A 130,570-nucleotide genomic window follows, 5' to 3' on the forward strand; every position below is an offset into this window, starting at 1 on the left:
CAACATAATCGGTTTATCAAAGCAACCATAATTCTTGTAAGTTTTCAAAAAAAGAAAAAGTAAACATAGTTCTTGCAAAACATGAATAGAAAAAAATTCAAAAATAATACATATATATATATATATATATATATATATATATATATATATATATATATATATATATATATATATATATATCGGAAATACAATCGGATCGGAAATCGGAATTTCCAATAATTTTATATGTAATTCCAATTCCGTTCCAAAAATAATCGGAAAAATCGGATATCGGAATATCGGAAATTGGAAAGAAAAAAAGTGTTCCAAATTCGGATATTTTCGGATCGGAATTGGCGGAATTCGGAAATTCCGTTCCAATTTCCACCCCTAATTTAAATAGTGGCTTATAATCCGATCCGATAAGTACTTATCGATAGCGATTCCGAAAAATGTTTCGCTAAAAATCCTTATAGTGGCTTATATTGCTCTAGCTTCCACTTCCTACTACAATTTACTAGTTCTGCTCTTTCTCGTCACATTCTTGATTTTTTATTTTTTTTACTTCTTTCGTTTCAAGAAACGGACATCTTGAATCCGCAACAACATCGTTGGTAAGGTTAAGGCCGTCAACTTCAATAGTAGTAGCAACACGACTTTAGTTTCACCAAAAATATTCATATCCAAGTTTTTATGGCTTTTGTGTTCGTAACATCGAAATCAAATGCATAGACAGTGAAAATCGAACTGACATAGTGCATATCGGTCCCAGGACATGAAATCTTGACTCGGGTAATTGTTACAGGGGTGAAACTGTAATTACCAATACCTTAGGGACCTTAAATTAATTTTAGCATAACTCAGGGGTGTAGGTGAAATTTACCCTAATAAAATAATAATTATTATAATTAGTATTATATCTTTATTGCCTTTCAGATTTTCTCTTGTTTCTCTCTCTACCCAGTTACACACACAGTGCCTACTGTTTTTTCTGGTTAAAAAGGAAAAATGGAGGCCGGAGCACATCTTTCCCGCGCGTGCTCTCCGCTCTCAATTTCGCATTACAGAAACACAATTTCGCTTTCAACACATTGCCCACTCTCAGCAAGAGCGGCGGTGGAGCACAACAATGAAAGAAACTCAAGAAACAACCCCGCCAAAACTTCAACTACTAGAACTAAAACAGGTATACATACTAACTTTTAGGGTTTGTTTGAAACCTGAGATGAATCACAATTTCATTGAATTATTGAGTTGAAGTTTTTATTTTTTCTTTTTTTTATATATATTGTTTTATTGTATTCTTAAGGGTAAATTACGGCCACCCCGGAGGTAAGGTCAAACTACGAAAAAATCATTTATGTTTGGGTAATTATAACGACTCCTCAACTTTGAATCTACTTATGCGTGGTGTCAAATTTAGTGGAATCTTATAGATTGTATGGAATATTCTTCAATTTGTACTCGTTTTATCCCATTCCAGCTCCACATTTTGAAAAAAGATGATCGTCAAATGTGTCTCTTAGCTTATAAATATCAGATTGTGGTGCATCAGAAACTGCATTTTTGCACAAAACGAGTACAAACTAGTGAACATTCCACGGAATCTAGAAGATTATGTTAAATTTGACACCATAAGGGGGTTTTTCGTAATTTGACCTTACCTAGGGGGTGACCGTAATTTACCCTATTTTTAGTTATATTATATGAAATAATAATGTAAACATATGGGAACTGTTAATTATATTGACCTGTTAGCTTGATTCGAGGTGAAGAATGTTTGACTCTTTATGGGATAAAGATTGTATTTTTATTGGATGATGAATTGTGATATAGCATTTGTATTGCAGGTCATGTACAGACATCCACTACCGTAACTAGAACAGGTATACCGTATACTGTCTTTCGTCTTGTCTGAATTTTTCGGGAATCACAACGAGTTTTCGAATATGCTGAGTCGCAGTTTTATCTAATCTCTTTGTCCCCTCGTGCTGATAATGCCGTGCCACAGGGCATCTTAACGCCGCAAGCAATAGACCGAAGCTGAATTCGGAAATATCGCCTCATAGAGCCGGTACGGTACTTCGTTATTGTTTTTCAAATTAGACGGCTTTTAGGCATTGTAATCCTAGATTAGTTTGTTTAACGCAACAATGTTTTTGATTCGTAATACGAACAGTCTCTGCTGTGAGATTGATGCGAATTGAGCTCGGTGGCGCATTTGCCGACCTGTTGAACGAGCAAGGCAAGGGTTCGGGTGATAATGAGATGGGATATGTCGAGAGAACTATCGGTTTCCGTACGCGTAAATTGGATGATAGGGATCTTCGACTGGTTTTTCCTCTCACACTTATAATCAGAAAGAAAAAAAAACATATTGATATTTTAAAAATGTTTTCTTTATACCCTAAAAAAAATTGTTTTCTTTATTAAAAATTGTCTCGTAGGTAACAGAAATTGTGGGGGGTACCACTCGTTGGAGAAGATATCTTGATCATTTGATCCTCTCACTTTGTCACGACGAGAGCACGTTCAGAAATATGGAGCCTCTTCTATTGCAGGTAGGTAGACAAACTGTTAGTTTGTTTGTTTGGGATTTAATAATAGTATAATTGACCCTCGACAAAGACTATTGTAGTATTTTCGCGGTCGTTTAAGCTTTACTTATTATATTGATGACAGATTCTTCGAATTGGTTTTTACGAGATTGTCAAGCTTGAAATGCCTGCATATGCAGTTGTTGATGAGGTCAGTGGATGCAGTAAAAGTCTTGGACTAAAGTTCGTTTCTTTTTTGTTTATTTACGTTTTCTTTTGTATGGTTATTACGACAGAACGTAAAGCTTGCAAAAGCTGCGCTAAGACTTGGTGCTGGTAATATGGTTAATGCGCTTTTGAGGAAGCTAGTGGTGCTTAAGGTCAATTATTTGCTGTTTCGACTATGCGTTGCGGTTAACTTTTAAGTTTTAGCTATACAAAATTTACTGATTTCCCGTTTTTTTTTTTGGCTGAATTTCTACAGGAAAGCAATTCGCTCCCTGTACCAAAAGTCGGGGGTGATAACAGGCAGCAAGCACGTGCTCTAGCCATTATCCATTCTCATCCTGTTGTAAGTTTATATCCACCTTTTTCGCTTTTTAAAAGTTCGATTTTTTTTTTTAATATTTTTGTTCCCATGTCTTGCAACCTGACTTCTACGTATTTTTGCGATTTATACTTGGGTTTTGTAGTGGATGGTGAGACGGTGGATTAGTTACATTGGTTATGAAGAAGCTATCAAGTTAATGACATGGAATAACACCGATCCTTGTTTCAGCATCAGGTTTTTCTTCTCTTTCTTTTGAACCATATTTCTTTGTTATTTTCAAAAGCAGTTTTCCGTTGTTTCTCACCATCTTGTAATAACATTTTCAGAGCTAACATAGGTAAAGGATTCACACGGGCAGATCTAGTTACAGAACTCGAAACGTTAAAGGTTGTCACCAGACGCTTTTCATATATATATATATATATATATATATATATCTCTCTCTCTCTCTCTCCCCCCCCCCTCTCCCCCTCCCTCTCTCGCTCCACCTCCCCCCTCTCCCCCTCCCCCTCCCCCTCCCCCTCCCCCTCTCCCTCTCCCTCTCCCTCTCCCTCTCCCTCTCCCTCTCCCTCTCCCTCTCCCTCTCCCTCTCTCTCTCTCTCTCTCTCTCTCTCTCTCTCTCTCTCTCTCTCTCTCTCTCTCTCTCTCTCTCTCTCTCTCTCTCTCTCTCTCTCTCTCTCTCTCTCTCTCTCTCTCTCTCTCTCTCTCTCTCTCTCTCTCTCTCTCTCTCTCTCTCTCTCTCTCTCTCTCACACACACACACACACACACACACACACACATATAATTCACTCGTAAATTCCTAAAATTATTACATTGTGTCATTATCATTGGGACAGGTTCCGTACGAACTCTCTGAGCACTTGGATGATTTTGTTCGAATAAGAACGGGGATGCAGGTAAAAAACATTTCTTTGCACTACGAATGAAATATTACAACTTAATATTTTTCTTAATCTTAGTGGTTGAACTATCGCAACCTTTTCTCACATGCTATTGTACGTGGTATTCATAAGCAGAATGCGCCCTGCTCTGTTTTTTGTGCAACTCATTCGTTTCTCCTCCGATTGACCACTAACCCCTAAAGAATTATCGACTGTTTGGCCAGTAATCTGTGATTCAAGTGTTCTTTCTGAGTCCCGATTCTTCCGAATTAATTTCTTTCAGGTTATCAAACAAGCTGGATTACTGGAAAAAGGTTTGTGTTCGGTCCAGGATGAGAGTGCAGGTAATTTCCATTCTCACGTATATATATATATATATATATATATATATATATATATATATATATATATATATATATATATATATATATATATATATATATATATATATATTTTTATAATAAATCTCGATAATTTCTGTGGTTAAACTTGATTAGTATATTATTATGGAAGCTGAAACGAGAACTCGTGGTGCAGGATTGGTGGTTAAGATAGTGGATCCGATGCCTGGGGAGAGCATTATCGACTGTTGTGCTGCACCAGGTGGAAAGACTCTTTTTATGGCTTCATGTCTTAATGGCCAAGGTACTGTCTTTTTTTTTTCTCTTTTTTAATCAGCTTTTACAAAATTCAAAATAAACAAATAATTAAAAAAAATATATTAATGTTATCAGGTAGCATATGTGCAATTGACATAAACAAAGGTCGACTGAGAATCCTCGAAGAGACAGCCAAGAAACACGAAGTCGATCACATTGTCACTACTCTTAACGCTGATCTGTGTGCATTGGTAACGAAATTTTCTTACTTCTTTAGTATGATTTATTTTTCAAGAAAATATAATTAAATTAAATTCCATTGCTGTTGTTTATGTTTTTTTTAAATAATTTCGTCAGGTGAACGATGATGACATGAAGGCTGATAAAGTTTTGCTGGATGCTCCTTGTTCCGGATTGGGTGTTCTGTCTAAGGTATATATATATATATATATATATATATATATATATATATATATATATATATATATATATATATATATATATATATATATATATATAAGTTGAATAAATATATTTAAAATATGTTTCGTATTTCGATTTTCTTGATACAGAGAGCAGATTTACGTTGGAATAGAAGATCGGAAGACATGGAACAACTTACGAATTTGCAAGATGCCCTTCTCGATTCAGCTTCCACGTGAGTCCACCATTTTTTTTTTTCAAAACGAATAAAATTTGTTCTAAGTGTGACTATTTCCGATAATCAATGAAATATCGAAAAATCAAAGAATTAATATTTGTTTTTTTTTTTAATCTACAGATTGGTAAAGCCAGGTGGAGTTCTGGTATATAGCACGTGCTCAATTGATCCTCAAGAAAATGAAGAAAGAATAGCTGCTTTTCTTCTAAGACATCAAGTAACTACCATTTAAAATAAAATACTTCACACTTGCACAAAATATTATAAATATATTTAAAAACCGCGTCTTGTATTTGCAGGAATACCGTGTAGATTCTGTAGAGAAATACGTATCTTCGAGCTTTGTTACTGTAGGTGGATTCTATAGCTCTAATCCCGTAAAACACTCACTTGATGGAGCCTTTGCCGCTCGTCTTTTACGATCTAGTTGACTTTTTACAAGTAAGTAGACTTTGTCCTAAGATGAATAATTATCGTTTTACAAATGCTTTTTACGAATGCAGTTTCGGTTAGCTCTCTTTACTTTTCGTTTTTCATAAAAGTAATGAAATCGATAAAATAAAATAAAAAACATCAAGTAAAAACAATATGAAGAGTCGATAATCAAATCATTCAACAAAAAACATCAAATAAAAACCTAAAAAAAAACCGATCATAGTTGACTAGTTCCTAAACGAACAAGTAGAGAATTAAGAAAAGCCCAACCGGAGTGCCAGCCAGAAAGCAAGAAACTGCAGCGAGTTTTGAGGTGGAGCTAACTGGCGGCGGCCCGAAATCCCTGCCGCCAGCAGCTGCCGGAGATGGTGCAAGTTCCAGCGCCTCCACTTCCGAAGGATGCATGACTCGAACAATAAGCCTCTGCCCCGATTGGCAGTGATCGGATTGCCCACTAATGAAGTAGAAAAAACCAGGCCTGTCGAATGTGAAAACCGTCTTTCCGTCTTCGTATTTGGCGATTGGATTCGAAGTGTTGCAGTTTAAGTAATCTGCAGAGCTCACTACCAGAACCGAATCCTTCTGGTACTTGAAATCTGTATAACAAAAAAAAAAAATATACGAAAAAAGACGAGTACTCGTAGAAGTAAAAATCGAGTCTTGAAATACGAAATAATTTTTTATGTATAAAAAAGTAGAGTTTTTTACAACTTACAAACTGCATCTCCGATATGGAACCTGTTTTTGGAAGCCCATTGATTGTAGGTTTCAGGCTCCTTTCCGGTGGGTTTTTTCCACCCTGTCTTTTCTCCGACTTCATACTGGAAACCCGCCACCAGAACTGCCGCCAAGGAGGCGGCAAAGAGGGCGGCGAACGGCAAATTCTTGATGGCAGAAGGCATTGGAGAAATGAAGCAATATGATTGGTGTATACGGAGATGTGTCGATATTGATCTCTCTGCTTTGTCTTAAAATGGAGATGGACGAGAGTTTTTATCATATATATAAATATAAATGTGGCAGTTATAATTTGAGGAGAAGTGGAGAGGGAGAGTGGTGGGAATTGGAGAAGTGTTGTGAGTTGAGTTCTTTGTATGTTTGAAACGGTCAAAACTTCGGGTTGGCGGTTTAGCAAATGACCCGGAAAATGGGTCCAGTTTTTATTAAGGGTAAATTATAATCGGCCCCCTGAGGTAAGATCTATTTACGAAAAGAACCCCTAGTTTTTTATAATTACATCCACCCTTGCAATTTGTAGATTTCTTACATTAACACCCTTTTGTAGGGTGTGGACGTAAACAATTTATAACTTCAGGTGCTGGATATAGTTTATCAAAGATTAGAGGTTTTCCGTAAATTGATTTTACATCAGGGAGTTGGTTGTAATTTACCCATAATTAATTAAATGTTTAAACAAATAGATAGTTATTATGGCCCAAAACTCGTTATCACGAGGCCCATTTAAATTTCTCCCTTTTTCCTCTGTAAGGCCTCCGCCCACTTTGTCAACTTAATTTTTTTATCTTCTCTTTTTCCTTTTAGGGATTATTTGTCAAGAGCCCCTCATCACACAAGTCTAATTACAATGGATCCAATTTTTTTACAACTTTTTGAGATAAATCCATTTCAGTATTTATTAATAGAAAATAATAAATTATCACAATTATACCCCTATCCTAAAAGTAACGTATATTCTAGGATTGAAAATAAAAAAAAGATTTGTAATATCTTTCCTATTGGGAGGTGCTAAATCCTACACTAGAAATTACCTATTAAAATATTGTATTCAATATTTAAGCATTTTTAATTGTCTTAGCAGATTATTTAACACTCAACATTAATTACAAAAATATTAACACTACATAAAATATTTAATAAACATAATAATCTAAATAAAAATTAATTGAGAAAAGAAAAAACCAAACCCCAACCTGCCCGCCCACCCCCAAGAAAAAACCAAACCCCAACCTGCCCACCTCCCCCATATTGCGTTCTGCATCTGCCATGGACACGAAGCTCCAGGGTAGGGCTTCCACATCTATTGCCAGTTGCTTTTCACAGCCATCCGCGCAGGGCGCCCACCCAGTTTTCTTTTTCGTAAATTTAATAAAAACAACCCTAAATCCGTCGTAATTCGTTCCGATCATAAAATTAGTCGCTAATGATAGAGCATTAAATTAGTCGTAATTAGTCTTCATGTGCTTCTTGCTTCCATGGATGACGATATCTTTTCAAATTTGCGATAGACCGGGGACAATCGAGATCCACATCTTTGTCCGTAATCTGATCTGATGTCTATTCCTCTCCCCTATCAATTGTTGATTTTTATTTTTGTATTTCATCTCATCTATATGAGAGATAAATTCTTCTATCGGGTAAAAATTGGGTTTGAGAATACATAGTTGTCCAACCCTGGTTCATGTTTCGTCAACTATGGGGAGGACTACTTTATATGTACAGGACCCACTTCAACGTAAGAGTGGTTTTTGCACGCATAGTGATTTTTGCACGCAGAGTGGTTTTCGCACATAGAGTGATTTTTGCACGCAGAGTGGTTTTCGCACACAGAGTGGTTTTCGCACACAGAGTGGTTTTCATTAATTCCATAGTCATTTTCGTTATTGATATGTTTTTAGTGAATTTTTGTAATGAAATGTGTTAATTACATAGTGATTTTCGTTAATTACAGAGTGATTTTTATTAATTATAGAGTGCTTTTCGTTAGTTTACATAGTGGTTTCATTAATTAGTGGTTTTTGTTGATTACATAGAGATTTTTGATAAGTTTATAATGGATTTTCATGACGGAATATTATAATCACGTAGTGATTTTTGATAAGTTTATAGTGAATTTTAATTTATTAAAAATATATATATTTTTTTAATTTAAATTTGAAAAACAGAAGTATAAAAAATAAAAAAACCAAAATTAAAAAAATGAAAAGTAAACATTTTTAAAAAACAAAATCAAATTTTCTTATGAAGAAATCGAAAATAAGAAAAGAAATAAAAATGAGATTTTTAGAATTGATTTGGGAGCATTAATTTGGGCACAAATTTGTAGCGTGATTTGGGGGTATGATTTTTGGAGAAGATTTGGGTGGATTATGTGTATAATTTTTTTAATTTGAATAATTATACTAATTAATAATTAGTGGGGGCATATATGGTTTTTCAGGCTCATTGGATTTATGTCAAATATCATTTACAAATAAATAAGTTTTTAAGAATTAAATTTTTAATGGAGGGTGTTTGACATATAGCCCCTTTTTTTTAAGATTAAGATCAACGAATATAAAAAAAAAAATCGGAAATTCGGTTCCAATTTCCACCACAAATCTTATGTTTATTCCCTTTAAATAACAATCCATATCGTTAGTTCTTTAAGTCTCGTGTATTATATTTTTACGATGAAAATAGTAAAAATAAGATCACAAAAATAGTTTCGAATGATCGATTTCGGAATATTGACTATTGAGTAGTGACATCAACCCCCAACCAAATACAAGAGCTCGTTTGAGATACTAAGTATTGATGATGCTAATTACTAGCTCACCTAGGGTGGTGTAGAAAACGAGCTGGGAGAGCAAAGCAGATCAGTAGCTTGACAACTTGATGATCCTGAGGTACCTGCGATCATAGAACACATAAGCTAAGCCGGGGGTTGATCCGGCGGAAACCCCTCCGACGCTCAAGTCAGACGTGCTGATCATAGAAATAGTCCAGAGAATACCATTAGTAGTATTGCTCAGATAATAGGACGTACCTTAATAAAATGAGGAAAACCTCTATTTATATGTCGTTTATTGGGTTGGGTTTGCTTTGTTGGGCCCAAGCCTTACTTGAAGGTGTTTGGGCCTCGGTGATATTAGTCTTCGATATTGGGCTCGTAGCCCAGTAGGTAAAGTAATTGTAGGCCCATTGGGTTGGCCCAATTAGGCATATCATTAAGCCCCCCACTCTCGAGTCGATGTGGGGGCCATGTTGTGATGGGTCTCAAATCGTGTCGAGAGTAAAAATTGTAGAAGTCGATCATTGGCGTATGGCCTAATAGTATGCGAAAACGCGTTGGAGCGTATGTCGGAGGGGCGTGAATGCGCGTTGGCGCATAACGCGACAAGGTTGTCGCGATGTAAGTTAATTGAGTCGTCGGTTTTGTCCCGCGACGATGTAGTAGAGAATTATCTCCTCGTGGGAGTTGTCTTGTCGCAGGGTAATAGTGTTGATCGAGTTATCTCCTCGTGGGAGTTGTCTCGCGATAATGTAGTAGCACGGATCATGTAATCTCCTCGTGGGAGTTGTCTATGGGGTAATCGAGTTGATCGAGTTATGTCCTCGTGGAAGTTGTCTCACGATAATGTAGTAGCACGTAGCTAGTATTCTCCACGTGGGAGTTGTTATTTTTCGACATTGTCGATGTTTTGACGCGTTGCTTATATGTGTTTACATATAGCCTTGTGCGTGATGTACTTGAGGAGGGGATCAGACTCTCAAGATTTTTTATGGGGGTCGTGCCCCTTGTTAGACCTCGTGGGTCTTAAGTATGTTTGGACCGTGGCCACGTTTTAATGAGGGACCCGTCGAAAACAAGTAGATAAATTTGAGTAATCAAGTTGGCCAGGCTATATAGATTCTCATAATATTTCTAAGTGTTTCTAGGGTTGTAATCGTGCTAACTTGAGCTTGCGATTACATAGTGAGTTTCGGGCGAGTTGTCTCCTCATGGGAGTTGTCTCGCAGCGAAGTTGTAGAATCATTGGATGACGCACGACTGACGAGTGTGCGGATTGATGTCGCTCTGAGCGATTTCTCTCCTTGTGGGAGTTGTCTCGCATCGAGTCTTATTATCGAGTGAGGTGGCTGCACGTGGGAGTTGTCTTGCAACGGATATGTAGTGTCGAACGAGTTGGCTCCTCGTGGGAGTTATTTCGCTGAGGGTTCGTAGTACCGAGCGAGTTGGCTCCTCGTGGGAGTTGTCTCGCTGCGGGTTCGTAGTACCGAGCGAGTTGGCTCCTTGTGGGAGTTGTCTCGCTGCGGGATGTGTGACAGAGCGAGTTTGCTCCTCGTGGGAGTTATCTCGTTGTGGTTTCGTAGATTCGAGGGAGTTGGCTCCTCGTGGGAGTTGCCTCTCAACGGGTTATAGTACCGAGCGAGTTGGCTCCTCATGGGAGTTGTCTCGCAGCGGGTTGTAGGACAGGGCGAGTTTGCTCCTCGTGGGAGTTGTCTCGCTGCAATTTGCGGGACGGAGCGAGTGGTCTCCTCGTAGGAGTTATCTCACTGTGGTTATGAGACCCGAGGGAGTTGGCTCCTCGTGGGAGTTACCTCGCAACGGGTTATAGGACGGAGCGAGTGGTCTCCTCGTGGGAGTTATCTCGCTATGGTTTCGTAGAACCGAGGGAGTTGGCTCCTCGTGGGAGTTGTCTCGCAAGCCCCCCACTCTCGAGACGATGTGGGAGCAAACTCGAAAGGGCTATCGGATCGTATTGAGAGTAGATCGGTGCTGTAGTCTTGCGTTAATCGTTGACATGGCGTGGAGAAATAATTTATTTTATTTTCCATTAGATAGCGAACGCAATTTGGTAGGTGCGTTAAAGAGCTCGCGCAATTTGGTGGAGCGCGTTGAAATTCTCGTGCGATTTGGTGAAGCGAGTCAAAATCTACGCGCAATTTGGTGGAGGGCGGTGAAAGTTCCGTGCGATTTAATGGGAGCGCGCAGTCCAAGGGCGCCTTGGGAAAGCGCGCGCGCGTGCTTGCGCGCACCCCCATTTTTTTTTTTTTTTTGTCAGCTGACGCGCGCGCGCGTCAGCGCGTGTACTACACGCGCGCGTGCTATGCACGCGCGCCTCCTCCTCTTTTTTTTTTTTTTTTTGTTTTTGTTTTTTCTCTCTCCTGCTGACGCGCGAGCGCGTCAGCGCGTGTGTGCCACGCGCGAGTGCGGTGCACGCGCGCCTCCTCCTTTTTTTTTTTTTTTTTTTTTTTTTTTTTTCTTTTTGCTGACGCCCGCGCGCTTCCTCCTGCTTTTTTTTTTTTTTTTTTTTTTTTTTTTTTTTTTTTTTCTTCCCTTTTCTCCCTCTTCTTTATTTTTCTTCTTCTTCTTTTTCTTTTTTCTTCAACTTCTTCTTTTTTTCTTCTTCTTCTTTTTCTTGTTTCTTTTTTCTTCAACTTCTTCTTCTTCTTTTTTTCTTCTTCGTTTTTGTATCTTCTTCTTTTTTCATCTTTTTTCTTCTCTCTTTAATTTTTTTTTTTTTTTTTTTGATATTCACCCCCTTGGGGATGTTCTATTTTTTGAGTAGGGAGATTATCCTCGTTCCTTGAGATGGGATGTGCACCCCCTTGGGGATGTTCTATTTTTTGATTAGGGAGATTATCCTCGTTCCTTGAGATGAGATGTGCACCCCCTTGGGGATGTTCTATTTTTTGAGTAGGGAGATTATCCTCGTTCCTTGAGATGAGATGTGCACCCCCTTGGGGATGTTCTATTTTTTGAGTAGGGAGACTCTACTCGTGTCTTGAGATGTGATGTGAACCCACTTAGGGTTGAAAGGTAAGGGTCATGCCCAACCTTAGGATGGAGATAACTGCCCACTGTAGGATGAGGCGCTCGAGACCTATGGTCTGAGGTGGATGCGCACGGTTGTGCCATTGGTTCGCGCGTGCGCGTCTGACCCTTTTTTTCTGTTTTTGATGTAGGGACGTGAAACACTTGATGGGATGTGAAACCCCTTGGGGTTGAAAGGTAAGTGGATGTACCACCCTTGAGATGAGATGCCCCACTTTAGGATGGGATAGCCCCCCATTTAGGATGAGGCGATCACGAACATCTGGGGTGAGATGCCCAACCTTGGCGATGCCCAACCTTAGGATGGGGATAACTGCCCTCGGGAATCGTGCCCGATTTTTTTTTTTTTTTTTTGGCGATATATGGTGCCACTGATTCAGTGGCAGCACGAGTTGAATCTTCCGTGATCATACGCTGAAGGTCTTCTTCGGTTATCTGAACCGTTCGAGAAGTAAGTAGAAATTGATCATGTTGAGGACCCAGTGGGGCCTCACGAGGAGGAGCGTTGGCTCCTGCTATGACGAATGAAATGTTTTGGGGGCGATGTGAACCCCCAGAGGGTCGATAACCCTCGGCGAACGAAATATTTTGGGGGCAGATGTAAGCCCCCAGGGAGTCGATAACCCTTGGCGAACGAAATATTTTGGGGGCGATGTAAGCCCCCAGGGAGTCGATAACCCTTGGCGAACGAAATATTTTGGGGGCGATGTAAGCCCCCAGGGAGTCGATAACCCTTGGCGAGCGAAATATTTTGGGGGCAGATGTAAGCCCCCAGGGAGTCGATAACCCTTGGCGAACGAAATATTTTGGGGGCGATGTAAAACACCAGGAAGTCGATGGCGGTGGTGCCACATGTGGCTCCACATGTGGAGCAGGTGCTGGTATCGCGTTGGGAGCATTTGCTCCCATCGTGGCGATATATTGGATCACGGCCTCTGTGGCAGCGCGAGTTGAAGCTTCTGCTCTCATGCGTTGAAGCGCATCCTCGGTTATTTGAACCATTCGAGGAGCAGGGAGTGATGGATCGGCGAGTGGTGGGTCCCGAGGGGGGATCACCTGAACCTCGCGAGGCGGATCCATGAGATGGGGAGGAGGTGGCAAGCCAGAGCCTCCACGAGGTGGGAGGTTGTTAGCTGTGTCATTTTCTCTCCGAGCAGACGCCTCAGGAGGATCTTGTTGGCTACGTGATCTGGTTTGCATCGTTCCCACAGACGGCGCCAAAATGATGATGCTAATTACTAACTCACCTAGGGTGGTGTAGAAAACGAGCTGGGAGAGCAAAGCAGATCAGTAGCTTGACAACTTGATGATCCTGAGGTACCTGCGATCATAGAACACATAAGCTAAGCCGGGGGTTGATCCGGCGGAAACCCCTCCGATGCTCAAGTCAGACGTGCTGATCATAGAAATAGTCCAGAGAATACCATTAGTAGTATTGCTCAGATAATAGGACGTACCTTAATAAAATGAGGAAAACCTCTATTTATATGTCGTTTATTGGGTTGGGTTTGCTTTGTTGGGCCCAAGCCTTACTTGAAGGTGTTTGGGCCTCGGTGATATTAGTCTTCGATATTGGGCTCGTAGCCCAGTAGGTAAAGTAATTGTAGGCCCATTGGGTTGGCCCAATTAGGCATATCAAGTATAAATACTATACTACTGCTACATATAATTTTCGTCCAACAACATTCAACATTTTCACTATCTACATTTATCATATTTTTTGACCTGCATTTATCATTTATCGTAAAAATAAATATAAATAAAATTGAAGTGGACTAACTTGTCAATGTCTATATATATTATAAAAAAATTGAAAGGTGGCAAAAGAAAAATAAAGAGCATATACTCTAATACAAGAAATTGTTATTGACGTGGGAAGTCAGAAGAATCGGGATATTTGATTTGTTACCCAAAGTTGCATAATAATTGCATTGTTAGCAAAGAATCTTTCTATTCTATTCCCTTTGATATTTTCCTATCCTCATTTTCCATTAATGCTACAATTCACCCAAATAAGTATCCATAATTACAACTTTCGCCAAAAGTAATCTTCCCTTTTTTAAGCACAAGCCCCTCTCACTAAAGATTTCTCAAGATCCTTTTTCTAATTATTTTCACCTTCTTTAATTTCAATACATAAATATTAATTTTATAAACTATATAATATATATATATATATATATATGTATATTTCTCTTTATTCACTTTATGTATATTTATTTTATATTTTCACACAATTAATACCATATATTACGATTTGCACTTGGTTATCAAGTCACAACAAAGAATTAAAGAACCAACAAAAAAATTTGAATTTTTTTTTGTATAATCGAAACGTATTCTTAATTTTTTTTTTCGAAAATTTCACCAGATGTAGATTCTACAAAACTTAATAGCAGCATATATATAAGTGTTGACAGCAATAGCAATTAATTAATGAGTATACATGCATTATTGTTAAGCAAAAGCGTATAATAAATGTGGAAAATAAATGAAAAGAACGACACTCGCAAGAAAAAAAATAGCAAAAAGCGTGTTTTTGGTAATGCCGGAAATGGAAAACCCGTTCACATGCAGAAAAAAAAACAAATCACGAGGCGTTCACTTTGAGAGAGCTAATCGAATACTTTGTAGCATCAAGTCGATATCTGCCTCGTTTTAGCCAAGCAATGCATTTATTTATGCCCACATATGTATAATATATATATTGTGTTATCGAATTTTATTTTATGATTAATTGAGAATTTATATGTAGTATTATTAAAATTTTCAGAATATTTGGTAATTTTATTGTTATTTTTTTTATTACTTATAATATTTAGTATATTTTAGGAAAGTTGGAAAGATGTATCAAATAGTATAAAGTAATATGTTTAGTCCAAAGTATAGTATATAGAGAGTATATTAATTGGCATGTGTTGTTGCCAAATGTAAGTGGGGCCCTCCCTCTATATATATGTGGCTCTTCCTCTACTCCACTGTTCAACTACTACTATGGCATTTTCAATCTCTCTTCATCTCTCTCTCTCTCTCTCTCTCTCTCTCTCTCTCTCCTCTCTATCTAAAAATATATAAGCATGTGTATATATAATACACACACACACATGCACTGCATAGAAGCAAACATATTATTTCTGTGAAACTCATTCTTCATGTATAACGATAGCCTGCGATTTTTCGTTCGTCGTGAATCTGCATGTTGCATTTTTCACATGATGCACATTGACTATTTTTTTTGAAATTCTTTATTTATTTTTCGAAAGCTGCAGAAGAAGCTAAGAACTCGGGGTCTTTTGTTAAGGGAAATTTGTTGACAGAAGAGAGAGAGCACAGGCCGCTATTGTCAAAGGTTCTTTGCCTTTCGTGGGATTGTGCTCTTCGTCTTCTGTCAACGACTTGAGGGCCCTCTTCTTCTCTGTGTTTTCTTGCCGAGCTTCGTATCTATAGGGAACTATATATATTTTATAGGGTGTGGCATGCAATAATATATGTTTCTTTAATTTCATATAAAATTCTGCATCTCTATAATATATAATAGAACATAATTGAACTGAAAAAAATATTTATGCTGTGTTTATCTGATTCTGAAGTTTATATTAAACTCTGCATCTATCACAGAACAAAAGATGTTGCATGTTGTGAAGGTTTAACTTATCATTTATACTGTGTCTTTAGTTTATCAGGAAGTATGAAGCGTAATAGAAAACGACAACGTTGTGAAGATGATTCTGGAATTGGCAAGAGCAGAACGAAGATTCCGAGTTCCAAATGGATTCTCGTTTCCGATGTGTACGATTGAAGGTAGCAGTACAGCCATCGTAAACTAGATAAACGAAGTTTATCACAATCTAGTGAAAATATTAGATATGACATTTGATATAATCTAGTTCTAATGTTTTTATTTCAATTTCTTCAGTAGTGTGTAATAATATTGTTGATTAAAAAGTTTGGAAATCGAATTTCAGAAAAGCAACTATTTTACTAATGATTATGCCATGGAAAACTTGGTCTGAGCAACAATAATCAGACAACTCGGGAAACTTTTTCTTTCGAATAAGAATTACAAATTACGATAGATAAAACATTATGACAGACGTTTTTACAGTACGCTATCAGCTAAATAAAGAACAAATGCATTTCCCAGCTTCCTTCGAGGTTTATACAAAGCCTATATAGAATTCAGACAATCGATAAATCTGAGACAGACACGAGTAGTATCACCCTTCTGCAACAAAAAAAAATTCAACTGTTTAGGGTTAGAAACTTCTGTTATTCTTTCATCCTGCCATCATCAATTCATACAAAAAAATAAGTTGCATTGAGACAGACATGGAAAAAGTTCACATGTACACGAAATCAAATTTTTGAAAATATAGAAACTTTTTGTTAGATTGTGATTCACCAGAACAGCCCATTTACAAAACGAACATCAAACTTTAACTTCATTCAAAGTTTTCAAGTGTCATAAGAGTGATAGGAAGAGAAGAAGAGATACTCAGGTACATGTGCATCTTCAATCTTAACGTGCAGGAAAGTAGGCAGTACGCAACAAACGATAGAAAATATATAGAAATAGGTTCATAAAAAAAACACATTGTGTGATTAATATCGTCCGGCAAAAGTTAAAAAGAGTACCTTTTAAGGAAAAGAATTCCCAGCCACAATCAATTAACAAAAATCCAGAGATTGACATTTGTAAGAAGAACCAGCCTTTCGATTCACGCAGCCATCTGTTTCTGCTGTAGCTTGCGAGGAAGCAACACTAAACAATACAAATTATTTTTCCGTTAAAAACAGCAGTAAGTTCCAATACTATTTGTCTTTTGCAAATAAATTGTTTGTGCACACACTATACCTTCATCCATACTGCAAAAACTTCCCAGTGGAAAAATTACGTCAGGATCCATTTCTTGCTGCAAGGGTAAAAGCATAGCCACAGAGCTTTTACTGCACAAAAAGAATAAATAACATATCACTGTTAAAATATTTTGGCATCTAAAAATATTCTCTTGTGCTAGAAGGATAAACAAGTAACTAAATATGTTGCTCGATAAGCATAATTTGTATCTACACTAATACTTGTCCGCTCACATTTTGTTGATGGATTAAATACATTCAACTTCTCCGATTATTTTAATACTAAGTCTTAACTATCCAAATACTAAACCTAATTTCAACATGTTTTCATCTTATTTAATGAGTTCTAATATGCAACGTCAGGTAATGAAATAATACAGAACTTTTTTCTAAGAAATTTATTTAGCACCTGGCCCATGATGGAATAGATTTCTTGGTGGGTAACTCATCATCTTCTTCATCTTCATCATCTGAGCACTGGTACGGAGAGATCTCATATGAATTTCCATGACTATTTCGAACTATCAAGTCCTCATTTTTGGGTGATTTATCCAGAGTCTGCATGGCCTGGGGGAACACAACGCAATAAATTAAGTATGAAAAAGAAATTCATGTGTTAAAGCTTATTGCTGGTGATGTTCAAACTCGTATCAGTGTAATAATATCAGATTGGTTGATTAATTTTTTTCAAACTTACCTATTTCATTAATTAAAATAAATAAATAAGACAACATCCATTCCAAAATGTCCTACCTCCTCGGCTTCACAAGATTGACCAGAAGTACCACATTCTTCATAATTCGTCACAACCTCAGTTGGAGCCAACTTAGTCTCTGTCTTCTTCAAAGCTATATTATTATCTCCTCTAGTGGTTCCCTTGTTCTGTTGCTTCGTGGATTCATTGTGAAATTCCTTCTTGCTTTTAGCTTGCTCATCCTATAATATTGCAGAAATATAAGTGAGACTGCTATAACAGCCAGAAAAATGAAAATCGAACCTATATCTGTTACAGGGAAGAAAATACAACCTTGGTTCTTTGATTTTCTTTTTCTGCTTTCTCTCCACGCATTTTTTCTGGTTGTTCCCTTTGCCGCTGCCTTGCTTCGACTCGCATTCTTTTCTTCTCCTTCTCCTTTCTCTCTTCTTCCTCTCTCAGCCTCTTCTTCGACATATTATCAGCTTCTTTTTTCTTGCGATCCGCATCTTTCTTTTTCTTCTCTACTTCCATGAGCCTCAGGTGTTCTTCCTCCATCTTTGCTCGTTCAACTTTCAATGCTTCTTTCCTCATCTTACGTTCATTGTCTCTTTTCTCTTCTAAACGCTTTGCTGCCTCAGCAGCCTCTAGGGCTTTCACCTTGACATCTCTTTTCCCTAAAAAAATGAGGAGTTCTACACGTTTAAGTAAAGATAAATCGGCCAAGATTAAAATTAAAGTTCATCTCTTGGCCACCTCTTATTCTCTTAACAACCTTGCAGCACACTGCCCAGTTCTAAAATGTAGAGAACTGAGCTTTACCCACCATGATGACAAAAGAAAGAAGTTCAAGGAGAGCTACAATTTCTGATATAGTTAGTTCCTAATCATCACATACGAAGTAATTCTGTGTTAACCTTTTTTACATAACGCAAAAAATCTCACAGAATACAGTAACATCACAAATGTAACAATAGATTCCTGTCTAGTCGACTGGAAGTTCAAACAAATTCCAATTGAAACAAAAGAGATTTAAAATTAATGGAGATGTTAATCTTTTTACAAAATCTTACAACTAATAAAGTTAAGCACAATAGAAACCCGAAAAACACATAGCGAAGTGTATACTCTGAGAAAATTTCAACAAAAAAAAGCTATTGATTCTGAAAAAGACCAGTTAATTAACCAGATACGCAACTAACATAGAAGTAGCCTCTTCACCAAGCAATATAAACTGAATAAATATAAGAAGATTGCACTAAAGATCCTTGGTCGATCCAAAACATGTGCTACATTTTCATCTTAATATAATGTGGTAAGCAATAGAGTGATGAAAAGCTACCTGCGCATATTGGTGCTTCTTGTTTTTGCTGTATCAGTGGTATGAAGGAACTAACGTTCGAAACAATGTTATTCCTCCTAGAAGGTTTCAAAGAGAGGTTTTGATCCTGCTTTTGTAAACTGGTTTTATTCGACAAAAGTGGTCTGCTGATGCTGTTGTTAATTGATTCTTTGGCCTTCCTGATTCCATTAGTACAAATTGACGAAGTTTGTTTTTTCTTGCCATCAGTGGCACCAATAAATGAAGTCTGTTTTTCCTTGATCTGCCGCACATTCCTGTACTGATTTTTTGGACTCCATAGGACCTTATCCTGTGTCCCAGTGACACTTGATTTTGCGCTCACAAAATCCATACTATATGTTTCAAAAGTTTCATCTGGTGCAGAAACTGACGTCGGAGGATTTAAACCCAAATTTGTCAAATCATTAAGTGGTTGCCTATTGTCACGGTGGTTAGCCAATGATGAATCAATTTCCTCTTGAACCCCATCTGCATTATCTTCAACGGTTCCGTTCTCTTCACTAACACAGGGATCTTCCTCAATTGGGAAGCATGTAAGTTCTGGATTCGAGCTTAAACGCTTCTCTGAACTTCCTGTGTGTGATGATAGTCTCTCCCACAGCTTGCCAACTGGAGATGTATATTGGTTTCTTGGATTCCAACAATATCGTGCAGCAGAATAAGCTATAGAATCAGAATAAGGCATCCCTTCGAATGCGTCTCTGTAATCATCTCCAGAACTGCTACCAGATTGAAGTTGTTTGCCAACATCAGAATTCATTGAAAAAGTACCCCCAAGGTCCAAATGGTCAAGATGACCATTAGGTACCGACTGAAATAAATTTTCAGTTCCCTGAAATTCGTAAGTAGAGGAGAAATGAGACAAGGGTTTATCCATGCTAGCAGATCTGCATATTTCTGCCAGAATGCTCGCTCGTTCTATGGTAGTTCTTGGAAGGTGCAACTTGTCAAAGTCAATTCCATCTGCTGCATAATCCAGTTGGTCATTGTCTGATTGTTCATCTACAACAAACCCCTCAAGTACAGGCATAGATTGATCAACATCAATAAGTTCCATGACTTCAGTTGTTGGAGAAAGAAGAGAATATTCTGTCAGCAGAGCACCGCTACACTGGGGAGATTGTAATCCTTCAAGCATTGTATTGGTGAGAGTCAAATTTTCAGAATTTAGGTTTTCACTATTCTTCTCTACATTAAACTGCGGGCTACACTGTCCATCACCAAGCCCTCTTGTATCAGAACTGCTGCCACTTGGATGTCCTTGTGAATTTCTAGATTCCTTGATCACGCTTGAGATAAGGACTGTCTCTACCTGCTCCTCGCCAATTAAAGATGACGGATTTTCAAAACCATTCTTCTCCTTGTTACAAAATTCAACCTGCATCAAATTTGGTATAACACAGCTCCATGAGAAATTTGAAGAAGGCCACATTAAGTAAAACAATGTATTTGAGGATGATACTAAAGCTGATAAGGATCTTCTCGTTGAACATAGCTGACAAAGGGTTGGTGAGATACCCTACATGAGAATTCAGAGTTGATGATCTTCACGAGATCATGGTTGCTAATACATTTATGTTTTAGTTAAATTTAAACCAACCTCATTAAATTGCAAATAAACCTATAATTTGGACTATGTAAACGAGCAGGATTTGCATCCAGACAATTTAACACCTGGGTAATCACTAGTTATATTCCTTGTACATTCTCATGCACTCTTCTGTAATTGGACAGCCAATTACCCAAGATACCCCACATTCACATGTAATTCAAGATAAATAAGAACAATTGAATTTAGTGCCATCATATTCATCTTAGAAGGCATTTTTTAAGATCAAGTACTATTCTCTATACCAGGTAGTTTCACTTGTTTTCATCTATTTCCGTCTCGAAAACGTCCTTTTTTCATGATTCAGAAGCTACCTAATTTTAGATTCTTTTTACCAAAACCATGAAGGAAACCAGAGTATACCTCTCCGTTTTGAGATAAAATAGCAGATTCAGATCCTTCCCTCAAACTAGAGTTCATCTCTTGATGGATTTCTGTATTGACATTCTTATATACATGAAATGTGTCCATCAAGGCATTCTCTGTGTTGATTTCAATGTTATCCAAGTATGCACTGGCAGGATCTCTTTGGTTGCTGCGAGGTTTTCTCACCCTAAAGCTCGGGGAAGTAGTAAAACTGTGTGTTTGTTGATGTTCAATCTTTCTTCTCTTCGGCTGTGGCCATGATCCCATGTTGGTCTGTCTGACGCTGTTCTCATTAGAGCAACCACAAGATTCTGCTCTTGGCTGTGTGGCTGAATTGTGACAGTTTGATGGCCTCGAGTTTTCACTTTCTGGAGCATTTGACACCAATTGACCCTTATCCTCTCCTTCATAATCCATTTCCTCCTGTCGAACAAGACAGATAATAGAACATGAAAAATGAATCTACAGCTGGAAAGAGTTTCTCGATTAACAAAGAAATATTGAAAGGTACTCTCTATATAAAATCCAACTAAACATTTTCCTTTAACTACTCAGTAAAGTGTGCTCTACACTGCAGTAGACCATTCCCGCTGTCAATTTGTGCACCTAAAACATCAGTTTTCATTATCACTTGTGTAAGTCCAAGGCTCAAGATAAATGCCTAATAAGCAACTTTTGCTAAACCTTACAGTTTTGTTGGATCCTGATGGAGACATGTCAAGTAAGAAACATACGAGGAAAGATTATACCTCAAACATATAAGCCGCATGTCATATTCTGAGCACTAGAAGTTCTTCTAGAAGTTCATAATACACATATATTGATTAACATGGTACCAGCTGCATAGTCAAATTAACATTATGATGAACGCAGAAAAGCATATTGAATAGTTTCTGAGAAACTAAATATTTGCATTCATAATCACAGAACAGTAAAAAGAGGATACAAAAATTAGGTACATGCATTATATAGGACAACATATATGCATAAGAGGGTCAAACCTCTTCCACGTGCTGCTCTGCAAAGGACTCAAGCCCATGTTCCATATGAAGTTTCACTGAAGGAATTTGTATGTCAGGTATGTCAATCACTTTAGATAGTGTACTATCTACCTCTTGGTAAACTTCAGGAATTTCACAATCTAGCCTAGGTTCTTCATTATCCTCAAAAACCTTTAACATTGTATTGCTTATAACAGGTTCAAAATTTTCAGGTTCACTGTGGGGATTCTCTGGAAATTCAGTTTCAGCATATTCCCAGTGGGCTTCCTCTCCTTTACTTGAGCCATCTGACACTCCAGGTGACTGATTGCCCAATAATAGCTTATCAACACCACCAGAAATTCCTTTATCTATCGATACAGCAGAAATAAACAAAGAACAGCTCATTGATTCCTGCAAGTTATCAAACCTTCTCTTTCCAGAAGTAGAAGTGAAAGCTTTCAAGTTGCGCACTTCAGATTTAACTAACCCCTGACCCTCATTTGTATCATTAACCTGTTCTGGTGACGTGCCACTTGATGGGGCAAGAATGCCCCCATTGTCCATGGAAGAGTGAGAAGCTACTTCCAGATCAGAAGTCTCCTCTGCACCGGCATTCTGTTGGCTAGAACTCCGAGATGAAACGGTACCCCTTCCTCTATGATTCTTGCCATCTTCTGAGATTGATTCTCGGGCATCACAACTTTCATTAGGGACACTAGAAGGATTAACCTTAACCAGTGATCCATTAACATTTTCTGGAGGTAAATCGTCCCCAGAAGTTGTCATGGAAAGACCAATTTTCTCGAAATCATCAGAAGGACTTTCAGCTTTTGAAGAATCACGACCAGTTTGATATTTGCCAGAACTGTTAGACCTCGTAGTTCTACCACTAAAAACATTGGGGTCCTTATCTTCGCTGAGACAATCTGCACCATCTACTTTTCTGCCTCCACAGCTTTGGCTACAGACAATAGATGATCCAGTTGACTTTGGAAACTGCTCAAAATCAGAAACAGGCACACATTCCGTTCCCCTTTCTTTAGAAACATGAGATGGGGAATTGTCGTTGCAATCATGTGACGAGCTACCTAATGTCGAAGAACCACTGACATAAAGTGGAATTATTTCACGACTTCTAGACATAGTAATTTTACCAGAGTCTGACATTGAGCAACCTGATGCTGAAGAACCTCCAACATTAATTGGAACCTTGGAAAGACTTCGAGACCTAGTAGTTCTACCAGAGTATGCCATTCCATTTCCTTTGCTAAGGTAGTCTGCTTCATCCAACTCCTTGTCCTCGCAAATTTGACTACCAATTACACAAGGTTCTGCCAATTTTGGCGGCTCGTCTTTCTTGCCCGACTGGTTGGTAGCAGAGAGAGAAAATTTTATCTGGCTAGAGAAAACATTGCTGGTATTCTCATGCCTTAAGCTACTCTTAGTTAGCACTTTTGCACTATTGCGAAGCTCAAGTGCTTTTTGTCTGGACTTGGATCTCTGGATTCCGGCTACTGACTGATCTGGTGCAGTATAAAGATTTAAGATCCTTTCATCTTGTTGATCCTCAGGCGATGTAACACTGATCTCTAGCTCAGGAAAAGAGTTGAGTTCTTTCAGACTATGATCCTCTCTGGTCAATGCTGGTACTGTGGGAAAATTTAAGATCCTTTCATCTGCCTGCTCCTCAGGCGAGGTAAGGCTAGTGTCTACCTCAGGAACTGAGTTAAAGACGTGTGGGCTATGATCCTCTCTGTTCAATGCTGGTACTGTTGGAATATTTAAGATCCTTTCATCTGCCTGATTCTCAGGCGAGGTAAATCTAGTGTCTAGCTCATGAACAGAAGTAAAGAAGCGTGGACTATGATCCTCTCTGTTCAATGTTGGTACTGCTGGATCATCTTTTCTATTGAGAACATTATCGAAAGCCATACTTCCCATGAAAACTCCATCGGAAAATTCTTCATTGTATCTTGTAACGGCTAGGTTGTTGTACACAGGGTAGTGCCCAACAGAGCAATGGACTGGAGGCTGTGGATATGGACGTAGAAGTTTAGAGATCAGCTCTTCTTTGTTTAGCTCTGCAATGACATAATAACAAGTTCTCATGTCAAAAACAAGTCGATCTTCGTACTTGTTTCACCAACTAATTTATGGCTATACCACAATGCAGATTGGTTAACGAAAAATAATTACAAAAAATCAAGTTTCCAAGCAAAGGTAATACAAAAAAAAAAACATGATTAGACAAAAATAAACTGATAAGACAAAAATAAACTGATACAACAATGCAGACCGAAAATTCATCATCCAGATCTTTTGCATTAATAATGTTAATCCAGAAACACACTAGAAATTTAATGAAGTCTCCATAACATCGATCAAATACATGCTGGTTCTTTTCAAAGCATCGGACGACTAGAATGAGCAAAATTCTACTTAATTCCAGATTACAAATTGGGCAAAACCCTTGGATCGATAATGTTGACAAAATTTAGAATATACCGATCATACCTTTTGAGTCCGGGGAGGTGTTAGGGTTCCAAAGCCACGAGGGAGGGGTAATTCCGTCAATAAGGAGTTTAGAAGCGTGGTGCTGGCTGTACAATTCCGTCTGTTGCTTCACCTGCTCGATAAACGAATTCTTCCGGTCGAAGATCTGCACCAACAGCTTCTCCACTGTCGTCATCTTCACCACGACGCCGCACGAGTCACAAGCAATCCATCGACCGAACCCGATAGTACAACCCTGGGTGTAATGGCTGTTTCAGCAAAGCGTTTCAGAAGGGGGGGAATTTTTTTAGAGAGAGAGAGAGAGTGAGAGCGAGTGTGTGATCTGTGTGTGGCCGTTGAATGTACGGTGGAGATCGAATATCGTCGAGCGCGGATGGGGATTTCAAATTTTTTTACCAAGAACTTTGGTGGTAACGTTCAGAATTGATGAACGACTGACTGAACCGGTCACCTGATGCGGGTCGGGTCTGGATCCGGTAATGAAATGAATGGGGCCCGGCTAATATGGTTCGGGCTCTAGTGGCAACTTATTTGGGCCTACTCTTTCGTTAACTTATTTGGGCCCAAGTCTTTAATTTTAATTTGAAGAGTAAAATCCTTTTTTTTTTTTTTTTTAATTACATTGATTTACCAATTGAATATTAACGAAAGAATACCGATTTTTTATTTTAGGGGTTTTACCTCGTAAATTTCGTTTAGCTAGTAGCTTCATATACGGTTCAGTCTCCAATACTACACTTTGGACACTGTACTCTCTCTTTTAGATTTCTCTTACGATTAGCTTTCACCCTAAAATATTTGAAATGCCCTTCACTTTATATTAGAATGACAGTTACACTTCATTTCTACTTTAAAAAGCGCTACTAGTCATAAAAAAGCGCTACGAGCTTAAACCCCCTTTTTTTTTCTAACTGTACCATCAAATTACGTATTAAATTAATTATGTTTGAAGGAGAGAAATTTTAAAATTGAGTTGGGGATTTCTTTTGAAAAAATTAACAAACACGAATTTGTTTTGGGGAAAGAACAAAAACAAAATTGAACATGGTTCCAAACATAGCTATTAGAATAAAAACCTAACATAAACAATTCATATACCAAAAGTCTTAACTACTATACAAAAATGGGTGAAAATAATTCTGCATCTGCCAAAATTACCATCACAACCCCCACACACAAAATTATAATTAATTAAAAAGGGAGCAAAAAAAACCCCTCATCTGTATCAAAATCTACTTCATATTTACACAAAACATAATCACAAACTTTAAAAAAGTCTACCTTCTACGCCTACTGTTGTGTTTCCGCGCCTTTGTTCGTTTCCACGACACCCCGCTATCTAACATACCTTCGTTTCGTCTCTTAAACGAGCCGGTGTTGCTAGGTGGAGATGCTTCAAGTTCGAACGAAGAACTTTCGTATTCAATAATATTCGTCACAATTGCATATGCAATAGTTTCGCTTTTCGGAACTAAAACTGCCCTTCTCTCGACTAATGCTGTCTGCCCACAGCATGGATCCTTGATCGCCCGGTCTTTTAGATTCTGAATTATGGAATCTTTTTCTTCCTCGGAAGATTCCGTGGAAATCTGTGGAGAAATGAAATACTTATTTTTTTTACAAAAATATAACAAATATAGATATATATTCACGAGTACGGGAGATGAAAAAATGTGTATTTCTCACATCAAAATCGACTGGGATTTTGAGATTAGTACACGAACACTTGCAACCGACGCTGAAGTTCAGTTTGAAGAAAATATCAAAAGGTTTTATGCTCCTCGCAGTTCTCCTGACAAAAAATCGAATAAGAAAAATTTATTCGGCCGGAAAAAAAATATTGTGAATTTTCTCAAAAGCCAAACGAGGAATAAGGAAATACCTTTTCAGATGAAAAGGTTGGCTATGTAAAACTGTTGCCTTCATGCTCAAACTTTCAGAGAAGGAGACCTGTCGATCGAATATCAAAGAAAGTAAGACATCGGAAATGCGATCATAGCTGGGAAATTAATCGGGTTTATTGCATTCTGCCCCCCTATGTTTAGTCTAATTGCTAAAAAACTCTCCGTGTAATAAATATTAACAAAACCACCCCTCATAACGCAATTTTTTTTTAGCACTACCCCCTCTAAAAGCTCACCATTTAGGGGGTTGTGTGCTAAACAAAAAATGCAACGTATGGGGGTTTGTGCTATTATTTATAACACGTGGAGTTTTTTTTAGCAATTCGCCTAAATGCAATAAACTCCAAATTTTAATCACATGTTAATTTCATTCAATAACTCACCTCGACAGATTTTACGAAAGGCAACGGTGCTTGCTTTCCGTGCACGCTTGCTAACTTGAGGGTCCAGTTCACGTATTTTTTATCTGACAAAATAAAATTCCATGCATACTCAGTTACATCGTTCATCTCAATAACAACTAGCACCGTACGAAATAAAAATCAGCACTCGAAAAAAAATTGAACCTACAAAAATCTGAAGAGAAAATTACCTAGACTTAAGGCTTGAGTTAGAACGACCTGGAGAAAATCGATCCTAATAAACTGGGGGATACGCGTATTGAGCAAGCTCATCACTCCTGTAATCACCTGTTAAATCTCGTTTTTAGCCTTACCGACTTATCGAATTACTTTAGTAGTACTAAGCTTGCCGAAATGAAATTTAAGGGTTTTTTTTCTTAAATCGAAACTCGATAAATTAAAAAATATATCATCGGAGTGAATTACCTTGTCTACACGTCCGTGCATGACCAAACTTGCTTTCTTGTCCTTGGGAGTTTTCTGTAAAATTGGAAAACATGTCTTTATCCGTGGTAACGACTATATTATCTTATTATTTTGCATGTTACGTAAACGAGTTTAGAAGTATATTTAGGATTTAAAAAAAAATAAAAAATGATTACCTGAAGATTCACAATTACGATCTTTCCGCCACTCTTAAGACATTTCAGGGGCAAATTGCATGCAGGAGTAATCTGCAAACTGCATAGAGTAGCATCGTTCATAAATGTCGAACTACATGAAAAGACGATTCAAAATTAAACAAAAACGGGCTCTTTCTTTTGTCATCCTTTCCTCGTAGAGTTCAACTTCAGACAGACGAAAATAAATTCTTCAGACAGTATCTAGTTGTCAGGACACCAGTTAAACCACTGTTAACAGACACAATTTGAAATCTACCAAAGAAATTACAAAACGGAAAAGAAAATGTTGAATCTTGACCATTGTACTTTCAGAATATATAGACTTCAATTGCCCCGAAAAATCAAGAACCACTATGCCTAGAAACTCGTAAGGATAGTTATTGTTCCATACGTTATCCGACTTCTTTGTATATAGACCAAACGGCATGAAAAATAACATATTCGGCTCATCTTCAAGAACAATAAGGAGAAATTATCGAGACATTTATGCTGAGGTCAGCATAATTACCTCGTTCCTAGACATAGTACAACGTCGGCCATTTTGCAGTGCTTTTCTGCAGGATTCATCTCCTTAGGTGGCAAAGCATCCTTCACGACAAAAATAATGTAAGCATCAAACTGCTTATGTACTTCGAATCATAATCTATGTTGCTTAATGAATACAACTATATCCAACAATTTAGTGTGTAGTCTATCATATATAAACAACCGCACTCGTGCATATTTTGAAAAGTCAAAGGAAAAAATTCAATCTTTTTTTTTTTTTTCCCTTTCACGTGTTTCGATATTTTCCATACATCAGACAAGACGGTCGAGAAACATATGTTTTTATGTTTGATAAGAACTCAAAAACGGAACAAATTTTCCAGGACAAAACTTACTTCCCAGTCGAGAACAGTATCCCGTAATTTTGCGCCGCAACCAGCCTTGGAGCAACGGCGTGCAGTCTCCTTCAGTCCAATAGTCTCGATTTCAAAGTCCCTCATATATCTTCAAACGAAATAGCTATTAACAATCTTGAGTATACTGAATCGAGCAAATGCCTATACATCGAAATAACATTTAAAGTATAATTAACAAGTAGAAAAATTACACTTACTCGGCTCCACAGGATGGGCATTGTTCCATAAAAGAGTTCCCGTGTAACTCGGAGAGTCGTTCCCTCGGCATTCCCGAACGAATGTGTAGGCCATCGACATTCTAGTGCATTCAGACAAGTGAAAGTCAGATGAATAAATACTCATTTGAACATTTTCCTAGAAAGAAGGGGCCAATAGTAATGCGCCACCTGGCTAATCAAGAACTTCAAGATACCAGCTTTCTCAAGTTCAACCAATGCCATATGAGTTATGCTCGGTGTTGCACGATGGAAAGGTAAAGATGCTTCTGGTAAAGCTTGCCCTTTTCGCTGCAAATCGATGAAAGAAAGTGAAAAAAATAAGACGATAAAGAAATAAATTATATACAGTTATACAACACCATTTAACATCATGAATACGCTCGTGTTTAGTTGGTTCGTTAATCAATCTGTGATCCCTTCTCTCCTTCAATGGTGGTATTATAATAAAGGCCCGATACCGTAAAATTCAGAATATAACCATTTCCACTTTCCGATGAAAAAGAAAAAAAAAAGATTTATAATTATTACCTGAAGGGTCCAGATGCCTTTAGGGCCACGAAAGTCGGGTATACCACAAGAAGTGGAGATTCCCGCTCCAGTAAATACCACTAAGTGCTTGCTCTGCATGAAAATAAAAAATTAAAAAATCAGGGTTTGATCGAGAGGAAAAAAAAACGGATTAACATAAATATCTGTCAGGCTGCCAGACCTTTTGTATTAACAGGGCAAGTTCTTCAACCTGTAATGAAGACAAGAAGTTCACTGTCATAACCAGAGAAAATAATAATCGGTCTAGAACCCCGAAAAAACGAAATATATTATTTTCGGTTAACATTTATATACGTATTGCCTAAAAAATAACCAAATAAAAGCAATTTAAGAATACAAATAAACCAGGAAGGTCATGATAACTTGGCTCGAGAATAAATTAAAAAAAAAAAAAAAAATTGCTGGTTTTCGTATAAGCAATAAGCTCCAAAGAAAAAAAAAAGCACTAACCAGGCATATATTATTTTCGGTTATTTTCCAGATTTTCTAACAGTTCACTGTAACGATCCTCATCTAATTGTTCCTTACACTTTGAAAAAACTATTTCTTGATTTAACAAGTACATAACCGACAGATAAAGCAATGTGGACGCATTTTCCGTCAGTTCTCATAGAGCTTCATTAATCGTAAAATTCCAAAAAAATCACGAGAGGAACGACACACTTTATCATTTTACATTCCCAAGATTCTGGTCATAGATTAAAAAAAAATCCAGTCTTTTTGCCCATATTTCGATCAAGTTCATAAAGTACGACTCGACTACCCATCCTTAAACCAGCCTTGTATCCAATTAACAGCCCATGAAGTCAACTGCATTTTATTTCATAATCCAGAAGGAAAAATTAGGGTTTCAGATAATACATTTTTTCAGCCAAATGCCGCTTAAAAATGACAACTTTAACACTAATTATACAAATGCAGTTCAGCAGAACTCAGAACGCAGATCGAATTATTAACAAGAAGGCGCACAACTATCTTAATTAATCAAAACAGGGGAAAAATCATCATCATCAAACCACATAACCAGTAAGAAAAAATATATAATTAGAAATCATTACAGCAAAAAATCAATAAATGTAATCAAGAAACATAGTATAAAACAATTATTTATAAATTAAAAGAAAGAAAAAAAAAAGAAGTTTACTTTCTGCTGCAAAACATGAGGGGGGTCGAAAAACTCCGTCATTCCAACGTTACCCACATCTTCAATCACCGAAAGCTTCTCGGCATAACCAAGGGACATGGCGTCTGGGGGGTGGGGTGGGGTGGGGGTGGGGGTGGGATGGGGGGTGTTTTTATTTTATTTTATATTTTTTTTGTAGCAATTCTTGTTCTGTAAAAGTGTGTGATCATATGAGATGGGAAGGAAGACTGGAAATAGAGGGGACGCTTTGTTGCATTGTTGTACTATGAAAAGTGAAGTGCTTGGTTCTTTTAAGGAGACACCAAATTCAAGAATTATATATATATATATATATATACACACACACACGTTATATTTTATATATATACATATGAAAGTCATTGTTCAGCCCATGTTGTTTTCTGTGTGCATCTCTGTTAAGTGTATATTTATAAACTTAATTGTACCTTTTAATTGGAGCTTTTGATGTGTTTTTACAATAATTGGTGCTTAATATGGTTATTATTTGTATTTTAGGTGCAAATTGAAGAATTGGCAACTTTTGGGGTGAAAACTGCAAATTCAGAGAAAAAGTGGGCCAAAAGTGAAAAAATCAGATTTCTGAAGAATTAAAGACCGCACGGCCGTGCGGATTTTAGGCATAAATCTCACACGGCCGTCCGGATGGTCGTGATGGCGCAGTGAAGGAATTTTAATTACACAAGGAAACCCGCCCTATTATATTTTTGCACCCTATTTAAAGGCCACAAGCACACAATTATGATTATCTTTTTACCTTTTATCTTTATTATTAGTTTTTAGTTTTTTATCTTTTCTACACGCAATCAAGGAGCAAGAGAACGAAGACGAAGACTTGACGACTCTTCATCCTAGTTTTCCTTTTTCCTTTTCTTTTCTGATTTTTATGAATTTTCGTATTTTTATTATGTTTTTCGTAGCGAACATGAGTAGCTAAGTTTTTATTCTAGGATTTTATTGGAACCCTATGGGGTAATTCGAACCTATTTTTCTACTTTTATGCAAGTTTAATTCTTCGATTATTTCTTCTATCTTGATCGTATTTAGTGCATGAGCGTAGCTAACTTATGTTGCTATTTGTTATTGTTAGAATTGATTGACAGATCGTTTTAATAATTAGAATAGGGATAGAAGAGCCTTCGAGTAATTTTTCACCGAATGCGTGTGTTAATTGCATGTATTATCGTAGACATACAGATAATACCTTAGGTAGCCGTTTACGAGACTTGCTATTTAATGCTTTATTTATACTAGGTTTGCATAGACATATAGTGAATCTTTTATGAATAATAAGTTTATAGCGCAGCGACAGCTGGATATGAATAATTTCGTGTCTTGGGTTAATAATTGGGAATCGTAACTTGCATGATAGGAGATTAATCGGGTGAAGAATTATCGCATAGGGGGAAGATAAAATCCTAGATCCGTTTATTATTGATATTTTCTCGTGATTACTTGCTTTCTCAATTAGTTTAATTTATTTAGTTAATTAATTTGACAACCCTGCGTAGGCTGGATAAAAATCACAATTGTTAGGATTTGGTACTTAGGATTAAATAATTTGCGTATTCCCTGTGGGATCGACATCCGACTCTCACGAGTCTACTTTACTACTTGTTTGCGATACGTACACTTGCGTGTTGGTATTTAGCACCCAACAAGTTTTTGGCGCCGTTGTCGGGGAATACGGCTAAATTATTTATTTATCCTAATATTAAATTTGAGCAATTTTTCTTACTTTAGCCAAATTTTTTTATTTTATTTAATTATTTTTTTATTTTTTTTAGGTACTTTTTATGCGAAGAGGACACGATACGAGCTTGTTACCTTTTGATCCCGAAATTGAGCGAACGTTCAGGCAAGCCAGGAGAAATCAACGGTTAGCCCAAACCACTCCGGCAACGATGGAAGACGAGATTAACCGTGGGGAAGGTGACCAACGGCAACCACCTAATGTAGCGAGAGAAATCGTCAACGAGCAAAACCAACGCCAGCTAATTAATCCACCACCGCGTCAACGAGCCTTGCACGAGTACACCGTTCCGACACTCAATGGGTCCAATCAAGCATCCAGCAGCCCCCCATTGAAGCCAACAATTTCGAGATTCGAGCGGGACTCCTCACGATGCTCCAAAACAATGGTCTATTCAGCGGATTGGCTCATGAAGATCCACATCTTCACTTGGTCAACTTTCTCGAAACGTGTGACTCGCACAAGATGAACGGAGTAACACCCGAAGCATTGCAACTCCGCCTGTTCAAACACTCCCTACAAGGAGCAGCCCGGGAATGGTTACAAACTCGCGCAACGCACTCCATCTCGTCGTGGGCCCAGCTAGCGCAACTCTTTATGAACACATAAAACTCCCCAACAAAAACTGAGAGAATCCGGCGAGAAATTCAAAACTTCATACAAGAAGCCGGTGAAGCATTATTCGAGACGTGGGAGCGGTTCAAACAGTTGGTGAGGAGGTGCCCGAATCACGGACTACAAGAGTGGCGCCAACTGCAAATATTTTACGATGGACTGCAAGACAACTCGAGGACCGTGCTCGACTCTGCAGCTGGAGGTATGTTCATGAGTTTGACCTACGACGAAGCATACGAGCTCTTGGAACGAATCGCTAGAAATAAATACATGCGAGCATCGGACCGGTCGAATAGCGGAGCAGTCAAGACGGGAGGAATTTTGGAGTTAGACGGAGTCACTGCAATCACGGCTCAATTGGAGAAGCTATCGAAGCAAGTAGCAGCCTTGCAGACTCAGCAAGCCCACGCAGTCCAAGTTCCCGACCAGCGCGTAGAAGAAACGGAGTCTCTGAATTATGTGCATGACACCAACCGACAACAGAGGAACCCGTACTCCAACACGTATAATCCCGGATGGAAGGATCACCCTAATTTTGGGTGGGGAGGAAATCAGCAGGGACAAAGGCAATCACCCCCTCAAGGCCAACCGCATAATTATTCACGACCAGCGCCCGGATTTCAAAATCCGCCTCAAGCTCAACCTCAAGAAGGAGATCTCGCAAATATATTGGCGCAATTTATGACAACCACCCAAGCCTCCATCCGGAATTTGGAAACACAAATGGGTCAACTTGCAACCCAGCTAACCACGAGGCCATCGGGAGCACTGCCGTCAAATACAGAAGATCCTCGGAAGAACAACGTCGAGCAGTGCAACGCCGTAAGTTTAAGGAACGGGAGACAATTGGAGGAGGCCCCACAAAAGGAGAAGCAAAACACGGTAATCGAGGAGCCGAATGTGATTTGGGAAAAAGAAGCAACTCGCAATGAACCACCATCACCCACAGTGAACTCGCGAGTCCCTCAAGTCCCATACCCCCAAAAGCTTAAAAAGAAGAAGCTAGATGCCGAGCACCAAGGATTCTTGGACAAGCTGAAGAAAATCCACATCAACATTCCGTTTATCGAAGCCATTCAAAAGATGCCAAAGTGGGTGAAATTCCTCAAGGAGCTCGTGACAAAGAGGAATAAATTGCAAGGGAACGAGATCATCCAACTCACGGAGCAATGCAGTGAAATTCTTGTACGGCCCCTTCCACAAAAACTCGGCGATCCAGGTAAGTTCACTATCCCTTGCACTATTGGAGGTAGAAATTTTAGGTCACTCATTGATTTAGGTGCTAGCATTAATCTTATGCCTTATTCCATTTACAAAAATCTTGGGTTAGGTGAGATTGAACCAACGGCTATAACCCTTCAATTAGCCGATAGGTTTTTAGTTTACCCAAAAGGTATTTTAGAGAACGTGCTAGTGAAAGTGAATAAATTTATTTTTCCTGTGGATTTCGTTATACTTGATATAGATGAAGATAGGGAGATACCTCTTATTCTAGGAAGGCCGTTTTTAGCCACGTCGAAAACTCTAATTGATTGTGCTAGTGGTGATCTTTCAATGACGGTGCATGATCAAACGGTAAAATTTAACGTTTTTAGCGCTAATAAAAATCCATGTGATGATAATGATTGTTATGCTATAGATCTTGTGGATTTTACAAATCATGACGATTTTGACGCTTTGATCTTAGACCATGGGAAAGGATCTTTGAGTGTAGGAGATGGTGGCGGAAAAGATAGTCGGACGAAGCAAGTTTATTGTGCGAGCCCAATTTCAACTCCGCCGAGGGACAGTCAAAAGAGTTGGGGTGATAACAATGATGAACGTGCAAGGTGGATGTGGCCACCGAAAGAACCAAACGAGCACTATTGGGGAGAGGAATTCAATCGCAAAGTGACTTCGGTCACGTTAGCTTGAACAAAGAAGCAGACAAAGTCCGGCTGAAGACTGTAAACTTAGCGCTTCTCGGGAGGCAACCCGAGCTTTCGTTTTTCGTTCTTTTATTTTATTTTCTTTTAATTTTTGTTTTTATTTATTTATCTTGTTAGTGTTAGTTTTTTTTTTATTTTAAAAAAAAAATAAAAAAAAAAATTTTGGGGCACTAATTAGAAGTCTTTATTTTGCAGGGACCTTATTGCAAATACAGGCACGGCCGTGCGGAAAAAACCAGGAATCTCGCACGGCCGTCCGAGAAACGGACCCATCTACTGCCCAAAACCGGCTTTTGGCACGGCCGTGCGGATTTAAGGCTTAAACTCCGCACGGCCGTCCGAGAATTTAAGGAGCTTCTGCCCAAATTCGTGAATTGGTGCGGCCGTGCGGATTTTAGGCCAAAATCCCGCACGGCCGTCCGAGAGGAAAATGGGGCAGATTAAATAGGGGTTTTCCAAACCCAAATTTTCACAATTTCCAATTCCCCCCTCTCCTAATTCGAACCCTAACCTCCTATTTTCAAAATTTTCGATTTTCTTGAACAATTTCACCGAAAATTCACCAACTACACACATATTGTTACTTATCTCGGTGATTTGTTGTTTATTTGCACAGGGAGGATTCAAGAGCAAGCAAATTTCTCCAAAAATTCATTCCACCAAGAACGCCCACAAGGTGTTCGACGAATTGCCCAAGTCAAGTTTGGGGGAAATTTTGCACACCAATTCATTCCAAATCTCCTTCACAAGCATTCTCAAAGTATGGGGAAACGAGGACGTGGCGGAGAGGGCACTTCACAAGGCGAGGGCACTTCAAAAGGCAAGGGGAAGGGCATGAAAACCGACCAAATTCCGACCCCCGACGACGACGCTTTTTGTGTCGAAGGCGCTAGTGCTCGTTTCGAGAAGCAAAAGGGGAAGAAACTAGTGACGGAGCGTGCCTATGAGATCACCCTTCCACAATTTGCCCCGTTACATCAAGAATTCCTACGACGAGGGTGGCACGCACTATTGGAACCGGAAGGGTCAATCAACTTATCAATAGTCCGCGAGTTCTACGCCAACAACCGTATCCTCCTCACAACGAATCGGAACTCGACCACGGTTCGAGGCAAGCAGGTCGATTGGAATCCCTACGCAATCAATTCTTTTTATCACCTCCGACACATGACGCCATTCAATTGGGGGCAATTGCAACTTGCGGTCACACGAGATCAAATCGCCGAGGTGTTGTGCGATGGACCCCCCATTTGGTCCGAACTATCAACCGAAGAAAAGTACGAGTTAGAGTGGAAATGCATCAACCAAGTAGGCAAGGCGTGCCTTACGTTCATATGTGCCAACCTCATTCCCACCCGCTCGTGGACTCGCATGGACCCCGAACGGTGCGCTCTTGCATACTACATCCTCAAAGGCACACCGATCAACATTGGCGTAATCATATCCGACCGATTTTGGACCTCCATGGTCAACAACTCCAAGGGGTTTTATTTCCCTTGCCTCATTACCGGCTTATGCAAGAAGGCGAAGGTCCCAACCAAAACGACGGACATTTTCACATCAATTCGGAAGCCGATGAATGACCTTGCGGCCCGGCAATACAAGGCACCCATCCAAGATGGCGAGCAACCCGTCGAGAACCAACCAATAGCTCCACCCGAGGGTCCAAGCACAAGTTCGGACCGGCGATTTCAAAGAAGAATGGAGCGAGAGTTGGTGATCACGAGAAATCGGCTTGCCACGGTGGAGCACAAGGTGAGCACGATCGAATCCCTCCAACGGTGGTCGGGAAAGATGCTCCAAGCCATTGTACGCCATTTGGCATGTGGCAATCCCGAGTGCGCCGAACCGGCTCCGTTGCCCGCACCGATTCTTGAGCCGGTACCCGAGCTTTCGGATGATGAAGAAGATGGTGATGCTCATGCACAAGGTGGAGTTGGTGAGCAACCCGACGATGGTCCCGACGCTTAAAAACAGGTGTTTTCTATCCTTAAACTCCGGGCGAATCACATTGAGGGCAATGTGAATTTTAAGTTTGGGGGTGGTTAACTACTTGTTTTCATTTATGTGCTTTATTTGTGGTTTTTTTTTTTTTTTTTTTTTTGCATGCTTTAGTTTTTGTTTTTGTTGCCGTTTTACTACTTTCGTTTTTATTAAAAAAAAAAAAAAAAAAAAATTCGATGCATCGATGAATTATGATGATGGGAGATGGTCAATGTTTGATGATGAGACTACTTGTTTTATGTTGATAAGGAGTATGTATTTGTTTAGCTTTCGATTCAACGGAACGTAGAAGTGAATTATTGCTAGGAATCACACCTTGTGCATTGCTTTGGTTGAATATTTTGCATTTTAAATTTGGAATTTATTTGTGCTCAATCATGCTTTGTTCGGTTTTAAATCTCACCTTAGGACATTTATGATACGAAGTGTTGATAATAAGTGATTTGGGATATGATTTAGGCCTTCTTTGAACCGTTTGAGCCTTTCAAGCCTACCCTTTTTGTTTAATTTATCCTTAGAACCTTGATTTGAGCCTCGGAGAAAAGGTGTTCTTTCTTTTAGCCAATATGTAGAAGGTAGAAAAAGTGGAGATTTTTGAATAATTATCCCTTGGAGGTCGATCGAAAATTCTTATAAGATCTTTCTTCTTCTTCGAAAAAAAAAGAAAAAAAGCTATGGATATATATATATGTAGGGCTGTGCGTTGGTTGGTTTGGTTAAAAACCAGCCATAAAACCAACCCAACCCATCCAACCAACTTTGGTAAATATTGGAAACCGTTATCGACCCAATTTACTTGGGTTGGGTGATGGTTGAAAACCAATTTAATGGGTTGGTTGGTGGTTTGGTTGATGGGTCATCCATCTAAATATTTTTAAATTTCTTTTTAATATTTTATTACTTGTTACAACGCTGTATCTTTTATAAATTAAATGCGACTAGTTCAATAATATTCAAATGAAAAAAACAAAACATTACGGGCATATATATTGCAATTAAACATAAATAGTACAACAGATAATTATCGTCCAAATATTTAGACTATATGTTTTAAAATTAAAATAGTTCAAATTAGATAATTAGGTTAGATTTATTGTTTTTAGGATTTTGGTCAATATTAAACAATTTAATAAATGTGATATAAAATAGAAATTTGAAATTAAAAATATTAAATATTTTAATTAAAATTAATAAATAATAAATTAATGAATAAAGTTGGTTGACCGATATTAACCGACTAACCAACTTTTTAGCATATTAGAAACCATTATCGACCCAACTATACATGGGTTGGTTGACATTATCGACCCAACTTAAATGGGTCGGTTGATGGTTGATTAACCATCACAAATTGTGGGTCGAAAATGGGTTGGTTGGTGGTTAAAACCGATCCATGCACAGCCCTATATATATGTGCATCTTTATATATATATCTAAATTCTTCGATACAAAAAAAAAAAAAAAAAAAATATATATATATATATATATATATATATATATATATATATATATATATATATATATATATATATATATATATATATATAGAAGAAGAAGAAGAATAGATTATAAGGGAGAAATAAGGACTAGTTGTTGAATTGTGTTGAAAACTCGAGTCATTGCCTCAAGGCAAAAGTGTTGACGTGTGAATTTTGGAGAATCGAGTTTATTAAAGTCCCTAGAGGTGAATTCATTGTTTCAAACGCCTATCTTTCAATTTTTGGCGTAATCACCTCAATTCAAGAAAATTAGCCACACATTCCCATATTACCTACCTCGGACCAAAGAGCCTAACAATTGAAAGCCACAAAGCCCCAATGATCCCAATAGCTTATTGTTCAATATTAGTTGAGTAAAATAATTTGGTGAGTATTTGGAGTCAAATATATGCATGTAAATATAAATTCTTTCTATCTTTAACTTGCAAATATTGGATACTTGAAGCAATTGTATGATTTGTGATTGTTGGTAATGGTGAGTGACTAAGTACCGTTGAATGTTAAGCTTGCGAATACCTAGGAATTATCATCATAATTGCAAGTTCTGAAAACGCGAAGTTGACCAATCGATCTATGTAATGAGATGTATGGTTTTGTTTTGTGCTATTAATTTGATTTTACTTGAGGACAAGCAAAAGTTCAAGTTTGGGGGTGTGTTAAGTGTATATTTATACACTTAATTGTACCTTTTAATTGGAGCTTTTGATGTGTTTTTACAATAATTGGTGCTTAATATGGTTATTATTTGTATTTTAGGTGCAAATTGAAGAATTGGCACCTCAAAAAAGAATTTTATTATTGTAAAATCTTGATAAATTAATATTTCTAAATTAATAATATTGGTTAAATGATTTTTTTTATGGTTCCAGTTTATTAAAAAAATATTAAATTATTAACTCGATAATTTAATCTGTCGAGAATATATTATTTTATAGATGTTTAATCGTATGTGGAAAAAAAATGGATATGAAAAATATGTTGAAAGTGGAAGAATATAATTAAATCCAAAATACGTCCATTTAAGGAAATATAGATGGAGAAAGGAATGTGAGAGGTGAGACTTCAACATTAGGTGATTATTCCATTGACCGTAAAATTTTGTTTCAATTTTAATAATATTGTTTTGATTTCGAATGATTTTGACCATTTTCCAGTATCATTTTGGTTAAATTTAAAACACGGAAATAGTAGTACTTTGAGTTAGGATTCTAATGCAACATGAATTAGTTAGATTGGATGTCGGGACAAAATTATGAACGACTTATGTTTTGAATTTTAAATAACTCAAAACATCAAAGTTGTGGACGTCGGTCGTTGAATCATGCATATTTTTTCAGCCGACATCCAATCTTAGCGATTCAAATTCGATTAAATAACTCATAAATCAATTAAACAAAAAACAATAATATATAGAGAAAAACAAGCATGTAATGAGTTATAGCCCAAACCAGCAAGAATAATGGGCCCAACTATTTAAATTTAAATTGAAATGGGCCTCCAAATTTCAATGGTCTGCAAGAGTATTTGTAAAAAAAATTCTCAAGAAAATATAAAAATATAAAATTATTTTTACCTCATAATCGTAATCCAAATCGATCGTTGCAATTGTTGTTGTTGTTCGTCGAAACTTTTTGCGAACAAATTTTATAGTTTCAAAATTTCACAAATTAAAAGCATAGTGAATTTCAATTTGTTAGGAGATTTTTGAAATAATCACCAAAATTACACTGCACCTGGTAAAAATCCCGCTGCAATTATCATTTCAAATAAGTCAATGAACTCCAATTATTACGATGAAGTGGGACCGCGGGAGGGTACAAAATTCGTGGCGGGAACGAACTCTCACTCGCCGCCTTCATACGGGCAATCCGGGTCGGGCCCCACGGCCCAAACCCTAGACTCGCCTCTGTCAGCCGACACGTAAACGAATTCTTACGTAATCGGGTATGTAAAATGGAGCCCATATTCGCGCCATCAAAACCACCGTTGCGTCTGCGTCACAGCGATGGTGAACACTTTGTCGGTACGCCCCTGGCGCACGATAGTTGCTCCCCGCACCCTATTGGCCAATCGCGTGTATAAATTTCAACTACTTTGCGCTTCAATTGCAACAATCACAGTCACAGAGAGAAGCTCAATTCTCTGAATGGTATAGTTTCGTTGAATTTTCAAGGATTAATTGGTCTGGTTCCGGGTTTAATTAGTTGGTTTTTTTTATGTTTTGCATTTGCATTTGCTAGATTGTTGGTTGATTAAGGAATAATTTGGTGCAAGTACTGAAAAAAAACCCTAATTAAGTTTTTTTTTTGGGGAGAATTTACTGTGAAGAACTGGTTCAGTGTTATCCTGTGATATGCAATCTATATTTTCCAGTGGACTCCTTTTGTCTGTGTATCGTAAAACATATTTCTACATCGTTGTTTATGTGATCAGATTAGGTTGTCTGAGGCTTAAATGGATCGAACACATTTTGAAAATGAAATCGAAGAAGTTCGGATGCTTCCTTCTTTCGATGACGAACATGGAGGTGTCATAGTGGAAATGGAGGTGCCTATGGACCCTAATGATTTTGGCGTGATTCTAAGATGTTCGATCTCGAAATGGAAGCTGCAGGTATTTACGCCTTCACTTCTAAATTAATCCGTTCGTATGATTACATGAAATTGTTTCTGTATATGCAGCTTGACCTTGTATCGGATTTATTGGTTTTGCAGATATGTGATATTATCTGGCATTAACTGTTTCTCTGTTTTTGGGGGATTAAAATCTATGTTGCAGGGAAAGAAGGGAGTGTGGATCAAGCTACCAATTGAACTTGTGAATCTTGTTGAAGCAGCAGTTAAGGTAATTTTTCCTTTCCTTGTGGAATTTTAAGGTATTTTTCTCAAATTCCCAGTTAAGTCGAGAATCCACAATCAATTTCATTTCAGCTATTTCTGTATCCTAATTCTATCATTCTAGGGGCACGTCGAATAGGTTGTGCAATCTTCGGAGTATCATCCAATATTGAGGGAGGGATAAAGAGTCATAAAGTTTTATTTTCATGAAATATTAGGCGTCTCAGTACGATTTTTTTCACCATTTACTGGTTGAATTCTTTCTTTTTTAATTTAAAAAAAAATAGTCATCTCATGTGGAGGAAGGAGCTAAGGCATCGGTCCTACCCATTTATCAATCTAAAGGAAGTATGGGTGATCAGACTTTAGAAAGCATTAAAGGGTAGTGTTAATACGTGAGTTTGTCAAAATTTCATAATTCAGCAAATCGGTAGCTATGGAGAGATCATACGAAAAGATGATGATATTTTTTAAAAACTTTTATTTTAACCCAAGACCAATTCTCTTCGAGTGAGTATATTTATAACCTCTATAGATAGATGCTTTGTCATACGAGTTCAGATGAATTGGTCTTGGCAGCTAGACTTTATTATAGACAAATTAATTTCGCAGGAAGGATTTCTGTATCACCATGCTGAGCCTCACTATTTGATGCTTGTGTACTGGATTCCCGAAACTTTTAGTACCATCCCGGCAAATGCATCGCACCGGCTCCGAATTGGTGCTATTGTTTTGAATGATAACAGAGAGGTACTTTGGTGTCACTCTAATTGCTAACCCCTTCTTTACTCAGCCTGTAACAAACGGACGAGCATCTTCGTCCATACCTTTTTGAAGAGAAGTTGATTGTCTTGAAAATTTCGAACCAAACGGATCCTCAGAAAGGCTTCATTTATCTTCTAAAAAACATTGAACAGCTTGGCATTAAAGGTGGTTATTGATTTTTTTTTTTTTTAACTATTGCAACTTCTTTTGCATAGTTGGTTGTCGTTCAAGAAAAACAAGGCAGTTTTCGAGGAACGGGTATTTGGAAGATCCCTACAGGAATTGTCGAAGAGGTTTGTGTTTTAACTGATATATCTTCGCGCATTTGTCCCCAATGATCTGTTTTATCCAATTCATTGCTATGTAATTTTCCAGGGAGAAGATATCTTTTTAGGTGCAAGAAGAGAAGTAAAAGAGGAAACTGGAGTAAGCAATTGCTGAATGGTGAATATATTGATACGTGTAGCATATATCACTTTTTTTCTGTCTTGGCCACTGTTCCTAAGAGATTGGTATTTGCAATTACAGATTGATACAGAATTCGTGGATGTGCTGGCATTCAGGTAAAGATTAATTTGTTTTTAACATATATGTGTGTGTGTGTGTGTATTCGTTTGATCCAAAGATTGTTTTTCCAACAAATATAAACACAAGTAATATAGGGTTCTTATGTTAAAAACAGACGGTCGTTTATTAACTTGACATGCTGTTTTATACTGATATAGGCAAGTGCACAATACCTTTTTCGGGAAGTCGGATTTATTTTTTCTGTGCATGTTACGGCCTTTATCCTTCAACATCCATAAACAAGATTCGGAGATTGAGGCAGCCAAGGTACATATAGATCATACTATGCTCCTCGTTCTTTTATTTATTTATTTACATTTGCCTGCCAAATAAGCGATGACAAATTATTTGCGTGTAAAATATTGCATCTAGTGGATGCCAATTGCAGAATACGAAGCACAGCCTTTTGCCCAAAAACACTACATTTACAAGTATGCAGCCCATCTCTGCCTAGCAAAGGTCGACGGTGTTTACACTGGATACGTTCCTCTGCCAATAACATCATCTTTCAACGATAAAACTAGCTACCTTTATGTCAACAACAAGGATCTCAGCCTTTGATATATAATCTCCAAGAATTCCTCTCTACTGGTATTTTATTAAAGATTCGTTCAGAAATTTTACTTATCTCGTTCTAATCAAGAATCATTAGGGTTTCGATTTATTTAAAACTTCCTTGAAGAAACTATCGAGATAATATTTTAATTTTCAAATAGTAGTCGTAACATAAAATAATTATCCCGGGTCATCATGCGCTGTAAGATGAATCATGAAGTGATAATCTATAGCAATTAACATGTGGTGAGGGGGACCAATGTTATCTGCTTCCTAGATTTTCCTTACATTCTCGTTTTTGTGTACACAAAACGAGCTTCTTGATTTTCCTATTTTTTTAACACTAATATTGTGTGGTTCTACGTATTCTAGTGATGAGCTAGATGTTGCACGTGATTATTTATATCGGGTGAATCTCAACCGTACATATGATCAAATAATCACCTACTAAGCACACACGCACCTACCAGTTTACACATACCGGGTTTTTGTACTAGGACGCAGTGTACATAATATATATATACTGTATGTGTGTGGATTTCTTTCGTAACAATAAATAAAATGTGACATCACTACATTGAGATAAATAATTAAAAATAAAATACATTTTACATTAAAAAAAAGAAAAAAAAAAAAAACCACCGACAAAACAATCGCCCCACAAACAACGATGCAATAAAAAAACAACATGAAAAAAATTGGAGATGACTAATTATGGAAAAGTGCCCTACCAATCTATTACAATTATTATACAAATAAATTAAATAGCCATTACAGCCCTCAATTATTTTTCACAAAAGGCGAAAAGGAAAAAAAAAAAAAAAGAAAAAGAAAAACCAGAAAAGGAAATAAAGTACCGACGGTAAAAAAGAAAAATGCACAACTTACAGTTGCAGAAACACAAGCCACATGCACAAAATTACAGCACCAAATCCTCCGGCGTTAAATCTAACAGCGCCGTTAGCGGTTTGGTCCGCTACATCTGCGTCGGCGTCCGGAGAATCAGCCGGTGAATCTGACGGAGCAGGCGGCGACTTATGCTTCTTCTTCTTCGACGACTTTGGAGCGTCCGCCTCCGGAGCCGGAGCGGGAGCCGGCGTTGGAGTCAGAGCCGCCTTGAACAGCTCCTTCGGCATCAAAACCTTGTTCACTTGGTAAATAGCCAACGGCGTCTCTTCAACCAAGGTGTTGGTGATCTTCGCCGTCGCGACTCCCGTCACAATCGTCACTTCAGTGCCGTCGTTCTGCACGGTGAAATCGTACCGCCTGGCGCCGTCGGTGGCCAAAGTGTTCGCCAATCCGTTGCTCGATTTCAACCCCTGTAATGTCTGGTAGATCGGCATTCCGTGGAATTCGAGCAGAGACTGTTTGCCGTCGGCGGTTAGGTTTTTGAATTTGGGCATAAACCCCTTCATAGCGTCGTCGCCGGGGCAGAAGATCGTCAGCCCGCTCTCCACGTTGGTCTCGAACGTCTGCTCGGCCGGATTAGCCAGTAGCGTCTCGGCGAACACTTTGCAGCCGTGAGCCGACATCAGAGCCGTGATGTTCGTCTGGCTCGGCCCCGGAGCCGGCGCCTCGGCTTCGGGAGAAGGCAGGATGGATGAGATCTGAATTACGGAGATGTTGTAAGGAATGGCTTCGACGGTTTTGACGAAAGTGGCCGAAACGCCGCCGCCGCCGCTGTCCTGCGGGGAGAAACCGACCTTGCCGCCCTTCAGATCTGTGATGTTAACGAAGCCGGCGGATCCGGTGGCTTCGCCGGTGGCCTGGTACATGGTGGCGGCGAGGGCGGTGCCGTCAGTAATCTGGTGGAGCTTCTTGGCGTCGAAGTAGTCGAGGAGCACGTGGAGGGAGAGCACGTTCCTGATGCCGCCGATGGACAGGTGCTTCGCGAGTAGATCCGACATTCCGGCGTTGTCCACCGCACAAACGGTGATTGTTTCCCGCCGGTTAATCTCCGGAGCTAGCTGGGTCACAGTCAAGTAGTGGCTGAAGGTGGAAAATTCGGGGTTCTTTTCGAGAATGTGGGTGATGTTGTGGGCTTGGGCGGTGGAAGTGAGGAGGAGGAGAAAGGAAAGAGACAGGACCACCGCAGCTGCGGCGGCGGCGGTGTGGCGGAGCTGCATTGTGGTGGTAGCTTAAAGGCAAGTAAAAATATAGGGGTTTTCTAGTATTGGGAGTTGGCTGGCACTATATATAAAGAGAGTATTGATTAGGGTTATATAAGTATGTTTAATGAAGTAATTAGTAGTGAGTTGATTAATTAATTAATTAATTGCAATTGGGGTAATACCATTGTCGTACTCGTGCGTATTAGGTTTTATTTTGACAGAACATAGGGGAAATGATTGATCACTTATTCCATTACTCACAGTCGGTGCAGGCAGCAGCAATTGATATAATTAAATTTTCTGTGTATAAAATACTATATAACGAAAGATAATATTGAATTCAATTTCAGACTGATATTGGTGGGTGAGGTTTTAACTGAAGAAAATTAAAGAAAACTGGATAAATAATGTGGGTTCATAAACTCGTGTCAGTAATTGAAATTCCCACACCCACTTGTTCTTGTGTATGCTGTTTTCATTATTTAAAATCCACCAATATATATTACATATATATACAGTCAGTAATTACTTCATTAGCTCTTATGATAAAAGCCAGGGCTATATTTGGTAAGAAAAGCACGGGAGAGAGAGAGAGAGGATTTGTTCGATGCTACACCCGGTGAAAAACACCGGGTGGGTCTTCTGCTGCCACGTGTCTCTTTTTTATATTTTATAATAGATTCCCCGCTAGGGTTTACCTTTAGGGGTTTTAGAAAAATAAAAAAAAGAACACGTGGCAGCAGAAGACCCACCCGGTGTTGGTGTAGCATCGAAGGAACCGAGAGAGAGAGAGGCGCACATCCGATTGCAGCTGGAAGTTACCAATGGCGTTTAGCCACGTGTCTGCCCCAAGATTAGATGCCTCCAGCTAATCACCGACACAGAATTCAACAAGGTTCTTTACTTCGTCTACGGTTGAAATTTTTAGACTTTCATATCTTTTTTTTATTGATGTTGTTTTGTATTTTGTCTTTAAAACTCCAAAAATAAAGACAGCACAAACCCAACCTAAACCATGTAGACGATATTCTGAATGCCAGATCACTCCAAAAGATTAAAAACAGCACCAAACATTTACAGAATTATATTCTTCACAGTCTTAATAAAGTCAAATCTAGTCAACCCTCAACACACAAAACTTCATACAATTTAATTTTTAAGAAAAAAAAAACACGGAACAACAAGTGGATGCATAATTCAACACAAGAACGATACCCCTGGTTCTGTATACATATGTCGATAATGGGCTCGTAACAATCTAAACAGTTTACCCATAATTAATAACTCGCAAAACTGGCCTCCAAGTACTTGCACAGTATTGGAGAACGGGTCGAGATCTAAACTTACTTTTAGTAATGAAAAAAAAGCTTCTGTTGCTAGCAAAACTGAATAATCGTAATATTTGCAAACTCTAGCCAAAACTCAATTAACACTCGTATCATATCATAGAATCACGTATCACGTAATTGTGATGACTACTAGAATCTATGGCAATCGAGTACTAACCCGATTGAATCATTTCATCAAATTAAGAACCTCACAAAAGTTTCTACTTATATATATATATACACACACACACACACACACACACACACACACATTTGCAGAAACCTATTTGGCAGCTGATTTTATGACTTACACCATCAAATTCCGAAAACCTCATGCACCATGTTCGAAATTTCACACTTGAGCATCCATACGAAGTAATGGCAACAAATTGAAGTCACACACCTCAGAAACTTTCCAAGTACTCAGAAATTACAAGCGAAGTTACATTAATCGAACGTAAATGTTCAATTAATCGACTCATTTTACCTCAATAAATCGTAACCCCTCTTATCCAAAAAATGCAGTAGAACGGCATTCATTAATCACGATATATCTTGTAAACGGCGGGAAAAATTCTTTAACCAATCACTAGTAATTTGTTACAGATTTTCTTAACCCTAAAACACAACAGATTGGATAATTCGCATAAAAAAAAAATCAATATCGAAAAAATAGAGTTTACGGTGGGACTTGCCTATCAGCAGCGTCGGCAACAATGGGCAATCGGGGGAGCTGGCCGAGCAAACAGGAGGAAGAGCCATAGATCAACGAAACCAACAGGAACAAAAACACGGTGCTATCCAAACTCATCATCAAATCCAACCCAACACCATCCCTAGGGTTAAAAGTCCTCTCCAGCAGGTCGGGGAAAATCAACAGCACATCCAGAACAATAGCCTGCATCGTGTTGAACCGCACGTACCTGCTGAAATTAGGGTTCCGCACCACGACGAAGTATAGCGTCAGAAACACCAGGAATCCGTTGAAGGGGAAGCTCTTGAAGACTCTGATTGCCGGAACCAGCGGCTGGATGAAGGCCTGTAGCGGCGAGAACTGTGTGATTACGTACTTTCCGTACTGGACGCCGTCGAAGAACGGGTAGAAGTAGGTGATGGCGGAGATCAGGCGGTCCGGCGCGTCGGCGGAGTCGTCGTTGCCCTTGGATCGGACGGTGGTGGTAATTCTGGATTTTCGTGAGGGTAAAGTGGTAAAATGGCCGAGCTTTGGATTGAGAGGGGAGAATGGGTAATTGGGTTGGTTGTGTAGTATGGTTGAAGGGGAGGATAGAAGATAGTTCATAGCCATTCCTGCTGAAAAAAATGGAGGAACAGAAGAAATATCTGGAATCAGGGGTGGGGGAAAAAGTGCTTTTAGATTTTGGATTGTTTTGTGCTTTTTATATATTTAGATTTAGATTTGGAAATATCAGCCCAGTTTATTATGGACTATTGGACTGTAATATTTTGTGCTGTGCTAAGCCCATTTAATATAACTTATCACTAGTTTGATTGAAGTCCAATGGTTTATTAACTTTTGTGCTAAGTTTATAAGCCGTTAAAAAGAGCTTATAAGCTCTTTCAAAATGTTCGATGGCTATATGAACTTTATATTTAAGATTTTATAATGAGTAAAAATAACTTATGAGTTCATTAGCCAAACACTTTAAATAAAAATTAATTCTAAAAGTGAGACTCAATTACTAATCAGCTCTTAAAATAGTTTATCAAAAGTAATGGTTTATCAAAATTAATTCTAAAAGTAAGAGTTAATTAATAATCAGCTTTAAAACAGTTTATTAGAAGTAAGAGTTTATCACTTGATTGAACAAAATTAAAAACTACATTCAGATGGTGTTTGCAAAAACTTTTACAAACACATTACGAGTTTCTTTTTTTGCTTGTAATCTATTTTTAGGTGTTTGCAAAATGAACTTTGGTTTTTGCTTCTCTTAAAGTAAGCAACTTTAAGCTATAATTTGTAAATCACCCTCGGACTTGCTTTTCCTATTAATTTTCTAGCAATTTTGTAAACACCTCAACTTTTTAAAATAAGCACTTAAAACCAACTTAACTCAAAATTGCTTTTAAATAGCTTTTGCAAACACCACCTTAGTGTGAATCAACTACCTCAATCTACATTTCATTTCTCTCACATGACAAACTGCTCTAAATGGAAAAACTCGACATGCTATGCTATAATTTAGGTACTAAGTTTCAGTGAACCATTTGAGCCTTGTTATGGTTCGAGTTGTTCGATTAGGCTGATTATATTGTACTGTGCCCCAACTAAAGATGGAGAACTTATCGACAAAATTGACTTCTTAGGCCTCGACGCTATCAATCTCGTGGGCAACCAGAACCTCCTTAATTAGTTGATTGACACCATTTCCTTTAGCCTGCAATAGTTGCAATATAAAGTAAATGTCTGCTCAAAAGATGAAGTGTCAAAAAAAAGAAACAAGGAATCCCTGATCTTTTCTATGGCTACTCACTCACCTTTATTCCAATGGCAATTGCTGTTTTCAGTTTGATCAGCTCACCTAATCTCAAGGAACCTTCTTTTCTATCTTTTACAAAGATGAGCGGCACGTTTCTCGAAGCAGCCAATGCTGGCAGATGTTTCGTCAGCCAGCGAGGATTACAGTCGGATGCCAACAATATTGCCTGCGTGTTTACACAAGTAAAGTCTGTCAAAAAGACGAACTGGGATGGATATTCCCAAAACTTGCACATTCTGTTTTTAATCACCTTAAAAAATGCAGAATAAAAAGATAGAACAAGTCGATCAGAAAATGTGTTGAATGAAACATAAAACACAGAGGAACGAGTCTGTATGGTGGAGGACCAACACTAGTGTTCCAAACATTGTTGTCTTGATTGGACAGTTACATAGATGCAGTTGGATTGTGAGCTACTTCGACTATAAAATATCAAGACAAGGTTTTCCCAATTTGTTCCTTACTTCGACTCCCTCGAATGAATAAAAATCAGAACGTGAAATTCATCAAGGCAGATGAAAATTCTTCGTTTGGTTGATCAGCATTTATCGAGTCGAGGCGAATTCAAACTCCTCTTTCAACAATTATAACCTACATCAAATGCTACAAAATTGGAGCCCCACATTACGTATAGTCTCCCCATCCATTATTTCCGATAAGCCAGTGAAAAAGATCTCGAAGTCGTTGGGGACACTTAGGCAGATATTTCAACAACATCCCTAAACAATACTAAGAAACACGCAATTCTAAGTGCATATCGGTTGTTCAGAATGAATAACAAAAGAACACGAACATTCTATCGTAATATATGGGAACTATGCATGTCTTGTAAGGATCTTAACCGAACTACAACAAGAACCACTCAGAATCAGACAATCAGAGTAATCAGACTGCAAGATTAACTAGCAAAAAATAGTAACTTAGTAAGCAAACCTGAAGGTACACGCAGGGGGGTTTACTATCACCACCATTCATCGGAAAATGCTCATCCGAAGAGATCGCATCCCCACGATCGGGTGTCATCCTCTCGAGCATACGTGTGACTTCATTCACCCCGACTGCAAATTGTTGCTGATAAATCCCAATTGTGTTTGTTTCCTCATTATTTTGGGGAAAACGAAAACGAACAAAAAAAATCAAATTAGAAAAAAAAATTAAGGAACAGAAAATAAGAACCTTCATCCAAAATTTAAGCGGCAAGGTTTGGTCTAAATCTCTTTCCGATTTAATCACCCTGCTCAAACAAACAATCATCCAATTTTTTATTTATAAAAAAAAAAAAAAAAAAAAAAAAAACAGATACAAACGACGACCAGGCAAATTACAAGTACAGTGAAAAGTTCAGAGTTTCGTACCTTAGGGTTGATTCGAGGAATCGGCTGAGGCTTTCTCCTTCTAAACAACTGCATAAGCACATTCAATTGGAAAGCGTCAGATTCAGAGATGAGCAAGCATTAAAATATTTATTAGGGCGAGGAAGAAGGGGTACAGCATATGTACTATACAATTGGTGTTGATGAGGAAGAAGCGGCGGAGGGTGAATAGAGTTGGATAAGGCTCCGGCGGCTGCGCCGGTTGTTCTCTTTTTGCTCCGCATGCTAGCTAGCTATAGCGCCGTATCTGTTTTGCCGGCGTTGCTTCTGCCCCCTACGGTCTGGAGAAAAGGAATCTAACAGGTCAATAATTTATAGGGTACACCCTCCTCTCCGCGTAAATTACAACTAGGTCCCTATGATTTTGAAATTTGCTCATAGATATTTGAGGTTTGATTTAATTAATGTTTAACCCCTTTAATTAAGGTTAGAGACCATTCATTTTTTATTTTTTTAAGTCCCTTTACCAAATATGGGTAAACTACATGAATTAAATTTAAATCTGATTACATTTAGCAATTAAAAAATATATATAATTACATCGACAATGTTTGGTTTCGTTTCCATATCATTTTTATTCTTTTTCGGGAATGAATTTATTTGTTTAGTTTCTTCAAAAATAATTTTCATAACAATTTCAAAAGCTTATCTAACCTTCAGACGTAATTGGTTACATTACCATGCGAATTTTATTCTTTTCCATAAACGAATTCGTACTTTTTTAGTTTTCAAACTCCATAACAATTTCAAAAGTTTATCTCACCTTCTGACATAATTTAACTGCTACAGTAACAAAATAACTGACTGCTACAACAAAAAATTTTTTTTTACTAAACACCAAACAACACATTACTTTATTTTTTACTTTGATTTAAATTTAATTTTGAGAAACATCTTTCCATTTCGTATGAAAAATTATAAAATAGTATATTGATATATACACGCGTATGGTACAATACAATGTGAAGTTATATGATATATTATATGTCATTTATAATTTCAATTTAAAATAAATGGTAAATTATGGTCACTCTCATAGGTAGTGTTAAATTATGCAAAAACCTCTCATGTTTGTTAATAATAACACATTTTGACATCATAAGAGTAGACGTGTAAGAAAATTAATGGTTGATGGGGACAATTGTAATTACTCAAACATGAGATGGTATTTTCATAATTTAACCTTATCCAAGGGGGTGAATGTAATTTATCTTAAAATAGAGAAGAAAAAAAAATGTACTTCCAAGTAGTAGTGCACCGTACGCACCATACGGACACGTCAGCAGGCCACATAACATTACGTTAGGAAGAGAGAAAAGGAGATAAAATTAAAACCAATCCCCCAATATTCCCTTCGTCCTTCAATTTTTCATTTTTTATCGAAGATATCAAAATACTACAAGGTTCCAGATTAGGGTTTCTCCACTTCAAATCAGGGACGAAGAAAAGGATCAATTTCTGGTTCGATCTTTCGAAACGCAATCCATTTTCCTCTCTATGATGCTCACTGATTTCCTTTAAGCACTTGGAAACAATAGAATTTTGGAGGCCCTGATTCGAACCCTAGGGTTTGAGTGTTGAGTCAAGTGATGGACGAAAATGAAGCTGGAGGCTACGCCGGAGATCCGAGCGAGCAGTTCCATAGGAACGAAGCGATATCCGCCGTCGCCGATGAGGGTTTCCTCGGCGAGGAGGATGACGACTACGAGGATCTCTATAACGACGTTAATGTTGGTGAGAACTTTCTTCAGTCGTTTCGTCGGAACGAGGATAACTCGGGGCAAATAAATGAGGAAGTGCAGGACAACAAGGCGAAGCTAACCGCGCCTCCACCTCCACCTCCTCCGCTGCAGCCGCCGCTTGTGGAGAGTGGAGGTGTAGCTTTGCCAGATGAGGGGCCGGCTTCTTCTAGGGTTCCTGGCAGAGTAGAGGGATATCAAAATATGGGGTTTAAAGGAAATAGTAATACAATTGATCTTGGTGTTGGTAGAGGAGCGGGTGCACCAGTTGGTGGTGGTACTGGTGGTGGATTTAGGGTTGAGCTGGGGCAGCCATCAAATAAAGTAGCTGATTTGGAAGAACGGGCAGTGAACAACAGTGTCCCGATTCAACAAATGGTACATCATCAACCACCACATGCTGCTAATATAGGAGTTCTTGAGAATGTTAGACATGTGGGGAATATGAATGGGACTACTGGAAATGTGTATGGAGGTGATGGTGGGGTTGTAGGGATTGGTGGTGCAGGTGATGCTGTTGCTGTAGCTGGTGGTGGAGGTGGGGGTGGAGGGACCATTCTTTTCGTTGGTGACCTGCATTGGTGGACAACAGATGCTGAGCTGGAGTCGGAACTGTGCAAGTATGGTCCGGTAAAGGAGGTGAAGTTCTTTGATGAGAGAGCTAGTGGTAAGTCAAAAGGTTACTGTCAAGTTGAGTTTTATGATCCGGGAGCTGCTACTGCCTGCAAGGAAGGGATGAATGGGCATTTATTTAATGGGCGCGCGTGTTTAGTTGCATATGCCTCGCCCTATACTGTTAAAAGAATGGGTGAGGCCCAGGTCAATAGAAACCAACAGCAGGTGGGTCCAGCACCTGTTAATCAACCACGGAGAGGCCCTGGGGATTTGGCCAATAAACCTGTTGGTAACAATATAGCCACCGGTGGGGGTTTCCCGGGAGGTGGTGATAACAATGGTAGAGGCTTTGGGAGAGGAAATTGGGCTAGAGGTAATAATCAAGGAGGGATGGGAAATAGGGGTGCAATGGGCCCCATGAGGAACAGGGGAGGTGGAATGGGTGGTCGTGGCTTAGCAGGTAATGGATTCGGGCAAGGGATTGGTGCTCCTCCTCCAATGATGCATCCTCAAGCAATGATGGGCCAAGGTTTTGACCCTGCTTTTGGAGGCCCAATGGGGAGAATGGGTGGCTATGGGGGATTTCCCGGTGCTCCTGCAGCACCCTTTTCTGGAATGTTATCTTCGTATGGACCTGTTGGGAATGTTGGTATGCCTGGTGTCGCTGCACATGTTAATCCGGCGTTCTTTGGTAGAGGTATGCCCATGGGTGGCATGGGAATGATGCCCAATCCCGGAATTGAGGGGCCTAACATGGGAATGTGGCCGGATCCTAATATGGGAGGATGGGGAGGTGATGAACATGGAGGGAGAGCAGGAGAGTCTAGTTATGGGGAGGAAGCTGCATCAGACCATCAGTATGGAGAAGGGAGCCAAGAGAGAGGGCCATGGCCACCAAATGCCATAAAGGAGAAAGAAAAAGGATCAGAAAGGGATTGGTCTGGCTCTTCCGAGAGAAGGTACAAGGATGACAGAGGAGCTGGTTATGAAAGAGATGTGCCTGTGCCTAGAGAAAAAGATGTGGACCGCGATAATGATTGGTCTGAAAAGAGACAACACCGTGATGAAAAAGATGTCAGTAGAGACAGGCAAAGGGACCGTGACAAGGATCGTGAGCGTTCGGTAGACCATGAGCGTGGCCGTGAACGTGAACGAGACCGGGAACGCCATAGGGACGATAGAGACAGATATGCTGACCACCATAGGCACAAGAACCGTGACGCAGAATATGATGATGAATGGGACAGGGGAAGATCTTCAAGGACTCATGGCAAGTCAAGGGTATCCCATGAAGGTGAGCATAGGTCAAGATCAAGGGATGCCGATTATGGGAAAAGGCGACGCCTAACTTCTGAGTAACTCAAACGTGTCTGCGGAATATTCTAGGATTTAGTTCGGAAAGAAAATTGCTAGATGCTAAATGATCCGTGTTGACCATCAGAACCTATTTCTCCCAACGTATCAGAACCTTTTGCTTTCTGATTTGATGACAACCTTCGAGAGACTGCATTTCTTTGATGCATGATTCAAGTAAGTTGTTCCGCTTTGTTATTATCATTGAGTTTATGCATATGATAATCTTAGAATTTCGTGGCTATGTTATTTTTTTACTCGCTGTCTTCTGTTAGGAAATATAATTCTATGTTCTTGCAATGAGAAGGAAGTCGTAGTTGACACATTGCATTTGCATTTGAGTTTTCAAGCAATAGGGCAGCAGTATATCAACCCTGGCCTTCCTTTTACTGTTATTTATAGATGAATCATTACACGTCGATAACATGTGAAGTTTTGGCCGTGCATGTCTGCGAGATTGATTTAATTAATTACCGGTCTATTGAATTAAATTATGCAACTTGAATTCGACGTGGTTCCATTTTTAGTTTATGCTTTTGCCAACTTTAGATAGTTTTTAGGATGTTAGTGCATTGCTTCAACTTATGCTGATGCATTAGATAGTTCTTCCTAAACCACGAATCATGGGCTAAATAAGGATTAAGCATGGCAATCCATGGTTCATCATTTTTTCCTGATGCTACATTGTTCAGATTTCTGAGTTAGGCATACTCATCAGAGTTGGGATTAAACTACTTACTGCTGTTGCAACATGATTGTCGGTGTATAATTAATTATTTCGGTCTCCAGATGATCATATTAATTAGTTGTTATGCTTATGTTTTGACATGCATGTTATCATTCAGATATGCTTGTATTTGTACCCCTGTAGATATAGGCACGTGTAATTATCTTTTTACTGCTTAGAAGATCTGAATTGAATTTTTATCTTTTATAGTTGCATTTATGTATAGCTTAAAGATTTGTTCTCGTTCATTTATGTCGGACACTCATAGAAGCTTCCATTACATTTATTAGATTCTTAGGCAACTTTGATTAAGCTTAAATGCGTGCAGGTAAGTACTTATTGGACTCTGTAATAAGAACGGGGAAGATGGCGTGAACATAAATACCTGAGTGCCACATATATATCTTTTATCCCTCGTCATTTTTATTCATCACATAAATCAGGGAGTATGTAGTCATTTTTTATACCATACGGGTTTTATCCAGTACTCGTTCCGGCCTTTCCCTTTCATGAGACTGACACCTCACCCTCTGTGAATGGAAAGCAACAAATCTGTTTGTTGAATCTGTAATTGCTAATTATCCCCTGTTGGTGTTAAATACCTGAAGAAATATGGTATGCCAGAAAGGTAGTGCTAATTTTTTTGACCGCGGTTGGTCGAGTCGTACCAATCGATAGAGATATTTTATTTGGTTGTATGATGATTACACAATTTTAGACATCTACATGGTCCTGGACTAGAAATTAACTAACTATTGTGGCAGCTGTGTGGGTTCTGAAATTGAGTTGGTAATATATATGTTAGTTTTTAATTGTATTACTGTTTGCCGACATTCCTGTGGTACTATGAACTTGATATTTGAGGAGGCTTTGATTATCGTGTTGACTATTCTAATGAACATTAATATACTCCGAATCATGTTATATTGCAAAACGTATCTCATTTATTTATTTTGATGATAGCTTGAAGGTTATCATTATTTACTGGAAGCTGGTTCTACCGAAGTTGGGAATTCTTGCAAAAGGCTTCTAACTATTCGAAGATGGGATGAAAGTGTGGCGCGCACCTCTTAGCATCTGCTAGTGGAAACGTTTTATTTCAGTTTGTTAGACATTTCGTTTATGTTTTACGTTTTAACAAACCAATGTTGTGGTTAAAATGCTAAAGTCTGTTGTTGTTGCTGTATGATGTGTGATGTATTAGATTAAAGATTTCGCAGGATTTTCGTCGTTTTGCCCCGATTTTTTGTTTTGAATTTTCTTGTAATTCTTTTAAACCCCCTCTTGTTTTTCTTATTGGGGTATATCATGTTTAACTGCATTTTTTTTTGGTTGGCGAATATCAGGTATAATGTTTACAGTAGCCACTGTACATGTGTAAATCAATTGTATGTAAATAGAAGTAACATGTACCTATATTACACAAGGTTGATCTATTTGTAGTTTTGTACAGTTGCATGTATGAAATCTTTTTTATTTGTGGTAGTCGTGGAGTGAAAAAGTCTGTCTTTTAATCCGAGTTTGAATCTCATCTAGGTCGAGTTCGTCAAATCTTGGTAATAAACGTATCTCGAATTAGATCGTAATCAGTACTTTCAAAAGAAAATATAATTTTTTTTCGGAATGAGTAAATTGTGAATGAAAATTGTTCTTTCGAAATATATGTTTTTTGGATTGAAGTCAAAATTCCATATTTTATTTCACATATAACATAAAATGATAATAAATATTAGGGTAAATTATGGTCAAGTCACAAAAACCCTCCTCATAATTGGGTGATCACAATCACCCTCAACTATAAATCTTCTTACACGTCTACCCTTACGGTTTCAAATTTAGTGAAATCTTCTAGATTATATGGAATCACTTTTGTACCCGTTTTATCACATTTGAACTCCACAGTATGAAACAATATAATCATAATATGTGTTTTTTGGCTTGTATATATCATATTGTGGTGCATCAGAAACTGTATTTTTACACAAAGCGAGTACAAACTAGAGCACATTCCACGAAATCTAGATGATTATGTCGAATTTGACACCATAAGGGTGGAAGTGTAAGAGAAAAGCATAGTTGAAGGGATAAATGTAATTATCCAAACAAGAAGGGTTTTTTTCGTAAATTCCCATACCTCAGGGGGATGGTTGTAATTTACTCTAATTTTTTTTTTTTTTTTTTTTTTTTAAATAAGAATTCTCGAAATTATTTTTAAAAATAAAAAATATCAGATCAAAATCTCATATATATACCTTTTTTTTTGTCTTTTCTTTTACAGTAGTAGCATAACTACGAAAATTGAAAAAAGTTGAAAAAGTTTCCCTCTGAATTCCCGCCGTCGCCCGCTGGAGGAATAGGGCTGCGAACTTGCCTCCGCCGCCCGACCACATACACCCTACACTAGAAAATTTCTATGTCAAGCGCATCTGAGCCCCACGCGTCCGCATTTTCGGCAGCAGAGGTTTAACCCCGTCTCCTCATGAGTTTTCAATTGTTTTGATGCATCGATTTTATTTTTCTCAATTTTGTTTTTGAATTTTCAACGGCGCAGCTGGAGTTTCTCGCGGAGGATGAATTGATTGAGATTGTGCCAAATTTGAGAATGGATCCGCTCAATTTCATCTCTGTATGATATTTCCCCAAACTGTCTTTACTGCACATTTAATTTTATTTATTTATTTAGTTCCGGCGTATAGATTGATGATTTCCGTGGGATTTTCTGGTTGATTTGCACTATGTACAGGGAGATTTTGGTCCTTTCAGACCGCAAATTGCAACTCAAGTGCCACTTTGGTTGGCCGTCGCCTTGAAGAAGAGAGGAAAGTGCACAATTCGAGCTCCGGAATGGATGTCTATCGGTGAGTTAGGCAGTGAATTCGAGTTTGCAAAAATGAAGAAGCACCATTTCTAAAAATTGTATTTGCGCGGTTTTTCTGATTTAAGTTCTACTCCACAATATTTTTTTCCCACGAGTTAAATGCATATCTGCCCGCTGTGCACTTACTATTATATGCTCTTTCGTTTTCCGGCATAGATAAATTATCGCAAGTGTTGGAATCAGAGCGAGATTCTGAGAAGTTTCAGCCCTTGCCGTTTCATTATGTAGAAATATCAAGGCTTCTTTTTGATCAGTAAGTATTTTGATATTCCACAATCACAAAAAAATAAAAATAAAGAAGTTTTGTGATATACTATAGTTATTTCCCGTTGCATTTTGGTAATGATCTGAACATTTGTTTCCGTGGTGTAGTGCTCGAGAAGACATCCCTGATATCTACATGGTTAGCGGCTGATTTTATGTCAATATCTTCCTTTGACCTATAACATTTTGACGAACCTTGATTCGAATTTTCATGCAGGTAAGATCCCTCGTTGAAGACATCAAGGACGTGCGGTTTCATAAAATTGGGACGGGCTTGGAGATTATCTCGAAGGAACGTACTTATGCTCTAAGGGTACGGTATCTCTAAATTGTAAACCTACCGATGCATATTGTATATTATCCGGCCATGCAGATATGTTTAACTTATAACGATACTTTGGCAAGAAAAAAAATTGTTGCATAAGTAAGATGTTCTCTTTTTCAAGATCCCTGAAGTGACCATCAACCGTTGGAATTGTGCAGCTTAAAAATTTATCTGCTATGGAAGCAAATATAGTGCGTCCATTTGTTACAAGAGCTCTCGAGACGCTTTATAAACTTGGCAGTTCGGAGATGATACAAGAATCAGACACCAATAGACAGCCCCCTCAAGCAATGAATCGTGGGCCAAGGGTAAGTAAAAAAATTATGCTTTTTGCTTTATTTCCTGCTAAATCTATCTGCAAGTATGGAGTTTTCTCGTGGGGTCAATGGCATGGATATTTTCCATGTGCTCATTTTTTTTCTTTTTCTAAATCCAACATTTTGATTGATTTGGTTGTTCGTTAGTTAATCTAATACGTAGGAATATAAACAGGGTCACATAATGATTGCTTGTTGTTATTATTGTCGTTAAATGTCTTCTTCTTGACTGTCTGATCCTCTTGATATTTCAGCGGCAACTGAAAGATAGATGAGCCAATACGGACATTTGGTGTAAACGGACAGCAAGTTATTTCTGCTACTCGGAATGGCGTAAGTTTCAGCAAAAGTATTGTGATTTAGTGTTGCACTCTGTCTTTGTTGTCTTAATTATGTAAGCATTATGGGTGTTTTAATACACCATTTATTTATTAGCTTATTAATTTTGGTGTTTTGCTAAATGACCTGATAGACGACGAGTAGAAAAGATGGTGATCTAATCCTCGGCAATATTTTCGATATTAATTCTTCCTCGGAGCTACTACTCATGCTCAGGAAAATTATTGACAAAGATGTTAGAAACTGAGTTCAGAGTTTTAGGTCTGCTATATGTTTCTAATTCAATTTGATCTATAACATATAATTTTTAAGAAAACTCCATTGATTTCTGCAAGTCTTTTTTCACCATCTCTTATAATATTTCTCCTCAGTTTGAAGTGACATTCAATCAATCTTCTCACTCACTGATCTGGTATATTTTTTGATAATATACTATTTTTATATGCAGAAATAATGTTCCATTAAATATATACTCGGTATAAAGTTTGGAGAAATTCTTATACTCAGCCCAAATCCATCAACAAAAGGCTAATCAATATTCTATGGCCTATTAATTGAATTTATTTATGGGTTAGATGAAAATCTAACGGCCCAATTGCATAAGCTGGCGTATTTCTTTTTATCCCACATCGGAGAATAGTGTTTTATTTCTCAGTTTATATACCGCAACCTCACTACCATAGTGTGTCCCTTCGGGGGGATGACACGCATAAATCGAGAAATGGTCCAAATTTTTTGTAAATAAAAAATCCGAATTTCATGTTTTAGCTTATTTTTTTTTGTAAATAAAAAATCCGGATTTCATGTTTTAGCTTTTAAATCGAGAAATGGTCCAATTTTTTTTTGTAAATAAAAAATCCAGATTTCATGTTTTAGCTTATAGGTGTTTTTAAGTTTTCGATTCACGACACGCATAGATCGAGTAATGGTCTAGATTTTTTGCGAAATAAAGATTCCGGGTTTTGTGTTTTAGCTTATGGGTCTATTTTGTTTTTATTCTAAGAGAAGCAAATGCAAAATAAAAAGGAAATCTATCTTGAAAAACATTTGCAAACACCACGGTAGTCAGATTGTAGTTTAACAAACTGGGACTGATTGTCTAATGGATCCCATTGAAATATCAATCTCAATCAAATTATCTTCCCCACAAAACTCATTAAGATCTGAAATGAAATCCTCAGTGCCTTCTTCCAACTTGTGCTTCTTCCTTTCTGGCTGTAGAGCGATTTCAATAAGGTAGTCTTCCTCTAAATCCTCTGATATTGATGATTCCAAGCTATCACAAAAAGTGGCGCCAATCTCAAACATATCCTCAACGATTCTTTCATCGGAAGTTTGAAGATCTTTATGATTGAGAATCTCATTTTTAGACAGCTTCTTTGTCATCTGTAACAATCTCATTTTCTTGTACGTGAAAACAATGTTCGAAAATAGCAAAGAAGAAACAACGACCAACACCGAGAAGTGGACGTAGATAATCGAAAGAAGCGCAACAAACAGTAACGAGACTTTGAATAGATGAAGAATCATCGTTGATGTAAAAGAAGAATTACGCATCATTTTCTCGGGTTTACACATGAGAGAGGAGAAAACGGAGAGTAATATAACATTACAAACCGAGTGGCCATTTTTCAAGAAAATTGGTGGGAGTGAAAGAAAACAGATGAGAAGATAACACTATTTATTCACAAGGAAGGGACTTTATTATAAGAGAGTTGTGTGCCCCTGATTAACATAGAAAAACTTATACCAAAGTTTCACTTTACCTTTATGTTGATTCCATTCCATTCAATAAGATATGTATAGAGAATTAGAGAATAATAATGATGAGCAATGATGGCCCATTGTTGTTTTATTGCCATATCCATGATAATGTTTGTCACTTGCTCCAATTCCTGATAATGGCTGTCTGACTGTCTCCCACTCTTTATCGAAAGCCCGTCGTTTTCAGCTGTAATTGTCCCTTACAAGAAAGGGTCAAGGATGATGCAAAAATTGAAAATAAAGAGGTATATAATAATAAGATGTATAGTTTTATAATGAGTGTAATGATAGTAATAAGTTAAATAACCATTTCCTCAAAACAAGAAAATAATCGAAAGGGTGAGGTTTTTCGGTTAAGATTCCCTACAAGGGCAATCTCGTAACTGAGCTGGAAAATTGGTTTTGCGTAGCCAGGTCTTCTATTTTTATACCAGTATGGAGTAAATCCGAGATTCAAATTGTATTCCAGTTAATGATCTTTTCGAACATACATTCATGATGAGTTGAATCGTTGGTCCTGAAAATTATTATACAAGAAAATGGTAAAAACCATATCTAAATTCCAAAAACATTTAGAAAGAAGAAATAGAGAACTTCAACGACTCACCATACAAGAACCAACCTTGTGACAGTTACGAAATTCATTTATAAGACCATTCAGTCGGACTTCAGTTTATCTCTTCGGTGCATGCTCCCCATTCACACTCTTCACATCTGCATTTTTTTAGAATATGGTGTGTGTGTGGGAGGGGGAAACAAGTTTCATAAATCTCTCGTGAATAAGAAGGCTCCAAGTTTAACAAATTACAGTGTCCAGAATCGAAAAAAAATAAAAAAATAAATATACAATTCATGAAAAATAAATCTTGAATTTCTCACCAGCACCGATACCAAGAAACTCCAATCCCGAAGCTGTAGGTGTCAATCCATACTGTGCCAAATACTTTTCGTTATAAAACTTACTAAGGTGTCTCATCCCACTATCACATAAAATTGTAACAATAGTGTGACCGGGACCCATTTGTTGTGCCACTTTCACAGCTCCAACACAGTTCATCGCTGAAGAACTGCCAACAAACAGGCCATCCTTCTTCAACAAGTACCTGACATTTAACCATTCCATTTAATTCAAATCAAATTTCCCAATAAACATGCCCCCAGATTTTACCAAGGAGCATTAGGATTCATTATAAAGCCGCTTTAGTCAACACGGGGTTAAACAAAATTAAATTCAACTAACCTAGACATTTCAACAGCCTCCAAATCCGAGCCTCGAAAAGCCCCATCAAGTGCAGCCATTTTAAAGTTTTCAGTCAATCTATTGATTCCAATTCCTTCGGTAACTGTATCAAAAGGGTTCTTCAACCTCCTTCCCTCTGCCTCCTGTGTGGTATACATCACTCCTCTCGTCACCTTATTAAACAAACCAGAACCAGGTGGGTCGATTAGAAAGCACTTGATCGATGACTTCTTCTCCTGTTGAATATGTGAAAAAACGAGGTTATATAACTATGCATCAATTATATTGAATCACATACTCCACGTTAGGCAGATGAGATACTAACCTTTAGAAACTGTGAAACTCCAGCTACAGTGCCACCTGTACCAGCAGCTGCAACAAATGCGTCCAATTTCCCACCAACTTGTTCCCAAATCTCAGGTCCTGTGCCCTCATAATGAGCTCTATAATTCGCTAGGTTCTCAAATTGGTCTGCAAAAAAACCACCCTTCGAGTCGGCTGAACACTTCGAATGATGATTTACGTCATTGCTAGTTTCTTGATGCTTTAATGCTACTTCATTAGCCTCTAATGCCCTTCTCCTTGCAATATTGACAAAGTGTTCTTTGTGTGTGATCGAAACGGGTCTAACTCTTTCGACAGTGGCACCAAGAGCTTCCAGAATTTGAGACTGCGAAACATAAACAAAAGTCATAGGGTGTAAATCAACAGAATGAAAAACTCAAACATCACTGCAATAGTTCTAAAACTAGGAACATTATATATTCTGTCTCGACATAACAAAGAATGCGTGAAAAACAATAAACCAAAACCCTTTTTATGTAAATAGAACTAATTATACCTTCTCAATAGCAGCATCGTCAGGGATAACTACATGGCACCTGCATCCGTAAGCTGGAGCCACTGTTGCAAGACTGATAGCAGTGCTTCCAGCACTTCCTTCAGTAACTACTCCCCCACGAGAAAGAGCTCCACATTCAAGAGCCTGCAAAACAATCACGCAAACCAAACAATATCATATTGCTGTAACACTATATGAGAGTAGGAACTGAAAGGAAAGAAACCGATTCCGAGAAAAACAGCATGGAAATAATCAAATGAGACGACTACATTAATTAGCATTAACATCCAGCAGTGACAATTTCTATGTCAAAACTTTTTATCCTTCAATAATCAACTTTTAACCCTAATTTTTAGATAACTGCAAACGGAATATGCTAAAAAATTAAATAAAATAAAATAAAGAATAATTCCTTCATTCACTGCAATCGGTACACAATTGGAGTTGCAAGCTAAAGATGAATTTTACCTCTTCAATGATCTTGACTGCTACTCTGTCTTTCACACTACCTCCAGGATTTAAGAATTCCGATTTACCCAGAATCTGCCCAACCAAACAAAATCCCAATTAAAAAAATTTGAAAAGCCGTTGCGAGGGAAAATAAAATTAAAGGAACTAAAAAAACAATAATTACTTCGCATCCGGTGGCGTCGGAGAGGCTATTGATTCTGATGAGAGGAGTGTTGCCAATGGCGGCGACGAGTCCAGTACTGGGCTTTTTAACGGCAGCCTTTCTGCTTGAAGATTTTGAGCGAGACCTACTGTTGTTTATCATTACGTAAGAGAGGACGGCAAGTATAGAGAGTACAGTTACGGTGGCGCCGGTGGTTCTCGCAGGCGGCGCCATCGCCGGATGTTCCTCTTCAACCCGCCCAAAAAACGGTCGCGATTCGCATGGTATATTTCGGGTCGAAAATGTTGGGTTGGGCTGTAATTTCTTTTCTGTTGTGGGCCCATATACATTATGGGATGGACTTTTTTTTTTTTGATAAATATGTGAGATGGACTTAATTAATTATACATATTTCTCAATAATAATAATAAATAATTACACATAATTAAGTAGTTGTTTTCAAACACTATTTTAATCATTGACGGCAAATTAAGAATTTGAATTAATTGGGCATCCTGGTTTATACGTTGGGACGAAGGATGTACTCGCTTTTGTCGAAATTTCATCTATCATTTTTCACTTATTTAGTTATTTTGGCTTAATTAACTATTTACACCAAATATAATTATTTTATATACTGTGATACTATTTTTTTTTGCATATCAACTTTTGGTTTTACTATTTCAATGATTTATTTGTGATAAAATATTAGTTTTCACGATGAATATCTCGGATGAAGTAATAATATTATTTAATTTTGATTCCGATTTATTTTTCGACAAAATTGGAATACATATTTTATTCTGTTTATTATTTCGAAAAATATTTTATGAAACTTATAATCTATTTTTTTCGTGAATCACACTTATAGATTTTTTTTTTGGTAATGAAGGAACTCGCAGCCAACCATATAGGTCCACTGAATTAATATTATTATATGTGCATTATAGATGAATAAAAAATGGAATTTCTCAATTTCATCGATTCCGGTCATGCTCTTTTCAATTTAGAACAATTTCGTCATTCTAATTTTCGAAATTCCGATTCTTAAATTTTTTGTAATTTCACTTCAAAAAATTGTGATTTTCCCGAAAATGCTAATTTGAATCCGACCTGTTCAATTTATACCCCTGTGGTCTACCTACATATAACTATCTAGATGTTAGGTTTCATTAAAAAAACAATTAAATATTAAATGAATTTGAAAACAACAAAATACTAATATTAATATATTATTATCCAATAAAGTTTGCAGGCCTTACCGCAGTGTTGGGCTATATTCCCATTTACGTTGATATAATATATTAATCCTTTAGCCCAATAATTAATTGCTCAGTTTTTGTGGGCGGCACCCCATAAAACCACGAATTTTGCTTCTTTTTGAGAAAAAAAAGTAATCGGAAAATGGAGGGAAAGCGTTCAATCCCCAATCGCCTCTACTTGCTGATGAAAATCGGAGGTATTATTCAATCTAAGTATCCTATTATCAAATTATTCGATTGAATCCAAATTCAAACTATCAAATATTTTTGTCTGCAGAGCTCACGCGATCACTTGTTGAAGATCTATGTAACGGTCGATCGCCGACCTTAAAAATCGATCAGTTCAGTTCATATTGCTCTGAAGATTCTGGAAAATGGTAATATTTTTTGCTTTATTGAAATTTTTGTTTTATCGATTTTTTTTATTATTTTAGGTTTTTATGAAGGTGTTGATTTTGTCGTACGATTAGTGCTATTTACTGTTTGGTTTCGTGTTAAGTGGTCGATGAGAAATAGCAGCAAATTAGTTATAATTTGGTGAATACAAACGTTTGTTTTTTTATGGAGGAGTAATTTAAGAGAGTAACTCGTGGGATGTTTCCGTTTGCATTTATGCAGCTGTTGCAGCTATGATTTGCCAAAAGGGAAGGAAATTCTCACGTTGCAGAGGGAAAGTCAATCGCGAAGGTTCGGTGAGTAACACATTTTGCGGTCGAAGCGATTGTGGATTAGAGGACAATGTAGATAGTTATGTAGAATTAGTTTTTGGAATGTGTGGTGTTCTATTTATTTTTACTACTGTACTGATATTTGTTCCATTTTTTAGATGCATTGCTAAGAGTATTGCTAATAGTTCAGCAACTCCTCCAAGAAAACAAGCATGGCTCAAAGAGAGATATTTATTACATGCACCCTTCGGTTTTTAAAGGTGATTTTTGTCAATCTACACTGGGAATTACCTGCGCCTTGGTATTTATGTGAAATGAATACACATTGATAACGTGGGAATTAATATCACCCTAACTAAATCAAGTTCGTGCTGCCAACTCTGCAGCTATCAGAGAGCATGAAGTAATTAATATCGGATTTATTTTTCGCCTCATTTATCGGGATTATTTGGTTAGACTTTTTTTTCTTTGCCTGTGATTTCATCTAATTCCCCCTCATCTGCAAACAAAGCAGAACAATCTGTTGTTGACCGGGCGGTAAATGACATTTGCATTCTTCTGCAGTGCAGTCGCCACAATTTGAACGTGGTATGTTCTCGGAGCTATTTCGGTTTCACATTTACCATTCGTGCAATCTATCTATCTATATATGTATGTTACTTATATGTACTTTATGTTGTATCAATGTGATTAAGTAACCAAGAATTTTATATGATCAATTCAAATACATTAGCCCTGAATTACCCTTCCCTCCCTTTCCCTAAATTGATGGATATATGGGAAATCCATGTAGTAATATCTGAGAGTAATTATATGAATGTTCAGATACTTCAGTTAACTTTGTTAAAGGAGACTACAGACTTATGATGTTTCTCTTTATCCTTTGACACTTGCAGGTATCTGTAGGAAACGGGTAGGTACCAAGCGGATTAGTCGAGGTTTCTTGACATAATTGCAATCACTCTATTTGCTAACTGGATAGTAATTGCTTCTCTGTTAATATCATTCTCTTAGCAATCAGTATTATACATGGTAGAATTTCCTTGCAGGCTTTTCTAAAACTTGCTTGTGCTCAATCTGGTGCTTTCCATCCATATTGTATTTGTAATTGTATTTTCATTCCTGAGAAACAGTGTAATGGCATGCTGTTATCCGTTGGATTTTGGATTGTAATCATTACTGTGAAAGATTTATCTGAAAATAACATTTTTCATAATGCTCGTGATTCTCTCTCCTCCGCCCAACCCGTAAAAAAAATCAGCTTGGTAATGGGTTGGGTGAGATTTGCAGAATCTGGGAGAAAATTTGATTGCATCAGCAGTCCTAACACAGTAAGGAAAGGATGTGAAATCGAAAACGACACTTGATGATCCTTTCTACCATATAATTCTAGCTAACTGCGTTTGCTGCAGGCACACCAAATCCCTGTCCATGTAGAAGATGTGGAAGGTACCGAGTTGTCACATGTGCAAAATTTCTTATTAAAATATAATTGAATATATCTTGTATCCAAGTTCAACTGAAAAAATAAGCTCCTCTACGAGTATTGAGTATATTAGTTATATATATATTGTTTCTATGATCTCTTAGAATAATTTGCTTATAGATGCATCATTTTCCTCAATACTTTCACCAGATATAATCAGTGTGGCTGAATACATATTAATTGTGGAAAAAGAATCAGGTACTACCTGTTTCTTTACTGCTTCCCCATATCTTTCATCTGTATGATTTGTATTCTTAAATGAAAAGGATCATTATGCATTTGACAACCGAGCAGTGTTTCAGAGGCTGGCGAATGATCAGTTCTGTAGAAAAAACCGCTGCATAGTTATCACGGTACGAGTAGTTTTGTTTGTTTACTTCGTAACTTCATGTATCGTTAAGTTATTACTAAGACCAGTTCTTGTAAAAATCTATTTACAGGGAAGAGGGTACCCTGATGTTCCCACAAGAAGGTGAAGATTTTCTTTGTTTTTCCATCATTAGTCAAACTGATTTGACTAATATCTTTTGACACACTCATTTAAAAAACTTTCTTGTTTATGACTTAGATTTTTGCACCTCCTTATTGAAAAATTGCGTCTGCCTGTGTATTGCTTGGTGGATTGTGATCCATATGGCATCGATATCTTGGCAACCTTCCGTTTCGGTTCTATGGTAAGATTTTAAATCGTGATCCATATTTATCTCTTATGATTATGTACTTTATAAGAAGCATCTAAATAGGACAAAAAGTGGTTCTGTACATTGTCTTAATGATGATTTGTTTTTTTAATCAATTTTTTTTTCTCAATATCTTCAAGCAAATGGCTTATGATGCGAAATCTCTACGTCTACCTGAGATTCAATGGCTCGGAGCTTTTCCATCAGACTGTGAGAAGTATCAACTCCCACAGCATTGTCTCCTACCTTTGACAACTGAAGGTTTGTTCATCATGCCTGATTAATAGTACATCCTCCTTTTGCACAAAAACTGATCTGTTTAAACTAAAGTTTTTAAACGACTCGACAGATAAGCAGAAAGCCGAAGGCATATTACACAGGTGTTACGTAGAACGAGAAACGCCAAGTTGGAGGTTAAAACTTTATAGTTTATGGTTTTTTCCGTGCTTACTTTTTCTTAAAAATATTTGATGAAAGTTTGGTCTAATTGACAATCTTATTAAAGGTATGAACTCCAGTTGATGCTGGATAGAGGAGTCAAATTCGAGATTGAAGCATTGTCGGTACACTCACTTACATTCTTGTCGGAGAATTATCTCCCGTCCAAGATCCAAATGGGAGCCTTCATTTAATTTAGTTACTTCCTTGTTTATTTCTAATACGCAATATATCCGTCCAATTATCTTATCATGTCTTTTGCTGTTCGAAATTTGTTTTCTTTTTTCTTACATAATACATTGACGTGTCTATACCATATTAGGAACTTACGTAAATTTGAGTTATTGGGATTCGTTTCGATCTTTTCGGGATTCGGTGGCATATGGTATAGCTTACAGAATAAGCGAATTCGAAAGTCAGAAAGTTTCTCGAATTATTGTACTCGTAGAAGAATTACTTTGTAGATAAATTGAAATTCAATATTTATTTGCATGAACTCTTAAAAGCTGAAAAGGAAAGAAAAGAAAGTATTTGCCGCCCAAAGATTCCGCAAAACAAAATTTTCATTCATTTCTTTTCAACTTAGTTATTCGATTTTTTTTCCAACTACGGTGGTGTTTGTAAATGCTTTTAGAAATAGATTATAAGTTTTTTTGTGCGTATAATTTGTTTTTAGGTGTTTGCAAAACAAGCTTTTAATTTTGCTTCTCTTTAAATAAACTACTTTAAGCTATAATTTTAAAAGCGCACATGTACCTGCTTTTCCCCATTTTAGTTGATTTTTCAACTAATTTGCAAACACTCCTAACTTTTAGAAATAATCACTTAATTCCAACTTAACTCACAATCACTAACTTCTGCTTTTAAATAAGTTTTTGCAAACACCACCTAAATTTGATAAACTTCATCTTATTAACATCCAAAATGTATGTGTATATAATTGTGTGTATAAAAATCAAACATGTATTTAAATGAATGTAGCATCTAGAAAACCGGAGTGTGGGCCATTTTCTTCTTTCTTTTTGATGGATGTAAAATAATGATTCTCCAACTACTAAACTGAATGCATATTCTCGCGCCGTCCGACTTCTTTTTAACCCTTTTTTCCCTCCTTTTTAGTACCCTTATCTGAAAGAATAAATAAAAGCTCAAATTGGATATCTTAACTGAACAAACTTGTTTCCATTCGTCCACACTTCAATTCCTGGGCGGATTTAATTTACTTTTTCTTTTTTAATGAAGGAAAACCATATATATAGACTGGATAAACCTACACTCTCGTATAATAACTTACAAATTATACGAGAGACGTAAACCACATTAGGCTAACCATACATGTGTGACAAACTCTACCTAGCGACCGTTGACAGGAGAATTCGAATTTGGGTCAATTGACACGAGCTAACTTAGCTCCATCCACTAGATCGAATTTACGTTGTATTCAATTGCATTTCGAATTGTTCATAACTTCGATGTTTTGGGATGGTATTATTTGTTTCGGGGTTGATATGTGGATACATAATCGCTTACAATTCGTGAGTCGGCATTAGATTATAATCTTAACTTCGTATGATAATCTATAGATTTAGTTTGAAATGTGACTACTACTCTTTTGCAAATTTATTTTTGCATAGCAATTGATGTTACCAAATAGACGATTGTATCATTTAGTTGTATATATATTGATTTATGATGTAACAACTATTACAAGATCATGTTATAATATTGGTGTTATCCATGCATTATGAAGCAATCTACTACCATGCATACTTTCAAATCTTAACTAGTAATATATGTACTCCATGCATCAAAGTCCATCGAAGCAAAACAATTGTTCATGAATATTAGTTGAGTTGGTGGCAAACAAAGTTTTCATGTATGTGATAATGCTTTTTATTTGATACATTAATTAATGACTTAATAACAAGAAAGTATAAAACAGAAAATTAAAGTATATATATTATTCATATTATGTTACATAGACTGATATTTCTATGCATCTATTCAGCTATACTTCAAGAATTTTTTTTACCAAATGAAAAATAAATAGGAAAATTAAATAAAAACTATTGAAGCAATATATATATATATATATATAAATATATATATATATATATATATATATATATGGCTTAATTTACTTATTAATTGATAACTAACTAAGCTGTTGATCATCAGCATGCATGAGAGCTTTGTGTGTAGTAGCCTCCTGATCAGTAATAATCTCGACCTTCATCTTCCTAATAAAATCTTCAAATTTCTTGTTCAACTCTTCTGTACTCAACTCCACTTTTTCATCACCTTCTTCGTCGTCGTCTTCATCATCGTCATCATCAAAAAGCCAGCAAATTCTAGAAGAATCTTCGTCGGCTCCATTTTCATCTTTCTCCACATCCTCCAAATCACACGCACCTCCTTCTTCCGCTTGATCTTCTTCTTCACTCTCTGCAACAAATATCGAGACTTCTTTCGGGCTTTCATCGTTCTTCTCTTGTTCTTGTTCGTGTTCTTGTTCTTGTTCTTGTTCGTGTTCTTGTTCTTGTTCTTCTTGTTTTGGGCCATCGTCGTTAATCACTTCGCCGGAGACGTATTTATCAAGAAGGGTTTTCTTCAGCAGCTCCAAGCCGATCTTCTTGTGCAGCAAGTCGTCAGACTCCGACGGGGCCCGCACAAGGCCCGATGTTTTAGCTAGGAAAACCAGTAGCCCGTTGCATATAAGGAACAAGAAGTTTTTGTTCAGCGTACGGCTCATTAGATATTGGAAATAGTACTTTGCTGAAAACAATTGAAACTTCGGCGAGTAGGCTGAATACGAAAACAAGAATGAAAATAGCGAAACCGAGAGTAATAGCTGAGGAATCATCTTCTTGATCAGTTGTTGAGATGTAGATGATAATAACTCACTCGAATATTTATTATTCTCGGCCATTTTTCTCACTTTTTTTTTCGGGGTTACTTCTGTTAAAATGTCTGTATATTTTCGAAGAAATTCGACGTGAGAGAGAGAGAGAGAATGAATGGTTGTATAGTGAGAGTTGTGCATTGGAATGTTGCCTTTTATAGGCGTAGATAACATTGTAGATGTCTCGGGGGAATCTTATTTACGTGATGATTTTGGAGATATATATTAAAACGCGGATGTATAATGTAACTTTTTAAATTTATTTACGCATCTAAAAAACGATGTTATTATCGAATTACTTTTGAAATTAGACTTCAAATAACTAATTTTGAAAGTAAAAGATATAAATTTAATTTTTGCAAATACTGATTTTTTTATTTTTGTTCTTAATGATTTTTGTAAACACCAACTATATATTAGATTTTTACAAGAGTTATATTCTAATTTATAAGTTCCAATCGTTTGGGCCGAATATATATAGTCCTAGTTTACAAATGGCTTCACTGAGCCGGTTGGGTTGGGTGGCCGTCTGGCCCATTTGATTAATGGTAAATTGGTAATAGACAAATTTTATTATGTATATTATATTTTTATATTACAAGTTAAGGAAAAATAGAATTATCGATTGTTGCCAATTTCGTTTATTTATTCTTTTTAATTTTTTTTTCTTTTCATTTCAAATTCGCATTTTCAGAAAAAGAAATATTTTTTCCTCCAAACTTAGTTTAAATTTAGGTAAATTGCGGTCACCCCCTCGAGGTTAGGTAAAATCACGGAAAACTCCTCTTTTTTTGGATAATTACAACTACCCTCGTCAACTATGAATCGTCTTACATATCCACCTTTATAATGTCAAAATTAATAGACTCTTCTAGGTTATGCAGGATATTATCTAATTTTGTACCCGTTTCACCATTTTCCAACTCACCATTTTAAAACAAAATGATCATAAGGTGTCGAATGTGTCTCTTGTCTTGTAAATATCAGATGGTGGTGCATCTGAAACTGTATTTTTGCATAAAACGAATACAAATTACAAATTAGAGAATATTGCACGAAATCTAGAAAATTATGTTAAATTTGAAACCGCAAGGATATACATATAGGTAATTGTAATTACCAAAAGAATAAGGAGTTTCTTTGTAATTTGACCTTATCTCATGGGGCGGTTGCGTAGTTTACTCTTAAATTTTTAATCATGCAAACAAGTTGCTACCGATTGCTAATCAAAGTTGCTAGTAGTTCAATACCTAAATAAATCATAATTACCACCGCCACCAAAAAGCGCAAAAACCAGAGAAACGGGTCAAGGAAACGGGGCAAATTTCGACCCGCATTTCACCTATTCGCCACGTTACATTTGACATTTCTCTCCCAAAAAAAACCCTGGCCAAAACCCCAAACCCCCTCACTGTGTGTAATCCAAAAACCCTAGCTTCGATCAGCAGGAAAAGAAAAACAAATTGCAATGTCCGCATTGCTTCGAGCTCGCTCGCGGCTTTTCTCAATCATCCCGAGGAATAATCGGAGATTTTCCTCCAACCCCACCGCAGAACCATCGAGAGAGACGATCATCTCTTCCTCGGTCTTCGGCGATCAGCTTCCGCCACCGCCAAACAGTCTGCCGCCTCCCCCGCTTGCATCGGAGGCAGAGAAGAGTTCATGGAGCTTTCTTAAGTACGGCCTAATCGCAGCCGTCACAGGCGGCGTTGCTACTGCAGGATATGCTACATATGGTATTTCCCTTATCAAATTGATGTCACTGTGTGGCAGTAAAAGTATGTAGTTCTCAGTATAAACATGTATGTAAGCTTATTACTATTAGTGACCACTTAAGAGATGTTATAGCAGCCTCATTTACTGAATTTTTTGATGGTGGTGGTGGTGGTGGAGATATATCTATTTACGAGTTTGCTTCGTACTCAGACACACTGTATCCAAATTCCTTAATAGAATCTAGAGCTCCTATTGTTGAGGTCCTAATGTTTCTTGTATTGCACTATGGTGGCATTTTTTTTTCGTTTCTTTTTACTTTGCCTGTTGTGTTTCATAGATGCAGCATATGAATTGGAAGTGTGGTTATATTACTGACAGACTGGTAGCGGTTACTTATGGAAATTCTAAGTCTCAGAAATTAGAAGAATTATATTTTTGCTTTGGGAAGGGTTCATAGCATTCAGTGTATGTTAACGTTAAGTTTTGGTTTTATGGAAGTTGATTTACATGTTTATTTGCAGCATACTCATTGGATGAAATTGATCAGAAGACTAAGTTCCTTCGAACACCTCCAAATTACACCCTCGGGGATGACGCATCTTCGTTTGATGTGCGTACGATGGCGGTCTTGTACTTCTACTTTATGTATCTGTTGGATATTATTTTCATAAAATTGATATTGCATCGTAGTAGTACTGCTTTATAAAAAAATAATAGCATTAATTATGTTTTATGATTTATTTTTGTCTCTTTTCTGTTTTGCTTGTACATATTGGCCTGGGGTGAGGTTCAGGGAGGGTGATGGTAGCATAATAATGAGTGAAGGTAACAAAGAGAGTGAATCTTTTACGTGATAGATAATACTTGGGATGTGACGTATTGGCAACTGCATCTTGAGAAAGGATATCAATACTCTTATTAAGGTTTGGGTGGCGTTGGGGGCTCGTGAAAGCATATGTTTAAAATTTGATAATCTAATGCAGTTTTACTTGTCCAATACTTCAATACTGGCGATCATTCTCCATTACAAGATATGGATTTCCCAACTTAATCCATAAATCCTTTACTGATAACTTCATAGGGTCGTTTGTCATAGCCTGATTCTTCTTGATTGTAACTAATTTTTTAATTGTTAACCTGTACAAGGCATCCAGTCCTGGTAGCATCCCAATGTTCGATTTGATATTCTTATAAATGGCATATACTTTACCTGTATCCAAATTGATTAACTTGAACAGCTGAATGCCCTTGAACTTGGGTATTTGTTGGGACGATATTGTATGCTATCCTTATTCGAGTGTAAGCAACACATGATTTGCTCTATAACATCTTTGTTCAATGTAACATGATATGATGTTACCGGGTCTAGAAAACAAGCCACTTTCTCAAGAAAGATTGATGCATAACCTCCACACCCCCCCCCCCCCCCCCCCCCCTCTCTGAAGTTGAAGAGTTATATCACATGCTTCAAGCTGAAACCGCATTATATTATATGATGTTGATTAGGTTTAGAGAATGTGCCTCTCAGTAGTAATTGCAAAAATGCCATTCAGTACTCTTGGAATGAAAAATAGATGAGCTAATGATGTTGTCCCTTGCTCTCTATGCAGAAATTCAAAGTCCAGTTACAAGGAGCTGCATTGACAGGTGAAGTTCTTTTCTTCATTATGTTGTTATTTTTTACTGGATGGAGAATTACAGTTATTACATTGTTCCTTATTCATATATGTATATATATATATATATATATATATATATATATATATATATATATATATTTCAGTACGTCCTTGTATTTGTACCTCACTTCTTCCTGAATGTTTCCTTGGTATTTACATGTTGCAGTTCCTGCTATGTTAGTTGAGGTTTACCTCGATTTAAGGAGGCTAATTGAAGAACACGTTCGAGTAAGTGATTTTATGCATTTCACAGGTTTTTACAACTATATGGAGGTTCTTAGTTTCATGAATTTGTTTTAATCTCTTATTCATCTATTAATTCTTTAAAATCTTCTTTCTCGATATCAGGGTTTTACTGAACCAATATCAGATAAGCTCCTGCCAGATGTGCATCCGATGGAGCAGAATATATTTACCCTTGTTCTTGATCTAAATGAAACATTGATATATTCTGATTGGAAGGTTGGTTTAATTCAAATTAAATTGCTATATTGTATTAATGTTCTCCATCCTACTGAATTGTGCAATTGTTCAAGGCATGTTGCCCTAGATTAATTTTATCTTTTGTTTTGGTTCTTCCTTTTAAAGCGTGACAGAGGATGGAGGACATTCAAGAGACCTGGTGTAGATGCTTTTCTGGAGCATTTAGCTCAATTTTATGAAATTGTGGTGTATTCTGACCAGCTACAAATAGTGAGTTTACGCCTTCCAAAAGGAAAAAAAAGGGCGACCGGCGCCTTTTGATACTTCCTCTTAATTTTATTCCGTTTCTGATCTATATTGTGTCTATCTTTACAACTGCAGTATGTTGATCCCGTTGCTGAAAGATTGGATCCAAAGCGCTATATTCGACATAGGCTCTCTAGAGGGGCGACAAGATATATAGACGGCAAGCACTATAGGGTACATCCATTCACCTCCTTCCAAGATCGTGTCAGCTACTTTATAATTTTATATTTTCACAAAACCAACACTGCCTTGACAAAAGTGATTTTATGAAGAGATTGTTAGAAAATATCAAGGTTTTACTCTAGTGTTCTCTGATATTTTCATTTTCCGTCTGTTCAGTTCATCAGTTTATATCATTGAGCACTACGAACTAGTTCTTTCTGTGAAGTCTGAAAATGACGACTCACATTCAACTGGATGTTAGATTTGGATATTATCAAGAGTAAATAATGAAATGGATAAATGATGACTGCATATTAAGAATTGTTTGACAGCCCAAACTAGAAAATTCTGTAAGGTTTCTTTTTAGATGGGCAGCTAATCTTGTTAAAGTTGTGGAGAAATTTTTTGTTCAGCTTGTGTCGGAGATTTAGCATGGCAATGACCTGAAAAACCAAATCATCCTTTAAATCTTATCATATCATTCTATTATACTGACAGTTTCATTAGTCCGATCATATTATTCTGTGGCTTGTTCCTGTGATATATGTTCCGTTCTTATCGTGAGAATTTAGTGGGGAAATACTTATTTCTCTCGTTGATATATATGGATTATGTCCCGTGCTTGTTAATAATTTATTTTTGTTTCCATTGAATTTCCAGCATACTAGTATGTATATTGAACAAATTTTTATTATCTGATTCCTGCTTCAGGACCTCTCGATGCTGAATAGGAATCCTGCACAGGTTCTATACATTAGTGGCCATGCACTAGAAAGTAGTCTTCAGCCGGAAAATTCTGTTGAAATAAAAGCATGGCAAGGGGAAGCAGATGATACTGCACTTTTAGATCTTATTCCATTCCTGGAATGTAAGAATTCAACTTGTATCTCAGTGCTGGAGTTCATAGGATCTGCTTGATGATTTTGAAGATTTATTTTACAAACTTTCCCTGTTTAAATATGGGTGTGTTCTTATTTGAGTGCAGATGTTGCCAAAAATCGACCATCCGACATTCGAACTGTGATAGCTTCATATCAAGGTCGTGACATTGCAAAAGAGTTCATTGAGCGATCGAAAGAGCTCGAAAGGTTTAGTCATATTTTTTTTGGTCATCCTGTCTCGTTTATTTTCTTTTCTGGTTTGTTCTTATTGGGTTGGGAGTATATATAGATATAGTGGCAAGGTGGTGGGGTGGAGGGCATGCATTATTGTGTCAATAGATTTCAGCATACGAGTGATGAATGTTGCTTTTATTTCTTGTCAATTTGAGTGGCCTTAAAAAAATTTGACCAAGTCGCATCTCTTATTTCACTTGTGGTATGATGCTAAGATTATTCGTTATAATTTCTGCCTTCGGGTTATGTTTGGACCTAGGGTTTTAGCAAAGTCAAACCAAAGAAAAAAGCGAAATGCGTAAAAACATTGGATATGAAGTTACATCATATTTAAGCAGAGAAATTATTTATTCCCTAGTACTTCTGTCACTTGTATCCACCATCGAAACATAGTACTGTTAGCAAATTCTGGGAAATGGGAATGTCTTCAGTTGAATGATCTTGAACTTGAAGTACAATGTCTTGCACTATTTCATCTCTCTAGGCATTTTTGAATAACTTATATAACTCTAAGAACAATTTCCTAATGGTGCAGGAAGAAGCAAGAGCAAATGCAAAAGCAGCGTGGTCGCCCATGGAGACGTTAAAGGAATATCGGGTGTCCAAGCTCTCTTAAATGATGAAGTCGTCTTTGAAATTGCCCTCTTAACTTTTTATTGGCAAAAAGTCATTTCTCTTAACCCTAGTTGCGTCGATTTGGTTTTATTGTTAATGAAAGTAATTCTTTCCCCTCGATTATCCGCAAACATTTTTCCTCTGGTAAAAGTGGATATACAAATTTTGTAACCTCAAAGTGAGCAAAATAATCGTTGAATTACATAAAGAGATCGATTTCTATCCTTTTGGTTTTTGCTATTGCAGGTTTACGATCCTTCTCTTGATATTTAAGGAGTTCGAAATGGTATGATTGGACTCGAGGGATCTTTCGAATTTCTTAATGTTGTGTTGGAGCGATTATATTCAGTTTGAAACTGTTGAGAATTTGTGACGGGCATAGATATATTTATGTAAAGGATTGATATTTGCTCGAGATGAAGTTTATGTTTCCGTCGACCAACGAGACTTGATTTAGGTTTCGATTTACACAGATAAACAGACGAATCTTACAGTAGCTGTGAATGTTGAAAATGACGGGTACAGAAATGTGAATGGCGATGTAGTAGTAACGGTTTAGCGCGAGCGATGTTGGTTGATATAAGTTGTAATCAGATTTAATGCTGAAAGTGAAAGCTACTTGTACAAGATTGTGATTTCTTGGAGTTCAAAGTAGGATGATCAGAATACTTCAATTTGTTGTTTGATGATAGTTGTATAAATATAAAATTAGGAAACAGCCAAGGGCGTAGGTTGCAAGTCTTTGGAGTCAAGTTTAAGGACCCAATATCAATATTATAGTTTAGAATTTACAAGAAAATATTAAATGCAGGTCCAAAAATATTAAATGCAGATGTGGAAAGTAATACACTTTTGCTAAAATTAAAATTGCATATAGGGACAATATAAGATTTTTGTAGTATAGTATAACGGCATCTCAAATGAGCTCATATATGAATGGGGTTATTAAAAAAAAAATTGTTATTTCCTAAATTCTTGGCCAATGATAATGGAGAAGAATCCAATTCGTGAATAATAATATGGCAGAATGGATGTCACCCCTTTTGTCTGTTTGTCTCTTTCTGTACTACACAATATCATTGTTCAAATTCAGTTGTACTTTTCTTTTAATTTTTATTTTCCATTTGATTAGAAAAATTACCATATTTCTTAGTCTATAATTTTGCAGTACATACACACTCTCCTCTTCTTTCTTCTCTCTCCTCTTCACTAATGTTCCTCTTTCTCTCTCTAGTACGACAATTACAATCCCTAAAACAACAAAACCTCCTTACATATATACATATTATATATATAAACGATCAACAATGACAATGTTAGCGAAATCACCACATCCATGGCTCGTTTCCTTCTGTTCCTCTCTCTCCTCCTTCTCCTCTCCCTCTCCATCTCCGCTCACGGCGGCGACTCCGACGACGACGGAAACTCGCCGCCGGCGGAGAAACCCAACCTCCGGTCCCGATCACTGATACTGGTCAAAATTTGGTGCCTGATACTTGTTTTCGCAGGGACTTTTGCCGGTGGGATGTCGCCGTACTTCATGAAGTGGAACGAGGGTTTTTTGGTGGTCGGAACTCAGTTCGCCGGAGGTGTGTTTCTGGGGACGGCTCTGATGCATTTCCTGAGCGATGCGAACGAGACGTTTGGGGAATTGACGAGTAAAGAGTACCCCTTCGCTTTCATGCTCGCCGGCGCTGGTTATTTGCTGACTATGTTGGCCGATGCCCTTGTTTCTTATGTTTATGGTAAAAATGGCAATGCTACTTCTGCAAACCCTGATCTCGAGCTTCAAGGTATGATTTTAGTAGAAAATACTTAATAGAACTAAATCACCCTGCCAATTAATTAATTATCTTATGAATTAATTACTCTCTCCAGTTGGCTGATTTGAATGTTGATTGTTTTAATTTTCTGGTGAGATTTGATATTAATTTGGATGAAGCTTATGCTTGAAGGAGAAGAATATAAACATAAGCATAAGCAATCTTGTATTTCAATTTTCAACTGCAAAGCATGTTAGGTTTAGCTTCTCTGCCGTCTGTCAATTTTACCTTTTTTCATGGCTTAATTTCCCGACTAGGGAAGTTACTACACCGGGTGAATTTTAACCGTAGATCTGATTAAATAACTAGCCACTAAGCACACATATGGCAACCCGAATAAATCCATTTTTTTGTATATAAAGTAAGATTCTCCAACTTTATGCTGATGGATTCTTGTTGGATAAGAACGACAATACGTTAGTGAGTTTTTCGATTGTTGAATTGTGCTAGTTTAGTGATAACTTGGTATAGTGCTCTCCACTTTTATACTTTTTTTTTCATGGGCCTAATTTCTTGTACGAAACTCAGGGTTGTAATATGAGGAATTACATGATAATGACGTATAAAGAGAAATCGGATATGTATGAACAAGAGAGGTATGTTTTCACGGTTTTGTACCAAGAACCAGATGATAGCGTCCATAGTACGAACAAAAAGGGCATCTTTTTTTAATGATGTATATCTTCTAGATTGTTATCTGCCAGCAATAATCCCGATTTTCTCCTTAGTGTCTCGTCTGAAAACTATTTTTGTGTCCATCTGTTTCTTTGGTTTTAACGGGTTTGTTGATTCTTCCTAGTAGCTTGTAGCAGAATTTGGTCGCAGTCGAATAAATTAATTGATGTGTGCCTCCTAATTAATAGGACATGGTCAACACTCAAAAGTACATAATTTTTTGGTTCTATGCCTTGATTGACTTGTTCAAATTTTTTCGTAACAGAAAATGCTCATAATACAGCAGGCAATGGCAACAGACTCTCTCTAGACTCGAAACCACAGGTGGGGGCCGCGAAAATTCATTTTATTTTAATATTTTCTATAAATACATACACATCTTATATATTTTCCGTTAACTCACTTTATCATGTCAGGAAAACGCTGTACAAGAACAAGGCCAATGCACAAAAGCTTCACTCACGACCGCCACGTCACTCAGCGACAGTATCCTGCTAATTGGTGCACTCTGCTTCCACTCTGTTTTCGAGGGAATCGCAATCGGAGTGGCGGAGACGGAATCAGACGCATGGCGAACACTGTGGACCGTCTCTCTGCACAAGATATTTGCAGCCATAGCTATGGGAATTGCTCTTCTCAGAATAATTCCCGACCGGCCGCTCCTTTCATCCGCAGCCTATGCATTTGCATTTGCTATATCGAGCCCGATTGGTGTGGCAATAGGGATTGTAATCGACGCCACTACGCAGGGTGACGTGGCGGATTGGATTTACGCGATCTCGATGGGGTTAGCTTGTGGTGTTTTTATCTTCGTCTCGATTAATCATTTACTATCCAAAGGGTATAAACCTAGGAAAATTGTTTCGTACGACACTTCTCTGTATAGGTTCTTGGCTGTGTTGTTGGGAGTTGGGGTGATTGCAGTTGTTATGATCTGGGATTAGAGTTTAGATTAGAGCCGTGTTTGGTTGATTTTTTCGACAAAAAACAAAATTAATGAATGTAATGTTTGATTATATATGGGAAGAGAAATAACAAACAAAACATTGTAGTATGTGATCGAGAAATTACATGCTACATCTGATTACTTACACTAGGTGGATTTGAACTGTACATCTATACATAATTACACACACATATATGTATTTGTGGTTTGTAAGTAGTTATTTAATCAAAAATCTACGGTTCAAATCAACGGTGTAACATCTAACTCCTCGTATGTGATCTGCCATATCGAAATTTGCATATATAAGTGATAATGTTTATTTGCGTAACAAAATCATATACATTTAAAATAATTAAATTAACGATAATTGAAAATACGAAAAGTTAAAATAAAATACATTTTTGGTGCAAATTTAATGTACAATAGAGTTGAACTTAACAAGCTATGGTTTCTCGTAGGGTTAAAACCTCCACAAATTAATACAGATGGAACTATTAAAATTTTTATTAGTTTAGTGAAATATTATATTATTGAATAAAAGATTTATTACGTTTTTTCGAGTCGGAACAAAAAAAAAACTATACTCCTGTACTTTGACTTCAATAATCAATACAATCCTATTTTATTTATCCAGCTGGCGTGAAGTAAAATTCTATCAAAGATCAATGTTAATTACTCAATTAATTATAATTTTAAAGAATTTAATAATAATAAATTAGGGAAATGAGTTTAGGAGAGAATAAGGTATAGAGAGGGGATAAGATGACGGCCATAGTAAAAGACTAATTTGCCCTTATTGATAGTTTGTTTAACCCTTTTCTCTTCTCTGCCGTCTACCCCCAACCTACTGCACCCCCTTCCCCCACTTCTCTCCAATTGGCCATTTTTTTGATTTTTTTCAATTTCCACCACCAGCTCCAGCTGCAGGGATGTAACTCTCACAGTTTCTGCAACTTTTTCTCCGCCATTTCTGTACTATTAAGCTCTACTGCCCACAAACCCATCCTCTCAAATCTTTTTTTCTCTCTCTAGGCTAATTTCTCTTCTGGTGAAAAGTGGGCGGCGGAACAAGGCCTTCACTATTGTTTTTCTGCCATCTTTCTTGATTGTTTCGTGCTCGTACAGAGATGCCCATTTAGATTTCAGATGAATTATCTTCTTACAGTGAAGCTCCGAACAAAGTCTTGTGTGTGTTTTTCTTTTCGTAATTTTTTTTGGGCCCATCGGCTTGGTTTTGGTAATCTGTAAGTAGATCTCTGAATCCCCAACTCTAGGCGAGTTTCCTTCTTTCTGTAGTTGGATTTTAAGGGTGTCGGCTCGTCAAATTTAGCCTGGAGTTTTTTAATTTTTTTAATTTTAATTTTTAGGTTTTCTGTTGGATATTTATCCAAGATTGTACCTTTTTAGTTTATATAATTCCTACGGTGAGGCAGTGAGGTACTTCTTTGGGCGATTTCTTGTGGGTTTCTCGTTTTCTTAATTTCTTCCAAATTAGGGTTTTCAGCAAGATTGTCATGGCTGCTGCTGCTAAATCTTAGTTATACGTATAAGGGTTCTTTAGCTGTCAACTATGGCTGCAAGTGAGCACTATTTTGTGGAGTGGAAAGAGCAGTATGTATCGAAAGAGAGGGGAAACCGCGTTGTTCACTATTTCTTGAAGGATAATTCAGGGGAGTCAATTCTTGCTGTTGTCGGTACCGAGAGGAGTGTTCGGCACATGTTCTATGTTGTATCCGATGAGTTCTTTAGCGCACACGGGGCTGATAATTCAGTCCACGCTGGATTCAGGTGGAGATCGAGGAGAGAGGTTGTGAATTGGCTCACTTCAATGCTGTCTAAACAACATAGGCACGGAGATTACGCGAGTATGTTTTTTTCTCGTTTCTTTGATTCTCTTACCACTGTTGTATTGCTTGTGTTATATTGATTCTGTGTGTTTTCTTGCATATGATGTTTGTGAAAAGATTTCGAAGTTTCTGTTTGCGTCTGTGTATCACTTCGATATTACATTTTTCTTTTGCAGAGAATAGTCAAATTGTCGTAGACTATGTTTGACTTGATTGTACTCTATTCTAATGCAAACCATCTGTCACCGGTTAGCTAATTGAAGTAAAAAAAAACCCGATGCTAATAATCTTATTTTGTTGTAACTAAGTCCGAATTCTTACTTCTTAGTGACTTCCCTCAGTGGTGTAGCATTTTTTCGTTTCCCCTCTCGTTTACAGTATGTTGTTTAATCTAGCAACTGTTTTGAACGACTTTCGATATAATAATTGCCAGACTGATATGTTAAGATACTTCAGATTTATCGAAATGCGTAAGCGTCACATATTTATAAGATTTCAAAGCTTGACTCGTTGTTTCCTTTCTTATCTTAGTGTCACTTAAAGATGACCCGACTTCTGAAGTAAACGCTCTGCTATCACAGAAGCCGCCTCATAAGGTACATCTTTTGTCGCTAATTATCAAACGATGTAATTTTTAATGACCTATTCATTCGAGTCTTGTTTATGACGAATCGTACTCCTCTTCATATCAGGACCACTTAACGAGGAATCTGAGAGGCGTTAATTTAGAGATTTCGTGGTCAGGTTCGCCATGGTCTTGTGGTAAACAACTAAAGCATTATCCGTCATTTCGCCGTAACGGAATTTCTATAGCAGTAAGATTCCTTTAACCCTATCGTCAATTGATTTAATCTTGAATATAATGACTTTTGTGGTACACCATCGATTTTTATCAACTCACCTATGGTTTAATCTTCTCCTGCTTTTTTAGGTACAATCATTCGTATTTGTAATGGCTGAAAAGGAGAACCGGTACATTGCATACTTGGAGGACATGTACGAAGACAGAAAGTGCCAGAAAAAAGTCAAAGTTCGATGGTTTCACCATAACCGAGAAGTCAAGGGAGTCGTTTCTCTACGCAATCCTCACCCGAAAGAAGTCTTCATCACTCCGTACATCCAGGTCATCAGTGCAGAATGTGTTGATGGGCCCGCTGTAGTATTAACCCGCGAACACTACGAAAAATGCCTTGCAGTTTTTCCGCACGATTTGTTAGGCGGGGTCCACTTTTGTTCTAGACAATTCAAGAGCAGCAGAATAAAGCCCTTCAAATTAAGCAAACTGCGTGGATATTCCGATCAGCCGATTTTCTCGTGCTTTAATCCCGATTTTTTCGAGGAGGAGGAAGAAGAGTTCAGCTCTGAGGGTGAACAGAAAGTGGGAGCTAAGAGGAAATCGAGCTTCAAAGAGCGTCGTAATTTATCGTACAAAAAATACGGGCTTGTGAGAAGGGAGCCGAATTTTCTCAAGAATGGTTCCGTTTTTACACCGAATGAGAAAGTGGAATTCCTTTGTCAAGACAGTGGTATTCGTGGCTGTTGGTTCAAATGCACTGTTTTAGAGGTTTCGAAGAGACAGATCAAGATTCTGTACGATGATGTAAAGGATGAAGATAGTTGCACTAACCTCGAGGTATATATATATATATATATATATATATATATATATATATATATATATATATATATATATATATATATATATATATATATATATATATATATATATATATATATATATATATATATATATATCAAGAAAATGATTTCTGATTTCTTTTTTTTTTTTGCAATAGTCAGATGTGACATTCTATATTTGTAACTGTAGGAATGGGTTCCTATATATAGAGTGGCCAAGGGCGATAAACTAGGGATGAGAAACGGGGCCCGCCCAACTGTGAGGCCCGCCTATCCTTGCAAAAAGACAATTTTAACCTTTGAGATCGGAGATGCAGCCGATGCATGGTGGAGTGATGGTTGGTGGGAAGGAGTCGTTTCTGGCGATAGCGAATGTAAAAACGGAATTTATCAAATTTATATTCCAGGTTAGTATACTGCTTATACATTTTATGTATATTTTTTATATTTTATATCTCATTTGTTTTTATACTCTTTTTTCAGGTGAAAATTTGTATTTGAATATTGAGGTAAAGAATCTGAGAGTTTCGAGGGATTGGGTTGGAGATAGATGGGTGGATGTCGAGCGGAACCCTAATATTCTTTCAGTCATATCTGCAATCAGTGCAGACACTAAAATCTCCGCAATATCCAAGGCCGGTGATTCTCCGAATTCGTGTCACAAAATTGCCAGCTGTCACAAACTCAGTGCCGTCGTCGAAGAGGAGATTGACGACGACCTGGCTGGCATGACACTGACTAATGTGCCTTTGGAAGACGACTGCACTAATAACGAGCAGCAAAGAGTGTTTGAAGCAGAAGACGACGAATACTATGCTAACTGTGTTAATCAAGAAGAGAACATTAACAGCAACAATGGCAGCAAGAACGACGATGGTAATAAGGTAACGAGTGTGGAAGAGGGGGATCTCGTCGAATGCGAGATAGCTGAGATGAATTGCGAAGTCGACGAAATGGATATGCTGACGGAATATTGATGGAATAAATTTTTAGCTGGCGTTTTTTTTTAAATTTAATTAATGGTAGTTTTGAGTAAAAATATCGACGGGGTAGTAAGGAGTAGTTTTGTACATGGAAGATAGGTGGCGGTGTGTCTATTGTAAGTTTGCTATTCGTTCGGTGAAATTTCTCTGATGTACAGAAACGGGGTTCGAAGATGGTCTTCTCATCCAATCGCGTAATTCGCCCTATTTTTATGTGTCTGTATGATGAAAAACTCATTGGTTTATTTTATTAATAGTATTTTCCCTTTCCTCTTTGAAGAAATTTAAATCAATCTTTCATTAGTTGAGCCTTCTGTACATTGTTTAGTATATTGGAAAAAAAATAAAAATATTAAAATAAAAAAAGAAAAAAGGAAAAGGAAATTTTAGAGTCTAAGCCACTGCTCCCCAGTTATGAAAGCTGTATCAAGAAAAGGTCTTGCTTCAGAGTAATTTAGTGCTTTTGACCATTGTGCCCTTCTGCTTCTATCAGCTCCTCTGCCTCTGCATTCGTATTCTCCGAATGATACAGTACTGCAAAAACACAAACATTGTAAGAAATTGTATATATATATATATATATTTACTAATTTTGAAATTACGTAAAAAAAAAAGAAAACACGACGAGTAATGGTACTTTTGTCGAGACGGAATATTCCAATCCTCCCATCCTTGTGGTCTGACATCGACGTCGAATTCGGTGTACGAGTATATAACTCTCGAGTAATTACCCCATGCTCTGCCCAAGTAAATATATCCAGTTCCACTAACTGTACAGTTGACGAAAGAGAAACCCGTTTCTTCGTCTGCTGAGTTTCGATGATGAGCTGCTATTGCGAATCCTTCGTCCACTAGTGAGATTGCGCATTCCTGTTTTTCGAAAAAAAAGAAATTCAATATATATATATATATATATATATATGTGTGTGTGTGTGTGTGTGTGTAATCAGTAATGTACCTGATAGAGTGATTTGGCATTGCCAAAGACGAAATCAGTTGAGCCCTGAATGAAACATTGGTAGAAATAGTGGGACCCAATTTCATCCAAAAGCGTGTCCTGTGAGCCGAGAAAGCGTGCTTTGTAAAACACGGCTTTTTCGCCGGAGATTCTCATTGCTACTGCTTGGTAGCCGTTGACTCCACCAGTTAGGGCTTTTACTGTGTTCTGCCATAGAAATGAAAATTAAATTAAAAAAAATGATTTTTTTATTTATTTAAAATTAAAATAAAATATACATAGAAATTGAATTTATTTGGTAGATGATGAATTTACTTGAAAAGTGATGGATGAAGCACAAAAAAAGTCGGATTCGACTGTGACGGTGGCGGAATTCCAAGTCCCGATAAACCCGCCGCCGGGAGGATGTCGGCGGCTTTGTCGTGCCAGGTTATTACTGTTGCAGATGCTTGATTCTCGTCTCCGATCAGTGAAATGTATGGCTTGTTTGCAGGTATATGCACTTTTTCTCTGCAATTTTGCACCAATTCATTAATTAATTAAGAAAAAATTAAGAGAGAGAGAGAAATTAAATCATTCATTCATATATCATGTTGGAATAAAAAATAGCGAAGATCAAAGAGGGGAAGTTAGAGAGAGAGAGAAGAGAGAGAGAGGAGAGAGAAAGAGAGCCGAATACCAAATACCAATACACACACATGTAACTACCTGACTGACACACTTGAAAAAAGTATCAGTATAAACTGCATGCATGAAAAACAAACAAAAAAAAAATTGAGAAGATTTAGGAACCTGTAAAGTCCGGGAAGAAGGTGGATCTTCACGCGGTGTCGGTTATTTTCCGGCACCAAATCGACGGCGCCTTGAACGGTCAACGAATCGCCCCTACCGTACTTATCGACCACGATTACTTTTTCCAGATTACTAATATCATCCGTCAATGGCAATCTGTGATTATCAATCTTCAAATCACTCCACGTAATATAATTATTTGTTCCTTTGTCGCCGTTACTACTCTGCGCAAACCCGATTGTAGCTCCACCCCACAAAAGCAAAAGCGCCACCAGAAAGAAAGTCCATCTGAAATTACCCAACCAACTCCTCATCTTCGTCGGGAACTTTTTTTTTATGTCCCGAAATCAGAAATCTAGAGAGAGAAAGTTATGGGCCCAGTTGGGTTTAGAGAGAGAGAGAGTAGTGAGAAACAAGTGAAGGCAATTAATGCAGGGAGCGTGGGTGTGGCTTTATTATGTTATTTTTCTCTACAAACGATGAGTTTTTGTTCGGTATGTGTATATATATACAGATAGATAGATAGATACAGGGTTTTGATCTCGAATTCAGAAAAAATACAAAGATGGGGTGTGATTAAATTAACAAAGAAAAGAGGAATAACGATTCGAAAAAGATGAGTCACAAAGTTCTTGCTCGAGGCAAAAGTTTTAACAACGGAGGGTTAATAATATATATATATATATAATATTTGCAGAGAGAGAGAGAGAGAGAGAGAGAGAGAGAGAGAGAGAGAGAGAGAGAGAGAGAGAGAGAGAGAGAGAGAGAGATCTGTAGGTGGGAAAAGAAAGATGTATTGTTGAGTTTTGAGTGGTGTGGTTGTTATATACTTAGTTACAGGCAGAGAGAGAATCCTTGACATTGGAGAGAGATACAATTGCTGTCATATTATACTTCTACTTACCTGCATAATTACAATCCCCTAATTATAAAATTCCGACTAAGGTTTTTTTTTTTTTTGATAAATTAATATTCGTTACATTAATATCCTCGTTTAATTAGTTTGATAATTTAGTATTTTGTAAAATTATATGGAGATTTAATTGTATGTATATATGTGTGTGTGTGAATTTTCAATTGTTATAGCTATTAATTATGTGAAGAAAAATAAAAGTGGAATAATTGAGATGTATAAATTAGATGGGGCAAGTATATTAGCACATAGTGCAACAAGAAAATTGAACTAGAGTGCGTTGAATTCAACATCGATAACAATTATACATTTCTCCACTATCATCATTTAGTTGGGAAAATTAATCATACTTAATTAAATACTTACACGTACTTTATTTGATGATTGTTGAGTTGAAATTAATTATGAGAAAACTAACAATAAAATCTAAATTGGTTTTCTAAATAGGTGTGTGGCAATTTAAAAGGACAAATATTTTTTGTCACGAAAAGAGCACGAAGAATGAAATTAAATTTATTGATCAAATTACTCTATTTTAATTATCTAATATATATTACATAATAATTAAATTTCTTATTAAACAAATGACTTAAGATTCGGGTCAAAAACTGGATCCCATTTCACTTTCGGTGCGGGTCTCGACCCAATAATATTATAAACAGATACTTACAGAGCCCACAACATATCCGATTCTCAGCAACCGGGCAACCCGTTTAATATGACCCGGGTTCATAATCTTAGCCACTGATCGCCATTAATGAAGTTTTTATCAAGAAAAGGTCTTGCTTCCGAGTAACTCAGTGATTTGGACCAACGCGCCCTTCTTCTCCGATTCGCCCCTCTCCCTCTGCATTTGTATTCTCCAAACATCACCGTCCTGAAAATAAATACGTACAACATTTATATATATATACACAAATCTTTTCCAAATAAAAAAAAAAAAAAAAAAAAAATTCAATTATCATACTTGCGTCTAGAAGGTTTTCTCCAATCGTCCCAACCGCGTGGTTTCACGCGAATGTTGAAATCGCTCTGCGAGTACACGATTCTCGAGTACTCTCCCCACGCTCTGCCCAGGTAGACAACTCCAGTACCTCTGACCGTACAGTTGACGAAGGAGAACCCGGTTTCCTCGGCGGCGGTGTTGCGGTGGTGAGCCGCTACGGCGAACCCGCGGCCGACGACGGAGATATCGCACTCCTGGTACAGCGATTTCGCGTTCCCGAAGACGAAGTCAGTCGACCCCTGGATGAAACACCGGTAGAAATAGTGGGTTCCACCTTCGTCCAGAAGCGTGTCCTGCGACCCCAGAAACCGCGCTTCGTAGAACACCGCCTTCTCGCCGGCGATCCTCAACGCCACCGCCTGCGCCCCTATAATCCCCGGTCGCGCAACTATCGTATTCTGCGCGCTCATCATAACACGATTTTGCGTCACGAAATTTGATTTTTTTTAGGTAAATTACGAAAACCCCCTTGAACTTAGACTAAATAACGAAAAATACCCTCATTTAGTAGTAATTACCAAAAAACCCCATAAGATTTGTTTCCGTCCTACACCAACCCCTTACAGTGTGATTTTTCTCGGATTTTTTTTTTTTAATTTCAGGGAATAGAATTTCAATATTTTTCAGTTAAAAAACTCGATCAACAATTAATCAGATGGAGATATTGGTTATTACGGATAGGTTGGGATGTTTTTCGTTAAGTAGCCTAACTTTAGGAGTATTTTCGTAATTTACCCATTTTTTTAATTAATTCTCTATAAAGTAACTAATGGGCAAATTAATTAATTAAATAATTAAATAAATACCTGAAAAGTGATCCACGATGCTACAAAAAAGTCAGATTCGACGGTGACGGAGGCAGATCTCTGCGTCCCTAAATCTCGGCCGTCGGAATCTCTGTCACCAGCTTTGTCGTGCCAAGTTATAACCGTCTCCGACGCCCGATTTTGTTCTCCGATGAATGAAATATACGGTTTATTTCTAGGAATACGGACCTTTTCTCTGTATTAATAATTTTCATCAAACAAAACGAAAGTGTAGAGAGAGAAAAAAGAAGAGAGAGAAAGAGCCCACTAACACTACAAGTAACTTCTTCTTCATCACTATCCCACTTCCAGAAAATATATATGTATATATAACTGCATGCATGAAAAAAAAAACCTGTAAACTCCGGGAAGAATGTGAATCTTGACTCTGTGCGCGTTGTGTTCACGCACCATATCAACTGCGCCTTGAACAGTGAATGAATCTCCACTCCCATTTTTGTCAACCACGATTAATACTTTATCCAGATTAACTGAATCTCCCACAGGCAATAATCTACCATGATCGTAATAATCAACCTTAAAGTCGTTCCAGGTAATGTAATAATTATTTGTATTACCGCTGCCGTTACTCGGTGTGAACCCGGCTTTAGCTTCACTACCCAACAAGAACACCAAAATAACCAGAAAACACAAACTCATTGCTAAATTTATTTCTAATTATTTTATCTCACATGCTGGGATTTGTTTCAACAAAGAATTTTTAACTCGATTGCAGGATAATATATAAAAAAAAAAAAAAAAAAAAAAAAAAAAGAGTTTTAAAAATTGAAGAAAAATAGAGAAGAGGGAGTAAAATTTATTAAAAATAACTTGTACGAGGATTCGTGGAGTCCTAGGTAATCAAATAACCGTTAAGGTGGTGTAAACAAAACCTTTTTCTTGAAGTAGAAAACCGGTTGTGATATATTGTGAGTAAAATTTTAAAAAATTTAATGAATGATCTCCAAAATTAATTTGATGTATTCGCCAAGTCATAAAACGGGTCTCAATTGATTTATCAATTATTCGTAGATACATAGGTAAGATTTTAAGAATGTTATTTGCACATTGCTTTCAAAGAAAAAAAAAATATAGGGGTACGTGTGTATTCGATTAAAATATTGAAAAATATAGGAAAACTATTTTCTTCGGGCTGGGACTCTAGGCCCAACTGTCATATGGGCCGACTTCTATCTCATACTACGAGCCCATTTAACATATTCGGGCTTCTCCCCAACTATGTTGACCTAAAAAAAAGCCCAATTTACTTTGGAAAGAAAATAAGGAAATAGGGAGTCTTGATACACGGAAATTCAAAAGTTTGGGACGAAATCGGGATTCAGGATTTTTACCCTGAATACCAAAATCCCTCCTGAAGATCCCGAATTCTCGAAATCCCGTCCGATTCTCAACCCTAGTCACAACTTATGATGGTAGAAAAAATATATAGATGACAATTTCAACAAAAAAATAGGGAGTCGATAGTTTCATATGGGAAATTCTATGCTACACATGGTGAATATAACCAGGCACCATAATTAATAAGATTCCCACTACGGGTTCAGTTATGGCTCAATGGGTTTTTAGAAATATAATTATAAAATAAATAAAAAAGGACACATGTCAAGAAAAGAGTCACCCGGTGAAAATCACCAGGTGTAGCATCGTATTCCCCAGTTTCATATTATATTAAATAGGTCGAAGTAACAAAACTTCACTCGTAAACAAAAAAAAGCATAGCAACCTCTAGAGGAAGTAAAAGGTTGCCCGACCCCTCAAAAAGCAGATAATATTATTGAGAATCCAAAAATGTGGACTATATTTTGCCTTACGTCATCGCATTCGTCATCACCCTGCTCCAAGGATCCAAATATGAATCCTAGTCAACCCTTTCTTGCACTATAGTATCACTTGCTCCATTCGTGGGTTCTCACCACGCGCCTCTCATTACTATAGTATGCCAATTAATCGCCTTAATTGTGTGTTGTGATATGGCAATTTTCACCTGCACCAAAAAAATTATGGGCGAGGATGAGAATTCACAAAAAAAGTTGATCGGGTACGGAGATGCGGACGAATTTGTATGTACTTGTCTCGTAGATACATCCTACATATATTATTTATATTTATTTATTAATTATTATATTAAAATGTGATACATATTTTTAACTTATGGGATTTTTTATGAGATTCGAAGTTAAATTTGCACTTTGTTTATTTATTTTTTGAGATAAGTCTTTTAAATTATATGTAGTTTGCATTTATAGCAAATAAATAAATCATTTGGGAATTTTACAGCAGATGACTGTGGAAACTTTACGTAGCGAATTGGGAGGAGATTTTCACGAGATAGGAATGAGAAATTCTATAGCGAGACAAGGATTGGAAAACCCACCCTATTACCATTTTAATTGTTTGATTTTTTTAGGACCTTGAAAAAAGAAAATGGAAGAAAAAAGTGGTCCTAAGAATCTAAAAAAGTTGGCTAATGAAATTCAAAGGTACCTAAACTACACTACAATTAGTGAAGATTAGATGCGTCACGTAAGAGTGTATATAGTGAACCCTATTCCAAATTTTGCAATATTATTGTTAGGTGTCATTATTATGAGTATGATAGTCAAAATTATGATAAAGATTGATTGCAAATGTGGGAATACTTTCTGAATTTGATCAATTATAAATAAAAGGATATTATCGGAATTTTAATCACAATATTGAATTATTTTACCTTATTTTCCCATTTATAAGTTTATTTTTTTTCTAAAATATCAAAAAACAAATAAAAATCCAAATTTGTATTTGAAAATTAATAAATTATTAGAAAATGTTAAGGGCATGGTTGCTATTACGGCTGCGCGTGGTTCCTATAAATCGTGCCACCGCATACCTCCTCCTCTTACACCCTCTATTTTATCCTCTCCGGCGCTCTGTTTGTTTTTTTTTCGAGCAAAGAAAAAATAATTTAAATAAATAATAATAATAAAATAATTAAAATGAAAAGTGTTGCTATTTGTCTACCCAATTCCACATCTCCTACTATCCTTGTCGGAGCCCCGTCTCCACTGACCCGACCCGTTTTCAAGCACTCATCGTCTTCCACAATCTCCACCTGCGTACACTCTTCCAGAACAGAATCCCCTCCTCAAACCAGTTTTCCACCAATTGACGGCTACGCGAATTACCGCCGGACGAATTTGCCCGATCTACTTTCCACCGCCGCCCCAAACAGCCTCCTCCACGGCGGCGCCGACGATTTATGGCGGCGGATGAAGGAGGAGGCAATGTCGGACGCCGATCAGGAACCAATCCTCTCGAATTACTACTTCAATTCAATCTCCTCACACGATTCAATGGCGAGTGCCCTAGCAAATCACCTCTCAATGAAATTGAGCAATTCAAGCCTCCCGAGTGGGACACTCCACGACCTTTTCCTGGGTGTGCTGGCGGAGGATCGGGAAATCATGGCCGCCGCCGCCGACGATCTGAGGGCGGTCAAGGAGCGGGACCCTGCCTGTATAAGCTACGTCCATTGCTTTTTAAATTTCAAGGGTTTCCTAGCTTGCGAGGCTCATCGGATTGCGCACAATTTATGGTGCAGCGGCCGGAAAATTTTAGCCCTAGTTATACAGAACCGGGTGTCGGAAGTTTTCGCGGTAGATATTCACCCGGGGGCGAGAATCGGGCGGGGGATACTGCTTGACCACGCGACGGGGGTGGTGATCGGAGAAACGGCGGTGATCGGCGATAACGTGTCGATCCTCCACAACGTGACCCTGGGTGGGACCGGGAAGGCGAGCGGCGACCGCCACCCGAAGATCGGCGACGGCGTTCTGATTGGGGCGGGGACGTGCGTTTTGGGGAGCGTGGGAATTGGGGATGGGGCTAAAATCGGGGCGGGTTCGGTTGTGCTGAAACGGGTGCCCGCGAGAACCACGGCAGTAGGTAATCCGGCTAGATTGATTGGAGGGAAGGATAATCCTGTGAAGATGGATAGATTGCCACCTGGTTTGACTATGGATCACACTTCTGATATATCCCAGTGCTCGGATTATATTATATGATTAATTAATTAATTAATTAATCCTTCTTTGTTTGGGCTGATTACTTCTGTTCTTTGTATTATTGCAAGGATATAATATGAATTGGACCTAAATTAAACTATATGTTGTTGGGCCTGGGCTTTTCTTGGATCTTTCAGAGAATGGGCTTATTTTTGTGGATTTATTTGAATTTTATTTTATTTGGACGAAAGTGTAAGAGTAATTGTCATATTTGGACTAAATAATCATTATATAGGTCAAAAAAAAAGGGTTTGAATTGCATTGGCACGTGTTATGATTTTTTTTCCATTCAACTCAACAGTAATTTCAAACGGCGGTCAATGTAAAGAAATTGGTCATTTAAGTACTAATTTCCCCGCAGAAGTAATTTAAGGACTAAAAAAAATATATTATAATATAAGGACGAAAAATGTAATTATCGAGTAGAATTTGAGTCCCGAATCCGAATAACAACAAAATCATGTTCTCCAAGGGCTGCCGATGCACATAAAATTTTATAGTTTAATCACCACGCTACAGTATACATGATATTTAATTGATCTCACTTTTTTTCGAACTACTATATATATGATCGATCAAATAAATAAATGCATGCATCTTCAATATAATATATATATATATAATAATTATACGTATAGAATACTGTGATCATGGATCTCGGCTTCCAGTTTCCATCTCCGGCGAATCTTCTTCTTCTCCTCTGCTTGTTCATCATCTTCATCTTCTCCAAACTAGTGCTCATGAAAAGAAAGTCAGCACCTGGAAACCTTCCGCCAGGGCCATGGAAGTTACCCCTGATAGGAAACATGCACAACCTCATCGGCCCTCTGCCGCCGCATCGGAAGCTCCAGGAGCTCTCCGCCAAATTCGGGGCGGTGATGCACCTCCAGATCGGCGAGCTCTCCGCCGTGGTGGTCTCCACTCCATCCGCCGCAAAGCAGGTGATGAAAACCCACGACATAAACTCCGCGTCCAGGCCACACACGGTGGCGACGGAGATCTTCACCTACGGCGGCGCCAGCATCAGCTTCAGCGAGTACGGCGACTACTGGAGGCAGCTCCGGAAAATATCCACGCTGGAGCTCCTGAGCAGCAAGCGCGTTTCTTCCTTTCGTTCCATAAGGGAAGAAGCGTGCCTTGAACTCGCACGTGGGGTGGCCTCGCACGTGGGGGGGCCGGCGGTGAACTTGACCGAGAAGCTCTTCCGTTTCGAGTACGGGCTGGTTTCCAGGGCGACGCTGGGTAAGAAAACGGAGGTTAAGGAGAGGTTGCTGCCAATACTGAGAGAAGGGACTGGATTGGCGGCGGGGTTTGATATTGCTGACGTGTACCCGTCGGTGAAGGTGCTTCAGATGGTGAGTGGGATGAGGCGGCGGCTGGTGAAGCTGCATGGGGAAGCGGATAGTATACTTGATGAAATTATCCGTGACCGTAAAGTTGGCGGCGGCGGTACAACGGCGGTGAAGAAAGAAGGAGAAGAAGAAGATGATTTGTTGGGTGTTCTTCTGAGAATGGATGACGATGGGCGGCTTGAGATTCCGTTGACTACTGACAACGTTAAAGCTGTACTCGTGGTAATTATTTCTTTCTTTTCTCTTTTTTGTTCGGTCGATTTAATTCTAAAACGCTGTCGTTTTGAGTTTTTTAATTCCAAAAGCGCCTATATATATAAATATATATATTATGAGTGCGTTTTTCACTAATAATGGTGTGTGTGTGTCTCATTTATTCTATATAGTAACCAATTATTGGTGGATTTGAGAGGAATATTCGATTTATGCTGATTCGGTCCCATTTTTTCTCTGATTATTTGGGAAAAAAGTTCATTCCAAATTTCGAAATTTCAATTTTTGATTTTTCTTGGATGAGAGTTGAAGTATATATATATATATATATATATATATATATATATATATATATATATATATATATATATTTGATATTGCTATCATTGGGTTGGCACTAGCCATGTTTGATTAGAGTGATTAGTCATGATTAACTAAATAATTGAATTTTGTTCGATATTTGGTACTCCAATAACTTGTCAGATCGATCCATAAATATCATGATAAATATCTTCCGTTATCTTGGCTTTGAGAGAGTTTTTTTAGTTGGACATATCGGCCCGAGGTTAGATAAACTTATTATGACAACCATGATCATTTATATAATCATGAGAGAGTTAATTATTTGTTGAAAAAAATTCAGGATATTTTGACTGCTGGAAGTGAGACATCAGCCATAACAATAGATTGGGCAATGTCAGAAATGCTGAGAAATCCAAGAATCCTGAAAAAGGCACAAGACGAAGTGAGACGAGTTTTCGACGATAAAGGATACGTCGACGAATCGAAAATTAACGAACTCGAGTATTTAAAGTCAATCATAAAGGAGACTCTGCGATTCCATCCACCGTTACCACTACTACTTCCACGAAAATGCCGAGAGAAATGCGAGATCGACGGGTACGAAATACCAGTGGACACAAAAATCATCGTGAACGCGTGGGCTATTAACAGGGACCCGAAATATTGGAAAAATGCAGATTGTTTTGAACCGGAAAGATTTCTCGATAAATTGGTGGATTACAAAGGGAATCATTTCGAGTATATTCCGTTTGGTGCCGGGAGGAGAATATGCCCCGGAATGTCGCTCGGGGTGGCGAATGTGGAGCTGCCGCTGGCTATGTTTCTGTACCATTTTGATTGGGAATTGGGTGATGGAATGAAATTGAATGAAGAATTGGATATGGCTGAAGGATTTGGTTTGTCAGTTGGGAGGAAAAACGGTTTACTTGTTGTTCCGGTTATTAGTAGACCACTGCCGTTGGTTGTCACGTGATGTGCACGTGACAAATTGCTGAATTTGTTTTAATAAAGATCAGATGAAAGATTGCTGGTTTCATTGTGTGTGTCGGTTAATTATGTTATCTTAGCTTAGTTTATCTTGTTTGATAGTCCTTTGTTCACCTCTCTAATAGTCCATATATCAGTTGTTTACTATGTAGCAGTTATGTGTTTCGGACACCTTTCGTGTCAGAAACCGATGACACCTTACGGATAATTTTACAAATTCTGAAAAGTTTGAAAAATATTGTTTCCTGAATTATTTGCATGATCTAATCACCAATTGCAAATTGATATAATAATATTTATTTTGAATATATTAAAAAAAAAAAAAAAAAGACTTATATATGTTTATATAGTATATTTTTATAAATATATCACTATATTTTTAATATTTACGCGTTTCCTCCAGGTTTCTGTATCTCTATTTTTCGAAAATGCTATTTATCCGTTTTCCTGTATCACCGTGTCCGTGTCTGTGTCCATACTAGATAGCTTATTTATGAATGGAATTCTTTTCTCTAAAAAAATGAAAATAAAAAGAAGAAAAATAGTATGAATGGGCCATTTAACAATTGGAATCTAACGATTAAATGCATTTACTAACTTTTTTTTCTTTTTCCTTTTCTTAGGTCAACGAATTAATTAATTAATGTACCCTGAAGAGAAGACTGCCAAACATCCTCTTTCTAGAGGAAGAATACTGCAACCAGTTCAATTAATTTATAACCTAATTTTAGAAATGCATAACAAGTTCTACTATAAAAGCATGCATCACGTTGCACGTAATTAACACGTGTGAGCAATCACAAACAACATCTCTCTCTCTCTCTCTCTCTCTCTCTCTCTCTCTCTCTCTCTCTCTCTCTCTCTCTCTCTCTCTCTCTCTCTCTCTCTCTCTCTCTCTCTCTCAGTTTGTTTTTATATATCAGGACATGTTGGGTGCCGGAAGTGAGACATCAGCAACAACATTGGATTGGGCAATGGCAGAAATGCTGAGAAATCCAAGAATCCTGGAAAAGGCGCAAGATGAAGTCCGACGACTTTTCGACGACAAATTGGGATACGTCGATGAATCCTACATTCACGAACTCGAATATCTAAAAGCGATTAACAAGGAAACTCTGAGGCTGCATGCACCATTACCTCTGTTGCTTCCAAGAAAATGCATGCAGAAATGCGAGATCAACGGATACGATATCCCGGCCGATACAAAGATCATAGTGAACGCGTGGGCTATTAACAGAGACCCGAAATATTGGAAAAATGCGGATTGTTTTCAGCCCGAGAGATTTCTTGGTAGCTTGGTGGCCAATTACAAGGGGAATCATTTTGAGTATATTCCGTTTGGTGCCGGAAGGAGAATATGCCCTGGAATATCGTTCGGTCTTGCGAATGTGGAGCTGCCGCTGGCGGCTATGTTTCTGTACCATTTCGATTGGAGTTTGCCCGATGGAATGAAACACGAAGAAATGGATATGACGGAAATATTTGGGGTGACTGCAAGGAGGAAGAGTGATTTGTTCGTCGTTCCACTTATTAAACGACCTCTGCCGCCTGTCAAATGATCGATCGATCGATCGATGTGAAAATTGGTGAAATAAGATTAATAATAAGAGATGGAAGTTGATGGTTTTATTTAATTTACATAGATTAATTAATTAAAGAATAATGTATTCATAATCAATATTTTGTGGATCTTAAACTTTACCAAGCTCATGAAAAGAGCGCGCCGTTTCACAATTGATCACCCTCTAATTAATTAAGAACAACAACAACAACGTGGGGAAATTAAATGTTAATACACTTGGTTATTTATATCGGGCGACTCTGAACTATAGATATACACATAATTATGTATACATGTATGTCTGCTTAGTGGATAGTTATTTAACTTCATCTACGATTAACAAGCACCCGATGCAGCATCTAATTACAAAGAAAGGTTTGTTGTACCAACGAAACAAATTTAGGCAACGGTCTCCATCGAATTTAAGTGACGATTAACACACTTTATTTACCTTTTTACCTTTTTATATAACTTCAACGGCATTATAGGCATTATATTACACATTTTTCTGCTAAGAAATTTGGTCAACAGTTAATTAGAAGGCGGTTTTGGTAATTATAAATACTTAAGGGGTTCCTGTTTTGGTAAATAGACCTTAACGAGTTAATGATCGTTAATTTGACTGCCAAACTATCCTATTAATTCCTAGAGAGTAGAGTCTAGAAGGAAGAACAAGACGAGTTAAAGTTACCTCGACTCTACGCCATCTAATTTCATTAGTACTATACACTACTCGTACGAGTTAGGCCAAAAATAAATAAATAAATAAATAAAAATATCTTGCATATAAGTTTTAATTAATATTATAAAATCAATTATATCGCAATTGCGTAGAATTAAATTAACGTGGTGGTGCAAATATTGAACAAACACAAATTATGGATCCCCTCGTGTTTATTATAACATCCCTGCCGATTATCGTCTCCTTCTTCATCTTCTTCTTCAAACAGACGAGAGCCAATCAGAAACTGCCACCTGGACCATGGAAATTGCCTCTGATAGGAAACATGCACAACCTCATCGGCTCAGTGCCCCACCGCACACTCCACAAACTCTCCCTGAAATTCGGGCCGGTGATGCACCTTCAGATCGGCCAGCTGTCCACCGTCATAATCTCATCCCCTGAAGCCGCGAAGCAGGTGATGAAAACCCACGACATCAGCTTCGCATCAAGGCCGTCGATTTTAGTACCCGAGATCATCAGCTACAACTGCACGAACATCAGCTTCTCACCGTACGGCGATTACTGGAGACAGCTGAGGAAAATTTGCACGCTGGAGCTTCTGAGCGTGAAGCGTGTTTCGTCTTTCCGAACGATAAGGGAAGAAGCGTGTTCGGATCTCGCCACGTGGCTAATAGCTTCAAGCAAGGAGGGTTCGCCGCCTGTGAACTTGACAGAGAAACTCTACTCTTCTGCGTACGCCCTGGTTTCGACGGCGGCCGTTGGTAAGAAAACCGAGGTTAAAGAGCGATTATTGCCCGTAATCCAGGAAGCTATTCGGTTGGCTGCGGGTTTCAACGTTGCTAACGCTTACCCTTCCATCAAATTTCTTCAGATGATGAGTGGATTGAAGAGTAGGGTTAAGAAGTTGCATCGAGTTTCGGATAAGATACTCGACGAAATCATCCACGAGCATAGAGCATATTCCGTTAACCCTGACGAAAAAGATCTGGTTGATGTTCTTCTCGGTTTCCAGAACGACGGGCTCGAGATTCCGTTGACCGATCAAAACATCAAAGCTGTAGTCCTGGTTAGTGTTTTTTTTTTATTTGTCTAAAAATTATAATTTGTCCGGTTTTAATTAAACTAAGTCATGTTTGAATATAGACAGCCAGCTGAGTTATGGTCAAATTACGAAAAAAACTCCTCTTATTTGGGTAATTACAGCCAAACCTCTCCTTTTAAATATTTTGACATAAAATTTATGTAAATCGATTATTTACCGAACCAAATCGTATATTTAGTTGGTTAAACTGTATGAAATATTGGCGTACCGAAATATCTGTTCGATTTTACCGAATTAACATCCATAAATTTACCTCTTGAGGGGTATTTTCGGAATATAATACATAGTTGATGGCATGGCTGTAATTACTCAAACACGAAGGGGAATTTCCATAATTTGACCATAGCTCAGGGGTGACCGTAATTTGCCATTGAATATTTGATGAGTTTAAATTACTATATGATCAGGATATGTTGGGTGCTGGAAGTGAGACATCAGCAACAATAATAGATTGGGCAATGTCAGAAATGCTGAAAAATCCAAGAATCATGGATAAGGCACAAGACGAAGTGAGACGAGTTTTCGACGATAAGTTATCAGGATACGTTGACGAATCGAAAATTCACGAACTAAAGTATTTGAAATCAATTATCAAGGAGACTCTGAGATTTCATCCACCGGTACCTATACTACTTCCAAGAAAATGCATGCGGAAATGCGAGATCGACGGGTACGAAATACCGGTGGATACAAAAATCATGGTGAACGCGTGGGCTATTAATAGAGACCCGAAATATTGGGAAGACGCGGATTGTTTTCGACCGGAGAGATTTCTTGATAGTTTGGTGGATTATAAAGGGAATCATTTCGAGTATATTCCGTTTGGTGCCGGAAGGAGAATGTGCCCTGGAATATCGTTCGGGATGGCGAATGTGGAGCTGCCGCTGGCTATGTTTCTGTACCATTTCGATTGGAGTTTGCCGGATGGAATGAAACACGAAGAATTGGATATGACAGAAAGATCGGGGGTCACGGCGAGGAGGAACGACGATTTGTTAGTTGTTCCTGTTATTAAACGACCGTTGGCGTTGCCGCATGTCACGTGATGCATGCAAGAGATTGTTGTTCAACAACTCTTTTTTTTTATTTAAAAATAAAATAAATAAAATAAAATTAATGTCTATATTCTAGAGCGGGAAAATAAATTTCGGAGGGGTTACATTTGAATGGGTTGGGCTGGGATGGCAGCTGAGCCAAGCCCAGTTCTAAAAATCCAATTAGCTGGATCGTTACTCTTTAGTTTAATATCCAATTCGATTTAAACTCGTATAATAATAATAATAATAATAATAATAATAAACGATCTAAGCCGACATGTGAGCTAGATGAACCGACTCGAAAAAAACTCGAACTCGAGCTCAAGTTTTCTGACGAATTGACCTCGAGTTTTTTTTAATTGTTCGTGAGCTCACAAGCCGGGTGGCAAGCCTTCCTTTATATATATATATATATATATATATATATATATATATATATATATATATATATATATATATATATATTATTTTTTATTTAGATAACATATATATAATATTACAAAATACATATAATTTCTGTTTATTTTGTAATTTTTTCTTATAATCAGAATAATCTATAAAAAAAAATAGTTTAAAAAATAAAAAGTCAAAATAAGCTTGTACTCAAGCTCGATAAAATGGACCCAAGCTCGAACTTGAACAAAAAAAAAGAAGCTCTACGAGTCGAGCCTGTCAACACAGGCGGGCTCGGCTCAAACTCGAGTCGTTCAATGTGGACCAATAAAATATCCCTGTCAACATTGTGCCCCGCCACTCCACTCGATAAAGGCAAAGAAAAAACAGAAATGGGGCGAGCGTGGAAATCCGTTTTCCAATTCCAATGTTTGTTTGTTTATTTTTTTCTTTAATTTATTCTTTTTGCTTGTTGAGCAAAGTTCTCACCACTTCCATACAAATTACAATGGTGTGTGTCTCTATCTTTCAACTTGCAATTGCTATGTATCTTCCTATTTCTTGTCAAATACCAATTATTTTACTTGCACCCCAATCTAAATAAAATATGAAATTCAAATTGACTTAATGAAGAAAAAAAAGTATACTTGTTGTTTAGTTGGGTGGAAGGGAATTTGTGAAGTTCCACCAAATCACTTGTTGCAAGTTCAGTGGTCAAGTCAGCATACGGTCGGGGCCCATGTCTCCCGATATTTTTTAAATCTCTATCAATTTATATAAAAATACTAAAAAAATATATACAGTTGCATCAACGAACCACCTCTGAAATGTTTTAATGCATTCGTCCCCAAAACTTAAAGATCCTGATTCCGTTAGTGTATCTGTTGATTTTTTGAAACTCGATGCATGAGTTTATTCATATGATATTAGGGTATCTTGATAATTTATTATTTATTAAAAGTAAAAAAAAAAAAAAAAAAAAAAGAATTTTGAAAGCTCATGCCACTTTTGGAAGGGGATAAAAAGCTGGAAAAATCTTGGCCTGATGGATACTTTTGGTTGGACTTGGGTTTCATCGTTAGTGGGTTCTTTATTTATTTATTTATTTATTTATTTATTACATCGAAAAAAGAAAAGTTGGCTTTATGGGTCATTAGCCCCCCGTGACTTGTTTTTCCTTCTTTCAAAAAAGCAGTATTATCAATTATTTTTATGAATTTTATCGAAAATAAATATTATTTTAATCAATAGAAATCTCTTTAATCAAAGTAGTGTTTGAAAATTTTCATGTAAAAGTTGATGATTTTGAAGAAATCTTGAGATTATTTTATTTTTTATTTAAAGAATTTGGGTGCATTTGTCCTGACAACATTTAAATAATTTAAATTTTAAACAACTAAAAATTATTGCACAATTTAAAAAAAAAAATCACTAAAATATTAAATAGCCTTCAAAAGTTTTAAAAATTCATTCCACGTGCATAATGCACAATTTATTGTGTTTCCAGAGCGCAAAGTGCTATTAATCTGTCTTGAGGGTGCAAAGTGGAATTAAACCATTTATAAACACTAGAAGATGGACTTGAATAAAAAAACAATCTATTTTTAAAAACTTGCACAATATGTTTTTTTTTCCCATTTCACCCCTTTTCTCGAGGGACCATTGTGTCATTCTTTTTCCTGATTTTGGGATGTTAATGGATTTTCATCAATTAATAATCTTTTGGTTCAATGAATAATAAATATATAATTGCAAATTCGAATTTTCTCATGGTAGTTTAGTGGAAAATGATATTTTGTTTATCTTTTTATCTTTTTGACCCTACTTTCTGTTGATTATTATTAAAATATAATAAAAAAAGGAAAAAATTATAATTTTCATCCTTAAAGTTTGCACTGATTTCACATTTGGTCTCCCATGTTCACAAAATACACATGTAATTCCTCATGTTTCAATTTGTTAATACTTTTGGTCAGTTCCGTCAATTTATCATTAGTCCGTCAGTTAAGGTAGTGATGACACACGCTTTATTCGGTTAGTACTAACAAAAAATTGACGTTAACGACCAAACATGTTGAATATTTGAAACACGATGGACCAAATGTGAAAATAGTGCAAACTTGAAGGACTAAAACTATATTTTTCCATTCCAACAAAAGAAAGAAAAAGGAGGCGAAATTGGAAACGCCGCTGCTACGATCACGGTTGCGCATCACCACTTGTCTTCTTCACAGAGGTTGTCCTCTCCGTCAAACCAGTCTTGCCCACCACGTTTCTCTACTCCCCCATTCAACATTTAACGGAAACATTTATTTTCTTTTTTTAATTTTTCGTTGAATATTTTGAATTGAATATCCTGTCGATCTCTTCTCCCATCATCAATGCTACTATATATATATATATATAAACCCTTCTGTCTGCCTACAGATTTTATACTCCCACTCACTCACACTACAAACCCTGACCACTGACAGAAAATAAAAAAGTAAAGAAATTCTCGTCCGCCATTAAAATTGGTATAATGTCTGTTCTTTTCACTCAGTCCCGCTTCTTTTCTTTTCAAAACATGGGCGGCGAATTCTTCCTCAACCCGATTTTCCTGCGTTTCTTCACCGCCTCTCTGCACCTCATTCTGCTGTTCATCGTATTTATTTCATGGGTTTTCAAGAAATTCACGAGGGGTGGTGGTGGTGGTGGGGGTGGGGGTGGTTACCAGAAACACAACGTGCGGCGGCGAACTGGTGTTGTCTTGTGCCGGAAAGCATCTGCTTTTTCCTGTCTGGGATTATCTTTGTTCAATCTCGCCCTCTGCCTGTTGAACCTCTTTTACTGGTACAGAAATGGTTGGTCCGATGAAAAAATCCTTACTCTGTCTGATTTGGGGGTGAAGATGCTGTCTTGGTTTACTCTTTATCTCTTTCTGCAAATCCATTTCTTGAACTCAAATGAACACAAGTATCCGCTTGTTTTGAGGCTCTGGTGGGGGGGTTTCTTTTCGGTTTCTTGTTATTGCGTTGTAGTAGACTTTCTTTATTACAAGAAGCACCGGTATTCGTCGACTCTGTTTTGGTTATCGGATATTGTGTCATTGGTAATGGGTTCCATCTTCTGTTGTATCGGTTTTATGGTTGAGAAAGAAGATGCAGACACACTTCTTCAAGAACCCCTTTTGAATGGAAACGGCGCGAACGATTCTCCGGCGAAAGGGGAAGAAACCGTTACCCCTTACGCGAATGCCGGTGTTTTGAGTCTGTTTACATTCTCTTGGATGGGGCCTTTGATTTCTCTTGGTCACAAGAAAACGCTAAACCTCGAGGATGTTCCTCAGCTCGCGTTTTCCGACACCGTTCGTGGTGCGTATCCACTTTTGGACGGTAAACTCGAGTCGTATAAAGGCGGAAGCAACAAAGTCACCACTCTCATGCTGGCAAAGGGGCTGATTTTCACCACGTGGAGGGAGATTGCGCTGTCTGCGTTCTACGTGCTTGTGTACACGTTCGCCTCTTACGTGGGGCCCTACCTCATCGACACGTTCGTCCAGTACTTGAACGGGCATAGAGACTTCAACCACGAGGGGTACGTGTTGGTTTCCGTATTCTTCGTTGCGAAGTTGTTCGAGTGTTTGGCGCAGAGGCATTGGTTTTTTAAGGTGCAACAAGCTGGATATAGAGCAAGGGCGGCGTTAGTTGCCAAAATCTACAACAAGGGTTTGACTCTTTCGGGCCAATCGAGGCAAGGTCAAACAACGGGAGAAATTATAAATTTCATGTCGGTCGATGCCGAGAGAATTGGCGACTTCGGTTGGTACATACACGATCCCTGGATGGTCATTCTGCAAGTCGCGCTCGCATTGGCTATACTGTACAGAGACCTCGGTTTCGCCGCAATAGCTGCATTCGTTGCTACTATTTTGGTGATGCTTGCGAATGTTCCGTTGGGTAAATTGCAGGAGAGATTTCAGGACAAGCTGATGAAATCGAAGGATAAGAGGATGAAGGCGACTTCCGAGGTTTTGAGGAACATGCGAATCCTCAAACTTCAGGCGTGGGAGTTGAAGTTTCTGTCGAGGATTCTTGAATTCAGAAACGTCGAGACGGGTTGGTTGAGGAAGTATCTTTACACTTCGGCAATCACCACGTTCGTGTTTTGGGGCGCGCCGACTTTCGTTTCAGTGGTGACCTTCGGTGCTTGTATGATAATGGGAATACCGCTCGAGTCCGGAAAGATCCTGTCGGCACTTGCCACGTTTAGGATTCTTCAAGAGCCGATCTATAATCTACCCGACACTATATCCATGATCGTTCAGACGAAGGTCTCTCTCGATCGAATCGCATCTTTTCTCTCTCTTGATGACCTGCCGCCAGACGTAGTGGAGAAGCTTCCGGTCAGTGGTTCCGGTGCAGCTGTCGAGGCGGTAGATGGAATCTTTTCGTGGGATCTTTTATCTCCTAGTCCTACACTTAAAAATATTAACTTTAGAGTGACACGTGGCATGCGGGTTGCGATTTGTGGCACAGTTGGTTCTGGGAAATCGAGCTTGCTTTCGTGTATTTTAGGAGAAATGCCGAAAGTATCTGGGGTTATTAGGCTTTCCGGTACAAAGGCTTACGTTGCTCAAACGCCTTGGGTGCAAAGCGGGAAGATTGAAGAGAATATACTGTTTGGTAAGGAAATGGATAGGCAACGGTATAATCGAGTATTGGAAGCGTGTTCGTTGAATAAGGACCTGGAAATTCTCTCGTTCGGCGATCAAACGGTTATTGGAGAGAGGGGAATAAATTTGAGTGGTGGACAAAAACAGAGGATTCAGATTGCACGTGCTTTATACCAAGATGCTGATATTTATTTGTTTGACGATCCGTTTAGTGCTGTAGATGCTCATACAGGAAGCCACCTTTTTAACGTAAGAATCGCATTCCCCTGTTTTCTTGAATTACGTATTCCTTTTTTTGTTAATCGAATTAATACGGTGTTTTTTGTTTCGATTATCAGGAATGCATTCTTGGGCTTTTGGATTCGAAAACTGTTATCTATGTTACACATCAAGTGGAGTTTCTGCCTGCTGCAGACCTGATTTTGGTTAGCTTTTCATTTTTTTTTTAAATTGTTTCGTTTGCCATGCAAAACTGAATCCTTCGACACGGACTGAATTTTTTTCGAATCATTAGGTTATGAAAGACGGGGAAATTAAACAAGCAGGAAAGTACAACGACATCCTCGAAGCGGGAAGCGACTTCATGGAGCTCGTCGGGGCCCACGAGGAGGCTTTATCGACTCTCGACTCCATGAACGCCGCCAGCGGTGAGGAAAGTAGCACCTCGAAATCCGCCAACTCTGCTGTGAAGAAAAACGAATCTGGAGACGATGGAAACGAGAAGGCAGACGGAAATGGAGAGAGAAAGGAGCAGCTCGTTCAAGAAGAGGAGAGAGAGAAAGGAAATGTCGGACTCTCGGTTTACTGGAAATACATAACAACAGCTTACGGAGGGGCTCTTGTGCCGTTTGCTTTGCTGGCACAGGTCCTGTTTCAAGTGCTTCAAATCGGAAGCAATTATTGGATGGCTTGGGCAACCCCCGTGTCGAAGGAGATGCCACCACCTGTCAAGGGGTCCACTCTTATATTCGTTTATGTTGCCTTGTCTGTCGGAAGTGCTTTTTGTATTTTCGGCAGAGCTTTACTTGTTGTGTCGATCGGTTTCAAGACAGCTAACATACTGTTCAACAAAATGCATATGTGCATCTTTCGAGCTCCCATGTCTTTCTTCGATTCTACGCCAAGTGGCCGAATTCTCAGCAGAGTACGCGCTTTTTTTTTTTTTTTTTTCCGTACTTCTCGTTGTAGCATATTTTTTTTTCTTTTCTTGATCGATGTGTTTTCTTTTTTTCGTCGACAGGCGTCTACAGATCAAAGTACAGTGGATCTGAACATGGCATCGATTGTTGGGCTGTTTGCTTTCGCCATAATACAGCTTCTCGGAATTATTGCAGTCATGTCTCAAATTGCGTGGCAGGTCTTTATTATTTTTATTCCGGTGGTCGCCATTTGCATTTGGTTGCAGGTAACTTCCGTTCTCCTTATCAATATATCGACTACGGGTGGTTTATTTACACAAATTAAGATTCCATCTTCAAGAAATGCTCGTTCAGTCCGTAAAATAAGATTTTTTTATTTTATTTGCAGCGATATTACATAGCTGCAGCACGAGAACTTGCTCGATTATGTGGGGTGTGCAAAGCTCCCGTTATACAGCTATTCTCCGAGACACTGTCAGGATCGAGCACCATTAGAAGCTTCGATCAAGAATCAAGATTCCGTGACATCAGCATGACGCTAATCGACGGATATTCTCGACCCAAGTTTCACACTTCCGGCGCGATGGAATGGCTGTGCATCCGTTTGGATGTGCTGTCTCTCGTGACTTTCGCCTTCTCACTTATCTTCCTTATTTCTATTCCAGAAGGAACAATCGATCCAAGTGAGTGTGTGTACATACATATATATTATAATAACTCAAATTCGATGCAAGTCGCTTCCTTCATTCTTGATGTGTATGAATGTATGTATACGTAGGTGTTGCTGGATTAGCTGTGACGTACGGACTCAATTTAAATATGTTACAATCATGGGTTGTTTGGAATCTTTGCACCATGGAAAATAGAATCATTTCGGTTGAGAGATTACTTCAATACACTTCGATTCCAAACGAACCACCTCTTGTAGTAGAGTCAAATAGGCCACGTAGTAACTGGCCCATACTCGGAGAAGTTCGTATACAAGATCTTCAGGTAATTTAATTTAATTTTTTTTTTAATTTTTTTTTTCGTGATACTTGGTTTTGTTATTCCGACTTATGATTATGCTATTTTTCAGGTTCAATATGGTCCACACATGCCGTTTGTGTTACGAGGGCTTACGTGTACTTTCTTTGGAGGGAAGAGGACTGGAATAGTAGGGAGAACCGGAAGTGGAAAGTCGACTCTTATTCAGACACTTTTCCGAATTGTTGAACCGACAATTGGACAAATATTAATCGACGGTGTAAATATTTCGTCTATTGGACTCCATGATTTACGGTCGAGATTAAGCATAATCCCACAAGATCCAACCATGTTTGAAGGGACTGTTAGAACTAATCTCGACCCACTCGAAGAACACACAGACGAGCAAATATGGGAGGTAAGCATTAATACAAGAATTCAAAAAAAATAATTTCTTGATTAATTAATAAATAAATAATTTTCTTGTTTTGGTTCAGGTTCTCGATAAATGCCAGCTTGGCGACGAGGTCCGGAAAAAGCCCGGAAAGCTCGATTCTGCAGGTTTGCATCGTTCGCCAGTTTCGTTCGTTCAAAAAACATACTATTTCTTGAAATGTAAGCCATTTTTTTTTTAATTGCAGTGTCGGAGAATGGAGAGAATTGGAGTGTTGGACAAAGGCAACTCGTTTGTCTGGGTCGTGTGTTACTTAAGAAAAGCAGAGTTCTTGTGCTCGACGAAGCAACAGCTTCGGTCGACACTGCGACTGATAACCTAATCCAACAAACTCTCAATCATCACTTCACTGATTCGACTGTAATAACAATCGCTCACAGGATAACATCTGTCCTCAACAGTGACATGGTCTTAGTATTGGATAACGGTATGTATATATACATATATATATATATATACACATTGCGAACATCTCTGTAATTGGATATTCTTACAAGTGTTTTTTTTTTGTCTCGATTGTTTCAATCAGGGCTTGTGGAGGAATACGATACGCCAGAAAAGTTGTTAGAGGACAAGTCGTCTTCGTTCTCGAAGCTTGTAGCAGAATACAGCATGAGATCGAGTTCCAGTTTCGAAAATCTTTCAAATGCTCGAGTGTGAGAAAATCGGCGTCTTATTTGCGTAACGATGATGATGATAATTATGTAAATCTGCTATCGAAAGATCTAGAATAATCTAGAATCTTGTAGAAGATTGTTAGAGCAACAACTAGTACAATTTACGAATTTAGAGATCTTGTTATGTGTTGTAGTGATATATTCGTAACTTTTCGTCTACACTATTTTTTTTCTCCCTCTCCGATATATTAGACCGTTGCGTAGTGATCCTGGAATATTCCAACGTTCCGGCACACTTATAAAAGTTAGCCCGAAGTAAGGTGAAGTCCGTTAAAACGAAGCACGTAAGAAGAGATAAACAGGCGAGCAATGAGTGGACTGACGAGCAACTAGCAAGTAACAAAACTTTTGGCTGTCTGAGTGCTAACTACAACTTAAGTCCGGACCTTTATTTTCTTATCTTACAAATCTTATTTAAATAAATAATTACAACAACTCCATTAACTATGAATATTTTTACACGTCTATTTTTACGGTGTTAAATTTAGTAGAATTTTCATGATTATGTGGAATATTCTCCAATTTGTACCCGTTTTACCGCATTCGAGCTCCACATTTTGAAACTACATGATCATAAGACGTGTGTCTCTTGGCTTGTAAATATCAGATTATGATGTATAAAAAATTTCATTTTTGTACAAAACAAGTAAAAACTAGAGAACATTCCAGGGAATCTTAAAATTATATTGAATTTGACACCATAAGAATGGACGCGTAACAAGATTCATATTGAGGGACAATAGTTGCAATTAAGATAGATTTTTTTAATAATTGCAATTTGCACCTGAAATTAAAATATTAATTGATTTCAAAAAATAACAATTCGAGAAAAATGCCGTTTCGCATGTCAACTTGGATTCATCAGCCGTCGCCCGCCGCCGTCGAATGACTCTTGCACACCACGTTTCCAGTACCCTGGGGAGAAAACCCTCGCTCTTCAAAAATTTTCAAAATCTCCTCTCATCACACTACACGATCAACTCCACACGCAAAAAAAGTAAATCCTCGGCCGCCATTGAAGATCAATGCAGCTTCTTCGACGAATTCCACCGGTCTCGCTGACGCGTGCGTCTCTTTTTTTCTCCGGCGGCATGGACGGTGGCGATCTTCTCCTCAACCCGATTTTCCTGCGTTTCCTCACCGGCGCCTCGCACCTCGTGTTGTTGGCTATCGTATCAATTTTATGGATTTACGAAAAATTCAGGAACAATGGAGGTGATTATCATCATCGCCGCAGCGTGAGGAGAACTCGTCTGTTGTACTACAAACCGGCTCTGTTTTCCTGTTTGGGGGTTTCGTTGTTCAATTTCATTCTATGTTTATTAAACCTGTTTTATTGGTATACAAACGGTTGGTCTGATGAAAAGATTATAACTTCATTGGATTTGGGGGTGAAGACACTAGCCTGGTTGGCTCTGTATCTTTTCATGCAAACACATTTAATAAATTCAAATGAACGCAATTATCCACTTGTTTTGAGGCTTTGGTGGGGAGTTTTCTTCTCTATATCATGTTATTGCCTTGTCACAGATTTTCTTTATTACAAAAGGTACCGGTATTCGTCGTCTCTGTTTTGGTCTTCCGATACTGTATCATTGGTAATGGGTGTCTTCTTATGTTGTATCGGGTGTCGGAGTAAGGGAAACGACGAGTACGACCTTCTTCATGAACCGCTTATGAATGGAATCGACTCTGACGATTCTCCGAAAGGGGAGGGAACTTTGACTCCTTATGCAGAAGCTAGTGTTTTCAGTCTTTTCACCTTCTCTTGGATGAGCCCTTTGATCTCTCTTGGATACAAGAAAACACTTGACCTCGAAGATGTCCCTCAGCTTGAGATTTCCGATACCGTTAAAACGGCGTTTCCACTTTTGAAAGATAAACTCGATTCGTATTGTGGAGGAAGCAACAAGGTCTCCACTCTCATGCTTGCCAAGGCATTAATTTTTACCATACGGAAAGAGATTGCACTATCTGCTGTCTATGTGCTCGTAAACACATTGGCTTCCTACGTGGGACCATACCTCATCGAAACATTCGTTCAATACTTGAATGGAAATCAAACTTTCAAACACGAGGGCTACATTTTAGTTTCCGCATTTTTCGCTGCTAAACTGTTCGAGTGTTTGGCGCAGAGACATTGGGCTTTTAAAGCTCAGCAAGCCGGATATAGGGCCAGGGCGGCAGTGGTTGCCCAAATCTACAACAAGGGTTTGACTCTTTCTGGTCAATCTAGGCAAGGGCATACGACGGGAGAGATTATAAATTTCATGTCGGTCGATGCTGAGAGGATAGGCGACTTTGGCTGGTACATGCATGATCCATGGATGATCGTTCTACAGGTTGCATTAGCGTTAGCGATATTATATAGAGATCTTGGACTTGCTTCGGTAGCTGCACTCGTTGCTACTCTTTTGGTGATGTTTGCAAATGTTCCGTTGGGCAAATTGCAGGAGAAATTTCAGGACAAGCTGATGAAATCGAAGGATAAAAGAATGAAGGCGACCTCTGAAGTTTTGAGGAACATGCGGATCCTCAAACTTCAGGCTTGGGAGTTGAAGTTTATGTCGAAGATTCTTGATTTCAGAAATGTCGAAACAGGATGGTTGAGGAAATATCTTTACAGTTTATCCGTTAGCACGTTCTTTTTTTGGGGTGCTCCTATATTCGTTTCTGTGGTGACTTTCGGTACTTGTTTGCTACTAGGAATTCCGCTCGAGTCCGGAAAGATACTCTCTGCACTTGCAACCTTCCGAATTCTTAAAGAGCCTATTTATGTTCTTCCGGACTTAATATCCACGATTGTGCAGACGAAGGTCTCTCTCAATCGAATCGCATCGTTTCTTTCTCTTGATGACCTACAGCCAGACGTAGTGGAGAAGCTCCCGGATAGTGGTTCCGGTACAGCTGTCGAGGTAGTGCATGGAATCTTTTCGTGGGATCTGTTATCTCCTAGTCCTGCATTGAAAGATATTAACTTTACAGTGACACGTGGCATGAGGGTTGCGATTTGTGGCACCGTCGGTTCTGGCAAATCGAGCTTGCTATCGTGTATTTTAGGTGAAATGCCAAAAGTATCTGGCGTTATTAGGCTTTCCGGTACAAAGGCTTACGTTGCTCAAACGCCTTGGGTGCAAAGCGGGAAGATTGAAGAGAATATACTGTTTGGTAAGGAAATGGATAGGCAACGGTATAATCGAGTATTGGAAGCGTGTTCGTTGAATAAGGACCTGGAAATTCTCTCGTTCGGCGATCAAACTGTTATTGGAGAGAGGGGGATAAACTTGAGTGGTGGACAAAAACAGAGGATTCAGATTGCACGTGCTTTGTACCAAGATGCCGATATTTATTTGTTTGATGATCCGTTTAGCGCTGTGGATGCTCATACAGGAAGTCATCTTTTTAACGTAAGAATCACCTTCCATTCCATGGTTTCTTGAATTATATATTCCGTTTTTTTTTTGTGTAAATCGAATTACGTACAATGTTTATATTTCGATTAACAGGAATGCATTCTTGGGCTTTTGGATTCGAAAACTGTTATCTATGTCACACACCAAGTGGAGTTTCTGCCTGCTGCAGACCTGATTATGGTTAGCTATTCATTTTTTTTTTAATTGTTTCATTAACATTAATCCTTGGATACAAACCTAAATTGTCAATCATCAGGTTATGAAAGACGGGGAAATCAAACAAGCTGGCAAGTACAACGACATCCTCGAATCAGGAAGTGACTTCATGGAACTTGTCGGGGCTCACGAGGAGGCGTTATCAGCTCTCGATTCCATCAATACGGGAACGAGAGCAAGTAGTAAGGAAAGCACCTCGAAATCGGCCAATTCTGTTCAAGAAGAAGAGAGAGAAAATGGGGAAAGAAAAGAGCAGCTCGTTCAAGAAGAAGAGAGAGAGAAAGGCAAAGTCGGACTATCGGTTTACTGGAAATACATCACAACAGCTTACGGAGGAGCTCTAGTACCCTTGGTACTGCTGGCACAGGTTCTGTATCAAGTACTTCAAATTGGAAGCAATTATTGGATGGCTTGGGCAACCCCCGTATCGAGTGATGTTGCGCCACCTGTAGTCGGGTCCACCCTTATTCTCGTGTACGCCGCCCTGTCGTTCGGAAGTGCTTTCTGCGTTTTTGGTAGAGCTTTACTCACTGTGAAAATCGGCTTCGAGACGGCGAATATACTCTTCAACAAAATGCATACGTGCATATTTCGAGCCCCCATGTCTTTCTTCGATTCCACCCCATGTGGACGAATTCTCAGTAGAGTATGTAATTTTTTGAAGAGTTGGTAATTATTTATTTTTCGATAATTTCCTGAACCAAAACTTTTATCCGTTTAATTCACAGGCATCTGGAGACCAAAGTACAGTCGATTTAAGCATGGCTCCTGTAATTGGGCAGTTCGTTTTTGGCATAGTACAGCTTGTAGGAGCTATAGCTGTCATGTCACAAGTTGCATGGCAGGTTTTCATTATTTTTATTCCCATCGTCGCCCTTTCCATATGGTTGCAGGTAACTTCTATTAATATAATCGAACATGATATAATGAATTTCCGTAACATCGTTCTTATTTCACCACTCGTTTTTGTTTTGGCAGCAATATTACATAGGTGCAGCACGAGAACTTGCCCGATTATGTGGGGTGTGCAAAGCTCCTGTTATACAGCTATTCTCCGAGACACTATCAGGATCGAGCACTATTAGAAGCTTCGATCAAGAATCAAGATTCCGAGACATGAGCATGACGCTAATCGACGGATATTCTCGACCGAAATTCCATAATTCCGCTGCAATGGAATGGCTAGGGCTTCGTTTGGATATGTTGTCCCTCTTGACTTTCGCCTTTTCGTTGATTTTCCTGATTTCAATACCCGAAGGCACAATTAATCCAAGTGAGTTTTATTTACAACAATTATATCAGTAAAATTTGTCGAAACTTCAGACACGTCTAAAAGTATATATATCTTTCTTCTATCTTCGACGTATGTATGTATATATATGTAGGTGTTGCTGGATTAGCTGTGACGTATGGGCTCAATTTAAATATGTTACAAGCATGGGTTGTTTGGTGTCTTTGCTCAATGGAAAACAATATCATATCCGTCGAAAGAATACTTCAATACACTTCCATTCCAATCGAACCCCCTCTTACGATCGAGTCAAGTAAGCCACACAATAACTGGCCAATACATGGAGAAGTTACTATGCAAGATCTTCAGGTGATTTGATTTAATTTATTTAATTTTTCTCCTCACACCATTTATTTATTTTCTTGATCTTTGGTATTGGATTTTTCACGTGCTATTTTTCAGGTTCGATACGGGCCCCACATGCCGTTTGTGTTACGAGGGCTTACGTGTACTTTTTTCGGAGGGAAGAGAACTGGAATAGTAGGGAGAACAGGGAGTGGTAAGTCAACTCTTATTCAGACACTCTTCCGAATTGTTGAACCAACTTTCGGACAAATATTGATCGATGGGATTCAAATCTCGTCTATTGGGCTCCACGATCTACGGTCAAGATTAAGCATAATCCCCCAAGAACCAACCATGTTTGAAGGGACTGTCAGAAGTAACCTTGATCCACTTGAAGAGCATACAGACAAGCAAATATGGGAGGTGCGTTAGTTATATATAGATCTTATATTTTTTCCGAAAGATTAATTTAATGTCTCGATTAATTTTCGTCTTTTTTTTGTCTTAAGGTTCTTGATAAATGCCAGCTTGGCGACGAGGTGCGGAGAAAGGCAGGGAAGCTCGATTCTGCAGGTATTCTGAAACCATTCATAAGAGTTGATTAATTAATACTATTTCTTGAATTAAATTTAAACTAATTTTTTTTCTTGCAGTGTCTGAAAATGGAGAGAATTGGAGCGTTGGACAAAGACAGCTCGTTTGTCTGGGACGTGTGCTGTTAAAAAGAAGTCGAGTACTCGTGCTTGACGAAGCAACAGCATCGGTTGACACTGCGACTGATAATTTAATCCAACAAACACTGAAGAAGCATTTTACTGATTCAACTGTGATAACAATTGCTCACAGAATTACTTCTGTAATCGACAGTGATATGGTTTTAGTGTTGGATAATGGTATGTTTATATATATATATATATATATATATATTGCCAAGAATTCTTGTTTTTAGTCTCTTTACAAATGGTTCTGTCTGCTTTTCAGGGCTTGTGAAGGAATACGATTCGCCGGAAAAGTTGTTAGAAGACAAGTCGTCTTCGTTTTCGAAGCTGGTAGCAGAATACAGCATGAGATCGAGTTCTAGTTTCGAAAATCTTTCGAACAATGCTCGTGTGTAAGAAACAAAACGTCCCTTACGATGATGACGATGATGAAAACCTGACAAAGAATATTCCTAGGGAGCCCAAAACCATTTTTGATTCAACGGTTTAGATCTAATCTCTTTAAAATGAACGGTAATTAAGGGGGCTATCTGACCTCAACGAGCTTTTGAAGGATCGGACGCTACAAAAACTGTGGTGATTCTACCTAGTTTTGTTTTAGTCTGTCTTATTTTTATCCTTTATTTCTCATCTCATTATTATAATACATTATATTATAAATAAATAATCTTAAAAAATATAAATAAATTCTAATGGAGAATATATGTAGATGATAGATACATCGATAGCATAATTAATAAATTCAGCGCATATGCAGTAAAAAATGTAAATATTCTTTGTATATTAATAATATAAAGCAATATTTTCTATAAATAATAAATTTTAAGTGACAGTTTTAGACGTTATATTTTTTATTTCAAATACTATTCTTAATTATAAAAAGTAATATTCATTTTTCTGTTGCATAGTTAATCAGAAATAATCATAACACTATAAATTAATCTCTTGACTTAATTTTCAAATTTTCTTGGCCTAGAAACTGCAAATTTTGTGCAATGATAATATAGACAATAAATAATAATTAAAAAATTAAAAAGGGGTATATTCGTCATTAGTAGCAACTAGCTGGGGTACTTCCCTTGTGGAGTAAAAGGAAAAAAAATCCAAAGCGCTAGCAGTCAGTCGTAGCTCTCGGACAACAAAGTACCACGATGAGCTTCTCCGCTGCTGCATTAGACTCCGCAAAAAGCCCTAGATTTCCCCCCTTCCCCCAATCAACCACCTCAATTTGAATCTGTAATTTTTTTTTGTTGTAATTAGTTCGAGTTGATTTACTGTACGATTAATTTCATGGATGCTGCAGCAGCGGCCGCCGCCGCCGCCGCATCTGAAACCCGATTCTTCAATCGGTCTATTCTGATTAGCAGTTCAAAACCCTCGTTCCTCGTTCTTCGCTATCCCAATGTGAAGTTATCCTCCAAATTTCCGTACAAAAAGCTCCGCTGCAATGCGTGTTGTACTCCGCCGCCGTACAGCCCACCAATATTTTGCTTCAACTCAAATAAATTAGTTCCCATTCGTTTGGATTCCGTTAGGACTAGTTGTACGAACGATACCGTTAATAGTTCTGTTGCGGCCGTGGATTTTGAGGAGGTTTTGGTGAGGAGAAGGCTGGTGATTGCCGCGGCGGCGATTGGGGTGGTTGTGTTATTAGGTTGCCGGAGAGCATTGGCGATGGAGGATGTTATGAGTGCGGGATATGGGGTTTGGGAGCGGAGTTTGTTGTCTTTGAGGAACTCATGGCCTAAGGTTGTGCAGGTTTTGAAGGTTTTCAAAGAGCAGGGTTTGGTTCTTGCCTTTCTGTTGGGGCTCTCAGCTTTTTTCTCGATGGCAGAGACTTCCATTACCACACTTTGGCCTTGGAAGGTATCCAGGACTTAAAATTTTGGGGATATCTGTATTTGTGGATAGTCGGGCTAAATTGTTTGTATTTTTATCAAGTTGCATAATGTTGCATTATTAGCCGGTGGTTTTATCTTTATTTCCCGATTCTGAGTAAAACCTTTCAAGTTGCATTTAAAGAGGCTCTAGTGAAAGTGACATACACATTTTCTTTGTCCAAACTGAATGCGTACTTGTTCGATTCCTGCAAGTAAATGCCAATGTTTTTCCCAGCATGATGTTACGTTTATCATGTATACACGTGTACTTTGGGTTATATCCTCATAGAACATCGTTATTTTGTTGTACTTTCAACCTTTGGGGATTGAACCCTGCTGCTGTTATCAGAAACAAAGGTGTAGTGAATTGTTACTATTAAGATATCACGGGAAACTTAAGTTTTTTGTATGTTATTAAAAACTAGTAGCACACTTTTTGTCGATTGACAAATCATTTGCTCTGATCCCATATCCAGAGTCTCATTACTGTGGTATAGTATTGTTGTGAACTAATTGAAGCATTTGAGAGGATTTGTTGTTACGATGTGGTAGCTAGACATTGAACTGGCACATGCTCAGAGCCTCAAATATCTCTCTGTAAAGTATGATAATCATACTTATTGCTTTGTGTTAGGGCCTTGTAGTTCTAATTGACCGACATAATAACTTCAATTTTTTTTTTTTTCTTGTGGAAATCCGCATTTGCATTTTGTAGAAAAAAAATGAAATTGTCATTATGAATATGATAGTGTCGTTATACTAAATGCAGGTGCGAGAATTGGCTGCTAAAGAGTCTGAGAACGGGGTGTTCAAAATGCTACGCAACGATGTTACTCGTTTCCTGACAACAATTCTGATTGGCACCACGTACTGCTTCTCTTCTTGAATTAACTAGCCATTGTCTTCTTCTTTTGAATGTCACAATGTTTTCTTATTGTAGATATTTTATGTGCTCAGAGTGGTGAATATTGGTGCTACAGCATTAGTCACGGAAGCTGCAACAACAATATTTGGTGAAGCTGGTATCAGTGCAGCAACTGGAGTTATGACAGTATGTCTAGAGTCTCTGTTTAACTTCTATGATAGTCCATGTTCAAATTGAGATTGGAACCTTCTTATTTACTTTTTCTTCACTAGGCATATGCACATGAAACGACTAGCCTTCTTATTTACTTTTTCTTCACTAGGCATTAGCATAGCAAGCATTGCAATCAATAGTTAAACTTCAAACACCAAATCTACGAAGGACCTTATATAGAACCTAATGCAATCAACTAACTGAACAAACAAGTCTAAACAATTTACAACACCTACACTACATCATGGGGTTTCTTCTCCAATAGTTTAGAAATCAAGCACTCAAGAATAATCAAGTGTACCCAAATTTTATTCTTTTTCTCAATAATATATAGTTTATTATTGAGATGATTAGAATATTCGACCATTTTTGTGTACACGTTAAATATAACTAGGAAATAGTTTATTTTAAAAATATTAGGATTTATGATAACTATTCTTGTCGTTCACTTAAATGACTCATGAATTTAAATCTCTTTCTTTAAAATTTGGTTTTATAAGGAGTCTTGTCTCAGAAGAGAAGCATCTATTGGCTCTATTTTTCTTATGCTGTTGTGCCAATGTTCTGGAACTTGTATGCTCATTTTATTCTCGCAGTGTTATGAAATGAATATTTACTCTGCTTCATGAATGGAAGTAGAATTCTTATTGTTTTCTTCAAGTGCTTGATTTGCCTGAAACTGCCAAAAATACCAGGTTGCTATTCTACTCCTGACTGAAATTACTCCGAAAAGTATAGCTGTTCACAATGCCACTGAGGTTGCTAGGTTTGTGGTAAGTTTTTAGCTGGTATTTTCTGTAGAATCAAATGTGTAACTCTTATGCAATTCCACAGTGACCATATGCCCCTTGCGTAAAGAAAAATAAAATAAAGAAGCAACAACAGTGCAAAATATACCTATTTTACAATTTTATGACTGATCTCTTCTGCCTGTAGGTCAGGCCAGTGGCATGGCTTTCGCTGGTACTGTATCCTGTTGGCAAAGTGGTAACATATCTGTCAATGGGAATGCTGAAATTATTAGGTCTGAAAGGGAGAAGGTGCGAATTATCACCAAATGATGTATTCATTTTTTCTCTACTGTCTTTCATATCTTTTATTTGTGATGTTTAATGTATTATAATTAAAATATCTTTGGGAGTTATATGAACCCCCTTCCAGGATATTATTAACTGACCCTTGCTTTAAATATTTTTCTAGTTATTCTTTACTATAGTCTTACCTTTTCTGTTGTGATGTTAGTGAACCATATGTAACTGAAGATGAACTAAAACTGATGGTACGCGGAGCAGAGTCAAGTGGGGCAATCGAGGAGGAAGAACAGGTAATTAATGGGTTTTATTGTGACGATGAACATTCTTGCTGAAGTTATGTTGTGTTTGGAACATTTTCCACCATCCAATTCTGTAAGCACATGGAAGATACAATATATTAACACTGCTGAATACCAGAACTTTCTTCTCATTGTCTTAGTTGCATCAATCCTTATATAATTTGTGCCATTATAAACTTATTAATCTATACTATTGCAATTTATAATATGCAAAATGTTCTATGGATTTAGATTTTATTCACAGTTTGTATTTGTAAATGTCTGTTATGGGATTGTACTTGGGCAGGATATGATTGAAAATGTGTTGGAGATAAAAGACACACATGTCAGAGAGGTGATGACACCGCTTGTCGATGTTGTTGCCATAGATGCTGGTGCAACTCTTGTTGATTTCCATAATTCATGGGTGGATCATCAGTATTCCAGGTAAGGCTTGCTGTTCTATTAGTTTATCTTTTTGTGATTAGTCTAAGAAGTGGGTACACTTGACTATAGGGTCCCTGTCTTTGAGGAGCGAATTGACAACATAGTTGGTATTGCATATGCGATGGATCTTCTTGATTTCGTACAAAAGGTCAGCCAGTTTCCAGTTTATTTCATCCACTGTGTTTTTCCTTCATATGTTCTAATAGTATAAAAAATCTCATAGCATGCAGAGTTATATTCTGTTTTGTTTTGAAGGGGGAACTTCTAGAAAGTTCTATGGTGGGAGATATGGCGCACAAACCTGCATACTTTGTTCCTGGTAAATTACAGTACTTAGATTTTTTATATTATTTCCTCAAAAACTTGCCTGGAACTTTGGATTCCATACATAATAGAAATTATAAAGTCAATGAGCGGATTTAGAAAATGGTTGGTAGAGAAATGGACGCTGACCCTAAGCATTCTATTCCTCTCGGTAATCCTGTTATTGCATAGTTTTTTTCTACAGCCTATCTCCGGTTATGTATCTGGTGTGAGAATTTTGAAAATGTTCTGCCATTATCTCTTACAGAATGCGTGATCTAGAATCAAAATACTGGTTCTTTGAAGAGCTACATTTACAATTCCAGAATAATGCCATTACTGATGATATCTTCTACAAATCCTTGCAATATTGCAGATTCAATGTCTGTATGGAATCTTCTTAGAGAGTTTCGCATCAGGAAGGTACACATGGCTGTTGTTCTAAACGAATATGGAGGAACTGTTGGTGTAAGCAATTCGTCTTCTTCTTTTATACATTGAAAGCATAATGATTTACTTACACGTACAGTTGATTTTTCTGCTCTTACCAAGTTTCAGGCTTGTGCAATGAACTGTATTTTTTAATGATGTAACAGATAGTGACCCTTGAAGACGTAGTTGAAGAAATTGTTGGTGAAATTTTTGATGAAAATGATTCAAAGGTAATAATTCACTATTGGGTTTGGTAGAGATACTTTTTACTACCTTGTCCATTTCCGATGCTTTCATGTCTTTACTGCTGTAATCTGCATTGCCATTGACAGTCCTTTTTTTTCTTTTTAAGTATAATTGAGGACATTGATACTGAACTGCAGCCTATAAATCTCGTCTTTACTGCTAAATGCTAATTGAAACGTATATGCTTGGTAAATGTATTATCACTGCTCAACCAAAACCCTATTTTTTCATATCATCCACAATTTCATTTGAGTAATTTCAGTGAGGCTTTCATACATGAATACTTGCACTTTTAAGTGTTACTTCCTTCTGTGGTTTTATGTGGTGCTTTGCATAGTTAGTGAATAATGAGGATTCCTATCAAGTATTTTACTTTTCATTTTCCTCTGTCAGGAGGAAATACAGAAAAAAACTGGCTATATTGTCATGCGTGATGAGGGCATATATGATGTGGATGCTAACACATCTATTGATCAGCTCTCGGAAGATCTTACCATTAAAATGCCAGAGGTATTTCCATTTTTTCAAATACAGTTTGCTGGTCATTCTGGTATGTCAAAGCATTTAATTAAAAATTTGGGGCGCACTATTTTTTTAGCATTCCATCGCAGTTTCAAAACAGAAGACAATGCATTAGTATTTACAACATTTAGTATTGAAGACAGTTGTTATCAAATCCGTTTAATTCTTGTTGTTAACATTGTTGGCCACTCAATGCAGGGTCATCAGTACGAAACAGTTTCAGGGTTTGTCTGTGAGGCATTTGGATATATACCAAGGACAGGCGAGACTATAAAAGTGGTCCTTGAAAGAGAAATTCGAGAAGATCATGGTGATTACGATGGCGCAGAATCTGATCGTAGAAAAGAAAAGGAGAAGACGCAAATATATAAGCTTGAGGTGCGCTCGCTGTTTATGTCGTACTTACCTTGTTCATTTTCTCAAAGATTTTTCTGTACATATTGAGTTCCAGTTCACTAAGCAACTATTATTTTGCAATGGGTGCTATCTTAAGAATCAATTAGTCACTTCCAACTTTCTTTAATTGACATTATTATACGGTTTTTGCGTAATTAATGGAAGTTCGTGTGATTGGTGTAGATATTAGCAGGGAACGCGAGAAAGGTGAGTGCAGTTCGATTTGAAAGAATAAACAATGAAGAGGCATCGGTAGAGGCGAAAGAGGTAACTCGTTTTATGCCCAAAATCATGAAAAGGAGATCTAGCGAGGAAGGCGAAGATGAATTAGATAGTATAGAGAGTGATGAGGATGAGGTCCCGTTTGGCAAAATAGCAAACGATTATGTAATGACTGTACAGGAAGACTCTAATGATCAAGTAATTAAACAGTAGTGTTGTTTCATTCTTTTTTTTTTTTTTTTAGACCAAACAAAAAAGAGTAGTTTTGAATTATAAAAAAAACTGCAATTTCTGTATTGGTGTAGTTGCAAATGAACTTTTAGAGCTGAAGAAGTGTTGAAATACGAACACCATTGTGGTTTTTTTGGCTCTTGAAGATGAAATCGAGTTAAATTGTTTTATGGTTTGTTGAAATAATAATTGAACCATTAAATTTTTGTCAGGTGCATTTTTTTCAATTTTGTTACCATTTATCACTTGTAATTAGATGAGAAAAATTGAATGAGAAACGGTAAATTGGTTAAACGAAAAAAACAACAAAAATGTCGATTGAAACCCGAAATCCTACTGATTTCGAGCAGTTGTTTGGGTTGTGAATTTAGTTTCAAATCAGTTATTTTGTATCCTTTCGAGTCAAAAATGAAATCAGAAAATTATTTATTACATTTGAATTTTAGAAGAAAAAAATAAAAATATTTTTACAAAATTTACCAATTGTAGGTTATCATATTTTGTTTCTAATTTCATTAATCGGACTTTTTAATGCTTATTATTCATGTAGTAGATGGCGTGTGAATTAATCCCAACAAAGAGCGCAGGTATTTTAGATTTTCTTTTGTAATTTCAGTTTTATTTTTCTATTTTCATCGTGTATTGCTTACTACACTGAGACAGGGAAGATGATGTTTGTGATTAGAGACTCGACATTGTTTGTTGGCTATTGGAAAAATTCCATGGGTTTCTACATTAATTGGTTTAACTTGATATTCATAATTTTTTTAGGATGTGGTTCTTTTCCAGTTTTAATTTTATTCAAATGATTTCTTTTTATTTATTAATTTTAAATGTGTCGATCTATTTAGTAGCTATGGTTTCCCAATTTATTGTCTTTGCATTATTTCGCAGAAGGAAAGTCTGTAACATGTCGGTTTATGGAGAATACTTCTCAATATTGATTGGCGTCTTTTATAGGACAACAATTGACATGCAAGCCCTTCAATCCCTTCCGGCAATGATACCGCTCGGTTGGATGTTTTGTCTATCCTTCACCAAGTCTCTCATGGTTCGTTTCTACTCATCTAATAATTGCAGTCATTTTTGGTCGTTTGGGTGATTATTAAGCAAAATACTAATTTATGTACAATATCAAATATGCAATTATAGTCGGTTTCATTTGGTTGTTGCTCTGCTCTAAGTGGCGTTCTTTTTTTCTTTTTAATATATTCGTTATATGTATTCTAGGCTGAGATTTGACGATTGGATGAGTTTTTACGAAAACATTATGTCTAGGCGAAACATAATTTAGGAGTTTGAAGACCTTGACAAGAAATATGTTCGGTTATGGTTATTTTTTTTATTTCTCTCTATTCTGTGTTATGTTTCATCTTATCGTGTGTTTGATTTTCTCTCTATGTTGATTGATGTTGTTGCAGTCAGTTAAAGATCCGCCTTCTCAAACATTGCTGTAAAATTTAATAGTATGTCCGTATATTATATTTTCTTGAAATTCACTTATCATGTGGATTTTTTTTTCCGATATTTTTTCCTCATATAACAGGAGAAAATGTGTCTACTCTAAAGTGTGTTAACCGGTTCATGCAGTGCAATTTATGTGTGTGTGTTAGTAGTGTGCGCTAATGTGTGTTGGGTTGCTCATCTCTGTGTTTGTGAATTGTGACTGTGTTTGGTATGGGTAGAGTACACATTGGGTTATGGATTTTCCTGCTTTCTTTTTGAATAGATTGAAAAATTTTAGTTTACTATATTTTTTTCTTTTGTACTTCTTTGAATGAACACATATTGTGATAATCCTATATATTGTCGTCAAATGTGTGTTGTGTAGTATTTTTTTATTTTTTATCTCAAAACTATTTCTTCATATTTAGATGCCCCTTTTCTATTGTTATGATGATGTAAATGTGTGCTTTCTGATATCTTTTATATATCACATAACATTTTCCCTCTATTTTGAGGAACTGACTATTTTTTATTGTTTCATTTTTTGCAATACTCTTATCTTTAATCGAAATATAATTCCAGTTTCTAAAGAGTTTGTTGTCATTCTCAATAATTAACTGAAGAATGATAAATGTGTATATACTCCTTGATTGTTTATGCAGATAGAAGCTAACTTTTTGGTTAGTTTGAGGAATTGGAATATAATTGCAGTATTTGCTTTTTATGCCGAGCATTAGTAATGACTTGGAAAGATGATAAACAGAGAGGGAGGAGAGATTTCATCAGACACCTTCAATCACATTCTACTAGAGGCAGATTTTGCAAAAAAAACAGTTCTTGATTTATGAAAATGTATTATGATTTCTACACTTCATTTTTCGTCGGTTACTCCATCTACATAAACTTCTCTAATTTAGGTCATCGTTTATGCAGGTAGTTTAAATATGTTGACAACGATTATCTTTTTATTAGCTGAATACTTAGGAATATAAATGAGAGTTGGGTTAAAATTTCGCAATTTTTTTATGAACAAGTTACGAAGAAATTAGTTTTCCACATCAATATGTTGTTCGATTTTTTTACCAGTTTATTTATAATTTTAAATTGTCCTATTATTTTGGAAAACGATTTTAATAGGATAGTTTAGACATAAAAATGAGTGTTGTGTTCAAATTTGACTATTTTGGACGAACAATTTAAGATAAATTAATTTCAAAGTTAAAATAATTAATCTATTTTATTTTGTTAAGTTATATTTTATTCTCACGTTTTACATTATAATTAATATATTTGATTTTTTTAACCACGTTTTACATTTATATATTATATATATTTGTTCATGATTAATTGTGATTAAAGTGATTTTTATTTATTTTTTAGTGAGACATTTTAGACTATAGCAATTAAATTATGTTTGGAGGATAGAGTAACTTTGTGAATGGTATTGGGAATTTTGTTTTCAAAACATTAACAACCAAGAATTTATTTGGCAAAAATGATGGGAAGATTTTAGGACCAAACATTGTAACTATTGATCCGGCCATGGCCAGCCAGATGGCCCAATAAGGAGCAAAGGCTCGTCAAGGTGCTCCAGCCCATTACCGTTTGATAGACCCAGTAAAGACCAAAGGCCCAAGTAAGGTCAAAAGGCACCATTAAGCCCACTAAGAGAAGAAGACCCATTAAATTGGTACTCGATAGGCGAGAGAGACCAGGTCGCGGGTAGCCCGCGAGAGCGAGAAGCCTCTCGCTAACTCACCCTTCCGCCAAGCTTCTCGCCAGACCTGCCGGAGATGATCATTGCTGCACATGGGGTATTTAATGCACGTCCAATCCACTGACAAGAGCAGGGGAATGTCGTTTCGCCCCCCTACTTTTTGCACCTGCAGCCGCCAATGAAATGACAGATTAAACTGAATTGAAGGTAATTTGGGGTCCGGATGCATAATTACCGCGATGGGACAGGTAAATTAAATTGAAGAATATTTGACGTCCGTCCCTTTCTTTAGTATAAATAGGGGCAGTAAATACAGGAAAACCACAACGAAATCGTATACATCAATTACATACAGAAGCATAATATCTTCTTCAGGAAGTTACTGACTTGGCCGTCGGAGTGCTAACTCCGGCCTAAGTCCGGTTCTTTTCTTTCTTGTAGGTTTATCGTAGGCTCCGGTCCAAGTTCAGGCCTACTCAACTTTCTAAACCAGCCCACCACGAGTCCAGCCGGATCAACTATAATTTTAGGAATATCTATATTATTACTGTAATTTCAATTTGACAAATAAAATTTTAACATTGTGTAATATATATTCTTTATTGCGATTTTTTTTTTATGTATATAAATAATTATTTTATTCTTATTTGGAATGCTGCTCCGTGCAACGCACGGGATAAATTACTAATATTTAATAATAGGATTAAATTGGACGAAAAGAATTCGAAATAAATTAGGGGAACTAGGGTTAGAGGTGGGCAACATACTCATTCACCCAGCCGCCAAGACCCGCAGAATCTAGGGTTCAGAACGTGTATATATACATACACATTTACATCTGCTTCTCAGTTCTCACATCCCAAACCACTGGCTGCGAAATCAAATGCGAGAAAACTCGTACGCTTCATTTTCTTCTCAGATGTATATTAAGCGTAGTAATTAGTCAGTATTTATTCTTAAATTTTTTTTCTGGGAATTTCGATCTGATTAAGGGAAGGAGTTTGGGAAATGATGATTATATATCGATTTTTTCAGAGGCTCAGTTGATTAATACCTGCTGCTGCTATTCTGATCATTTTGCACGTCAGTCTGATCCCATTCTTCTCCCTTTCCATTTCTTTTTTTCTTTCAATTTAGGGATTTCTTTTTTAATTTGTTAATTCCACGTTTTGTTTCTCAATTCTGATACTCAACTCCTTCAATTTGGGCAGCTTTTTCTTTTATTTTATTTGGAATTTGTTGGGATCGGACGATTCCTCTTTCTTTATCTGTCGCCGCCGGATAATTGGCCCCGGCTCCGGTTGCAGTTCGTTCACGGATGACGAAGTAGAAAAGACTGAATTTTTTAAAAATATTTATCACAATTTTCTTCAAAAAAATATTTTAAAAAAATGATATAAATAAAAAATTGAAAGCACAAATCAAATATCTGAGATTCTAATTTTCGAAATATTTATTGTAGAATGATGGATAATTGTGAATATAAATTTATAAATAACTCGGACAATTTAGTAGTAATTTTTTTGATAACTAATTGTTAATAATTTAAAATTGCTAGGGAATTAATTAAAAAATTACAATATTTTATTATTAGCAAATGGTACAAAACTTTAATGCGAACATATTTTGAATTAGAAACGGGTTCGGGCCGGTTCGTGGATAAGATGGGCCTGTGTTGCATCCAGTAGTGGCCCAATTTATACCTCTAATCGGGCCTATTTAGATACTTGTGACTTCCGCTGCTAATCACCAATTGCTGTTTCTGTTTGTTTCCCGACAAGATTTTGATATTTTTATTTTTAATAATATAATTCTCATGTAATAACTCGCAACTCAAATTTAATGTAATTTATATGTTCTTGGATTGTTGCATTGGGCTTCTAGGAATTTTGCGCTTATAGTAATACAATTTCATTGCTTAATGCACTATAAACACGTACTTAATTATAATTTTAACCGAAAATAATAAATAACTTTATAATAATAAATAAAAAAGGGAAGATCCAAAATGATAATTTGGTTGACAAGGAAATAGAGAGAGGGATGTGACAGCTAGAGCACATGTTTCTGGGCCTAGTTTTGCTTCTTGTCTATTCTTATTATATATCTTCATTAAAATAAAATAAAATAAAATGAAAAATACGCATGGTCCATATATATGTATGTATGTGTGTAAGTATTTGATGTAATGGGATTGGAGGAGACAATGAGTTGTTGTTGGGTGTAATGTAACAGTGACTAGGTTTCTTGATTATTTGTCCCCAGTAATCCAATTATACCATGCAGCCATGCATTCTGGATAACCTTTCGCCCCACACACAATATATATATCCTAGCTGCATGTGATTCCTCTTCGGAAACCACATAAATAAAACTATTAATTACTTACTAATCAGAATTTTCAAATATTTTTAAAATTTTCAGTTAAATAGGCTAAATTGTATAAATTTTACATCTCCACTTAACTTTTTTTTTTTTTTTTTATCTATTTTTCTTTTTTAAATAATGTGCAAATTACTGTCCCTCTTCTTTGGGTAGTTACAATCACCCTTCTTTTTAAATATTTTTACATAAAATTCATGTATTTTTGTTATTTCTTGAACCAAATCGTATATTCAGTTCAGCAAACGGTATGAAATGTTGGCGTACCGAAATTTCGGTTCGGTTTAACTGACTTATCATCCCTAAATTTACCTCTTGAGGGTTTTTTTCGTAAGATTATACATAGCGATTCGATTTTACCGATTTATCTTCCCTAAATTTACTTCTTGAGGGTTTTTTTTCTAAGATAATAGATAGTTGATGGGTGGCTGTAATTACCCAAGCAAGAAGAGAGTTTTTATTATTTGACCATAATTCTAATTTGCACTTAAATAATTAGTATTACTAAAAATCATTGCGTGTGTGTGTAAACATATTCTGCTCAGATGAAGTATGTGGATAGCATGTAAAAATTAAAATAAAGAAGAAATCAGAAGAAGAAGAAAAATAGTCAAACTGGTTATGTTAATTGTTATACACTTATACTCCACATAAACAATATTAAACAATTTGTCAACATCAATTTATTTAATAGATGTGTCAATCATTATTCATGAGAATCTGCCACTATATGTTATCCTAAGAAAAGTACTAATAGCTCATATTATATTTTCTAATCAATCATTAGAAAATGAAATAGTTTAATTTATTGCATTGGTCATCTATGTGTTTGCCTCAATTACTAAAAAGTACTTCATTTTATTTTTACTAGTAATTTCACCTGTGCATACATTTCAAATTTGAAAAAAATAATTATTTAAATACATGACAATACAATTGTAGTAAGAAATATATTATTCTATACAATTGCACTAGAATATTGTATTCGTGAGTAAATTTAAATGGTTAAAAAGTATTGATGGTAAAAAAGAGAGCAGAAAAAATAAGATGGGTCAGAATGTAAATAAAGAAAATCTAAACAAGAGAAGTGGAGATTTATGATAACTAATGGGCCCTATTCCAGCGTGGATCAAAAACCACCACATCAAATATCAAATCGCGCTTTTCCCGCTTTTTTCCTAAATATTTTCCTATCTCTTTTCATTATTATTTTATTATTATATAAATTAAAAAAATAAATACACTAATTATAAAATGGAGAAATTAAAAATAAAAATAAAAAGAAAAAGAAAAAGAAAAAACTGTTTTTCTTTTTGGCTGACCTTTTATACTCCCTACCTGCTTGCCGATTGAAACTCCCCTCTAAAGAAAAAGTAGCACCATGGGATTTCCATAAATGCCCTTTCATTTTTCTTTATTTTATTTAATATATTTTAATTATGGTGCTATTAATTTATAAACTGACGTGTCCCATTTTAACTGACGTGGCATGATCACCATTAGTAGAACCAAATGTGTACAATTTGTTTTTTTCATCACCTTATTAATTATTATTAGTCTATTAGTTTTTTATTTAATAAATAATAACATTTTTTTCCTACACAAGGCAAGGTTAGTTTTTTTGAAAAAATCGAAAATTAGAATTTTGTCTAACAGATGAGATATATCATTTGACGGTTAGTTCTATGCTGCATTATGTGAATTTTACTTATACACGTGTACAATAAATACTTATAACTATTTATTTTACATACACTCAATATATGTATGTATAGGTGGTTGTATTTAAGATCTATAAGTGAAAGAAAAAACCATTTAAGTGTAATTGACACAACATATGTAGTATAGATAAGACCAACTTTAATATACCCCATAAATATAAAATTACTTCAATTTAATTTGAACAATGAACATGTCCAATGAGACAAAATTATTTCTCCCCAAAATTTTGTGGGCCCTACTTAATAATAATTATTAATTTGTAGTAAGGTACTATGATATATTTATTCTTGAACATGAAATAAATTAGTCATTAGTCAATGACCCAATCAAATACAACTAACCAAGTAACCTCCCTAATCATTCTTAATTCAATCTTTAATTAATCATTGTTCTTGCGTCCAACTCACATTAATGATTTCATCCACTTGGTGCAGATTAGTATTATATAATAAAAAATAAAAGAATAATAATAATAATATTCTGACGTGGCACAACACATTGGAAATTCCAAAAGAAAAAATGTTGTAATTTGTGTATATAAGAAGGGCAAATTCGTAACTCGTGTTTCAAGCTGTCATCAACTATATCGTAAATCCAGGAAATATTTTGTTTATTGGTGTGATAAAATGATAAAAAAAAAAATAATAATAATAATTATTTTCACGGAGACGCGTATAAATAACTACCCCCATTTTTTTATGCGTATCCAATATATACACGTGCCTCGTTAATCGGATGTAATATCTACAAAACTGTTTAGCAAAAAAATCATTTACTATTAGATAACTATTAAGTAAAATAAAAAATATATTTTTAATAGATAAAAAAAAAAAAAAAAAAAAGTAGCAATATAAATATTTGTAGTGAGTCCAAACCGTTCCCCTTCTTTAAAGCATTTCTTTTTTGTCATTTTGTTTGGGAGACTCAGAAGTTTCAGAGTTACAAATATTTCAGAAGAAAAAAAAAACATTAGAGTAGAGAGAGAAAGAGATCAGAGGTTAGAGCGAGAAAGTTTGTTTTTTTTTTTGTTGAAATAGAGTAGCAGTTTTCTCTCTCTCTCATTGATTTTTCTTTTTTAATTTTATTTAAAGTTTCAGTTTTTATTTTATTTAATTCAAGTTTCAAGCTTCAAGTTTCTGCGTGCAGGTTGGTTCTCTTGTTTTTTGATTACTTGTGTTCATGTTTCATTCATTCATGGGTTCTGTCGAATGAAGTAGTTTTATTCGTAAACATTATGTTTTTTTTTGGAATTTTTTTTCCTATTTTGAAGGATTTCTCCAAGTTTCTCTTACATGATTAATTAAAATCAACAAGAAATCAAAGTGTTTTATGACTGAATTTTGGGATCTTGCTATTAGAGATTTTAGTGTGTGTGTGTGTGTGTGTGATTTGTTGTTGGAGAATTGAACATTAAATTTTCTCTCCTGGTTTTGGATAAAGCTGTGCTGTAATTTATCTGGCATGTGTAGTAGTTATTTTGACTATTGTTTCACACCTTTTTCCACACACTCCCCCTTCACCTAAACTTTTCCTTTTATGGTTTTCTAGTAATTAATTCAATCCCATAAAAAAAATTAATTTTTTTTTAATAATAATGATGACCATCCCCAAGAAAACTCATGAGTTGTGTTCTTGATTTTCTTAAACTGGATCCTAAATTGAATAAATTGGCCTAATTAATTTGCTGA

The 130,570-nt window shown here is 37.3% G+C and overlaps 26 protein-coding genes and 1 non-coding gene across 38 annotated transcripts in view; 17 read left to right on the plus strand and 10 right to left on the minus strand.

The window, feature by feature from the left end:
• The first annotated feature begins 902 nt into the window (after positions 1-902).
• LOC105969057 (NOL1/NOP2/sun family protein / antitermination NusB domain-containing protein) lies at positions 903-7,175 on the plus strand. Of its 3 annotated transcripts, none has more exons than XM_088811310.1 (19): positions 916-1,165; positions 1,830-1,865; positions 1,991-2,053; positions 2,159-2,313; positions 2,427-2,540; positions 2,662-2,727; positions 2,813-2,896; positions 3,001-3,087; positions 3,209-3,300; positions 3,393-3,453; positions 3,905-3,964; positions 4,233-4,293; positions 4,487-4,594; positions 4,684-4,799; positions 4,906-4,980; positions 5,121-5,206; positions 5,330-5,426; positions 5,509-5,650; positions 6,417-7,175. In XM_088811310.1, exons 1-18 carry the CDS (start codon positions 988-990, stop codon positions 5,638-5,640), a joined length of 1,671 nt encoding a protein of 556 aa, XP_088667436.1. In that variant the 5' UTR covers positions 916-987; the 3' UTR covers positions 5,641-5,650; positions 6,417-7,175. The 3 variants fall into 3 exon arrangements, with proteins under 3 accessions (XP_088667434.1, XP_088667436.1, XP_088667435.1); XM_088811309.1 differs by having other exon boundaries at positions 6,396-6,480; XM_088811308.1 differs by lacking the exon at positions 6,417-7,175 and having other exon boundaries at positions 903-1,165; positions 5,509-5,711.
• On the minus strand, positions 5,739-6,546 carry LOC105969056 (mavicyanin). The gene is made up of 2 exons (XM_012993780.2): positions 6,360-6,546; positions 5,739-6,240 (listed from the first exon to the last, which is right to left on the minus strand). Exons 1-2 carry the CDS (start codon positions 6,544-6,546, stop codon positions 5,879-5,881), a joined length of 549 nt encoding a protein of 182 aa, XP_012849234.2. The 3' UTR covers positions 5,739-5,878.
• A 9,145-nt stretch (positions 7,176-16,320) lies between the features above and the next one.
• Positions 16,321-25,089, minus strand: WYR (inner centromere protein, ARK-binding region protein). Its single transcript, XM_012993419.2, has 10 exons — positions 24,590-25,089; positions 22,094-24,156; positions 21,090-21,515; positions 19,097-20,495; positions 18,088-18,431; positions 17,814-17,996; positions 17,470-17,627; positions 17,059-17,150; positions 16,839-16,965; positions 16,321-16,428 (listed from the first exon to the last, which is right to left on the minus strand). The coding sequence occupies exons 1-9, from the start codon at positions 24,762-24,764 to the stop codon at positions 16,922-16,924; spliced, it is 4,884 nt and encodes a 1,627-aa protein (XP_012848873.2). The 5' UTR covers positions 24,765-25,089; the 3' UTR covers positions 16,321-16,428; positions 16,839-16,921.
• Positions 25,090-25,634: 545 nt separating this feature from the next.
• SRT1 (sirtuin 1) lies at positions 25,635-30,667 on the minus strand. Its single transcript, XM_012993858.2, has 14 exons — positions 30,331-30,667; positions 29,347-29,376; positions 29,166-29,258; positions 28,806-28,925; positions 28,617-28,717; positions 28,399-28,507; positions 28,026-28,105; positions 27,497-27,575; positions 27,321-27,374; positions 27,086-27,182; positions 26,877-26,959; positions 26,472-26,539; positions 26,276-26,381; positions 25,635-26,178 (listed from the first exon to the last, which is right to left on the minus strand). Exons 1-14 carry the CDS (start codon positions 30,427-30,429, stop codon positions 25,867-25,869), a joined length of 1,431 nt encoding a protein of 476 aa, XP_012849312.2. The 5' UTR covers positions 30,430-30,667; the 3' UTR covers positions 25,635-25,866.
• A 9,031-nt stretch (positions 30,668-39,698) lies between these two features.
• On the plus strand, positions 39,699-43,218 carry LOC105968667 (nudix hydrolase 2). 4 transcript variants are annotated; one of them, XM_012993303.2, is made up of 9 exons: positions 39,699-40,296; positions 40,581-40,760; positions 40,926-40,991; positions 41,597-41,734; positions 41,965-42,042; positions 42,125-42,175; positions 42,278-42,312; positions 42,475-42,583; positions 42,689-43,218. In XM_012993303.2, exons 2-9 carry the CDS (start codon positions 40,602-40,604, stop codon positions 42,875-42,877), a joined length of 825 nt encoding a protein of 274 aa, XP_012848757.2. In that variant the 5' UTR covers positions 39,699-40,296; positions 40,581-40,601; the 3' UTR covers positions 42,878-43,218. The 4 variants fall into 4 exon arrangements, with proteins under 4 accessions (XP_012848757.2, XP_012848758.2, XP_088668046.1 ...); XM_088811920.1 differs by having other exon boundaries at positions 39,996-40,296; positions 40,586-40,760; XM_088811921.1 differs by having other exon boundaries at positions 40,257-40,296; positions 40,586-40,760; positions 40,862-40,991.
• Positions 43,219-43,563: 345 nt separating this feature from the next.
• Positions 43,564-45,497, minus strand: LOC105968666 (fasciclin-like arabinogalactan protein 1). Its single transcript, XM_012993302.2, has one exon. It carries the CDS (start codon positions 44,995-44,997, stop codon positions 43,756-43,758), a length of 1,242 nt encoding a protein of 413 aa, XP_012848756.2. The 5' UTR covers positions 44,998-45,497; the 3' UTR covers positions 43,564-43,755.
• A 1,321-nt stretch (positions 45,498-46,818) lies between these two features.
• Positions 46,819-47,616, minus strand: TIC20-V (TIC 20-v-like protein). The gene has a single exon (XM_012993305.2). The coding sequence runs from the start codon at positions 47,614-47,616 to the stop codon at positions 46,990-46,992; it is 627 nt and encodes a 208-aa protein (XP_012848759.2). The 3' UTR covers positions 46,819-46,989.
• LOC105969187 (Ribosomal protein L7Ae/L30e/S12e/Gadd45 family protein) lies at positions 46,819-50,482 on the minus strand. Of its 2 annotated transcripts, XM_088811922.1 has the most exons (7): positions 50,314-50,482; positions 50,164-50,211; positions 49,985-50,042; positions 49,742-49,879; positions 48,807-48,974; positions 48,234-48,706; positions 46,819-48,063 (listed from the first exon to the last, which is right to left on the minus strand). In XM_088811922.1, the coding sequence occupies exons 1-6, from the start codon at positions 50,403-50,405 to the stop codon at positions 48,632-48,634; spliced, it is 579 nt and encodes a 192-aa protein (XP_088668048.1). In that variant the 5' UTR covers positions 50,406-50,482; the 3' UTR covers positions 46,819-48,063; positions 48,234-48,631. The 2 variants fall into 2 exon arrangements, with proteins under 2 accessions (XP_088668048.1, XP_012849389.2); XM_012993935.2 differs by lacking the exon at positions 46,819-48,063 and having other exon boundaries at positions 48,233-48,706; positions 50,298-50,463.
• Positions 50,483-51,417: 935 nt separating this feature from the next.
• Positions 51,418-55,978, plus strand: LOC105968751 (RNA-binding (RRM/RBD/RNP motifs) family protein). Its single transcript, XM_012993412.2, has 2 exons — positions 51,418-54,065; positions 55,579-55,978. Exon 1 carries the CDS (start codon positions 51,771-51,773, stop codon positions 53,892-53,894), a length of 2,124 nt encoding a protein of 707 aa, XP_012848866.2. The 5' UTR covers positions 51,418-51,770; the 3' UTR covers positions 53,895-54,065; positions 55,579-55,978.
• A 916-nt stretch (positions 55,979-56,894) lies between these two features.
• On the plus strand, positions 56,895-59,054 carry PSF2. Its single transcript, XM_012993583.2, has 8 exons — positions 56,895-57,076; positions 57,167-57,241; positions 57,359-57,473; positions 57,650-57,746; positions 57,866-57,896; positions 57,975-58,070; positions 58,241-58,390; positions 58,654-59,054. Exons 1-8 carry the CDS (start codon positions 57,029-57,031, stop codon positions 58,672-58,674), a joined length of 633 nt encoding a protein of 210 aa, XP_012849037.1. The 5' UTR covers positions 56,895-57,028; the 3' UTR covers positions 58,675-59,054.
• Positions 59,055-59,754: 700 nt separating this feature from the next.
• Positions 59,755-63,535, minus strand: LOC105968889 (Pyridoxal-5'-phosphate-dependent enzyme family protein). Of its 2 annotated transcripts, none has more exons than XM_088811565.1 (8): positions 63,218-63,535; positions 63,052-63,126; positions 62,584-62,727; positions 62,068-62,412; positions 61,743-61,978; positions 61,382-61,605; positions 61,125-61,216; positions 59,755-61,019 (listed from the first exon to the last, which is right to left on the minus strand). In XM_088811565.1, the coding sequence occupies exons 1-7, from the start codon at positions 63,428-63,430 to the stop codon at positions 61,176-61,178; spliced, it is 1,278 nt and encodes a 425-aa protein (XP_088667691.1). In that variant the 5' UTR covers positions 63,431-63,535; the 3' UTR covers positions 59,755-61,019; positions 61,125-61,175. The 2 variants fall into 2 exon arrangements, with proteins under 2 accessions (XP_088667691.1, XP_012849036.2); XM_012993582.2 differs by having other exon boundaries at positions 61,110-61,216; positions 63,218-63,518.
• Positions 63,536-64,508: 973 nt separating this feature from the next.
• ATSPO11-1 (Spo11/DNA topoisomerase VI, subunit A protein) lies at positions 64,509-68,220 on the plus strand. 2 transcript variants are annotated; one of them, XM_088811977.1, is made up of 16 exons: positions 64,509-64,655; positions 64,736-64,835; positions 65,077-65,150; positions 65,285-65,386; positions 65,641-65,714; positions 66,023-66,039; positions 66,388-66,457; positions 66,539-66,575; positions 66,763-66,810; positions 66,907-66,965; positions 67,053-67,084; positions 67,181-67,286; positions 67,433-67,553; positions 67,642-67,705; positions 67,798-67,925; positions 68,049-68,220. In XM_088811977.1, exons 1-15 carry the CDS (start codon positions 64,601-64,603, stop codon positions 67,922-67,924), a joined length of 1,086 nt encoding a protein of 361 aa, XP_088668103.1. In that variant the 5' UTR covers positions 64,509-64,600; the 3' UTR covers position 67,925; positions 68,049-68,220. The 2 variants fall into 2 exon arrangements, with proteins under 2 accessions (XP_088668103.1, XP_088668101.1); XM_088811975.1 differs by having other exon boundaries at positions 67,798-68,220.
• A 1,444-nt stretch (positions 68,221-69,664) lies between these two features.
• On the minus strand, positions 69,665-70,770 carry LOC105968474 (uncharacterized). The gene has a single exon (XM_012993110.2). The coding sequence runs from the start codon at positions 70,657-70,659 to the stop codon at positions 69,886-69,888; it is 774 nt and encodes a 257-aa protein (XP_012848564.2). The 5' UTR covers positions 70,660-70,770; the 3' UTR covers positions 69,665-69,885.
• Positions 70,771-71,884: 1,114 nt separating this feature from the next.
• TIM50 (Haloacid dehalogenase-like hydrolase (HAD) superfamily protein) lies at positions 71,885-76,872 on the plus strand. The gene is made up of 10 exons (XM_012993496.2): positions 71,885-72,368; positions 72,870-72,958; positions 73,959-73,995; positions 74,194-74,255; positions 74,376-74,489; positions 74,616-74,720; positions 74,832-74,930; positions 75,630-75,786; positions 75,904-76,006; positions 76,569-76,872. The coding sequence occupies exons 1-10, from the start codon at positions 72,101-72,103 to the stop codon at positions 76,618-76,620; spliced, it is 1,086 nt and encodes a 361-aa protein (XP_012848950.2). The 5' UTR covers positions 71,885-72,100; the 3' UTR covers positions 76,621-76,872.
• Positions 76,873-77,478: 606 nt separating this feature from the next.
• On the plus strand, positions 77,479-80,190 carry ZIP11 (zinc transporter 11 precursor). The gene is made up of 3 exons (XM_012993497.2): positions 77,479-78,441; positions 79,412-79,470; positions 79,563-80,190. Exons 1-3 carry the CDS (start codon positions 77,985-77,987, stop codon positions 80,088-80,090), a joined length of 1,044 nt encoding a protein of 347 aa, XP_012848951.2. The 5' UTR covers positions 77,479-77,984; the 3' UTR covers positions 80,091-80,190.
• Positions 80,191-80,801: 611 nt separating this feature from the next.
• On the plus strand, positions 80,802-84,861 carry LOC105968818 (Agenet and bromo-adjacent homology (BAH) domain-containing protein). Its single transcript, XM_012993490.2, has 6 exons — positions 80,802-81,957; positions 82,471-82,535; positions 82,632-82,754; positions 82,871-83,572; positions 83,768-83,984; positions 84,061-84,861. Exons 1-6 carry the CDS (start codon positions 81,663-81,665, stop codon positions 84,552-84,554), a joined length of 1,896 nt encoding a protein of 631 aa, XP_012848944.2. The 5' UTR covers positions 80,802-81,662; the 3' UTR covers positions 84,555-84,861.
• On the minus strand, positions 84,839-86,758 carry LOC105968819 (pectinesterase QRT1). Its single transcript, XM_012993491.2, is given in 6 exon segments — positions 84,839-85,094; positions 85,198-85,430; positions 85,519-85,725; positions 85,834-85,925; positions 85,928-86,028; positions 86,311-86,758. Coding segments are annotated over 6 exon segments (1,095 nt in total). The 5' UTR covers positions 86,625-86,758; the 3' UTR covers positions 84,839-84,946.
• A 962-nt stretch (positions 86,759-87,720) lies between these two features.
• Positions 87,721-89,759, minus strand: LOC105968280 (pectinesterase QRT1). The gene is made up of 4 exons (XM_012992908.2): positions 89,391-89,759; positions 89,036-89,231; positions 88,191-88,627; positions 87,721-88,100 (listed from the first exon to the last, which is right to left on the minus strand). Exons 1-4 carry the CDS (start codon positions 89,693-89,695, stop codon positions 87,953-87,955), a joined length of 1,086 nt encoding a protein of 361 aa, XP_012848362.2. The 5' UTR covers positions 89,696-89,759; the 3' UTR covers positions 87,721-87,952.
• A 2,078-nt stretch (positions 89,760-91,837) lies between these two features.
• On the plus strand, positions 91,838-93,307 carry LOC105969096 (serine acetyltransferase 1, chloroplastic). Its single transcript, XM_012993832.2, has one exon. It carries the CDS (start codon positions 92,032-92,034, stop codon positions 93,097-93,099), a length of 1,068 nt encoding a protein of 355 aa, XP_012849286.2. The 5' UTR covers positions 91,838-92,031; the 3' UTR covers positions 93,100-93,307.
• Positions 93,308-93,425: 118 nt separating this feature from the next.
• LOC105968521 (salviol synthase) lies at positions 93,426-96,003 on the plus strand. The gene is made up of 2 exons (XM_012993154.2): positions 93,426-94,673; positions 95,308-96,003. Exons 1-2 carry the CDS (start codon positions 93,750-93,752, stop codon positions 95,938-95,940), a joined length of 1,557 nt encoding a protein of 518 aa, XP_012848608.2. The 5' UTR covers positions 93,426-93,749; the 3' UTR covers positions 95,941-96,003.
• A 758-nt stretch (positions 96,004-96,761) lies between these two features.
• LOC148766085 (salviol synthase-like) lies at positions 96,762-97,688 on the plus strand. Its single transcript, XM_088811397.1, has one exon. The coding sequence runs from the start codon at positions 96,881-96,883 to the stop codon at positions 97,511-97,513; it is 633 nt and encodes a 210-aa protein (XP_088667523.1). The 5' UTR covers positions 96,762-96,880; the 3' UTR covers positions 97,514-97,688.
• Positions 97,689-97,845: 157 nt separating this feature from the next.
• On the plus strand, positions 97,846-100,387 carry LOC148766086 (salviol synthase-like). 2 transcript variants are annotated; one of them, XM_088811396.1, is made up of 3 exons: positions 97,846-97,890; positions 98,466-99,266; positions 99,710-100,387. In XM_088811396.1, exons 2-3 carry the CDS (start codon positions 98,523-98,525, stop codon positions 100,346-100,348), a joined length of 1,383 nt encoding a protein of 460 aa, XP_088667522.1. In that variant the 5' UTR covers positions 97,846-97,890; positions 98,466-98,522; the 3' UTR covers positions 100,349-100,387. The 2 variants fall into 2 exon arrangements, with proteins under 2 accessions (XP_088667522.1, XP_088667521.1); XM_088811395.1 differs by lacking the exon at positions 97,846-97,890 and having other exon boundaries at positions 97,908-99,266.
• A 2,492-nt stretch (positions 100,388-102,879) lies between these two features.
• On the plus strand, positions 102,880-108,806 carry LOC105968607 (ABC transporter C family member 3). The gene is made up of 10 exons (XM_012993239.2): positions 102,880-105,635; positions 105,725-105,811; positions 105,901-106,530; positions 106,627-106,791; positions 106,914-107,208; positions 107,304-107,518; positions 107,604-107,909; positions 107,989-108,052; positions 108,133-108,372; positions 108,475-108,806. The coding sequence occupies exons 1-10, from the start codon at positions 103,254-103,256 to the stop codon at positions 108,603-108,605; spliced, it is 4,515 nt and encodes a 1,504-aa protein (XP_012848693.2). The 5' UTR covers positions 102,880-103,253; the 3' UTR covers positions 108,606-108,806.
• A 558-nt stretch (positions 108,807-109,364) lies between these two features.
• LOC148766087 (ABC transporter C family member 3-like) lies at positions 109,365-115,169 on the plus strand. Its single transcript, XM_012993240.2, has 10 exons — positions 109,365-112,029; positions 112,129-112,215; positions 112,292-112,897; positions 112,980-113,144; positions 113,230-113,524; positions 113,637-113,851; positions 113,945-114,250; positions 114,337-114,400; positions 114,481-114,720; positions 114,809-115,169. Exons 1-10 carry the CDS (start codon positions 109,648-109,650, stop codon positions 114,940-114,942), a joined length of 4,494 nt encoding a protein of 1,497 aa, XP_012848694.2. The 5' UTR covers positions 109,365-109,647; the 3' UTR covers positions 114,943-115,169.
• A 277-nt stretch (positions 115,170-115,446) lies between these two features.
• Positions 115,447-121,785, plus strand: LOC105968609 (putative DUF21 domain-containing protein At3g13070, chloroplastic). The gene is made up of 14 exons (XM_012993241.2): positions 115,447-116,412; positions 117,196-117,293; positions 117,384-117,477; positions 118,200-118,277; positions 118,441-118,544; positions 118,747-118,828; positions 119,124-119,263; positions 119,333-119,411; positions 119,519-119,582; positions 119,943-120,034; positions 120,163-120,228; positions 120,638-120,754; positions 120,965-121,144; positions 121,346-121,785. Exons 1-14 carry the CDS (start codon positions 115,837-115,839, stop codon positions 121,595-121,597), a joined length of 2,022 nt encoding a protein of 673 aa, XP_012848695.2. The 5' UTR covers positions 115,447-115,836; the 3' UTR covers positions 121,598-121,785.
• Positions 121,786-125,778: 3,993 nt separating this feature from the next.
• Positions 125,779-125,878, plus strand: LOC148766088 (small nucleolar RNA Z122). The gene has a single exon (XR_016029453.1). It is a non-coding gene; the product is annotated as a small nucleolar RNA Z122 (small nucleolar RNA).
• Positions 125,879-129,749: 3,871 nt separating this feature from the next.
• Positions 129,750-130,570, plus strand: part of LOC105969008 (zinc finger CCCH domain-containing protein 18) — a 3,498-nt gene continuing 2,677 nt past the window's right edge. The window contains exons 1-2 of one of the 3 annotated variants that reach the window (XM_012993728.2): positions 129,777-129,879; positions 129,974-130,028. The gene's annotated coding sequence lies outside the window, so the exon portion shown is untranslated. Of the gene's footprint in view, positions 129,880-129,973; positions 130,029-130,570 lie in introns of all 3 variants that reach the window. The other 2 variants (XM_088812604.1, XM_088812605.1) reach the window with 2 other exon arrangements.

This window comes from Erythranthe guttata, chromosome 13 (genome assembly GCF_056151865.1).
Source record: "Erythranthe guttata isolate IM_541 chromosome 13, IM_541, whole genome shotgun sequence".
In the NCBI taxonomy this organism is placed as follows: Eukaryota; Viridiplantae; Streptophyta; class Magnoliopsida; order Lamiales; family Phrymaceae; genus Erythranthe; species Erythranthe guttata.

What these genes read in the sequence shown, in the direction of transcription:
- LOC105969057 (XM_088811308.1), top strand. Translation starts at nt 988, where the DNA reads ATGGAGGCCGGAGCACATCTTTCCCGCGCGTGCTCTCCGCTCTCAATT. An exon ending in CACTACCGTAACTAGAACAG is followed by an intron (nt 1,866 to 1,990) that starts GTATACCGTATA and finishes GCCGTGCCACAG; the next exon opens with GGCATCTTAACGCCGCAAGC. An exon ending in GAATAAGAACGGGGATGCAG is followed by an intron (nt 3,965 to 4,232) that starts GTAAAAAACATT and finishes AATTTCTTTCAG; the next exon opens with GTTATCAAACAAGCTGGATT.
- LOC105969056 (XM_012993780.2), bottom strand. Translation starts at nt 6,546, where the DNA reads ATGCCTTCTGCCATCAAGAATTTGCCGTTCGCCGCCCTCTTTGCCGCC. An exon ending in CCATATCGGAGATGCAGTTT is followed by an intron (nt 6,241 to 6,359) that starts GTAAGTTGTAAA and finishes TTTGTTATACAG; the next exon opens with ATTTCAAGTACCAGAAGGAT.
- WYR (XM_012993419.2), bottom strand. Translation starts at nt 24,764, where the DNA reads ATGACGACAGTGGAGAAGCTGTTGGTGCAGATCTTCGACCGGAAGAAT. An exon ending in CAGAGCAGCACGTGGAAGAG is followed by an intron (nt 21,516 to 22,093) that starts GTTTGACCCTCT and finishes CTTGTTCGACAG; the next exon opens with GAGGAAATGGATTATGAAGG. An exon ending in AATCTTGTGAAGCCGAGGAG is followed by an intron (nt 17,628 to 17,813) that starts GTAGGACATTTT and finishes GTGTTCCCCCAG; the next exon opens with GCCATGCAGACTCTGGATAA.
- SRT1 (XM_012993858.2), bottom strand. Translation starts at nt 30,429, where the DNA reads ATGTCCCTTGGTTATGCCGAGAAGCTTTCGGTGATTGAAGATGTGGGT. An exon ending in AAGGCATCTGGACCCTTCAG is followed by an intron (nt 28,926 to 29,165) that starts GTAATAATTATA and finishes ATCGATTTGCAG; the next exon opens with CGAAAAGGGCAAGCTTTACC. An exon ending in TGAAGTTCTTGATTAGCCAG is followed by an intron (nt 28,718 to 28,805) that starts GTGGCGCATTAC and finishes TGAATGCACTAG; the next exon opens with AATGTCGATGGCCTACACAT.
- LOC105968667 (XM_012993303.2), top strand. Translation starts at nt 40,602, where the DNA reads ATGGATCGAACACATTTTGAAAATGAAATCGAAGAAGTTCGGATGCTT. An exon ending in AAGTAAAAGAGGAAACTGGA is followed by an intron (nt 42,176 to 42,277) that starts GTAAGCAATTGC and finishes TTGCAATTACAG; the next exon opens with ATTGATACAGAATTCGTGGA. An exon ending in GTGGATGTGCTGGCATTCAG is followed by an intron (nt 42,313 to 42,474) that starts GTAAAGATTAAT and finishes ATACTGATATAG; the next exon opens with GCAAGTGCACAATACCTTTT.
- LOC105968666 (XM_012993302.2), bottom strand. Translation starts at nt 44,997, where the DNA reads ATGCAGCTCCGCCACACCGCCGCCGCCGCAGCTGCGGTGGTCCTGTCT.
- TIC20-V (XM_012993305.2), bottom strand. Translation starts at nt 47,616, where the DNA reads ATGGCTATGAACTATCTTCTATCCTCCCCTTCAACCATACTACACAAC.
- LOC105969187 (XM_088811922.1), bottom strand. Translation starts at nt 50,405, where the DNA reads ATGCGGAGCAAAAAGAGAACAACCGGCGCAGCCGCCGGAGCCTTATCC. An exon ending in CTTCCTCATCAACACCAATT is followed by an intron (nt 50,212 to 50,313) that starts GTATAGTACATA and finishes GTGCTTATGCAG; the next exon opens with TTGTTTAGAAGGAGAAAGCC. An exon ending in CAATTGCCATTGGAATAAAG is followed by an intron (nt 48,707 to 48,806) that starts GTGAGTGAGTAG and finishes CAACTATTGCAG; the next exon opens with GCTAAAGGAAATGGTGTCAA.
- LOC105968751 (XM_012993412.2), top strand. Translation starts at nt 51,771, where the DNA reads ATGGACGAAAATGAAGCTGGAGGCTACGCCGGAGATCCGAGCGAGCAG.
- PSF2 (XM_012993583.2), top strand. Translation starts at nt 57,029, where the DNA reads ATGTCAAGCGCATCTGAGCCCCACGCGTCCGCATTTTCGGCAGCAGAG. An exon ending in ATCCGCTCAATTTCATCTCT is followed by an intron (nt 57,242 to 57,358) that starts GTATGATATTTC and finishes CACTATGTACAG; the next exon opens with GGAGATTTTGGTCCTTTCAG. An exon ending in TCAAGGCTTCTTTTTGATCA is followed by an intron (nt 57,747 to 57,865) that starts GTAAGTATTTTG and finishes TCCGTGGTGTAG; the next exon opens with TGCTCGAGAAGACATCCCTG.
- LOC105968889 (XM_088811565.1), bottom strand. Translation starts at nt 63,430, where the DNA reads ATGGCGCCGCCTGCGAGAACCACCGGCGCCACCGTAACTGTACTCTCT. An exon ending in ACGATGCTGCTATTGAGAAG is followed by an intron (nt 62,413 to 62,583) that starts GTATAATTAGTT and finishes TATGTTTCGCAG; the next exon opens with TCTCAAATTCTGGAAGCTCT. An exon ending in GAGGCTGTTGAAATGTCTAG is followed by an intron (nt 61,606 to 61,742) that starts GTTAGTTGAATT and finishes GTTAAATGTCAG; the next exon opens with GTACTTGTTGAAGAAGGATG.
- ATSPO11-1 (XM_088811975.1), top strand. Translation starts at nt 64,601, where the DNA reads ATGGAGGGAAAGCGTTCAATCCCCAATCGCCTCTACTTGCTGATGAAA. An exon ending in CTTGCTGATGAAAATCGGAG is followed by an intron (nt 64,656 to 64,735) that starts GTATTATTCAAT and finishes TTTTGTCTGCAG; the next exon opens with AGCTCACGCGATCACTTGTT. An exon ending in CCTGATGTTCCCACAAGAAG is followed by an intron (nt 67,085 to 67,180) that starts GTGAAGATTTTC and finishes TTTATGACTTAG; the next exon opens with ATTTTTGCACCTCCTTATTG.
- LOC105968474 (XM_012993110.2), bottom strand. Translation starts at nt 70,659, where the DNA reads ATGGCCGAGAATAATAAATATTCGAGTGAGTTATTATCATCTACATCT.
- TIM50 (XM_012993496.2), top strand. Translation starts at nt 72,101, where the DNA reads ATGTCCGCATTGCTTCGAGCTCGCTCGCGGCTTTTCTCAATCATCCCG. An exon ending in ACAAGGAGCTGCATTGACAG is followed by an intron (nt 73,996 to 74,193) that starts GTGAAGTTCTTT and finishes TACATGTTGCAG; the next exon opens with TTCCTGCTATGTTAGTTGAG. An exon ending in TAATTGAAGAACACGTTCGA is followed by an intron (nt 74,256 to 74,375) that starts GTAAGTGATTTT and finishes TCTCGATATCAG; the next exon opens with GGTTTTACTGAACCAATATC.
- ZIP11 (XM_012993497.2), top strand. Translation starts at nt 77,985, where the DNA reads ATGGCTCGTTTCCTTCTGTTCCTCTCTCTCCTCCTTCTCCTCTCCCTC. An exon ending in CCCTGATCTCGAGCTTCAAG is followed by an intron (nt 78,442 to 79,411) that starts GTATGATTTTAG and finishes TTTTCGTAACAG; the next exon opens with AAAATGCTCATAATACAGCA. An exon ending in CTCTAGACTCGAAACCACAG is followed by an intron (nt 79,471 to 79,562) that starts GTGGGGGCCGCG and finishes TTATCATGTCAG; the next exon opens with GAAAACGCTGTACAAGAACA.
- LOC105968818 (XM_012993490.2), top strand. Translation starts at nt 81,663, where the DNA reads ATGGCTGCAAGTGAGCACTATTTTGTGGAGTGGAAAGAGCAGTATGTA. An exon ending in TAGGCACGGAGATTACGCGA is followed by an intron (nt 81,958 to 82,470) that starts GTATGTTTTTTT and finishes TTCTTATCTTAG; the next exon opens with TGTCACTTAAAGATGACCCG. An exon ending in ATAGTTGCACTAACCTCGAG is followed by an intron (nt 83,573 to 83,767) that starts GTATATATATAT and finishes TTGTAACTGTAG; the next exon opens with GAATGGGTTCCTATATATAG.
- LOC105968280 (XM_012992908.2), bottom strand. Translation starts at nt 89,695, where the DNA reads ATGAGTTTGTGTTTTCTGGTTATTTTGGTGTTCTTGTTGGGTAGTGAA. An exon ending in ATTCTTCCCGGAGTTTACAG is followed by an intron (nt 89,232 to 89,390) that starts GTTTTTTTTTTC and finishes TTATTAATACAG; the next exon opens with AGAAAAGGTCCGTATTCCTA. An exon ending in AGAAAACCTTCTAGACGCAA is followed by an intron (nt 88,101 to 88,190) that starts GTATGATAATTG and finishes ATTTATTTTCAG; the next exon opens with GACGGTGATGTTTGGAGAAT.
- LOC105969096 (XM_012993832.2), top strand. Translation starts at nt 92,032, where the DNA reads ATGAAAAGTGTTGCTATTTGTCTACCCAATTCCACATCTCCTACTATC.
- LOC105968521 (XM_012993154.2), top strand. Translation starts at nt 93,750, where the DNA reads ATGGATCTCGGCTTCCAGTTTCCATCTCCGGCGAATCTTCTTCTTCTC. An exon ending in ACGTTAAAGCTGTACTCGTG is followed by an intron (nt 94,674 to 95,307) that starts GTAATTATTTCT and finishes AAAAAAATTCAG; the next exon opens with GATATTTTGACTGCTGGAAG.
- LOC148766085 (XM_088811397.1), top strand. Translation starts at nt 96,881, where the DNA reads ATGTTGGGTGCCGGAAGTGAGACATCAGCAACAACATTGGATTGGGCA.
- LOC148766086 (XM_088811395.1), top strand. Translation starts at nt 98,394, where the DNA reads ATGGATCCCCTCGTGTTTATTATAACATCCCTGCCGATTATCGTCTCC. An exon ending in ACATCAAAGCTGTAGTCCTG is followed by an intron (nt 99,267 to 99,709) that starts GTTAGTGTTTTT and finishes CTATATGATCAG; the next exon opens with GATATGTTGGGTGCTGGAAG.
- LOC105968607 (XM_012993239.2), top strand. Translation starts at nt 103,254, where the DNA reads ATGTCTGTTCTTTTCACTCAGTCCCGCTTCTTTTCTTTTCAAAACATG. An exon ending in CGGAAAGCTCGATTCTGCAG is followed by an intron (nt 108,053 to 108,132) that starts GTTTGCATCGTT and finishes TTTTAATTGCAG; the next exon opens with TGTCGGAGAATGGAGAGAAT. An exon ending in GGTCTTAGTATTGGATAACG is followed by an intron (nt 108,373 to 108,474) that starts GTATGTATATAT and finishes TGTTTCAATCAG; the next exon opens with GGCTTGTGGAGGAATACGAT.
- LOC148766087 (XM_012993240.2), top strand. Translation starts at nt 109,648, where the DNA reads ATGCAGCTTCTTCGACGAATTCCACCGGTCTCGCTGACGCGTGCGTCT. An exon ending in TTACTATGCAAGATCTTCAG is followed by an intron (nt 113,852 to 113,944) that starts GTGATTTGATTT and finishes GCTATTTTTCAG; the next exon opens with GTTCGATACGGGCCCCACAT. An exon ending in CAGACAAGCAAATATGGGAG is followed by an intron (nt 114,251 to 114,336) that starts GTGCGTTAGTTA and finishes TTTTGTCTTAAG; the next exon opens with GTTCTTGATAAATGCCAGCT.
- LOC105968609 (XM_012993241.2), top strand. Translation starts at nt 115,837, where the DNA reads ATGGATGCTGCAGCAGCGGCCGCCGCCGCCGCCGCATCTGAAACCCGA. An exon ending in CTGAGGTTGCTAGGTTTGTG is followed by an intron (nt 118,278 to 118,440) that starts GTAAGTTTTTAG and finishes TTCTGCCTGTAG; the next exon opens with GTCAGGCCAGTGGCATGGCT. An exon ending in TTACCATTAAAATGCCAGAG is followed by an intron (nt 120,755 to 120,964) that starts GTATTTCCATTT and finishes CACTCAATGCAG; the next exon opens with GGTCATCAGTACGAAACAGT.